General features: G+C 38.8%; 2 protein-coding genes across 3 annotated transcripts; both read right to left on the bottom strand.

The window, feature by feature from the left end:
* Positions 1-1,304: 1,304 nt before the first annotated feature.
* Positions 1,305-75,872, bottom strand: GAK (cyclin G associated kinase). The gene is made up of 28 exons (XM_040542167.1): positions 75,512-75,872; positions 62,944-63,005; positions 61,960-62,019; positions 59,820-59,934; positions 59,255-59,397; positions 56,113-56,238; positions 55,313-55,402; positions 49,428-49,563; positions 48,678-48,790; positions 47,980-48,091; positions 45,790-45,913; positions 38,599-38,648; positions 38,364-38,512; positions 34,873-34,995; positions 31,189-31,322; positions 29,718-29,912; positions 28,497-28,614; positions 24,486-24,565; positions 23,999-24,192; positions 23,118-23,276; positions 21,746-22,210; positions 19,695-19,862; positions 13,290-13,424; positions 12,811-12,930; positions 8,850-9,062; positions 7,554-7,702; positions 6,262-6,438; positions 1,305-4,734 (listed from the first exon to the last, which is right to left on the bottom strand). The coding sequence occupies exons 1-28, from the start codon at positions 75,651-75,653 to the stop codon at positions 4,633-4,635; spliced, it is 3,954 nt and encodes a 1,317-aa protein (XP_040398101.1). The 5' UTR covers positions 75,654-75,872; the 3' UTR covers positions 1,305-4,632.
* Positions 75,873-77,601: 1,729 nt separating this feature from the next.
* Positions 77,602-100,996, bottom strand: LOC121062319 (S-adenosylmethionine synthase-like). Of its 2 annotated transcripts, XM_040542169.1 has the most exons (10): positions 100,853-100,996; positions 95,212-95,289; positions 91,382-91,504; positions 90,630-90,742; positions 89,810-89,953; positions 88,249-88,467; positions 86,563-86,745; positions 83,716-83,849; positions 80,240-80,388; positions 77,602-77,912 (listed from the first exon to the last, which is right to left on the bottom strand). In XM_040542169.1, exons 1-9 carry the CDS (start codon positions 100,923-100,925, stop codon positions 80,286-80,288), a joined length of 1,170 nt encoding a protein of 389 aa, XP_040398103.1. In that variant the 5' UTR covers positions 100,926-100,996; the 3' UTR covers positions 77,602-77,912; positions 80,240-80,285. The 2 variants fall into 2 exon arrangements, with proteins under 2 accessions (XP_040398103.1, XP_040398102.1); XM_040542168.1 differs by lacking the exon at positions 77,602-77,912 and having other exon boundaries at positions 77,925-80,388.
* Between the last annotated feature and the right edge of the window lie 668 nt (positions 100,997-101,664).

Here is a 101,664-nt window from a genome sequence, read left to right as displayed (position 1 = left end):
TGGCAGCTAGAGCTACTCTGCACCAGACAGACTCAAGCAGCGGGAAACAAGCAGTTCTTTCTACAGCTTTTGCAGGTCAATCACCTGCAAGGTCTTGACAGAAAACGTCAACAGACTCCAAGCACAGGCAACTGTACAGAACTATTTTGAACCTATTTACAAAGCATTCATTACACTGCGATTGTTAGACAATTAAGGACAGAGCTAAGAAGCAACAAAGTTTCCACATTTATGTATCCCCTGAAATATTCCTGCAAGCAGCAAAAAAAAAAGGTAGCCCAGCAATCCCAAAGGGCAGCTGAGATTTCAGTTATCCTCAAACTCTGCTTTGGTTCGTGCAAAATATTAATCCTCTGCATGCAGCTTAGAGACAGTCTGCATTCAGGAAGGAGCTGCTACTTTGTGCTTGGCAAAACAATTTTAGAGGGACTTTTTAGAATTAACAAGAAAATTGAGGTAAACAAGGCGTTTTTCATGATCAGTAGTTACCCTCAGAGGTGTAAAGCCAAAGACTTTGACACTGTTCCATGGAAATGTACTTAATCAGCACTGCTGTCGGCTTCCCATTCTGCATGTGCTGGATGAAGCTACCATTAATTAGCAAACTACCTAAACTTTACCCAAGTGACAAGAACAGAGGAACTTTACCTCCCAGACTTGATGCCTGGGAATCAGTATTCACTCACAATATTGAGCTTAACTCTATGATTTAACAGGAATGCAAACGTTTAACTGCTCACTTTCATTTCTCTTCCCTGCTATTAAGTTCAAGGAAATCTGACAGCGCTAAGAAACACCAAACGACCATGCCAAAGGCTAAAACACTAACTTCCACAACATGGCCAAGACACTGTACTCTTCTCCATAAGGCAGGTCCTAGCCAAACGCACTCTTAACATCAATTGTCTTCTTCACAGATTTCTATTCTAAAAGAAGTTGCCAGACTCTCCAGCTCTAGTAACACTAACAATGTAACATAACCAACCAGATTCAGAACTAACTAGCAGAAATCTGCACTACCATTTCAAAGGCCCTACTTTATAGCAACTTCTGCAAAAAAAGCCAAGCACTTGGTTACTGCCACTGGTCTATAACCAGTCAGTAGCACTTCTAAAAGGGCTGGAAAAGCAAGACTACAGACCTACTAGAGACCTATTTTTAGCAGGGATAGTTAGAAACAGGTCAGTAAAGGGAGAATTACAGAAAAGTAAAGGGAGAATTACAAAAAAAAAACCAACACCATTTGAGATGTAGGTTAGAGTCTAGATATTCTTCTCTACTCTTCACTTAATCTGTTGCTTCTTTTCTCCTTGCTCTTGCAATAAAATTGAGTAGCTTGACATGTTTAAGAACAGATACTGGGAGGCTGCAAAGAGATGGTATCAATTCTTTGTCATTACAAAGGAACGACAAACATGGGCCAGAAAGCGTAACAATCTGCTGCAAGAGTCAAGGAGATGCTCCAAAATGCAAGTGCCACATTTGAAATTTGGCAGACACAACTTCATTGTAGCAACACCACTTTTGATTCACCTCAACCTCAGCTTTTGCAATCAGAAGCAGATACAAGCCATAGCTTTCAAGACCACCTAATCCACCTAATTTCAACATTTCAAAATGCGTGCAATGAATAAGCATGAATGAAAAATATGCATTTTACACCCAGAAAAAATTCACAGTATCAGTTAAAATCAAATCTCGGCTTAATCGATTTTCCTGTAGCCTCTTCTGAAAAGCTTTCCAGCTTGTGGACAGTAAGAACAGCTATAATGAAATGTATGCATAATGGTTTGGGTGCAGTCTTCTCCCATACAGCAGCACTCAACCAGTTGACAATGAAGTACAGAGCATGAGAAAGGTAAAAGTCCTCATTCCCAGGTGTTTTCTTTTGTTGTTGGTGGTGGTGTTTTTTTTTCCTTTAACCATTTTAATTTCTAAGATGAATTCAGACATAACTTCTAGACTTTTTCTTCTTCCAAATGGCCATCTAATTTAAAAGCAACATTAAGACTCAGTATAACCCTATATAAAATTTACCTTAACTTCCCTTTTCCCAATAACTAAAAAATGTTATGTATTAGCCTTAAATGATGAAGCACTTTACTGGTCCGCATTCTGCACTATCAAAAACAAAATTGCAGTTTACTGTGTTCACCACTTAAATCTTGACAATGAAATCATTTTGGTTTAGAATTTTTGTTTAACTGTGTCAGTTAGCTGTGCTGAACACAGGAATGTATAAGAAGTTGGATTTTATAAGAATTGGATTTCAGTAACACCCTGTAAGCAAAATTTAACTATTTGAAAGTTCACTGAAGTCTGAACCCCTCCTAGATTCCTCAAACTAAAATTCAACCAAGTAGAAAGGAGCAGAGTAATGAATCAGACAGTTCCTCACTGAGGACCAGAGGTGATTAACCTGTAAAATAAGTAGAGGGTTCCTGTCAACCTGAATGAAGTTTAAGTAGCAAATGGCTCTTGGAAGAATCCACAGCCAAATGTCTGTTTCTGTAATTTTAAAAAGGGGCAGTCAATTTCAAGAGATCTTTGGTTCCAATTAAAACAGTTGTGCTCATTTTTCCCTGCTCACTTAAAATCGTATCTAAGGCTGCTGTTCAAGAAAATTTTTGTAATTATTTTTTTTTGTAAATAGGAGTGGGACAAATAAAACCAGAGAAACATAGTTGTCATCCAGAAAATGCTACCAAGCATTCAATGCAGAGGAATATTTTCTTCCAAAATTTCAATTCAAGAAGACAGCAATTAAAAATGTGTCCCTCAAAATTAAGTTTCTTGAATGTGCTGAAAGGAACATGGTTTTTTCTAGTCCTCACTTTTTTCCTTACTAAAAGCAGCTCCCTTAGGAATGTTTTCTCTTTCTATTGTATATAGGAGTGCAGTCAGTCATTACATGTCTGTACTTAAGCCTATATGTATCATTTGCCTTAGAACTGTGAAAAGCCAACCAGGTTTCAAACACACAAAACCTACCACAAGCCTTTGATTTCTAAGGATGCAGACCATGTATGTAAAAAAAACCTGAGGTGTCCCAAGGGAAAAGTCAGAAAGTGAATTACCTACTTTCATAAAGAATAAGTCTAATGGGACTTAAGACCGCTTCAAAGTTGCAACTGAAATACAACTGCAACTACAAATAATACATAGCCTTCGGATCCATAACTGATCCTGGCTTCTGACTTCAAAAAATTTATAGTAGCTGAATATATGTGAATATACATACACACACAATCTTTCATCAGCAAAGTAGTTGACAGTGTTAGAACATGGACTGAATTGCAACTCGTGTTCACAAGTCTCTAACCCCCAGGCTCTCAGGCCTGCTCAGCAGTGGAAAACTGCATCCAATACACTGTTCAGGTGGCATTAAAATCCTATTTTTTTCTTTTCAGATGTTGCTGATTTTTGACATTTTCAAATCTGATTTGAGAATTGCATTTCATTACTGTACCAAATGTAACAGTCATTGGTCATCTGCATTCATTTATTTCAGCCCTAGTGAAAACTGGCACCTGAATAGGGATGAGAGAACGTGGCAAGTTTTGTTCTTAAGTTGGGTCTCTGCTCATCTTCTACTTGGTGCATGGAAGGGGGATGAGCAGAAATACAACACTACCAATACACCCCATGTTTGCACATACACCGATGTCATGCATATCTCAAAATACAGAAGTTCAGACATGCTGTAAAAATGTGTTAAAACTCTAAATGCTCTCTAAATAAATCATGTAGCATTCACTGACAACAAATCAAAGCAGAGTAAAATGTTTTCTTTTTTGTGCTTACACATCAAGTTTCAGAATAACATTTTTATCAGAGTGCTTAAAGTCCAATGGAAAGCATGTTCCACTGAAATCAGATGGAAAAGATACCATTTAAAGAATTAGTAAAAGAAGTACTGCCTTCCAAAGATTCATAATAAATAACAGAGCAGGAACATGCAGACTTTTAAGCCAAGATTTGTTTCTAGATTCATATGTAAAAAGTAAAACAAAGAAGAAAATCAAGAACAACCCTGGATGATTTTCCCTACAACTGAGGTCTTTTTGGCTAAACAACTGTTAATTTACTGTAAGGAACACAGGTATTGTCAGAAAATATTATTTACAGAATGATTATCAGATTGATTACATAAAAGACACATGAAAATATACACCTTCAGATTTGAAATAATCCAAACAGACTCACTACTGATAACTAAAGCACTTTGAATAAGGCGACAGGCATGAAAGATCAAAACTGAATCATGAAACTACTGAAAATAAATTGGGGAATGAAGAGGATAAAGCAGAGATCAGCGGAAGTGGAATGATTTAGAATTGATACTAGTGTACCAGAGATCATGGAACTTCATTAAAATTCCATTTTACCATATATAAAACTGAAAAATCTTTATCCCCAGACCATGATTTCTTCAAGTACTGAGCAGCTGTTTTCTTAATGCATCTATGTAACGCTTTGTACTCCACATCTTACAAAATACATCACCACATTTAAGTGCATGATTGCAAACTGTGCTGAAATCATGGAAAAGCACTTCATAAATCATAGGTGAAAAGGTCACAACAATGCTCAACTCCAGTTTTTGGAAGTGGTTCAATAAAAGATGAACTTTTAGAAAAGGGACTTGGACCCCTGGTTTTCGAACTCTGACCACGCATCACTCAATTCCATGAAGATCATCTTGGCGTATTGCTCGTAAGGTTGTCCTGTGGCCTGAAAACAAACAGAATGTTAAAAACATGAAAGCGCTTGGAACTGTGCGGCTTGGGAAACATCTTGAACTTTTTTACTTGTTAACATAATGAACAACATTAGACTACTGTGTGAGTAGCATTTTGCAAGCACACAGCACTGCTGCCTCAAACAGATTTTGCCATAAATATTTTAAACAAAGCCAAAGCCTTGGTTTCCTTATGTTACTTCAAACTTCTGTGCAATTCATAAGTTACTGAAACTTAAAAAGTATTTATGAAAAGAAGAGCTTGGAAAACCTTTCAGCTAATAGCTCTAAAAACTAAATCCAGTCATTTCTGCAGTTGTTTCCCAACAGTCCTTGTAGGAATATATAATAATGCTGACTGCAAGTGATTTTTAAGTTTCAACATTAACTACATATGCCTGGCTGTGCATTTGCCTCCACACTCAAAGGAAGGGAGATAACTAAAGAAGATCCTTGCCTTTTCACAGCAGCCCTACCTCCGGGCCAGTCCAGCCCCCATGGTTAGTAAAGATCCAGTCCCACAATATGGAATTAGCCATTATTACAGGCTCTTTCTAAAAGAAAAGGGAAGCATCAAAGGCACCGGTGTAGCTCCCTTTCTGCTGCTTGGCTTTTGCCAGCTGTAGCACTTTAAGGACTCGTGTACTCAGGGTCGTAGAAAAGAAATCAAAGCTGAAGAAGAAGATGATTCAAAAAGGCTTGTATTCTGACATCGAGCAGTTAAGTGGCTCACAGAAGTGACCAAGAAACTCACATAAAGTTGAAGTAAACCACACAGTCAGGAACAGGAAAGAACAGGGGGGAGAAAAAGAATTATGTCTTATTTCTCTGTTATGGCTGCAATAAAACACAGGACTTGAACAACTGCTCACTGAACTACCAAAGATAAGCTTGAAAATTTAAACTAGGTATATTCAACACTTACCTTTATACCTAAAACATAGCTTAGAGCAATGACTCAGAAAAAGATGCTACCTTCATATGCTTGGAGACTAACAGAAACAGCAAGAGAATGCATAGAATATTTAAAAACAAGTGGAATGTTGTGTTCATTGCATTTTTTCAACTGCTGAGTAATCTCTTGTAAAGGAGGTTCAACAGGTTTTTCCCACCAGTTTTGCTGTGGCAGTCTTAGTCTTCATATACTGGTGAATAGCCCTAAAAGTCCTAAAGACTCAGCTGGTAGAAATAAAGCAGAGTCTACCAGTTAGCATTAAGTATGCCACAATGCAATCAGAACCCAGCATAACCAAATTTAGGCATTAGTGACATTCAGGGGATCTTCTTTGATAACATTGATTTGTTGAATTCTGTGCTATGTAAGGATGACAAGAAAAATCCTGCACTACCTGGATGTAGTAAGGCACCGAATTCAGAAGACAATGGAAGAGAAGTAAAGAGCATCTAGGATCCTGATCAAGAACCAACACTGTAGCATCTGTCAGAGACATGCACAGTACAGTAAAACCAGTTGCTATTACTTCTGTCTAAAGGAGAGAAGATTAGAGGAACACACTCACCTTATCTGGATGAACTACCAGCACTGCTTTCCTGTAGTACTTCTTTACTTGCTCGGGTGTTACTAGATCTGCCATGCTAACAGGTTTCCACTTATTTTCCCCTTCCCAAAGCACTGTATGAAGAGTTGATATTAATGCTCTGATATTTCTCTCCTTTCCTTCAATCCATTCAAGAATCTGGGAAAAACAGAATGCATAAAAACTGAATGCAACAGTGCAAGCATACTCTGTATAAAGTCTGAACTCTCACTCATTCTGTAGAAGATTGGGACCCAAGTACAATTGTCTTGCTGTATTGATCTCCCAGGTCCAGTTGTCTTACACTACATTCTTCTTTTTTGCATCCAATACAATTATCAATTAAAAGCTGTATTTTGCATCTGTCCCTAGACAGTAGCTCACTGTTATTGATTTATTACAGAAATTCTGTCATTGGAAAAGACATTGATGAGTTAGTTACATATTACAAAACCCTGTACAATTCATGACAAGAGAATAGAAAAGAGTACTTAAAAACATGTTACAATTACATTAACTCCTTCGCAGGGTACAACATGAATTTCTTCACTAAGATTCTCACCTGATTTAGATACAGAAGTTCATGTATGCTAATAGTTTGCTTAAGCAATTTGCAAAAACTAAAGCGTTCTTTCAGATATTTCCATGAAACTTACTTAGAATAACTGTCCATTTCATGGACTTTGTACTAGTAATATTCAAATATATGAATGTATTAGTATTTTGTTATCATCAATACACCAAGAAAATCTGAACAGCTGATCAGATAAGACTCCTAGTTGCACAGCCCATCTCCAAAACTTCTTTTAATAATTTCTTAGGACAGCAATAGAACCAGCTAACTTGTAAATGCAAGTGGTCACCCTGAAGACATCTATTCGCACTTGCCTGTTCTTTAAAGATAGTTGTGCTATCAGCTTAATCCATCTTTACTAAGGGGACATTTTGGAACTCTACAAATTAAGAACAATTTTGGTTTCAGAAAGTCTACTTTAACAAGGTACATTCTTAAATTTTCCAAGCTCAGCTGACAGAAAAAGGAACTTGCATTCCTTTCGCATACTTTGTGCTCTTGTCCCTGCTGCTTCATCACTAGCTAACTCTTGTTCATGCTAATTAACTTCACGGTAGTATGACAGTTATTTTCATTTAAATACAAATAAAACTTCAGTTATCTGCTTTATCAGTTTTTTTATTGTACCATTTTGCTTTGTTATTGGTAGTTCAAAGGATAAGTTCAGATTTGCATTTGAATCAAAATCTGTCAAACCAACCTTCAGTTTCAAGGGGTCCATATCTTTAGACATTTCTTGCTTTCTCATCTCAGCAATAGTTTTTGGTCCCTTTTTATCAGATTTAGCTGAAAACCCTTGATTAGATAAGAGATCTTCAAAGTCATTTGCTGAAACTTTCGGCTTTTGACCTATGAAAGGAAAAAACATTAAATAAAGTTACATGGGAGAACACATTAACTGGAGAAACATACTGCATACACTTAGCTACACCTGCATGACTTTTATCACTACCATAAATACCATTCAGCAGCTAGACAGACTCCACAAGACTAACAAAAGGACAAATGAAAGGGGTCATTGGCAAGTTTTCAGTCCAGAAGAATAGAACCTCACACATACTCATGACTAAATGCTCTTTTTTTTCTAAATCTGAGTAGATCTGAGGAATTTAGCTATTCATGATTTTGGAAATTGTTTCATTTTTCCACTATAGAGTAATTCTAACTGCTGTACAGCAGCTTTTCAGATGACTGAATATTTAATGGTCTAGTCAGAAATGTACTGTACATTTCAGTACATTGAAATTTACGCAGAATAACAAAGGAACAAAGTATCAACAAGAACAGTTACAGAACTGTTATGAAACCCACAAATTTTGGAGAACTGCAGAACAACTGAAGTTGGATGAGACCACTGGATGTCATCTAGTCCAATCCACAATATCATTTCAAGTTAAGTGAAGTACTTGTTCACTGCCATTGAAAGGGAGGCATAAACCTGTTACCAATAAATAAGGATTTCCCTCCCCTTCCCCCCTTCCAAAAGGTTAATACAGAAGGATGACATGTCCATCTCAAGGGACTGGTTCCAAGAATGAATGTCTGCTCCTTACCCCATCTCTGCTCTTTGAAACACTGATTTGCAGTACGTTTAAGCTCATTAATTTTTCTTAAGGCTAGCTACTACTCTTTAGCTAGGGAAAGGGCTGCATCCTTTTGCCTGTTGAGCAATGTTATTAACCTACCTCTCTCCCCTGCATTCATGCAAATTTACCTTTTGAATTCAATGATAGAAAGCCAGTACCCATTTGGATGAGAGACTATAGCCCTGAGACTTTATACCCAAACATGCAAATGGGCCATGGTCAGCTTGTCTGTGATATTCTAGTGTAGCTTTACAAAAGCAGGACACCAGATTTCCCAAGTTCTCTTCTACTTTATACTAGATATGACCTAAATGTAAACAAATAAAAAAGACAAAGGTACAAGAGTTTGAGGCTAACAGCACACCTAACTTCACACGGGCCGTTATAAGTAACGCCCTCAGAAAACTTACCAAAGCTTGGTGTTCTGACTCCTCTTTCTTCTCGACCTCCAATAACACTGAAGTTCCCTGTATAATTGGGTTTAGCTGTAGTGCTGGATTTAGTCTGGGACTGCCACGATGTACTTTGTGGTTTTGTGGATTTCTGCCACTGATTTCCTGACTTCTGAGATGTAGCAGTCTTCTGACCAAACCCACTACCGGAGAATCCAATTGTGGAGGAACCTAATAATAAATAACAAATTAGTTGTTCAACTCGATATGTCACTTGCAAGTAAGAAACTTTGACCTTAACATTTAACTACACAGTTTACAGTGACACCACTATACAAGAGAAAGCATAAAAAAACGCTGGTCTCATTAACAACTTGGATAGCAGGAGCCAGGGCCATGACAAAAACTCTTCCAAGCCTTACCTCAAGTTCTCAACTGTCAATTTTTAGCAGAAGCATTCACCTGATCAGACAGGCACGTGTTCTTGCCCAAAAATAGTTCAGTGACAGCAGTTACGCCTACCAATTTATTACACTTCAACATCTATTAATGTGTATCAGAGGACATTAAAAGCTAATTATGATCAAGAAAATGTAATATATTGAGAATATTTTCAAATGAATGCTTTCTAAGTTCCCTCTTTAGTGATTTCGTGGACTATTATTTAAGAAAACTCAGAAGATAATGCTATAGTAATCAGCATATGTTATGCAGCACAGGAAAAAAACACTGGTCATTACAATATCTCCTGAAAACTTCATATCACAATCCATAGGCCTGTGTTAAGAACACAACATTGTCTTGATTATTTAGATCCCATTTCCCTTCATTTAGCTGGTATAGATACAGCTGCTTAGCAGCCTCACCAGCTACTCTATTTGGGAAGAACATCCAGGACCTTTTTTCCACTCTACAATACTCATCACAAACAAATTAATCAGAATAAAGCTCCAACCTTTTAAATTCATTATTCAGCTTTTTGTCTCACTGATGAGGATAAACTTGAAATTTATTCTAAACCAACCCACCACTAGACTGCCCTTGTCTGACCTTGGAAACATTTCTAGAACTCAGTTCCCCTGAGAAGTCACAACATAAGATGTCTTTGCAAATACCAACAAGAAGAAAAAAATAGCATGATGGCTGAATTTGGATGCATCTAGATTTTTTGTAAGGGAAACGTTTCACACCACACTTATGGCAACCTAAAGCAGAATAAGACCTCTTCATCTTGGAACAATTCCCTAAAAATGACAACAATTCAACACTAGCGTCACTATATGGATGGTTACACAACTGAAGTCAGACAGGAAGTTTGAAGTTTAATATGAATGAAATAGTGGCACTTCAAATATGGAAAGACTTCTTACTTGGTTTTGAATGACAAACTTATAATCCTGTCTCATTAGTTGAAGAAAGGTGAATTAATATTTATATCTCCACATGTTCTCTTATGATTAGAAATTAACTTTCAGTTCAAACATTTCAGGCCAGTTTAGACTTACTCGATCTTGTTTCTATCCTTCTATTCCTTTATTTGTCCTAAAAACTCAGAAAAAAACAAAGCTTGTCTGGCTAGGCTCAGCAATATAAATTCAGTTTTCTCTTTCAAAACTAGTTCCCTACATTTCTGTTCTTCTGGCAACACTTTAGTAGCTGCTGTGCATACTAACAGCTTACATAAAGAATGAATCTCTAAGACCATGTACAAGATGCTTGCTATACCTCTCAATACCTCACCTGGTAAAACCTAGTATTGCAATACATAACCTGAGAGAATTCCCTCTGCAAGAAGTGCTCCATTACAGAATTGCTTTGAGTCATCCCAATCTTTAACTTGTGAAATTTACAGAAAAATCCCTGCTACCTAAGCACATTAGCTTGTACAGTAAGAAGTGATCTTATTGTATTACTCCTTCACATAATTCTGTATTGTTTCAGTTATGGCCAACCAATTCTTCCTTATAGGGCAAGCCAATGCCTCACTATCAGCACCAACTTTTCAACAGCACATTCCTACTCTCTTGTAGAAGATCATTACTAGAAACAAGAAAGTGTGACAAAACCAACTATTACAGATCACTGTTGGTATCTTACTAGTATCTTCATACTATTACTAGCTTTAGCTATTGTTTCCGTACTGTGATATAATACTCCCAATTAAGGAGTGTTCACTCTCATAACATTCAAGTCATTATTCTAGAAGTGTTAAGTCCAAAAACTCCTACAGAAAGACAATACTAAGTCTAAATTGCAGTTCTTACACTTCCCTGAAGGTTCATTTCAAGCCTGAGGCTAACTAGCCCAGTTACACCTGCCCACCTCCTTATGCAGTCCTTTTTTCTAATGAAAATTAAATGATTCTATTATTAGACTTTCAGTTAAGTTGGAAAACACCTCTAAGATCGTATAGTCCAACTGTTAACCTAGCACTGTCAAGTCTACCACTAAACCATGTCCCTAAGCACCACATCTACGCATCTCTTAAATACCTCCAGGGATGGTGATTCAACTGCTTTCCTGGACAGGTTGTTCGAATGCTTCACAACCCTTTGAGTGAAGAAGTTTTTCTTAATATCCAGTGCAAACCTCCTCTGGCACAACTTGAGGCCATTTTGTCTTATCCTGTCACTTGTTGCTTGGGAGAAGAAACTGACACACACCCCCTCCCCCCCAGCTACAACCTCCTTTGAGGTAGTCGTAAAGAATGATAGGATCTTCCCCAAGCATCCTTTCTCAAGGCCAAATAGTCCCAGTTCCCTCAATTGCTCCCCAGACTTGTTGTCTAGACCCTTCACCAGATTCATTGCCCTAAAATGAATTGATCTGAATCCTAAAATCATTACAATTCCTTCTGCTCATTCAGTGTATAATCATACCTGCATCTCCAAGTCTAACATGAAACGAGTTTACTCACCCTGCCTATAGTGTTAAAAAGTCCACATTTACCTGAACTATTGAACTAGAATCATTCTGTAAATTCTTTCCTGCAGAGCAGCTTTATTGGCACTATTTCAATACTAGAATTTTGCAAGGCAGCAGAAAATCCAGCATTGTATATTACCTTGCATTTAAATAAGGTAATTTCACCAAGAGGTTATTTGATTCAATATATAATACTAACTGCCAAGGCAACAGAAGCCTCTGTCAGCTTCAAGCTAAGGTAAAAGCATATTTTTCTGCAACTCAGTAGCTATAGGTTGTTCCAAATTGCTCTTCTTAGACTCTTGGCAGCTAGTCACATCTAACAGCTGCCAATTGGCCAGTAGCTGTGGCAGCGTCGTACTGAAAAGAAAGCTCTTCCCCTTGCCCTTATTTTTTCTGCTGTTTGTGAAAACACCTGAGTTTGGGTGAATGTAACATCTTGGGACAACTGTTACTCTGGGATGTGTCCCATCTTACATAGCCATCTTGTACACACAACTGCAAGTTGGCAAATCTTTATAATACTGATGGAATTGGTGTAGGAGTATTTACAAGCACAAATCAGACCCAGACATGACAGATTTGAGTAGCAGAGCTATACAGACCTACTTAATTCTAAGAAAAGTACTGAACTGACAGTTCTTTTTTTCCCTTTATTTTGGGCCTAATCAAGAATTTAATTTGGCTTCCCATTTTATATCTTTCACAGCACCGTATCAAGCAAAAATATATAAGAAACCCCATGATCAGTTACTGGAGCAGAGAAATAGTTTCTCTTACCTTCTCAACTAGAAGTCTCAAGTATGAAGTGTGAAAAACATTTCTAAATCACAGCTGAAGTTACCTTCTGAAACATAATTCTGCATATTTCACACAATCTCTATAAAGGTACGATCGCTTCTTGTTATACATCTGCTCACAGCAACTGCCTGAAGCTGGTTGTTACCATTTAAAAGAAAACTCTACATAAGCTATCATTTACACTTACTGGAACAATAAGCAAATCAGGATCCAGAGAAGCATTAAGTTCAGACTCATGAAAGTAAGGCCTTACCTGGAAGACCAGATGCAAGATTGGCAAGATCAGCAAAAGGGTCAACGTTCTGAGACTTAGATGGGCTGAAGGACGGACCTGAAGACACACTGGACTGACTTCCTGTGGTAAGAACTTGTCCTGTTTAATATGAAAACACATCATGTACTTGGTTTATTTAGAAACTGAGAAAATGAATAGAAATGCGATTTCCTCAACACCTCAGGTAAACCTCCCTAGTATTCTGCTAGATGACATCTTTTACCAGAACAAGAATCACCATTACTATAGGCAACTGACACTACTTAGTTCCTATACATTGAACTTATTCTGAAAAACTACTCAAATGCCTTAAAGAGGCCCTTTAAGCACAAGAGCATAGAGTCCTTTAAGCAACAAAGCAAAAGGCAGGCAGACATGTTTAGCAGTTTCAGGTGACTAAATTGACCAAGTCTGGAGTATTTCTTATCCCCTCTAATGGAAGACTTATTTCATCATACCTTCAAAAGCAGACTTCATTTGTGCTGATGGTGCATAGACAGGCCCAGAAGAATCCACCCAAGAATCCCATCCACCTAAGAGATCTGGGTAACTTGTAGAAGATGACATTTTAGATGTCTCTAGTCCCGGGTTCCCTATAAAAGAAAAAAATCCATGATTATTCTTTTAAGAAAACTACCACAATAACAAGTATTTTGCCAGTACTGCTAGAGCTTTACCACATTGTCAGCTGGCCAACTACATGGGTTGCTTAGGTATCTCCGTAGTAGTAATGTGCTCTTAAATGGGATTCAGAAGGGTTTTCCCACCAAATTCTTTCATTTGTATTTCAAACATCCCACATACTTCAGAGAATTTCGTCCAAGGGTAACACTATGACTTTAAGAGCTTAGGTCTCATAGGCAGAAGAAATATCTAATGGATGGCTTCAGAGTATGCTCCTGTTCCTGCCAATGCAGCAGGTAATCAGAAAGCAGTAGTGTTCTGTGAAATGGTGCTCCTTATCAGTCTGCGTGCTACACAGGTGGAGCCAGGTTACTTCAACCTGTAGATTTGCTTACACCAGGCTTCACAGGAAAAATGGAGCTCTTGACAAACTTACAATCCCTTTTATAGCCAACATTGTAATGAATGTATTTAATTAATGAGCAGGATAAAGCTAAAGCGGTCTTTTCTGCAAAAAGATCGAGTCATTAGGTCCATGGATTAAAGGCACTTTTCTGTGTGCAAAGCAAAACCACCACGCCAACTGAAAATGGACAATGAAGCATTTGCATTTGAAAGTATGCAAACATGCTACCACTAATTTTTAGAAAGTGACCCCTCCAACACACGTTTGTCACCCTGAGACTTACAAGTGATTCTCCCCTTTCCCACTCACACACAGCACATTAGGTAGGCCATCCTCAGAAAGAGAGGTCCAAAGTAAGGAGCGCTCGAAGGATGCTGTGCTTTAACTCTGAGCATCCCCTTCCCAAGCACAGCTGGTAAATACCCACAGAAAGGCAGCACACCTTTTGAATTCAACTATTTCTTCACTACTGTGCCAACAGTCAGTGCTACACCAAGAGGTGCTTTTTCAGCGCAGCTAGTATGTTTAGTGGTGCTCTAAGACAATTCAAATACCTACAATTTAGAACATTAACCCATCAACCATTATCTGAACAGGGATATTTGGCTACTACAGTACAGCTTTTTTATTTCCATCAGCTTTTCAACTTTACGTGCTCAATGTTGATACAAAACCAATCAAGCTATTTTATGAGGAAATAATTTGAAGTTAAATATCACTTCCACCACTTCAATCCACTCTCTGATTCTACTAAAAAATAGCTCTTGGACCATACAGTTGGAAAGAGAAGACATCAGATATTCTGCAAAAAAAAAACACCTACCAAGAGCCTGTATTACAGCAGTTCTCTGCTGCATGCAAAGGAAGACATTGGTACAAAAGGCACCAAACAGCTGCTGAAGTCTACTGAAGGGAAACTAAAGTTTTCAACCCTCTCTCCAGATTTAAATCTCATCTTTCTGCCTCTAAAACCAAGGGAAAAACAATCTATTTGCCTCTTGGTGCTCAGAACCGCAGCTATCTGCTATATAGCAGTGCTACTGGTTACAGGAGTACCTAAGTGCCTATTCATCAGTTCAGAAATTTTACATACTATATGCCATTCCCAAAATGTTAATTGGGCCTGAAATTAATAATTAGTATTGATATTTAAGCTAGAAAAAATTTGGCTTATGATCTCTGCAGTTATATGTTTTCCACATGGAGATGAGAAAGTTTACAACCACTTATTGAATTAAATTTTCCTGGGATAAAACCACGATGAAGGAAATAACTACACATTAAGCTTTCTTTAAGTAATTTCTCATCTACAGAAGAAATCCTTTAATCACAGAGAACAACGGGATTTCTTGTGAACCAAAAGGCTGGTTTATTATGATGCAAGTTTTTCAAGCTCGTTTAGAGCCCAACCAAGAACACAATCACCACAGAAAACAGCTTCTCCTCAGAAGAAAACTACACTGGTCATTCAACTTTCTTTTGATCACATTCCATGCCTCCTGCTATTTCTTGATCAGATTAGTACATTCTCACATGGGGAAATACATTCCTGCCCAGACTTCCATCAAAGATGACCTGCTTCCATACCCAAACAAACCAACTCTGTTCTCAGAAATGCTCACTAAACATGTATCTACTAAGGAAGAATACACACTCTTTCATCTATTGAAAATTTTGTAAGTGTGGCCACTTAAACTTAAGAGCAGGTGATCTGTTCTTAAGTAAACGTTAATCCTATGTCCTAGCTTCTCTCTCAAACAGAAAATTAATTTTCACAGAAAATTAGATTTCCTTCCAAAACAGTTTTAGTAGAACCAACCTAAATTTTTTTGTATTATGGGGCCAGAATGCCTTCACAGACCATACGTTCTTTAAAAAATATGCTTTCTATACATTAAGTTTATACTTTAAAACTCCGTTAAATTTCAAGCACAGTTGAGAAATAAGCCTAAAATTTTAGTTCTTGAATTAGTGTTCACTGAACAGCATTCCTCTTCATATCTATAGAGGTTAGTAATTGTTTACTACCAAAAGAAAGCCTATCCATTGTTTTAGAATTTAATTCAAACACTCACTACTACTCCAAAAATAGATTCACCATACCTTGTCACTGCAGCTTGTTTTAAATGAGCACTGACATTACCAATTTATTTTTAATGAGTTTTAAATTGTTCCTCACTTTAATGACCTGATGTTTGCACTTTCTTCTGCTCTCTCCACACAATTTTTCCAAATCTGTCATTTTTGAGAATGCTCTCCTCTGCAATTCTCCAACTGCTAGTTAGCATGTCTTCTCAGTCATATGCACTCCTTCATATTAAAAGCATTAGAACTATTAATATTCCTCATTTTCTCGTTAAAATTGATACTTGAGACTGGATGGAATTTTAAAGCCTCAAACACATACTTCATTTCAGCTAAACACACAGAAGAGCTGTCATTTAAAAGGTAAACTTAGAGAAACATGAAATGTTAACCCAGTTTCTCCACTTCCACGGTTTTTATATCTTGCATAGCAACAGTTTCAGAAACTGATAAATATTGGGAAATGCATAACTGTAGTCTGAAGAGAAGATGGGTACGTTTGAAGTATATTTAGCATATGTTGACAGAAACCTCTAGAAATACATCAAAATAGTAGACAGGCTACTGCATTTACCAGGGTACATTATCACCAAAGTCAAAAAACAAAGCATAAACATAAAGCACAGAAGTCAGATATATAAAAATATCTTTTTTTTCCACACTTGCTCAAATGTTACAGATAGCTGAACATACTGATGATCTCCTTGAGGTTGCCGGTAAGTGTTTAAAGAGCAATAATTCTCATTTGTGTATTTTTTCAACTTCAATTTTGTACAAAAAAGGGTTCTGTCATGTAGGGATCGGAGCACCTGTCACATGAGGAAAGGATGAGTGTGCTGGCATTGCTTAACTAGGAGAAAAGGATTAGGGATGAAGGATCTTCTTGAAGTGTATAAATACTTAAAGGAAGAAATAAAGATGACAGAGACAGACTCTTCTCAGCACTGTCCACTGGAAGGACAGGAGGCAGTGAGCACAAACTGAAAAACAGGAATTCCACTTAAACAGAAGAATTATTTTTTTCCTGTAAGAGTAGTCAAACACTGCCATAGGTTGCCCAGGCTGGTTGTGGAGTCAGCAATCTTGGAGGTAAAAATCAGAAAGGACACTGTTCTGAGGAGCTTGCTCTACTTGACCCTGGCTAATTGATCCACTCAAAACAGCCTCTGAAGTGAGGCAGATTATGGTAGAGGCTATGCTTCACAGATCAGTGTTGCTCAAACCTTCTATTAAACAGTAAAAAAAAAGTGTTTGGTAACCTCATGCAACTGTGACAATAATAGTACCATAAAAAGTGGCATGAGTGGCATCTACACAACTAGAATATACAGCTGTTGCTTTCTCTACAGGAGAGAACACAAATATTGCAGGTAATACAGCGACTGGTTCATCCTGGCAGAAGTGATCACAACTGCAATATAACACCTAAATTTATGGTAGAGAGGGTACTTAGTTTGCTAGCCTTTTACCTCAAGGAGAAAGCCCTTATTTAAGCCAAGCAAATAACTGCATTTTTTTTTTTTAATACGATTTCTCTGGAGCTAAAAAGACTGCATCAATCAGAAGCAGAGTCAACGAGACCTACTCTGTCTACCAGGAGGGACAGCTAAAAACTGTACTCAAGCTCTGCAAAGAAAACACTTTTGGATTCAGGGGTGAGGAACAGGATACCACTGCTCTTAACTATAAATTCATTAAGGTTATGGTAAATGCAGCATCTGAGTACTACGCTATCTGGGCATTCTTGACAGCACAGAGTTTTAGTCTCTGTATTGGGTTTTACATGGCAAGGTTTCGGCACCAGGGTTGGCCTGCATGAGAAGAGGCTAGAGGATGCCCTGTGCCGCACACAGCCAGCTTCAGCAGACCCACTGCAGGACACAGCTGTGCCCTGACAAGTTGGTGATGCAAGTTGTCCCACTGCAGCACTTAGAGGACTATGTCAGAGCAGATATCTACAGCCCATGGAGGACCCCATGCCAGAACGGGTGGGCATAACCTGAAGGAAGCTCTCCAGCCTGTGGAGAGCCCACACAGGAGCAGACTTCTGGCAGGAGCTGCAACCCGTGGAGAGGAGCCCATGTAGAAGCAGATGACTGGGGAGGCGGGGGGGGGGAAGCTGCCACCCATGAGGAACATGCTGGAGTAGTCTATTCCTGACGGATTGTACCAGATGGAAAGGACACAGGGCAAAGCAGCTTGTAAAGAACTGCAGTGCATGGGAAGGACCTATGCTGGAGAAGTTCATGAAGGACTGTATCCCATAGGAAGGACCCCATGCAGGTGAACAGCCTGAGGAAGAAGGAGCTATAGTAGAGAGAATGGACCACAGTCCCTGTTCCCCATCCTCATGTGCCAGAGTGGGGAGAAGGATGCTGAAGAGTTGGGAATGAAATTGAGGGAAGTGGGGTGGTGGGAAGGTTTCTTTCACTAGTTTCTCACTATCCTACTGTTTGTTTTTTTAAATTAACAATACATTCAATTAATCATTCCCAAGTCAAATCTGTTTTGCCTGCGACAATAATTGCTACGTGACCTTTGTCTTTATAATTCAACCCATGAGATTTTTCATCTTTTCTCCTACTGTCCCCCTGAGGAGAGAGAGCAAGAGCACGATTCTGGGTATCTGGTAATCAGCCAAAGTTAACTCTCAGTCTCAGGGCACTTTCTTGCAAATGAAGGGAAATAAATCCTAGACAGTGAAAAAATTTTTATAAATCACTGCCCTCTGAGAAGGGACAGTAATATGTTTTCAAAGTACAACCATTGGTAGACATATAGGGGTCAAGTTTTCTGTTTTTATTTGAAATACTGAGTTTCAATATCAAATTTTAACCATGTACACCCCCTTCACAAATGCTGCCACCTTTCTAAGAATGCCTGTCCAGGTCTGTAATCTTTAGGTTTGCATGATGTTCCCACCCTCTTGCTTTTAAGTGATGGATAAAAAGTTAGCTCTATAAATTCTACTTTTGTGAATTTGAGTATTGGCTAACAGCACAAACAGCAAGACCATGTACACACCCCTTTTCTTTGAAAATCAAATTTAAAAAGCAACACATTCGGCTCTGCCACCTCATTTTTGTAAAAGCATGTTTCCTTAAAGAATGAGCATGCTTTAAAAATCCATTTAGTAACACTTAAGACATAACATGCTCAAGATGGAGCTAAGGGAAGACCCAACATATTACAAAATTTTGTTTAATGGTAAATAGATTTTAGAATAAACACACGAGGAACAGGCTTCACCAAGAACACTCAGAAATCAAATGAAGCAAATAGGATTAGAGTATTACATAATGTATTCCGTAAGTATATTATCAGGTCAAGAAGGTCCAAGCTAGCCTCCAACTGCATTTTAAGATCTGGCTGTACACTGATTTCCTTGAACCACTCACTCCTTTTCAAAGGCTTTCAGAAAAACTAATATCTGAATACACTCAAAATAGTATTGTCATCTAGAGAGAATGTTTGCAAGTGTTTGTGTACCATCATTTTTAAGAGCTCTCAGAGGAAAATTCAGCTCTTAAAAGTTTAGCAATGCTAGAAATAAATATTAGAATCACATTATATAGGAAATCCTTGCAACTTGGTACACGTGTATCTGTGTCCCCAGAACAGAGAGCTAATTAAAACAGTCACAACACGTGGATCAATTAAGACACTAATCCACCCTGACTAAGCCAAAAGACAAAATACACAAAGCAGCAGAAACTGCTGAGAAACAGAACACCAGAAGTGCACTTACCTAAATTCAAGAAATCTGAACTAGAAGACAGAACTGAATTACTTGTGGGAATAAATGTATTAGGAGTAGATGTTGCAGTTGGATTCAGCATGCCTCTAAAGAAGTCTGCACTAGGTAGGGACAGATTCTCAGAACTTGATGACATTGTGAACGGGTCAAACGGATCAGCTAAAAAAGAAGCAGAAAATAAAATTATGACAAATTTTAGAAAAAAGTACAAAACACTACTCCAGGGACAAAGACAAAAGCAGAGTTTATGTTGGCAAAATAAGCAGCTCTGAGTTTTTGTGGCAAACAGTCACCATTCTGTCTTTGCCTCTAGAGGCTGGCACTTTCATGTTGGTATAGAAAGTTTCTCAGCCATACACAGTAAAAACAGCTATGTCCTCAAACATGAATCCTTAGCAAAGCTGCATATATTCAATCATATTATTACTTTCCTCCATGCAAGACATACCTTAAATTTGAGTGATCAGTTGCATATAAACAAAAAAATTACATTTGTTAAAAAGTGATCTCTAATGCCAAGCCTGTAAAGAATTTAAACGAAGTAGACTATTAAACTACTGAAACAGTCAAGAAAAGCATTCATACTACCGCTTTGACTTGAAGGCATTGCTGACTCTAGGGTAGAAAGTGCGTCAACTCAAGAATAAAAGCCAAAAGGAAGCAAGACTTTCAACAGGTCTGTAGTGATCGCAGTAAAGAAAAAACTAATTGGAAGAGTATTTATATATAGCATGGGATAACATGTGACAGTTGGGTGAATCATGGCTCGAGATCTTCCTGTTACTGCTGCCCTCTAGGGTCAAAATTCTTAGGAGCCCAGGGACTCCAGGCAGATTCTCTCAGAAGCTGAAGAGGAATAATCTTCCCATGGTGCTCTAATGCTTCCTGAGGTGATCACATTTCTCAGGACTCGGTAACAGTTCAAAAAACAAATGTTGAGTTCTCGTGTACAAACTATCTTATTGCAGCACAGCACATGCACAAAACCTCAGGTACAAGTTTGATGTGCAAGGTGAAACTCAAGTGGCTGTGTATTCTCACTTGTGTAATACTATTCAAAGGTAGAATGATATATATAAATTACCACTGCTCACATTTTTTGGAGTTGATATAAAAAAGCTTTTCATAGACTTCTGCCTATGTTTAAACAGGTAAATTAAGTGATTTGTCATTGACCATAGTAACACAGTTCAAGAGTGAATTACTTCAGAAGAAATATTTGAAGTCACCTAAAAGCCCTAAAAACACATTTTACCTTTGCGCAAATAAGCTAAAGCTTGTAATAGTTACCCTGATTGACTAATATTCCTAAAACTCTTACTGCACATTCCAACAAAACATTACTACTACCAAAAGTTTAGTCACATGCTGAAGTGATAACAATGCACTGGAAAGACCTCTACATTAAAAAACATTGTTTTAAATACAAAGTAGGTAGAGTTAACATGCTCCTTTCAGATATAAACTTGACATCAACATCAGTAAAAGCAGCAACAGCTTTTAGCAGTAACATTATCATACTGTTTTCAACAGTAATCTACAGGATTTCCAGTTGCCTATCAGTCTTATCTGATTAGCACTCAAAAAATAACACAGCCTTCTGACCTACGCAGCACAGCTATACACTACATCTAGTGTAATTGCTCTACATAAAGTGAATGAATGCAAACAATTACTACAATTCTCAGCCTAAGCAAGAGCAGCTATTTACATATGGATCTAGAAAAGGATCTAGATCATGTAACATCTGCATTGGAAAGTTATGGATTCTTTAAGAATGGTGAATTTGCTTTCAACTCAAAACCTGATACTTTTCTGTTTACATGGTTTAGAACTAATAGGATATTGGCAACATAAAACACACAGATTATGTACATCAATTTGTCTGCTTCATGCATTAAAAATACCTTTCTATTCAGATTCTTGCCATAGACCAACATGTCTTCAGCGTACATATCAAACACGTTAGTTGTGTTCCAACCACAACAGAGAAGTTTTTACCTGGTGGCCAGCTGAAGAGTACTGAGATTAACTTTACATACCTGATGCTGAAGACATCTTAGTAGCAGCTGAACACTGAGACTGACTGCTGAGAAAGAAAGATGTTCCTTGTCCAAGAAGATCTCCAGTGGACTCTTCTGGGATCTGTGATGCACTACCCACAAACAGATTGTTCAACAAGTCTGCATTACTTGTTGAAGAGCTTGTTTCTGAGATAGGCTGTTCCTGTTCTGGTGAAATATCAGAGTTCAGTCCCAGTAAATCTACATTCTCTTCAGTGAGAGGTTTTTGTAACAATGCAGATGGAGCTTCAAAACTGGCTGCAAAAGGCAACTCTCCTTCCTGAGCACCAGGGTCCCTCTCAACAACAGTTACTGCCCCTTCTTCACCTGGAAATGCAGGGAATTCCTCATCTGAAGGATCACTCTCTTCTCTCTCATTAGATAGTTGAGCATGATCATTTTTGGATGAATTATTGTCTACTCCACTTTCTGGACTTTTTCCTTCTTAAAAAAACAACAAAATGTAACAGCAACAGATTAACAGAATTCTGCCAACAAAAGTGTCAGGCTTATTGATTTCATATGGTTTCTGCAATCCTTAAACAAAGCTCGCTGAAGAGGTGATGGAAATGAAAACTGTTGGGTACCACCTCCTTGCACAGGGCAGGCAAAGGGGCATCTAACATTCTACTAGGTCAGATTAGATAAATTAACAGAGGAGTTCTCCAGCTACAAAGCATTAGAATAAGAAAACTATGATGCATGCTCAGAAAAATGAGAAATAACTCTACCATACTTGCTACTCTAAAAGAGTATTACACATGCTTTCTAAAGAGAATTACACATGCTTTCAAAATGGCACTGACTTAGACAATCTCAACTCAGGACGTCATACCACTTATGTCTTAGAAAATTATTCAGTAACTGTTGCTCAACTCTACGACAACAAACAATGGCAGCAGCATCAGTTACTGCGATGTTTGCCAACAGAGCAGAGTTCAGAAATAGGACTTACACATGCACTATAAAGTTACATTTTCTCAGTCCATACATGATAATCTAGACCCCACTGGCTAGTCTATGTTTCTTCTGTTTCTCAGCCAGGCCTAAGTGGGGTTGTCAGAATATAAATACTCCCTTGAAGACCTTTAAGTTTAAAATTGTTAAATGCTGAACTGCATTTTTCGTTGTAAGTTATGAGCAATACAAAAAACACATTAGTATTTAACCAAATGAAGTTCGATTAACACTTGCTAACATGTTAACATGCAGAGTTCACTCTTTAAATAGCTTTTGCTCATGGCCTGGCAGCATAGTGAATTTCACTGAATAAGGGGGTATAAGAAAGAACTATAGTGCTCATTGGAAGGTATACAAGAAAACAGAAACAGTTACTTCAGAGAAAAAATACCTTTCCAATCCAGAGAATGAAAGAAGTTACTCGCATCAGTACCACTGCTATGTGAGGATTCTGTCTCAGCTGGGACACTTTCTGAAGACTGCTCCAGTTGGGATGCTTCCGCTTCATATTGTGCTGTTGAACCTGGCTGTCTAGGCAGCTCTGGTTTCCCTAAAAAAAGATAGATTTATAATTTATAAGCCAGAACCCTTAGAAAGAAGTTTCTAAAACTCAATCTTGGTCACAGCAGCTGGTACTTGACTGCTATAGTGAGACAACTGTCCTGAAGTATTATTCCACAAAGGCAAAATCTCCCAGGTTTGAAGCTGTCATTACTAAGCCTGCTTCAACTGCAAAGGCTCATAAGACCCTATTTTAAACTGCATCATTAATAAATCAGACTCACAACAAAACACTCAAGTATCCTATTTACGTTTTTTAAAAATAGATTTTTTTAGCTACATGTGCTCAACAGCTCACTTGTACCACCTATCCCCTAAAACAGGCAAGAGCTATGAACAACACCTGCAATAAGTTATATAAGGAACAGAACCTCAAAAAAGAGCAAGTGCAGATATAGAAAAAAAGAGTATAAAGCTAGAGAATAATATGGAATTGTTAACAAGCATCTCAAAGATGTTAAGTGTAACAAAGACGTTAAGTAATACACTGTGTTGCTATTAACTTCTCCTTACAATGCTTATTTGACTGAGATCAGATGTTAAATGACTCTTGTCCTTCATACAATGCAAATTTTTTGAAATTATATTTCCAAAAAACACCTTTAAAATTTTTCTTAACTAAAAGGAATATCAGAAACTAATCAGAATACATCCTCAACCGCTAAGTTATTAGAAACTTCATCAGGTTTTCTAGTTCAAGAGATTCATTACCGAATTTTGACAAAATCTCTTGTTGTTCCTCTCGGGTAGAGAAAAGAATCTTGGGATTCAGTCCCTTTATATTCATGTTATTCCATGGTGGCTGCTCACAGCTAGGTCTGTCTCTGGGCTCCACCTCCACTTCCAGATTGACTTGAACTAAATCAGGATACTTCTCTTGAATGTCACAGGCATCAAGATCATACCTGCAAAAGTGTATGCAAGTAAATTCTTAAGACTATGGGCTAACTAGATTAAATTATAGTAGCTCATGACAGAACTTCAAGGCACTAAAGTGTAAGGCTTAAAGTATGCTGTACTTGTTTACATTTTTCATAGATCTTCAACAGGTAGTACTTAGGTAAGGAAAATATTTATTGCATTTATTCAATTTATTGAAAATTTATTGAAGAAAGCCTTTCCTCATCTGTTAGTTTGGCAACTTAAACAGTTTGAAAGAAAATTCCTTCAAATTCCCTACAAAAAGGTGTCAACATACTTAGCAAATTTCACTGTGGTGGCATTTCGGGGCACAAAACCTGTGTGGAACTGAATCTGAAACATCTTCATAGAAGCCATCTGTTGGAAACAAGAAACACAGGGAAACTGCATAAATACGCATAAGAAGTATGTGCCGTGTTCTGCCTTTAATATAAAGCAAAGTATTTTCAGTATTGAAGTGTTCATTTTTCCCGCCTTGCATACTTTACCTAGAGTGTTTTAAATACAGACTAAGACAGAATGTAGACAAACCTAGCATTAACAGAAAGAAAGCAAAAGCCCTTGGACCAGATAGTACTCTCAGTACTAACCTCATACTATTAAAGTCTGCCAAATATTTCCAGACCCTGTTATAAAGGCTTAAATGCCATGACCTTTGTTACTTTTCAGCATAACATATTCAGAAAAACTCATCATGCAATATGCTAATCTAGAAATAGGAGCTATCTAGAAATAGGAACCCATCATAGGAGTCCATTCAGTACAGCTGTAAAAGTAACATATTGAAGGCTGTTTTTCCAAATTATTACAACCATTCAACTTACCCCCCCACGGCTTCTTCCACTGACAGAAAAGCTACTTCCCCCTACTTGATCAGCAAACAAGAATCAACAAAAATGCTACCATAAAAGATCCATGTAGCTCCTCATCTTACACAAATCCAAAATACAGCAAACTGATAAACCCACTGTATATTTGCTCCCTGGCTTTAATTACAGCACATGTAGAATATTCATGCCTGTCCTTATAATGCAAGTGATACATAGTCTAATAAGACAATTCTGACAGCTTTTCTTATAATCATAGAATGGCTCAGGTTGGAAAGGACATTAAAGACCATCTAGTTCCAACCCCTATGCCGTGGGTGGGGATGCCACCAACTGGATCAGGCTGCCCAGGGCCTCATCCAACCTGACCTTGAACAGCTCCAGGGATGGGGCATCCACAGCTTCTCTGGGCAACCTGTGCCAGGGCCTCACCACCCTCTGAGTGAAGAATTTCTTCCTAACATCTAATCTAAATATACCCTCCTTTAGTTTAGTTCTGCCTTGTCCTGTCACTATCTGCCCAAATAAAAAGTTGCACTCCCTCTTTTTTGTAAAACCCCTTTAAGTATTGCAAGGCTGCAGCGAGGTCTCCCTCAGCCTTCTCTTCTCCAGGCTGAACAACCCCAACTCCCTCAGCCCTTCTTCAAAGGAGAGGTGCTTCAGCCCCCTGATCATCCTTGTGGCCCTCCTCCAGACCCACTCTAACAGGTCCATGTACTTCTTGTGCTGGAGGTCCCAGACCTGGATGCAGCACTCCAGGTGGGGCCTCAAGAGGGCAGAGACGAGGCGTACAATCACCTCCCTTGTCAGCCCGCTGGCCACTCCTCTGTTGATGCAGCCCAGGACGCAGTTGGCCTTCTGGGCTGCAAGCACACACTGCTGGCTCATGTTGAGCTTTTCACCCACCAGAACCCCCAAGTCCTTCTCCACAGGGCTGCTCTCAATGAGTTCTTCTCAAAGGCATGATGTTGCCATGGTGAAGCCATGCTGGCTGTCTTGGATCACCTCCTTGTCCTGCATGTGTCTTGACATTGCTTCCAGGAGAATCTTTTCCATGATCTTACCAGGCACACAAGTCACTGTCTTGCCAGGCTCACCGGTCTGTAGTTCCCCCAGGTGATCCTTTCTACCCTTGTTAAAAATGGGAGTGATGTTTCCCTTTTTCCAGTCACCAGGGACTTCACCTGACTGCCAGGACTTTCCAAATATGATGGAAAGAGGCTTGGCAGCTCCACAAGCCAGTTCCCTCAGGACCCTGGGATGCATGGCACCGGCCCCACAGACCTGTACCTGTCCTGTTTCATCCTGTTTCATCAACCTGCTCTTCACTTACAGTGGGAGGGACTTTGCTCCCCCAGCCTCTATCTACAGGTTCAGGGAAATGAGACATAGGAAGCCTGGCTGACTGTCAGTGAAGACTGAGGAAAACAACTTGCCGAGTACCTCAGCCTTCACCATGTCTGTGGTTACCAGTTCTCCCTTCTTATCCATCAGAGAGAGTAAGCCCTCCTTGGTCTTTCTTTTCTGGCCAATGTGTCCGAATGCTGCACTGCAAAGTCTATAAGCTTTGTATAACCCAGTTCTAGTGCATAACCTCTTTAAATACATCTTAACAATACAGCTTTGAGCATATCTTGAAAACAACTGCTTTGTTCCTGATGTGCTTGAGTTATCTTGTAAAATTCCCTCCACTAAACACTTTGTGGCATACAAAAAGATACAAAAATCAGCTTTGCCTGAAATTCCCTTTGTATACACAAACTTGGTATCCATGTTTTCCAACATCTTCCACATTTTCCTATTGTTATGTGCATCTGATTTCAAGGTTCCCCTAACACCTCTTAAAGCCAAAATTTCATTTACACTTTGCTAGTGTCACAGGCATGAAGTTACAAATCCTGCCAGATGAGAATCATGACAACACAAAGATGCAAAAATTTTTCCCAGTAGGTGGACCACTTGACACTTACCTGAGCAGAGATCTCACTCCCCATGTTAAATTTGACTTCAAAAGTTCTGCCCACCACTGATCACTAAGAACTTCTGGTCAAGACAGCTTAGCAACAAGCACCAGGAAAGGAATTAAGAGGCAGTTTCTCTGATCCACCCAGCCCTATCCTGAACTACATATGAAAACCTGAACACCCTATCAGATAAGTTTTCTTAATCCCTTGTTATGCAAGGGATTTCCTAGAAGATAAACTAAATCCTCTCTCAAATCAACTGTAAACAAGTGGAAGACATTCACAACACACGGCTCTAGGCACCCAACAGCAAAATTGAAATGCAATGGCTGATCTCAGTAGAGTTCTGCAGAGAGCTTCAGGGAGCAATTTACAGCATGTAGAACTAAGAACACATTGAATATTGTTTCATTAAAGCACCAAACCAGTATCATTACATACACTGTTGATATACCATGTGTTACAGCAGACAGATGAGAAAATTCTAATCTTTCTCGGTTAATGGATAAATACCAGAGAAACCAGGTGTTAACCTTACAGTCAGTGAAACTGACACTGAGATTGCACAAGGAGAACACATTATTTCTCAGTCTTGGATCTCTGCAACATACAATTTCATACTCAACTTTCTATGCAAAGTAAAAAATGTAGGGAGAACATCTACTTCAGTAATAGCAGATATGTATGAATACGTATTTTTGCTGCAAATGTCTGGAATCTGTAGTACTGTCTGAAGAACCTCTGGATCAATTTTCACAATACTGCAAGTTATCTAAACTTTGCTCTGTGTCATCCTATCTTTTACATAGACCTCCAGGTTTATTTACATAGACCTCTGGGTTTAATTTGGGTCACACCACAAGAAGGGGACCCAAAATTCATTTATAGGAATTTGGAGACAGACAGACTTGGCAAACTTGTGATTCCAATACATTAGGGTTTGCCTTTTTTTTTTTAATTAAAAATGAAATGTGCATTCTCCCTGGGAGAAAAAAAAGACCAGTAAGAAAATTGGCTACAACACTCAAACTTGCTTAGAAACAAGGTACAACAGCACATGCATTTTTTTTTAATTTTATTTAAGACTGTTTAGTGCAGGCAGTCCCTGGAATACCACTTTTGCACTGAGTGGCATTTTTCTGTTCATTGTGGTTTACTTATACTAAACTAAGAAGTTCTGGCCTGTTGTGCAACTTAATGGATGAGATCACACAAATTGAAAAATTATCTAAAGGCTCTCCACACAAATATAGTTACTATCACTATAGGAGTAATTTCCAGAAATGCTTACCAAAGCATCTCCATGTAGAGCATGAAGTAAATGGACACATATATCAGGCCTGAAGCAACTGGATTCCCAAGTACATGAACACAAACATTTATTTGAACACAGAACAATAAATATACCCATGTACTTAATGAGATTCCAAATACAATTACAATAGAAACTATATCTAGAAGCAAGCCATTCATGCAGGTTGTTAAATGAATTATTACCTTGGCTTGTAGTCGGCCTCCAAGCGTTGACCGGGCATGATAGATCACAATGAGAATATCTCCTTGAACTGTTATACCTAATGGAATTACTGCTTTACCATCTTCAATTTTGAATTCCCTGAAGAAAAAGCATATCCACATTTGCACTATATTTTTCTGAAGCTAGATTATTTCCTTATACTTAGTTTGCTTTCCCCAAGCCCTTCAATATCAACCCATAAAATTCCACTGTAAATTCTTAACTATGAATGAAGGAATACACTCTAAGTGATTAAAACTTAAAAATTGCTCTTACAAAAGCAAGTAGCTGACAAGCAGCAGTTGCTAAAAGCAGAGCTACAGATACATTTAGACTCATAACTCTCAAATCAAACATAGGAGGAATATGCTTCTTAGGAACTGCTATAAAAATGCAAGAGCACAATCAGAACAGTGGCAAACAGACAGGGTATTATGAAAGCTATTCCAAAGAAAGGTGAAGAGAAACTGTAGTTGCACTGTTACACGATACTGCTAACCAATACATTAGGATCCCCACTGAGATAAAGTGGTCCAAAAGAAGAGGATAACATTTTAACACTCTGTAGCTGTATCTGTTCCTCCCTCTCCAATTTCATAACAACTTTTTACTGGACTTGGGTTTAATAAGAAATCTGGAAGGACTTGGGCATTCCTACCTTACCTCCACTTGTGACTGCCAGATAGAACTGCTAGTATGATTTATAGTTGCAGCATTGCATTACATCAGCAGGCACCAGAGTTACATCGGGGCTACCAGAATTAAGTGCTTTCCTTACAGCTATCACAGCTGGTGGATCCTTATTGTTTTTCACAACTGCATCATGAAGTTCAGTTTTAGTGGTGTTAGTACACCACCCCAACTACATGTACAGCAGAGATCAGTCTTCCTAGTTTCATGCTACTCCATGTGGTATGAAGGTCTTGTTCAACTTTGCTTCCCAAAGCCTACAGTGCAATATACCACTCCAGTGATCCATTCTTTCTGTGCAGACACCTTCAAACTCCTTTTTAATCACTTGGTCTCTTCCCCATGATTTACCTTTCAGGATTAACTAAAATGGGATAGAGGAGCTTTTCCATGTATTTAAGCAGCTCTCTGCTCAGCCAGCCCCAAAATCATATTTTCTCCTCATAGTAAAGACTTCATATTTAAGTTACTAAAGAAAAACTTAATATGCAGTTTTCATAACCTACACTTACTTCATTTTGTCATATTCCTGGGAGGTAGTGGTTACTCTTTCATCCCCAACATATACTTCACAAAAAGGCCTGCAGCCATTACGCTGCTTACTGAAAAGAGGAACTGGAGTCATGATGATTGATTTAATAAGGATTGGCTTGCTGTGAGGAATAATGGGTTCTTCAGCCATCATGTCACACATGTATTCGATATACCTGTTAAAACCAAAAGGTACTCATTAGGTCAGGGAACAAAATCCTAAAAACAGGTGCACACAAGTTACTTTTGTAAATACCCAGCCACCAAGCAATAACACATGGTAATAGAAGTGGAAACATGTAACAGCACTTCTGGGAAACAGATTTTTCCATTTGATAGAATTTGACAAAAGGAGAACAAAATAGAAACGTGAGGAAATACTTATGATACTTAACTGGTCTTTCTAAGGACAGCAACACAATTTCTGCAGTAAAATCTAATAGCTCCACCAGAACAGAAAAATACACTGTTCAGAGAACTGAATACAGTACCATATATGATATCATCTGTGCCTGTGTTTCACCTTCCAGACAATGCTAACCTCTGCCTCAGGTCCATAGCTTTACATTTATTCACTTGTAAAACAAGCTAGCCGCTCTTTCCAAAAGCCTCAGCTACAACACGCCACTAAGAGAACTGCTTACTGATATTTCACACAAAATGGATTAAAGTTACAGCAGTTCTTAAGTTAGTAACTTAAAGCTTCCTAACAGCACTTTACACATCAGGCTACCTTTAAGTTTATCCTCTTTGATGACCTACCCCGTACAGCACCCATTAAATATACCCAGAATAAATCTGTAGAACTTCATAACCTGTCAGTTACTCTTCACTGATCCTTACTTCTCACCTTTCTAAATTTAATCTTTGTTTTTTTGTAGGAAAAACATTTAATACCACTGTCACTCGCTCTGGAGACTTAATTGTTACAAGATCTATAAAATTAATTCAAATAACTAGTTTCATACATTCTGACAAATATTTCAAAGTCATCTGCATGCACTCCTTTAAAAAACAGAAGGCATTTTTATCTGAACAAGAGATTATTACTCTTTCCAACAGAAATTGCTTTGGTCTGACACAGTAAAACTTGCCGCGTAGTAAACTAACACATGCACATGGAATATGTCTTCTACATGTGGAAGAGGATTTTGTAGTAAAGACAGCATTCAAAAGCACTGCATACCCTTGTTTTCATTCCTAACACCGCTTCACTACATATCATATTTGATTCAGTTGTGATAACATCATGAGTAATTAAGGTCTCACAAACTACTCACAGAACTACTTTATCTACTTACAATACACTTGTTTTTCCAAGTATTTTGCTGTTTTAACACAGACACTGTTGAAATAATTTATCCTAAAAAGGACCCTGTAAAAATAGTAGCATATTCACAATTGCACAAATATTTGCTTCAATAGTACCCTACAAACAGACCGATACCATACCTTTTATGAGAAGGCCAAATGCCAGGAGGACATCGTTTTATACTGAACATATAAACCGCAGCCTCAGCAGTAGTGAAGAGACGACAGAAACATAGAAAAGAACAAACTACAACAGCAGACGCGGCTCTTCCATCCTACAAGAAAATTGTAATTTTGTTATTAAACCTAGTGGAAAAATCATTACAGAAGTTACTGAAGAACATACTACCTGTGTGTTCTACATAAAGAAGCTCTAGTTCTGGTGTGATCATTTGATTTTTCACACAATACAAACTATTCTATAGACTATCTGCTTGCTCAAACATGAATAAATTATTGCTTTAGCTTACTGCTGTTTAAAATTCAGTTTGATATTTATTACCTTACTATCACTAACATCTGCTTTAATGTCTGTTTCCTGGCCTTAACCAAGTTCAGTGCTATTTTAGGTCAATAACCATGGGCTTCTGCTATAGGAGCAGTTCTAAGAACTGAGCCATACTATATTCTACAGCTGTTTGACTAAAACTGCCTGAGATTAATACTTGCCAATGAACTAAGAGAAGGGAAGGAAAAAAATGAATCCATCTGCAGGAACTACTTCTACACACATCCTGTATTCCTCCCTACAAAACAAAATACTGAATATTCAGAAGTTAGAAGGTAACAGCTAACAGAATAGGACCTTAGGCTTTTATTGTTTTTTTGTTTGTTTTTTATCAGCAAGCATAGAATAGATTTTTCCGTAGTCATTTGGCATGTATGTGTAGAAATGGGGAAAAAGGAAATGTTCCTCCTCAAATTCCTTTAACAGTCATCTCCTTCAAATCTAGGCATCTCTATTGTAATTGTTGCCTAGCTCAATGAAAAGGTCTACCAGCATCAGAAGAGCTAGGTCTTTACAGAGCAATTCAGCAACTGATTTTTTTTTTTACTGCTGATGTAACTAACAAGCCCTAATTAAGGGCAACATGCACTAACAATGAAATTGGCTTTGCTTTGGGCATTGGACAGAGCCCAGTGATCTCCAGAAGTCACTTCCAACCAAAGCTAGCCTTTGGTTAGCTATTATGATTCTGTAGGGTGGACCATGCCTTTCAGTCAAGTTTCACACATATGAACAAAACTATAGTCCCTACCCCTAGAAGCCTAGACTTAGGACAAAACATTAATGAGCACAAGGGAAATAAAAACCAACACCAATCAACAGGACAAGCAGTGAGTTACGTACACTATCATTACAAAGCCACTTCCAAATATGTGTCTCACTGAGGGGAAAAAGTCATTGTACAAACAGGTCGAACAAGCGAAACACAGCAAACCCTTTGCACTCATGTCATGAAGTCAGAGGACAAAAACATGACAAGACTTAACAGGCTACAACAAACAGAATTACAACATTCAAAATTTAAAAAAGTCTTGCTCATCAATAACCAAATCTGGTGACAGATCCTTCCACTTCAGAAAGAAGCTTGATAACTTGCAAGCTTGATAACTTGCAGAAAGGAAGCAAAAGAAACTTCTCATACAGAGATAAGACACTAAGAACTTCAGTTTTTCCTTGTCTGTTTTTACGGGATGATATGCCTTGGATATGGAGAAAAACAATTCTTCAGCCTAAGCAATCATTAAGGCAGCAATAAAAAACAACCAGAAAAGACTAGATTTTAAAGGTAAAATTTTTCTCAAAGCCTTAAAAAGACCGATGAGATTTGTTACTGAATTATTCTGATTAGAAATATAACCTTAATAAAGTAAAATAAACATAGCTTATAAACATAGTATGCGTAAGTATTTTAACTGGTTTTATTTAAACACAGGTGAAACACAGCTATCTAAAGGAACACTTAAGAATGCTTGAGGAGCTGCAGCATGTTGAGGCAATTTCCAGGTAGACGAACACAAGACACATTGCAGTTATCATCCACTTCTACTGGGTCCAGTGTATGCTCCTCATCACACTTGGCATGCAGGCATATTGCTACAAGCCTCCCTCACACCTGAAGAATGGAAGTGACTTAAGACACCTTAAAGGAAACGCTTCAAGAGAAAGGTATTACAAAAATTGATGCCAACTTACCACATCTGCTGCTTACCTTCTTGACTAAGAATTACATTGTGACTGAGATACGAAAGTATCACTTTAATACAGAACCAGATTCCTAAACTCACAGTAGCACTGAAAATCCCATCACTTTTCCGGGGTCATGCATTAATTGAATTCTTACTTGCAAAGTTCTGTTTAAGGCAGTATACCTAACAAAACCTGTTTTAGACTCTGATAGCAAAATACCATACACTGTACCATTTTAAGGACTGGTTTTGAGTACTTTCCTGCAACAACTGTCACGTTTTTATTGCACAGGAAAAGCATATGAAATACTGACGTAATTTTCATATGCAAACATGACAGTAACCTCATGTTTTCAAATCTTGAGCATATGAACTACTCTTTAAAATTATTTCTCTCCCATGTTTGACATGAGAGGTTGCTTTTTATCAGTTCACTTGCTTTTTTGAGGGCTATATCAAAGTTAGCGATACATTAAATAACACTGGAATTTACAAGGCAATAGGCTGCCAGCAAAAGCAGGATCCACCAAAGTCCCACAGTAGGTTTCTGCAATTCTGCAGATAATTACATTCCAAGTGCACAGTAGCGGGAAAAGCAGTTTACACCCAGCCGCTACTTACAACATAAGAGTGCTCCATCAAAATAGTAGAGTGAAATATAGAGCAAACACCAAGATGGCAGAAAACATGTTTTCTCCCGCAGGCTATTTTGCCTTAATCCCTCCTATATAATGCCTTCTATATTACATGCAACGTTGAGATTTAACCCGACCGGCAGCTAAGCACCATGTAGCCGTTCGCTCACCCTCCCCCCTCCCTGTCTGGGATAGGGGAGAGAATCAGAAGAAAATGGAGCCTGCAGGTTGAGATAAAGACAGTTTCTTAAGACAGAAAAGAAAGGAAAATAATAATAGTACTGCTACTACTAATGTGTACAAAAGTGATGCACATTGCAATTGCTCACCACCTGCTGGTCAAGGTCCAGTTGATCCTCAAGCAGCCAGTACCCCCCAGCCCTAGCAAGCCACCCCTATATATTTTTCAGCATGACATCATATGGTATGGGACATCTCTTTGGCCAGTCCGGGTCAGCTGTCCTGGGTCTGTCCCCTCCCAGCTCCCGCTGCACCCCTAGCCTGCCCGCTGTCAGGACAGAGCAAGAAGCTGAAAAGTCCTTGGCTTAGTGTAAGCACTGCTCTGCAACAATTAAAACATCAGCATGTTATCAGCGCTCTTCTCATCCTAAATCCAAAACACAGCACCATACCAGCTACTAGGAGGGAAATTAACTTTATCCTAGTTGAAGCCAGGACAGCAAGGAAGAGCTATATCATCCTTCTAACTGCCTAAAGAGAAAATTTATGGAAATAATTTTTCTTAATACATAGCAGGATGGAATTCCCTCCAGGCCCTACAGTGAGGAAAACCAGTGATATTCATGAACTGCGTGATCCTAGTATCCTTAATCACAACCTAAAGTTGGATTGAGCAAAACAGAATCACAGAATTGTCTAGGTTGGAAGAGACCTCCAAGATCACCTAGTCCAACCTCTGACCTAACACTAACAAGTCCTCCACTAAACCATATCACTAAGTTCAACATCTAACACTTGGGAGAAACCAATTACTTACAAGGCAGTGCACAATGCAAACATTTTTCTGATCTTGTTTCAGCCATAAATGCATGTTCTTGCATATACTGTAGAGATTCTGAAGATTTGGTGCTCGCCTTGCTGGCCAGCCACATTCAGAAACCTGCAATGAGAGATACAGCCAAAATGAGAAACATGACATATATGTCATATGTATAAAAGGAAATTTTGCACTTCAATGCCACCTCTGTGCAGAAATTAAGCAACATGCCCCTCCCAAAAATACTGTTGCACACTACAAGCATCACATTATAGGATCAAACACAGCAGACCTGTGGTCTGTTCTACGTTCTGCTGTACTAGAAGTATCAACAACGGGTTTTTTTTCTCTGAGAAAACTACAGATAGTAAAAGCTTCCAACCTGAGTAGTGCACATTTTTAAGTAAAAGATTAAATTCAGTATGTTTTTACTTGTGTCCTTTACTCAGAGCCTCAACAGTTCAGTAATACTCCTTCTGCAATTAGTTTTACAAAAGAATGCCAAATAATCGCTTCACTGCTGACCCTCTGTATTCTTAAAGCCATCTGTCTGGTAAGAACGCAGTACATGAGAAGCCTGATCTTGAGAGCTTGAGAGCTTGATCAGGCTTGAAGCCTGATCGTGAGAACTTGCAACTCAAAGAGCAAATGCTCTATCAGGACCAGGTGAACAACTTAAAGCAACTTTTTTCTTTTTAGACAGGGCTGAAAATGAAGGTGAAAGACCAAGTTCACTATCAGCCACATGTCTTCTCAAATAGAAGAGTTCAAGGGTTACTCAGATTAATTACCAGAACTATCATAAGAAGTTCTCAATGAGATGCCAAGCTCAGGAAAAAAGGCTGCAAGAGATAATCTGACATAGGAAGCCTTCTATAAATTAAAATACTAGAGTACAGTGAAAAGCTAAAAAGTTGGCTGTTTCAGAAAGCCTCACTTTGCTAGAGATTTAACATTCTTTTGTTAGTGAAAAGTTTTGCAAAGTCACCACAGACCAAATAAAACTAAAGCAAGTAGCCCTTTATATTCTTGCTCACCACAGGTTTCAACATGGACTTCAGTACATCTCAAATATTACACTATCACTGAAAGAATCATATTGCAGCATTACAGCTATAAACCAGAAAACAAACTGGAAAAGACATTCTAAAAGTTGAAGAAATGACTTTTTTTTACTTACAGTTTACTTTCTGCTCAGACACTAGTTTTGCCATGAAATGAAAACCACACAACATTGTCCACTTTCCATTTGGCTGTGTTTGAAGCTCAAAACGTTCAGGTCATTATCAAAATTGAAATTGCCAAAATGTTGTTTTGCTGACACCTTTAAAGACCCACAACCTCCTTTTATAAGATGGAATCAAATTAAAATTCAGATTGCAGTGAACTAGGGATCTCCTGAGGCTCCAACAGCTCAAAGCAGAGTCAGTAGTGAGGTCAGACTGACTTGCTGAGAGCTTTATACAGGCAGGTCTTAAAAATCTCCAGAGACTAAGTGCACAACCTCTCAAAGCAACCTGTTCCAAACATGACTCAAAGTTAGCAGAGAGGATTTCAAAGCTACCACTAACTTTAATCAAGGCTTTTTAAAAAAAAAGTTAGACATAGTACACAGGAAACCATGAAAGTGTCATTTCATAAATGTTTCAGATGCTGTTCTATTTTGATTGAGTTTAAGGCTTGCCAGAATCATCTTTTGTGACACTAGAGAAGCTTAAGCTTCTTTAGCTTCTTACTCGACTGCTCTAGCCCAGCACTGAATAATGAAGTTAAAAAAGTCAGGAAGCATTATTCATCATGTATCCGGATTTCAAAGATGGACAGGGAAAATTTTCCCATCATGAGTTTTAATTCATACAAGATTTTTTTCAAGTAAAATATCTGTTTTTACAGAAGACAATTTTTTGCTTTTTTGTTTGCTTCTTTTTATAGAACTTAAACACTCCTAGCCAACAAAGTGGGCAGGAACACATAGTGTTATGACAAGATACAACATATTATTTCTTTCCAGATACAGTAAAGCAAAACAAAAATCATACAACAAAATCAATGTCACTAAGATAAATGTATACCAGAAAATCTTCAGGCCATCAGAAGATTTAACTGCATTCATATTGCCACTCACAGCATCAATACATCAGGAATATCAGTGTCTAGGTACCTCAGACCTGCATAACCAAAGAACACCTCCTGGGTAGACAATTTCCCAGTCACAGAATTTATCATTCTGTAAAAAGAGACTGATAGCTTTATCAGAACAAGGAATAAATGAGTTCACTTAAATACATGAGCCTCAGTGGACTTCTCCAGGACCTTTGTGCTAAAATGCATTCCTGAAGTTCTTGCTTTGAAGTACCTGCTCCAAGCAGTAAGTTCCCTGAACATTTATTATCCTCCATGTTTAACAGTCTTTTTACTAAACCTCATACTGAACCAAATTCAAAGAATGTTGATCCTGAATAGAATCCTCCACCCAAAGAGGTAATAACTGCTTTTCAGGTGTGACATTTAAACTTGTAGACAGTACAAAGTAAGGATACAAATAGGGAAGTGACAAGCGCTGGATAACATACATTAAATGTTTCCCAGCCTGATGAAGTTTGAAGCAAGCTCAGATAACTGAAGCAATGCTAAAGGATGGCTCTGCAGAATAAGGTCCAAAAGGGGTTTCACGTAGCAAATAATGCTTTTAGATCCCCCACTGGGCAGTCAGTATTGTGGGGAAGGGGCGTGATCTCTACACGCAGTGTAGATAAGGTCTAGTGTAGCCAGTGCTAGACAACTCAAAACACAGCAATAACTTACACTGCTGAACTAGTTACAGGACAGTCGAAGCATATTTAGGAGCACTGACAGAAGTCAAGAGTTTCAACACCTAGCAAGTTGTCCTCACTACCATGTTACTGAATTGGGGATGTGTCTTCATTTTAGCATCAGAGAAATAGCCAGGAAGGCTACTGAAGGCTCAGCTAAATTATACCAGTATTTCAGGCAGTAGCAACAAGCAGTCAGCTGGTGATCTCAGGAAAAAGCAACACTCCAGGGCTGGGACACACTGCAGTCAAACAGTATGCAGTGGGACAAGGAGAAAGTCCCATCAGCATTATTTAAAATCAGTCTCCAAAGCAGTACTACTTTTGAAAGAAAAAAAAAGCTCTGAATGAGAAGAGATTGAAGTTTTAGTAAGACTGTTATTCTTCATTTAAATCCGAAATATATAAGGGTACCATTACATTTCTTCAAAGATATCACTAGCCTAAGAAATGGACTTGAGTCAGTAAGATTAAAGATTAGCCTTAATTTATAACTTTGAACAGGAACCAAAGACAAGCAGAACACAGGCTACTCTAACCTTATGTTTATACTCTTCTTTTGTCATATTTTTGATTAAGCAGCCTACTTTAACGTATCTCACAACAGGAAGCTGAAGATATAAATCAAGATACTGTGTTGAAAGACCTGTTATAAAAATACACAAAAATTATACACACCCTATTATGGAATCTTGAAGGCCTGTATGTTCTTGGAGAAAGGTTATACACAGCATAGTGCCCAGGATGTTTAGAGTCCAGACATAACCGCACATCTTCTATGTTATTTTTGATGGCAGACTCTACACCTTCAGCTGGAAAGGACATCACTGAAAACAGAAGGAAGTGAACACTTCACCTTGAGATCTTCTTATACTAAGAACTACCAAATGATTGAGAGAGGTAGCAATCATACCTGCAATTCTGGAAGTGATGTATGATATATCCAAGTCTCCTTTTGCATAACTGAAACAGAACACATTGGAGTTAATACTGGGAAATAGAAGCGTTTGAGCCATAAATTCAAAAATTCAGGTCTTAGCCTCTACTCACTACAATAAATAACTTTTCATTTCTTCCATCTGAAGGACCCATCCAGCCTGGCCTTGAACACTTCCAGGGATGAGGCATCCACAGCTTCTCTGGGCAACCTGTTCCAGTTCCTCACCACCCTCTGAACAAAGAATTTCTTCCTTTTATCTAATTTAAATCTACCCTCTTTTAGTTTAAAACTGTTTGCCCAGATCCTAGAACTATCTGTCCATGTCAGAAGTCACTCTCCATCTTTTTTATAAGAAGAATTTCTCCCCAGTAGCTAAACTTTCCCTCTTTTAGGTTAAAGCCATTACCCCTTGCCCTATCACTACAACCCCTGACAAAGAGTCCCTCCCCAGCTTTCCTGTAGGCTCCCTTTAGGCACTGGAAGGCCGCTGTAAGGTCTGCCTGGAGCCTCCTCTTCTGCAGGCTGAACAGCCCCAACTCCCTCTGCCTGTCTTCATAGATTTTAGCTCAACTTTACTGTATATTCATTCACATTTTTCACAGATAGCTCAAATTTACTGCATATTCATTGAATTTATAAATTTAAATCATTTCTCTGAAAATTCACTTCCAAAATGCCCAAAGTGAGCAATTACTACTCACTTCTTTTCTATATAATTGTGAAGGTTTTTTTTTTTTGTGTGTGTTTAGTTCAATTCCTTCCACCTCTGCTTAATCACCTACATTATGCCAATAACTTAGTATTTTAAAATGACTAATATTTTTTTTCTTTCCAGGGTAGCTGCTATGTAGCAGGATGAAAAAGCCTGAGAAAGACTGAAAGACTCCAGCATAAACCCAACACCCTTGAGTTAGATCCAACAGGCCTGCACTCCTGATTAGCAAAGCAGGATTGACAGGTATCACCTATAGAATTTGGGTTAGATACCTAACTTAAATTAGTAGCATAACTCCAGAATATCAAAAGTTCACCACAGTATGACGCATATTTAAAGAATGCAAATGCATTATCAAAACCAGGTGTTTTAGAATTACTACAAAATTTCAAGACACTTAAAGACCTAGAATACTACACTCATTTTCAAAACATTAAGAGAAAACATTTTATCTTTGATTCCTATGGCTTGCTATTAAATACAAAAGAGGCTGGAGGAATTGTTTAAGGGATTGAATTTACAAGGACTGGGAGGACGATTTTAGGTGAGGTAAGAACAATTCCTTTGAATGCAATGACATGAAAGAATGTTTATGTGGACTGGCATAGTCATTGTCCTAACAACGATAAATGACCCAAGGTCTCAAGATACACTGAAGTCACTACAAGGAATTTTGAGAGCCTTACTAGACAAAACACTAAAAACTCAGTCTAGATAGCGTTTGGCCATTCAGTCTATTTCAGATTTCTTTGCAACTTTGGAAATATTTAACTTCCTCAGCCAAACTGATTAAGTGAGAAAATTACATTCAGAGCTAATTATGAATTCTTACTAGTGATGAACACAGTCATTTATGATTGAGAAGTGTCAAACTCTGTCACTTACACCCACCAGCTTCAAGCATGAAAACATGCAGATCATTCTAACAACTTCAACATTTTTTAGTATCAAGACAAAGAACCACCTAATATGATACCCTGAGAACAAAGATCTATTATGACTTCAACATTACCACAGGTTAAACAGTGTGAAATGAATGCACAGAGCTATAAAAAGAAAAAGTCTTTACATCCATTCAGGAATTTTTTCAGATACTGACCTGTTTACTAACAACACCATTCTATACATCTTTGATTTTTACATTTGTCTAAATTAAAATGCAACATTACTAGGAACATGGATCTCACTACACACACTTGCAGAAAAGCTCCATGCACATTAAAGTGCTATTTGGTATGACAATAACATCACAGCCAAGACAAGCTTGCTATTTTGCAGGAAAAAAATCCGTATGCCTGTTGCAACTGAAAAAAACTTCAGAATAGTTCTGCTGTCTTAATCAAAATGTAGCTGCTACACAAACTGCAGAATCAACAAAAGTCTCTTAAAATGTGTGACTTTCCTCAAATTCCTATTCCATGTTTTCCTTAAGCTTTATTCTGAGGACTTGAGATCTATTTCAGTATTAACAATGGAACACAAGATATTCTTTTTACTGGAGTGTTTCACTTCAGACTGGCAAATAAGATTTCTTTAATTTTCAGGAAGACAAAATAGACACACAATTGTTCAGTCCACTTTTCACACACACACACACACACACTGATATGCATTCCTATACATTTCAAGACATAACCCTGTAACAAAGTATCAGGACTGAGGTTTTTCCTTTCATGCTACTAATAGCAGGACGTTTCATTTACATAGCAATATTGCCAGCAGGTGATGAGTGCAACAACACCCAAAGAAGTCAAGACATTACATGTAGGGTTTCTGGTTTGAAAAAAATCCATATATTTTAGGCTTTTTAAGGCTCCAATTAAGGTAAATGGGAAAAGTATGTTATCATAACACTTAATTGCTTTTCTGATAACAGCAGGCAAAGCTTTTATAGTGAGATACCTAAAGCAAAATGTAGCAAATAAAATATAAATTTTAATTTTGCAGTACAAGTATCTGCAAAAAATCAGAAGTTGTAATTAAATGTTAGAGACTTTTCATTGTGGAAAGGGGTGGCAATACTAGTTTTGTCAGAACAGTTGCATTTAAAAGTGATACTTAATATTAAACAAAACATCACTCCAGCAAATTAAGTTAAAAAATAAGCAATTTTAAAATAAAGCTAGTTAGCATACAGCACAAAATTTTGGATGAGCACACAGTTACCGTGTGTTGCTATCACCTGAAGATGGGAAAGAAAGAATAAAAAACAGATGAATTGGTATAGCTAAAACATGAGCACGCAAAGCACAATCTTTAGTCAAAGAATGCTCTAACACTAAACAATCTTCCTCCATACATTTCTACACTCACAATAAAACACCTATTCATTACCTAAGTACCACCACTGCTGATGCTTATTTTCTTACTGGCCGAGAAGAAATGCAGCATTGAAATTCACAATCTGCTTCCACTTGGTTTTGCTTTGTAAAACTGAATTAATCATTCAACTACCTAATGAAACATTAAGATCTATCAAATAAAACATTAATGCAGCATCAAGAAACAAAATTAATTCAGAAGCAAAGGAAGCTAGCAATAAAAGGTAGCTAATAGTTCTTGCATTTTTAGATCATAATTTCTTCAGCAGAAGAGACTAGTCTGACAAAGTAATAAAAAAAAAGCAATCAAAAGTTTTGCAGAATGCAAATTCCATACCAGGAATTCCATACCAGGTTTCAATACCAGGTCCCTTCCATCCCAAGCCTCTCTCTGATTCTAACGAGATGACAGACTCCAACACAAGGAGTTAAGTGTAGAAATGAAAATGCATTTCAAGGAAGAGACATTTTAGTTTATCCAGAATGTCTGCTTCTCATATTTGTTGAAGAGTTTTAGAAAGGTAGTCAAGGATGCAATCGGTAGTAGAAAAGGCATTATTAAGTCCTTTATTCTGTCAGCTGTAGCCACAACACAAGTTTCTGAGGGCAGAGAATGATCCTGACAGAAAATAGGTATGTCCTACAGCAGACACAAAGAATGGATTAGCATTTCAGCACAGTTAATGTACAAGAAGTTTAAGAATGCACAAGCCTAGTGGTAGGACTCTCAGAAGCACAGTGAGTGCGTAAATGCTAAAGAACTTCAGACTACATAGGCCCTGTAAAATATTAAATATTGCTCACATTAATTCATGTGCTGCCATTCCAGTGAAATGGAATACAGACTCAGAGAATGAAACTTGCAGCATTAAGGGCCACTAAAGAGCACTGACGAATTACAAGTGGAAAAGGTTCTCTTTGAGTATTGATTAAACATCATATGGAAAACAAGTATTGAAGTAACTGGTTCTCACTAGCACATTCCTGTACTTGGTGCATTCCATCCTTTTCTTTCATTCCCGAAACCGATCAAATTCACAGGGAAAACAGCAAAAGAATGCAGTTTTATCAAGACAGTCTGCCTCAAGACCAGTATTTGATTTTGCTAGTGCAGAGCTTTAATAAATTTGACAACCTCACATTCCCTTTAAGGTGCATGAGTCACCTTAGACATCAATCTGTATTTAATCAGCCTAGTCCAAAACATCAGAGGGGAACTTATCTCTTCATGATTATGCTTGGTATGTAATGTTTAGACAATGTAAAGCAAAAGTGACAGCTTGCCATTAAGTCATGGCACATTTACAGACACTGTCTGATGATCCTCTATCAATTCCTCACAGGACATGGAAGCGTTTTATCCCCCTTTAGCTAGAAGAGACCAATGGTTGGTTATCTACCAGGTTAGATGAGGCACTGAGCACGCTGATCTAGTGGGTGGCATCCCTGTCTATGGCAGGGGGGTTGGAACTGGATGATCCATGAGGTCCCTTCGAACTCAAACCATTCTACGATTCTATGATCTAATTTGAATATCTTAGCACTTACAACTGGTAAGTGTAAAAACGCAAACCATGTCAAACTATACTCTCGAGATACTCAATTCTAGTGAATAACCACATATGACCTTCTGTGATTAATGCAAATGAGATGGAAAAGTGAAGAGCTTTTTCCTGACTAAGAATATTTATTGAGTTCCACAAGACATGCACAAAAATATCTCCAACAGCACTCAGATCCCTGACAGAAGCTCAGACACTATCACAAAGTAAATCATGGATTAAGTTTGAAGCAGTTTAGAGAATTTCAGCAGTTTGTGTCTCACCATGATTTAAGGCCTAAGTGACCCTGGTTCTGGGCAGGGCACAAGAGCTTCCATCTCAATCATACTCTTCCATTATTGTAAAAAAAAAAAATTAAAACTTGATTCTAACTAAAGTGCCAAGGGTATAATTCACCAACAGTGCAGTAACTGACAATTCACAATGAACACTGTAACCAAGATGCAAAACTTATTTTGGGCAATCACTATTCTCTAACAAATAATTTTAGAGAGAGAAGAGCGTGTGAACTGACCAGCATCTTTGACCATCAAGTACTCACTGTTCTATACATCAGAAGCTGCCAGATGAGCTTGAATATGTGGTTACTATTTTATTTTACTCCTTGCATGCTACTTTTTATTATGGAACCAAATGAAAACACACAAAGCAAAAAGCCCCACAAACCTGTCAGGTAAGAAATAAAAATAATGTGAGAAGGCAGCATGAGGCATGCCATACTGAAAGGTAACCTACAGAGGAGTTCTTATCCCTCACCCCTGAGAAAAGCCACAATACAGAAAGTCTTGTGGAGATGAGCACAAGAAGTGGAGTGCAAGAATACTGCAGAAGCATGCAGTGTACAATCAAAATACTAGAGTGAAAGAGTAAAAACAAAGGCATGAGAATGACAGCTTAAAACTTTATAATTTTATAACTCTGTCAACGGAAGAGAAGAATAAGGACTATCTATCACTAAGGAAAAGTCATTTCTCTGCTGTTAAACTTCAAAATCTAAGCAAAATCGGCAGAATTTAAGACAAGGAATTAAGTACCTTCAAGTTTTTAAGTAGTAGAGCTGCCAAAGGCAAGGAATTGGCAGAATATATCCATTATCACACGGTAAATTTTCTTTAAAAAGACATCATGAAAGCAACAAAAGCAAGACTGAACAGACAGGCACAGGAAGATCAGTTCCACAAAAGGTAGCAGGTACAAGGGGATAAAGAACAGAGGTCTGTAAGACAGCATGTGCCAAAGAACTAAAATGGAGAACAGTTGCTGAAAAGCTAAAAGCAGCTCATCATAATACTTCATACACAAAATTCCTACAGTTCTGCTATGCTGCTGAGAAGTCACTGTTTTTCATCATGCAACAGTTCACTCCCCTTGTACGCTTCCCACTCTTCTCTCGAGTCAGTGCAGTTCTCCCAGGACAAAAAATTTGATGTTGTGCCAATTGCTTTTATCTGTGGAAGGCTTGTAATGACAGATCAAAGCTGTATAGCTTTTCTGACCTTTAAAAAATGGAGGACCTGGCCTTTTAAAGCCATACATGAGAAGTTTAAACAGACTAAACATAAGAACAAACAAAGAAAAATGCACTCAAAGTGGCTACAGAGGTGCAAGTTCTACAGATCTGAGTTCTCTGATCATTACAAACAGTTTAGAGCAGTACAATAAACAGACTACACTTGACAGAAAAGCAGTTACAAGCAAAAGACTTCAAGTACAGTATTTCCAATTAAAGTGCTACGAACCCTACATTAAAGGACAAAGTACAGTTCTTGGAGTTCTATCATCATATTGACTTACCTTCTCTTCCTAGAACTAAGAAAGTCTTCACACTGCATAAAACTTGATTATAAGTTCAAAAATGTATGAATCCATACTGTGATGACCAGTCATATAGAGGTAGTGAAAATCATTTGGAGTGGGAGTGAAAAGAATCATTAGAAACAACAATACACTAATAATCTGAGAACATATACATCCAAGGAGGAAAGTACTCTTCTATGTAATTCAGGGCAAAGCAGACAGAGTGCAGAACCACTCATTTTGCGTAAAATCCCTTCATTCAATCACCTACATTTGACAGAGTGAAAGAGGACACAGGATGACAACTGAAAACGAAACTGGACAGAAGAGCCAATGCACCATTGCCCTGCAGTTTCTCTACCCTCCATTCCATTTAACTATCATCACTCTATCTTTCCTTATTCCTTCTTTATTCATTGACACCCTGTATAGTCGTTTTTTTTATTTTGATCCATGATAGTCTTATTTCTATACCACTCGTCCCTGCTCCCGCCCCCCTCCACTCATCTCTCCCAGGTTTTCAGCATGTGTAAAACAGAGCAGACCACGCCAGTGAATGCAGCACTTGTAGAGAGGTTTTCCCCCCAGCATATTTCTAAAATATATTAATAAAAAAGCTACATTAGAAATAATAATTCATAAAGTCTCAGTGCTAACTATTAGCTATTAGAGTTCATATTTAGAAAAGAATGCTGAATTTGACCATTTCTAGAATAAGTATCTGAGCCTTCATTTAGAACTCTTAACAGCGCAATTTATTTTTACTCACTTGGCCACAGATTGGATAACTTTAGAAGATGTATCCTTAATATTTGTGAAAAACCGTTCTGTTCCTCCTCTCAGAATATCAAAGAACCCTCCGTAAGTCTGGTCACATTCTGCAACAGTCAGGCCTACAGTAGTCAAACAGAAATAATTGTACTGTAAGTCATATCCTGGAATAGGCTCCATTTTCAAGCAAGTTGCCTACAAAGATGGAAGTGAAAGTATATATAGACTAAGCTTTGTTGTAAGGCTCACAGTTCGAAAGCTTTCCTTAATGACGACCTATGAAAAGAGTGACCTCTGCATGGTCAAGAGCTACTAGTAAACTAACTAACAGATTGCTTAACTGACTACTCACATTTAAGAGAGAACAGCAAAACGTTCATAAAAGCAAGGCATTTCATATTGCCTGTGCAGGCATAATTAAGTTACATTTTAAGCCCAAAATCTCAGCTAGAAACATCTATTTGTTAGCATGATAGCATACAAAGAGTACTCGTTCCCGCACAAAACAGATGGCCAGACAGCCTTTTGATTATACTCCTATTTGGAAGCTAGATTCCTATTTAGCAATTCATATACAGTCAAAATTACTGCAAATAAATATTACCCAATTTTTAAAATTTCCTCTTGAGCTTTAATACCCTCTTACTGGCAATTCAGCGCACATAATATAGAGCAAGTACTACCAAACTGGAAGGAAAACTGAATACAATATGAAATATTCCCTTGATTTCTTCTACGTTAATTGTAATGTTAAGCAACATATTCACACTTGATGTAAGATGGTTGCAGAAACTGCCTTTCATTAAGAAATTAGATGCAAGTAAGCCCATTAGCTTTTTATTTTCTTTACTATATTAAGTACAAACCTGGAATATCTACTTTTGTAGAATGGGTACATCAGCTTTTAATTGTGTCATTTTGAAGACATGCTTTGGTTGATTCAATTAAGTGCTATTAGTCTAACTACTGCTTTTCTTCAGATGATACCACAATTTCTCCTCACCACTGAAGTTCCTCTGACACAACTCTGCATAATCATCCCCTAATTAGCTGGACTCAAGACAGCATCAGCTATGGCTACTTCTGAACGTAATGACTAGACTGCCCATAGTGTGATCTTAGGCTGCTGCTTTTTACCTTCTTGAGGTTGTCAAAAATTTTTATTTTGGGATTGACAAGCTAAATGTGAAAATGACTTTAGACTACAATTGCTATGAGATGGGCTTCTGACTACCTGATGGGGTTCAGTTCAAAAGCTTTTTTAGGGGATAAGGGGTAGGAGGGAGAAGGGGATTTCAGATGCCTACAGACTTATTTCTTCTTCATATGGGCTTTTATCGGGCTAAACTAATAGTGTCACATCAGTGGCTTCTTAATATCAAGATATTACCGTAGTTCATAGATAGCTGCCAACAGTTAAAATCCTTGAAATTGCTTCTGCATTTCTTGGTTGGACTACCTCAACATTTAGATATCAACAAGCCTGTTTTAGCATAAAGTTATGCAAAAAGACACAGAATGGCTGATTTTGGTCATACCATATATAATGTTAAGTAGTTCTGCTTGGAAAACAGACAAGTGTCATCTTCCTACATTAGAGATACAAGATCCAATGTTGTTTGTGCAAGACCTCAAGATATGGACTGATTTTGGTACCTTGTGCCACAACATATCAAGGTTTTTGTTATAATCCAGCACTTTAAAATCCAGCACTTCTGAGAAGATTTTCAGCAGTTAAATTTAACTTCACAAATTCTCGCTTTACACTGAACATTACAAAGTATCATATGCCTCACTGAACTGGAAAGTTTGGGGTTTAAAGTAAAATATTTTGTTTACTTTCACTGTAGCTCTTGTTCTTAGAAATACTATTTCTTATTCTGTCAGTTACTCTCAATTTTTAATTCATTATCAGAACTTCTCACCCATCTACAAGTCAATAATACATTTTAGTTTCAATTGTTCTACACGAGAAACTAAATTTTATCTTGTTTAGCAACAAATTTGAGAAATTCACATTTGCGTTATCAACATGCAACCAAACCCTGAGAAAACGGAAAAAGGTTAGAAACAGCAATATAAATTCAAAGGAGCCACAAAAATGTCTGAAACCGTAAAGTGACTTTTTTCCAAAAATACAAGATATGCCATTCTCTTACACTTAGAAGATATTTCTTTCTGCACATACCTGCATTGTACATATTATTGAGCTGTCCTGCAGGCTTGGAGCTCTGTGAAACCGATGTTACAGACATCCGAGGCTGAGCATTGTTCCCATAGCCTCCATTTTGTTCCAGGAGCTGTGGAGATTAATACTGTGATGATTTTCTTGCTTATTTAGCCAACTTGTAAAAGTAACTTACATAGTATAACTTGGTGAGAACAAGCATGCAATCTGTTTCTGAGGCTCAAGAGAAAGCCAGGAAGTTCAAGTACAGCAATTCATTCAGTTTCTGTATTGTGTAAATTAATCAAACTGGAGACAAATAAGTGGGTTTCAAGTCAACGTAGGCAGAGTCCTCGTGTATTAGATTTTCCTGTGCAAGTTAATGATGATTAAACACAGCATGTAAAACAGAGCACTTACATACAAAGGAATGACCCAAGACCATGCCAATTTTTCAATAAGCAGTAAGAACTATAATTAGTTTACTCTAATGTCATGTAAGCACTGTGAATTATAAAAGCACATTTTCAAAGACCATAGAGGTGATATAGATCAATTCAATTGAATTACAAAATTGTGAAGTTTTCAAAAGACTAAGGAAGATGGGACCTGCTCTGACATTTGTTACTAAACTCACGTTGAAAAGTGAGTTATCACGTTGATAAGAAAGGAAAGAAAGGAGATCTAATCAATAATACTCCTTTATGAGATTCCTTTACCTCTGTGATGGGGGATTTAGGATTCACATTCCTAGCTGCTGCAATCTCCTGCAGTTGATTCACCAGTTCAGTGATTGACAATCTCTCCTCTGGGTTCACTTTCAAGGCAGAGCCTAAAAAACATGATTCAGGCAATAAAACAGATACCCTTAACAGCTCTTCTTCCAGCAAAGATCAGTAATTTCTTCAGTACACTCTAAAGCAATGTGAGCACTCAAACATGTGGAACAGTTTGGAGCAGCCGCTAAATCCATATTCAAGTATCACTGTTGTAAGTAACCACAACTAACACCATTTATGGTTAAGAATATTTCACAGAATATACTTTAGGAGTCTATTAATGAACAACCTCAGAAGCAATGGTGGATTTAATTTTTGACAGCAATTTAATAACGTTGGATTTGTAGCCAAACTTCTGGTACTGTAATCAAAGATTTTGGCAACCTATATGAATTGAAAGTAAGTATTTCTAAAGCAAATTCAAAGAATTGATCAAAACACTAATCACTCCTATGGAATGATTCAAACACTAAACAAGACAGGTGACATGGCTAAAAAATAAGTTTCGTTTAAAGTTTAAGTTTTCTGAATGTGGATTAAAATTTTGAATACAATGAAAAGTTGTTACAGTTAACCTTTCCATCATCACATAGATTATGCAGAGATTGACAACACTTAATTCCAGGAATATAATACAAATACTAAGATACATCCATTGATACCACCAAGCTAATAACATTATAAACTTACTGATGAGATCATGAAACACAGAATAGCGGGTGTCATTTTGTGGAATAGTGTATTTTCCATTGACTATGCGAAGTTTAGCTCCATCTTCAAAAGGATGTTGCCTAAAGCAGAGTAAATACAGGATACAGCCCAGAGCCTACAGAGAGATGAGGCAGAAATATTTAATTCAGGAACTGATAATTGAAGTGGAATTTTAGACTATGCAATTGATTAAGTTCCCTAATAGAGCTTGCAAATCACAGGTTTCAATCATCAACTGCTGACTCATGCAACCCTATATATATATATTACAACGCTTTAGGCATCAGTTTCACACTCCTGAAATAATTAGCCCTGATGTTTCTCTGAGGACAGAAACACTTAGTAAAACATTCACTTGTCATGTTAGAGCACTCCTAGCAGTGAAACTGCTTTTAAATAGATATGTGGTTTGTTCCCCACTTCCCTCCCTGAAGTTTTCAGTTTCAGTGATTCTCCTATTCATGTCTTTATAAAAATCATAGTAATATAACTATTTTATGAATTTTTTCAAGTATACAAGAAAATGAACACTTGCAACATTGAACATGTTCAGGAACAGAATTCTTCTTCCATAAGTATTAGACGTTTTATTTCTAAACTTCATCTTAGGCTTCAAGGAGACTAATTCTGTTTCTTGAGTCAGAGTTTAGTCTTTCTTATTTCTAACCCAAATACTTTACTATACAATGTACCACCAAGGTAAGCATTTAAGTGTAAACCAGTCTGTTTAAATGCCATGTTACAGGAACACAAAGTTGTCTCTGAAACAGTTGTTTTGATAAAGATTTGAAGAAAAATAGCCTTAAATGATTGTCCTTTTATTTCCTAATAACCACGTAACAACTTTAATCAGAAGGTTATTCAATTCTTTCTAGCAAGTAAAGTTGAAAATCAATTCCAGATGGATTGTTCAAGCCTCAAAGAAAAAAATCACAAAGTTGTGACTAACACACTCTGGGAACTTCAAAGTTCCTTGAAGTGTCCAAACTTAACTGACCTGTGTAACCTGACAAGGGAACAACTATCAGAGCCAGCAGGACATAAATGAGTTCTAACTTCTGAATAGTCTAGGTGCTATGGATTAGTTAGAACAATTTTGTGTGTTAGTTAAGTAAATTTAAGTTTTGTATATATGTGTATATATATATATATGTGTGTGCGTGTGTGTACGTAAATATCAACTCATAAAAATATATGAAATCTATTTGCAGAGTGATCCTGGTGTAGAAGAACCATGCTTCCCTCTGGCCTATAAAAGCTTAATAGTAAAGCACCCAATACCTCTGAGAAAATGTTTGCACAATGTACTGGTAAATTCTTCCTTACTCTCTTCTGTACCCAGCTTACTTACTAAAGCATATGCTAGCTGAGAAATCTGTTTACTGCCTTCAGTCCTCCTTGCGCACTGTCTCAAACTGTCTTTGCTTGTCAGTTTATCCCAAGAACAATTTCAAAGAGTTGAATGTTATTAAAATCTAAGGCTTGACATATAGTCACTCCGAAATGACTTGTTAATTCACTAATTCCTGGGCCAGAAGCAAGCTGTATATACTAATTCTGTACATTATCATATAGCAAGTACATTTGCGTCTGACTGTTGATATAAAATAAAGAACTCCATATAATGTATACACTGAACCACCACGTAGTCTACATTAATTAATCCAGCAGGGGAATACAGGAAACAGTAACTACTCTGCCACAGGAATATCTGCTTAGCAAGAAGACAGATCATAATTTAGTTGGAGGAATGAAACTATTTCCTGTGCAGTTCAATACATCAAGCACATCAGGAGACAGCATCCACTGTCACAAGGGAGAACAGCACAGGGACAATCGGGTGAACACACAAAGTAAAGAGACCACTTAGATTTAACCTTTGCTTTAATGGATACAGAATGTTATTTATTCCTCCTCCTTCATCTGTATCTTAGAATTGTAACAGTAATATTTTTTAACATTTTAAATTCCAACTGTGATTCAATTTGGCTAAAGGTTGCATCAAGGCATTCCCCAAAGCCAATATTATCAGTGCTGAGGCTGTGCAGATGTACTTAACAGAAGAGCCCATTTCCCAAGATGTTGCCCCAGAACTTTATACAGAACCATTAAAGAACATGCCTGGGTCGATTTGAGAACTCATGTACCAATAGAAAAAAAATGCAGCATGTCAAAGTTAAAAAGTAACTATGAGTAATTCACTGACGTTCCAGGGTTGGGCACAGCACTCCTGAATCTCAGCGGTTAGGATCATACAACATTATCACACAAAGCAAGACAGTATTAAAGAGTGGGAAAAAAAAGTTATTCGTTATGCAGGTAACTTACTCAGAATCTAGTCTACTCATTCCAATTACATTTCCATCCTCTAGAAAAGCAGTGCTTCCTCCAGACAAAGTTTGCTACCAGTTTAAGAAGCATTTCAGCTAGCCCCCAGCATAAATGCGTTAAAACCACTGCAGCACACACTGGTGGTGTTTCAGAATGCAATGCCAAAAGTGAGCCTATCAATCTTCTTGAATTCATGCACTGAGTGTTAAATCTTCATAAGCTACCCTTCAGTGTTATCTACAAAATCTCCTCAGAAGTCAGTAATTCAGAAACCATCAGCATATATAATTAGATAGTCTTTCTGAAGGGCTCCAGTTTAAAGATCTGTCTGTCATTCTTAATCAGGTACCTGAAGTAGATTAAGCTCCAGATGCATTTAAAATTCACAGTACATTATTTTTACATCATTTTGCTAATACCGACCCATTTCATCAAGCCTTCCCTACAACACTCAGTATAATCACTTTTATTCCCATTATAACACAACTTCGGAATTTTTGTATTTAGCCAGTTTCCCCAAACGTAAGATTGTAATCATAGAGCAGGTTGTCTAATGTTTAATTAGATTCCCAACGGGAACCAGACTGACAACAGAAGTATATCAAAAAACAGAACATGTTTATCAGAACAAATTCATTTCTAATATATTCAGAAGTCAAAGACAACTAATAACCAATCACAATTACTTAACACTAAAATATTAATGTTATTAATGTTTGTTCCCTTTTATCTTTCAATTATTCTGCCTAGCACTGAAAATAAGCATTCAGCACAATTCACATGATCCCTCAGCTCCCTGAGAAAGTACGAAATCTAGTTTTAACCACCAGGAGTTATTATAGTCCAAATTATTCCTGGAAATCTGGAAAGATATTTCTTTGGAATTTACTCTGATTTGAGTTTCCCACCCTCACCATTCCAGACAAAATGTCTACCATAGTTTAAATTTCAAAAAAATTCTTTCAAGACAGGCTTTTTCTTGCAATGGTCATGCTAGAAAGGAGTCAATGTTTGACAGATTGAGCACATAATTAAAAAAACTCAAGTGAGAAGGGTTATAACCAGCCATCCATTCTGAATTTTGACTACAGTCCATATTCTATATTTGGAATCAGCATAGCAAATGCATTCTGAGATGTCAGAGTACACTGAAATAAACCAGGATTAATACCAAAGATCAGCTTATTGGAAGTTCCTGAATTTAACAACTATGCTATTAACCTTTCCTCATTTTTCCTAAGAAATTCTAAGTAGTCTGGACAGAAGAAAGTGAAAAAAATAAGTGACAAAAAAGCCTTTACTTTGTCACAACAGGTCTTGAATCTTATGACAAAGATATGCAGACTTGCCTGAATGGAAAAAAGCTCACTGAACCTGGGGATACTGTCATCAACTAATGCTGACTCAACACAAAGAACTGCCACAAACAAGTCCTAATTTTCCTTTACCATTTTGCCTTATCTCACCCCTTAGCACAGTGGAAGTGTTTTGGTTGGTTGTTTTTTGTTTTGTTGTTCGGTTTGTTTTTTTTTTTGGGGGGTAGTGTCTTTTGAGGAAAGGAGGAGAAGATTTTGAAACAAATCAAGATACTGTTATTCCCATGCCCAGCTCAAGCTTCAGGCAATAAGAAACAATAAAAGTTTTATAGTATAGTTCCATGCATACACAGACAGTACTTCAAAATAATTTCTGAAAAAAAAATAAGGGACATGAAATCTACAGATACTCAACTCATGCAGAAGTAAAATCTGGAAGATGCCTTACATAAACTAGAAGAATTTCTTACCAGGTATTGGTTAAGGAGAACCCAAATTTGAAATTTTACTCCTTAGCAAGGAGCCCTTCATTTGCATTTCCAGAAGTATTAGATAGTGGGAATATATGAAGCAGCTTGCAAGCCAAAAGGGTAATTTCTGAGAAAAATCTTTACGACAAGATAGAGACTGTCATTTCAGTTCAGGAAATGACACTAAGTAAGCACACTAAAAACAAATACCTTCAGTTTAATTTCTTTCTAATTAATGTGCTTGTTTTCTGCATATCTCTAGACTTAGGTAGGAAATGTGCAGAAAACAACTGACCAAGCCTGAGGACTTCTAATCTATTCAGTACCTAATCACATTCCTGTTGTGGAATCTACGCAGTTGATAACTGTTTCATCCATGCTTCTGTTTTAAAGAAGACATTTCTACCTCCTTTCTGTTTCAAAGAAGACATTTCTATCTCCTTTATACTTTTAAGCTCACACTACAAGTAACCATGAGTGTTACTCGCCCTATGCGCTTTCCTGGGAAAACTGTTTTGTTTATGTGAACCACAAACTACAAGTCAGTTATACTTTCAGACACTGTCGTACTCTTCTGCTGGATACTGTGCATGTTTTGGCTGAAACCAGAGTGTAAAGGAAAAACACAGGACAACATGTTCCGAAGAAAGCACGGTAAACAGAACAGACCTTCCAAAAACACAGCAGGAGATAAGCACCAGGTGCACGCCAACAGATGTGTTTCTTTTGTTTAGGATAACTGTAGCTGCCATTTTGAGAAAGGCTTTTGTTAAATGAAATTCTTGCTGTGTTTAACTAGATGTAATCTTAGTTCAGATGGTCAGTATTGAAGGAGTGTGAAATGACCAAGTTGTCAGAAAAAGCATTTGTTATTTCTTCACATGCCAGAAAAAAAAATCACTGAAAACATAACGTTAAAATAGATGTTAAATAGAAGTTTGCTCAATTGTAACTAAGAAACGGAATGAAGTTCTGAGAGTCTAGCTGAAATCTCAAAGCACCCACATTACATTTTCTCACTTAGTCTTTTGACTTTTTGCCAATACAGACAGTTGAAGAATTTGACACTGACTCTATAAAAGACATCCAATAAACCAAAACATCTCTAAACAAAGTAATTGGGTAGTACCTCTGTATTATTGCAATATTACCAGTTACTAGATAACTGGAAAAGGTAAAATCAAAGATTTAATACTTACAACAGCTTTTTCAGTGAACATTAACAGCTTATATACTTTGCTATATAAAACATGAATGATCCTTACATCATTTTCATCTTTGCTATCTAAATGTAATACCTAGATGTAGTAGGTATTAACAGTTAATACTGTTAATACAGTAGGTATGACAGTTTTAACCCAACTTAGCAGTAAGTTGTCACAGGATGACATGCATGACAGAGCTTGAAAGGAAAGAATTTGAATTTTGAATTTAAGGACTATAAATATTATGTCTGTGTTGTGGTAAGCTCCACCTAAGCAACAGAACAACTGATTGTCAAAGAAAGCTCAGCATTGCCTTTCACAATGGAAGCCAAGCTAGAACCGGGGGGAAAAAACATTAAGTCTACATCTCACTTCCTAAATATTTAGATACACAGTTCACACTATTTAAGTTGATTTTGACATAAACAGTCTAATCCACATTTATTTTCATTCATTTCTAGTTAAAAAACTAATATGCAGACTGCATAATCAGTTTCACTATGACATAAGAAGCTATGATAAAGCGAAAGAAAATTTCTTACCCAAATGTCCTGCTTTTCACTAATTGGAAAATTTGAATACAAGTCTATCATCTCTGGTGCCCTGTACATTGGTGTTGTATTCCTGGTGATCTGCAGAAGATAGAATTACTTGAAGCAGAAACTAGAATAAGCTTTAATAACATTCAACCACAGAAATAGAATGCTATCCATTCTGCATGGACAGCTATCTTTGATAATTAATTTTGGAAACTCTTGTCCATGCAGAAGCTATCAACTGAATCATGTAATAGTCAAGAACATTTCCAAAATGCAAATATGTGAAGCTAAATCACTGTTCCACATTAGGAACGTTATTCTCACCTCAAAACAAAGAGCAAATGCACTTTGGAAAAATCAACGGCATTTAATGCTGTCACTGTAGTCCTAGGAGCACAGCAATACTGCCTGCTTAGGTCCTGCTCAGAAGACCTATTATTTCTTCATAAAACACTTAACAGAAAATTCAGAAGGTGAGAATCTCTTTGGCATAACCAATTTTCAACTTCCTGTTGATAGTGCAATTAGAAGAGGCTCTATTAATCAATCATTTCTATTTCCACACCAGACTGCAGAATGGACACTGTTCAAAATGAAGCAGTGCTTACAGACAGTTACAGAAAACAAGCTATGATTTTAACTGCAGGCAGTCTTTAAACTCTAGCAACGTGAATATAAAAACAGAACTTATGAACACAACTGTAAGAATCTTTATTTGTCTTAGAAGTTCCATGAATTAATAGCAGATTAACAGCAGATAATGGAATCTACTGTCAACATTATTTATTTTGAAATAGTCTCACCTCTTCTTCAACCAGTGCTCTCTTTTGCGCAGACCAGCTGTAGTCAGGATAGTAAGCTACAGTTGTAGCACTACCAAAGTCACAAAGTTTAATCGTCCCTTGGTTACTAATAAGCAAGTTTTCCACCTTCAAAAAGAGGTAGAATAATAAATTGAAGACATCCCACTTCTGAACACCAAAACACATACTTTACATATCAACTTATTTGTACAGAGCAAATATAAAAAACATATATAGAAAATAATACTTCACTCTAGCCCAGAATGTTCCTGTTTATAGGAAAACAAAGGTTTCAAACAGCACCGCACTGCGAAACAGACAATTTTTAAGAGGAAGCATCAAAAATGGTATAAGCAGTAAACATCCAAGAGAACAGGAAATAAACCCTGGCGGAAAAAAAGTCATTTTATTAGTGCCCAAGGATAGGCTTGTTTCTTATATCATCAAGTGCATAAGCAGTATCTTGAAATATAAATGCTTTCATTCATAGAATTGAACATGGTTAGCTCAACTGCAGTGGAGTGGAGGTTAGGACTGCTGTAGATACAAAATACAAAAGTTACCAGCAGAGAAGCAGGCTGCTGGTGGACAGCCAGAATGATGCAGCCATGACCTCACGAGTAGACAGAAGCCAACTGTTTGAGGAATATGTGCTGCCTGAACAGTTCATCTTCATCCCTTCCCTTTCTTGGTGCCTGAAAATCCAGCCTTCCTGTACTGCTAAGTGAAACTGGGAGGAAACTTAAAGGGAAGAGTAAATACTGGGCAGAAGTATCACGTGGTCATGTCCACAAAACGGCTAAGACACAAGTCATGAAAAGGGACCAATGTGCCTTTTAACTTTTCCAACATTATGCTACCACTTTCCAGATAGACAGATCTATCTTCCCTTTCCTTTTGACACTACCGTATCTCTGGATGTTATTCTCCAAAACTTCAGTTTTCAGAACATCCCACTGGCCTCCCTTAGACATGTCCTTATTCCACCATAAAATTAATTTTGACTACCCTGTAAAGAAGACAGACAGCTGTTTAAGTATCAATATCAATAAGCAAATTGAATTCCTTTGTTGGATAACCTTTGCTCACCTCTATATACAATGAAAATGGGAGGCAAGGACAAGGAGTAATCACTTTAAACTTAAAGAAGGTAGACTTAGACTACATATTAAGAAGAAATCTTTACTGTGAGGGTGGTGAAGTGAAGGCACGCACGACACAGACTCCTGATGGCTCTTGAACAGCAGGACCTTTATTGCCCTTTTTCACCACTACATATACTTTCCCCGTAGCCCCACGCGCTGTCCACGCGCCCGAATCCGTCTTACAGTTGGTTAGAGACCCTCAGACACGCGCCTCGAGCCAGCCAGCAATTGGCCACTGCCCAAAGCTCATCTTTAACACTGTAGCCAATTTACTTTATCTCGACCTTGCTCAAGTTTTTGGTTCTACCGCTGTTTTCCTCATTATCTCTAACTCAGGGATGTGTGGAACAGCACGAAGCCACCTGCGAATTCCTTTCCCACAAAACAGCACAAAGCTCCCTGCGAATTCTTCTCCTACAGTGAAGCAGCAGAACAGGTTGCCCAGAGAAGGTGCAGATGCCTCATCCCTGGGGGTGTTCAAGGCTAGGTTGGATGGGGCCCTGGGCAACCTGATCTAGTGGGTGGCATCCCTGACTATAGCTGGAAATGAAGATACCCCAGAGCAGGGTGATCTTTAAGGTTCCTTCCAACAAAAAACATTCTATGATTCAATATCAAATCAAGTTTGAACACTAAAAATGGTTACAGTAACACTGTAGAAAAATCAAGATTTGGTGAACATGTTGTGCTGCATACTCTGCTGAAGGTTGCTAATAACTAAAAACATTTCAGCTGATTATTCAGATTGCCTCTAATAGGCTCCATGACCTGTGTTATGCAAGCCAGCTGTGTCCTGCAAGCCAAATCCTGTAAAGATCAAATTTAGACGATTAAAATATCACACAAGAACTGAATGTTTACCAATCACTCTAACTGCTTGAACTTTCACAATTCAGTTACTAGCTGGGTTCTTCCAGTGCTGTATACACACTTTTAAGTGCAAACTTTGTCCAAAGGGATTCAAGAATGTGTTACACTGAAAAGCACAAGAAGGAAACCACAGGAAGACAGAAACAGCCACCGCTATATGAAGTTGATCTTTAAGCTATACTGCAGAAACTCCATGAATCCTACTATTTTCAGTCAAAATAGTTTAGACAATCTTTTTGAACTGCAGCCTATTACACCTCTCCCCAAAAACCACACTACCATCTCAGATCTCATTTGAAGGTAGACTCAAAACTTTTAACTTTTTTTTTAATGCCACACTGCAGGCCTGCTTTCCAGGAAGTGTAGCACAGTTAAGTGATCCCCATTTGACACTTGATTATAGTAAGGTCCCTGCCTATTGCAGCACGACTGTCATTTCATCTTGTTTTACAGCCTCTAAAATGAAACCAAGTTTCTGCCTCTTTCCTTATTTTATCTCTGACAGGAATTTCTCTTGACAAGAAAAAAAGCAGACCTAATTACAGCATTGGCTCAGCTATAACACACTGAAGACCTTGTATGGAACTGGCTATGTAAGACATTATGTATTTATTGGTAAGTAGTTTTCCATCCCTTTTTGAGAGAAGAGATGAGTCTTTTTTACAAGCTTTTCTAGTGGCCAGTGCATAGAGATTTCTGCCAAGACTGCAAGACCTTATTCTAGAAAGTATCACCAAAAAAGTTGCATCCCAGCTTGTTTAAAATCTCTTATTTGGTATGACCTAGAAGCCTGTTTGTCAGTACTGAGAAAACCTCCTTGCCAAAACTACAATTTGTAAGTCATAACTCTGGTTATTTTATTAAAAACAAAACTTTCAGACTGACTTAACCAGCAAAAGATGTTATATGACTTTTTGTAACCTACCTGAACTAGCTAACAGAAAAACATTAACAGCACAAATATAAGGAAAAGATGCTGCTCGAAAAGATGCAAGTATTTCAGTGATGACCTTCATTAACATCCAGTAATCTTGGCAAGGCAACACATGCAAGCTCTATGCTCATGACTGTCCATTGTAATTGAGCAACAGCCTTAAGAGCAAGTCAGCCTTTACACTGTAACAGACCTTTAAATCTCTGTGGATTATAGGAGGCTTCTGTTTATGCATATGCTGCACAGCTCTGCAGGTTTGATAAAAGATCTTCAAAACTGTATCACAGGAGATGGGTCCTTTGGGTTCTACCTTCTTTAAGAATTCCACCAGCTGCCCTGTAGAAAGTCAGATAAATTCACATAAGCACACACAGAACAACATGAAGTCTGAAAGCTTGTCACGAATAGATGGTCATCAAGGAAGGTCTACAGTTTTGAGCTATATTAGATAGATATTCCAGAAATGGCAAATCCACACAAACTGCAGTGCCAAGGGAAAAAATGGCACTCTTGGGAAACATTCCTGCTGTTGCTTTCTGGACTAGTCTCAAATACAAAGAACTTCGTGATTACCTCATATTTAAGAAGAGGTCAATCCATTTCAAAGAACATAACACAACTCTCATGAAAGAGGGAGCTGAACTCTAGCTCTAATGAGCTATGCTATATTTAGGAGGTTTTCAGAATTAAGCTGTGAAGCAACCTGTGCAAAACAGCTGTCAGAAGCAAAGTCCAGTGCTTAGAGAAGAAATGTTTACCTTTACACAACTCCGTAAGCAGAAGAAACTCTCCCTGTCCTGTGTCTGATTCTTCTTTTCCTATAGATGCAGCAGAGCAGAACTGGACAATGTTGGGATGACCTGAAAGTTTTTTCTGGAGGTAATGTGTTCAAGGAAGAATACTGCCAAATTTATCAATATTAATGTATACAGCAGTTCACAGACATCTTTTGAATGTTAGCTCAAAATCACAGAAGGCATTACAGCTGCACTTAAGATACTCAGCAGAACAAGTAAATCCCTGTCTCAGCTTCAAAAATAGACAAGGCTGAAGGTAACATAGCAAAACATAGCTGAAGGTAACATAGCAAAAGTAAAAACATCCTTGTGATTAAGGCTCCAAGGACTTTGTAACAGCCTTAGATACTCCTTCTCTTTTGATAGTGACTACAAAGCATTAACAGAAGTGTCAGGGACACGTTTTAATAATCAGCTGCTTCTCTAGCCAGCTTATCAAGAACAGGCTATTGTATTAACACCTGCCTCTACAAAGCAAGTATTAAGTCCACAATGTTTAATTTTCACAGAATCGTCTAGGTTGGAAGAGACCTCCAAGATCATCTAGTCCAACCTCTGACCTAACACTAACAAGTCCTCCACTAAACCATATCACTAAGTTAAAATTTAATTTTAATTTTAAGTCAGTACAATAAAGTTCAAAGTAAATAAAAGTTCTAAACAACTGGGGAGCTTACCTTCTTATGAGTAATAACTCATACTAAAACCCTTGTCATTTTTCACTTACAGTTCAAAAATTCAAGGTATCGTTTTTGAACTATGTGAATAGGAGAAAAACAAAAGTGATCTCAATTCCTTCTAGTGGAGATTTACATTGCATTACACCTATTTGTGCTGTTCCTGATGTGCATCACCCTAGCCAAACACTGAGAATCATAAGACAAACACAAATGATTTACAAGATGCATCCACCAAGTCTGAAAAGAAAAAAAAAGCAAAGACAACCTAAGAACAAAGGCGTAAAAACAAAAAGGGCAAGTTAAATCCACCAACTTAGTATGAATCAAAAGTGCTTTTTTTATCATGTGCACCTCTTCAGAGCCTTTTGCTAACTACTGAGAGTATTTTCATTATGTAGTTATATCTCAGTAAGTTAGCAACAGTTAAGCCTCTTTCGCATTGTAAGTATACTTCAGTAAGTGAGCTGTGAAAAAAACATGCAAAGAATAATCACTTACTCCTGGCAAGATGCAGTCAGAGTAGCTAGAAATTGCACAGTGTTATGGTATTCAGCTCTTTGCAAGTGTATTTTTTTCAGCAAACTGTGTCCACTTCACATTTTTGACAAACATTTCAGCAGTCATACAAAGAAACGTCTCAGTAGCTTAACTTAAGATCAGTGATTTTGCATGGTAACTCAAAATGCAACTGAATATAGTAGCCAAAAACCAGCAGCATGCCACAGCTATTCACTGACTCTTGAAACAAAGTAAGGGTATTAGAGATGCTGGGGTATCAAGTCTTCTAAAGCCAAAGACTGAGAACATTACCTGGACTGAGAAATAAAACATGACAGATTATATTATACCCTACCACCTGACATCATTGGAGTGAAAAGCACAAACACGCTGATGGTTCTGCTCCTTGTTTCTGCTCCATGGATTCTACTGAAATTCCTTCCTCGAAATTCACTATTACTTTTTAAAGCCAGGTGCACCTGATGCAGAAATTAAGATATGTTGACAGTAAAAGCAAGATTCTGAGTAGTCAAAAAGGCAGTAAATCCAGTGCATGTGAGGAAGTATCACTAAGATTTAAATATTATCTTAAAGGTCAAAAGCTCTCTTCATGGTGGTCAGAGGACCACAAGAATGCCCAAGTAAGAATTTCATTACTTGGTAGACAGTGTACGTGGCGAAGTCTACACCACCTACTAAAATTATCTCTGCACATTAAATTCCTGCAATTTGAGGAACTGAGCTTGTTGGAATGTCAGTGCCAGAATCATGTCAAACCAGGAACTCAGATCTTCCTCAAATGTCAGTCCTCTTAACCAGCAGAAGGCATGAAAGGAGACAAATCTGTAGACTAGTCAATTTCTCAGAAATGTTTCACACCAAGAATTAAATCAAAACATTTAAATACATTCAGAAAAGGATACCATGAAACAAACTTCCTGAATGATGGCTTTATTCTTTTCTTCCTCATTAGATAACAACCTCTGTCAGAAAAAAAATATATTTGAGAAGATACCACTATTAAAAGTTACAGAAAAACAACAAAACTGCAGAAGTACAGTAATGGTTCACTTTTTTTTTTTACCTATATTTAAATGAGGCTACTTCTACATGACATTTTGAATGTCACGACCACATACTACAGTAACAAAGCATGCAACTAAAGCATGCTTTATGGTCACAAGCTTTGTTATTTGTAGGATGTGGTATGGAAAAAAAAACAGAGCATGTCATTTTCAGTCGTGTAATGCCACCTTACTGCTCCCAACTCTTGTACTACTACCCTTTTCCCCTTCCTCCCCAAGACAGAGATCTGCTTTCTGATATAGCCACAGAACATCCCTACTCCAAAAATGAAGTCATTTTGTAGGAAACACAAGTGACAAGCGTGATTTTTTCCAGCAACGTATGACAGAGTAAATGATTTCATTTTATTGTCCACCCCACAATACTTGTTTGTTAGCTGTCAAATTATTATTTTAAGCCTTCAGAACATGAGAATCCAGAGGAGCATCTCTGAAAAGTGCACCGCTGAATGGGTGAAAGCATGGAATACTTTAAACATTTTTATTTTAATATGAAAATGTTCCAGGTTCTTTATATCCATGCAACAAAACCTCAGGGCAGAGTCATGAACTTCTACATAAGGCACAAATAAAATAAAATAAGGCACACAGCACTAGTACCTAATATAGCAACTCCTATTTTTGTTATTTAAGCATAAAATGCAGGGTCCTACGACTAATGACAGTTCTAAATATGGGTATAGTGCAGTGCAAACACCACTGTATCGTTCTGGATTTCTCCAAATGCCTTGTTCCATGGAGTATATCAAGAAATAATTATCATGCTAAAGTGTTAGGGAAAGATGGACATTGCAAACCTGTAGTTAAATAAATTCATTTTACCTTTAAAGCATATTCTTTGCCACTTCCAAGATCCTGAGCTTCATAGACAAAAGCAAAACCACCTGCAAGACAAAGACACTTTAAGTCAGTTTAAATTTTCAGCATTCAGATAAACCAATCTTTAAATTCATGCATTAGCTTGGTTAGAATAAAGAAGCTTTACTGAATGTAAGTATATGTATTTTCTGGTCCCAATAGTATATGTAAGCTACATACAAGAGCTGATATATTCTTGACAGTACTTGCTTTCTTTTGCACATGTCTGTTGCCCCACCAGCTTTGTAACTGTTCTGTGTTTTGTTAGTCTGCACATGCAGATTTTTTTTTGAAATGCAAGCACATAAAACCAACATTTGCTACAGCCTACATACTGAATGATTTTAATTAAACTATTCTTGTTTGCTTATTTATTTGTTTTTACTATTAGTCTTGCCATTAAAAAAAAACTAACCAAGGGAGTTTAAAATTTTAAATACAAATCTCTTTGTAAGTTTAGGATAACTACCACACTTTAGGGTCCATATTAAACGCCCAAAGCATTTTCAAGCACTGAAGCACACATTTCCGCTACCACAAAGTACAATGTTGTCACTAACCTGAAATTTAATCATAACTTATACTATTTTTATTTCTTCTATGAATACCTTCCCTGTGGTTACATCAACAGTATGGTTGCACATTTGCTCTCCACCTACTGCAGCAAATGCCTGGTGGACTAACAGCCAAGCACAGTAAGTGACAAAGTTGAGCTGAGTTGCCTTTCTACACCACTAGTATAAATTCTGTTCTCATTCAGCTACATAGTGATGTCCTCTCTAGAAGTAATTTGGAAAATAAGCACAGATGTCAGTGACCTAGAAAATTTCACTGGTCAAAAGGTCTAAGAGAACAGGATAAGGAATAAAAACGTCAGGCAAGAAACAAGCTGACAAGGCACTTTTTAAAAGATGCATGATCCAAATCACTAGTTATACTAGCGCCCTGTACCTTTTCTCTGTGGGTGAGGAACATTAACATGAGGCTGAAGCGAACACTTAGTGTCTCATGCAATTCAATGAGATTCAAGGCTTTTCAAGAAGTACCCTCGAAAGTGTCACATGGCAATCAGCCATCACATGTTCTCACTTTTGAAACTCCACAACTCCCAAATGTTACCACCAACATATCCTTTTACTGTGCCATAAGCATTAACAGCAAGATCTGAATGAATGACAGGCTCCCTGATACTGAGTTCTTTTACAGTATAATTTTATACAGAAACAACAAACCAAATACCCAGCAGCAAGGAGAACAAGATAGAGAGTAACTACAGCACTACAGAAGAGTCAAAGTATCAATGGTATCAAAGAGGACAGACAGCACTCTCTGCTAGAGTACTTCAGTCCTCCCCTACAGGCCCCTGCCTGCTCTGTGTTTAGACATTTACTTTGATTCTTTTTCTAAAAGCAGGTTTGGTGCTTTCCACATGCGCTCAGTACAAGTGTTCTGGTTGGCAACTCTCGATCACACACCTGAATTTGGGATGCTGATGGGGCAGGAGCTGGAGACAGAATGAAGTGCACGCCACCATCTTGGAGTACTACCTGAAAAGGTTTTGGCTCCTTTCTGAATGAGAACACAGGCAATAAAACCAGAGTTCTTGACAGTGCTGATCAGCTACGACTACTGCTTACAGATTTCATAGCACTAGTGAAATAAGCAAGGCAATCCATGGGCTATCCCTGGACTGAAGCTAGGTGCTGGGAAGCCGTAGCCCATGACTGGTATTCCCAACCAGTTCCCTGATCACGGCAAGAGGTATGACCCAGGGTTCAGAGCCCACCATTGCAGTCAGTAGGCCATGTACACCAGGCACCGTGCCGCAGTGGTACTGCCTCCACATCTCTCTTCTACACAGGCCCCACAGGCTTTCCACACAGGGAAAGTACTGCTGGACCTGCAGAAGAAAGTCGTTGCATGCATGTGAATTTTGGCACTAGTACCAAGAACAGAAAATCAGGCATTAACAAAAGCTTTAGAAAATGAAGTAGAAGATTCTAAGATGTAAATGGAAAATGTTACCTGCAGGTTTAACGTAAATAAATGATGGGAGAATTGTGATACCATATTAAATGGAATGGTAATTGTAGAACATAATAAAGTATGGTGGGGAGCTCAAGTAGTATAAGAGTTTTTAAATAGAAAATGGATAAGGCCTAATTTGTATACCATTGTTAGACAGGTATAAAAGTAATCGAGCTCCAAACAGCAGCAAATTATTTTTTTGACCTCCCAAGAAAAGGGGGGTATCAGTATTCATCGGTATTAACTGACACCTTTTCCAGACAGCCAGAAGCCCTTCCCTGTCGCACCAATCAAGCTGAAGAGACAGTAGAATGGTTATTGCAGGAAATCATTCCGAGCTTTGGGGTACCGTTAGCAATATCCTCGGACAGGGGACCGCACTTCGTTGCATCTGTGGCTAAAGACGTAAGCTGGCTATTAGGAATTTCTTGGAATTTACGTACTGCATGGAGACCCCAATCTAGTGGACAGGTAGAAAGGATGAACCAAACACTAAAGGGACAGATCAGTAAAATCTGCCAGGAAGCCAAAATACAATGGCCACAAGCTTTGCCTATAGCCTTATTGAGAATAAGGATAAAGCCAAGGAGTGGAATGTCAGTAAGCCCATAAGAGATTATGTATGGAAAGCCTTACGAATCCTCAGAACCAAATCCTAATATGCACATAACAGGGAACCAGGATGTTTATAATTATGTATTGTCTCCTGGCAAAACTTTAGCTCAACTTCAAAGTGTTTTGGTGTGGAACCGACCGTTGTCATGGGAACATCCTGTCTTTGCATGCGTCTCGATAAATATTTCCTGGTTTTATTCTAAAAGCCTTGCAAACTGCACATTGAAAAAATACAGGCTTTAGTTTACAAAGCTGGGGGCTTCTGATAGCACAAATTTCTCCTACAGAAAGTTACCACACAGTTTTGTGGATGGCACTCAAGTGCCAAATGGTGACAGCGGCACCCCAGGTGACTGAACAGTTATTTTGCATGCTCAGCTGCACTGGGTACACTGGCAAGGGTTCTCTGAGTGCTGAAATGGGGTAAGTCCAAATGTATTTCAAGCACACACCTTGCTAATACCGCCACAAACACCTATGTCCATGCGTCTACACAGACACACTCCAAAATACAGCTTATGCTTCATCCAAAAGCATCAAATGATGCCTTAGGATTTGCACAGGTGAAAGAAACAATACATCAGAATTACATCAAACAGTAAATTGAAAGAAGCAACTTGATTAAAATATTGATAGCTTGAGGGTATACAAATAGTTTAAAGGAAACACTTATTTCAGTGATTGTACCAAAAAAATCAAGTACAGCAATGCTAAATACATTAAGTACATTGCACTTTTCAGAACCCCAAACAAAAGCCAGTCAGCTGGTACTATGCTTGGCTAAATTCTCTTCATTGCACCCATTTTATAAATAAAGTACCTTTCACTGCTGCAGGGCTTAATCTGATCCTTTACTGCTATATGCCTGTCAAACACCAATTTTAATTCTCTCACTCTGCCATTTCATTCAGTTTCACCTGAACACTGTTCAGTTCCATACAATATTATCTATCAACTACTACTGCAGTAGTACTGCTGATACTAATTTTAAGTCTATAGATTTTCTGGGAAACAAAAAGTCCAGTGAGAAGTTGTGAAGCTACTTGTTTACTTGGTCTAGCCACCTACTATTGATAAAAGCAATTATTTTCAAAAAAGACAAAACATGTCCTACTGCTTCATTATTAAAAGCAGTTTTATTTACAATTGATACTAGCTTCCTTGTAGAGCTAGCCTGTTCTAGCAGTTTAAACATACCCTGAATAGAAAAGGCTTCACTGGCAAAACTTCTTTGCCATGACCAACACAGTAAGTAACATAATTTGCAAAAATAAAAAAGCACCTTTATCGGTGTGGTACATTTACTCTGCCCTGCTGGGCAGCAGAACTTTCCTACAACTGCTTTCTCTCTCCCTCCTCAAAAGGAAAGGGAAAGAAAATACGATGCAAAGGGCTCAGAGGTTGAGATAAGGATAGGGAGATCACTCAACAACTACTGTCATGGGCAAAACAGACTCAGCATGGGGAGGTTAATATAATTTATTGCCTATCACTAGGAGGCTAGAACAATGAGAACTAAAAGCAAACCAAAAAACACCTTCGTTCCATCCAACCTCCTCCACCTCCTCCCATGGGAATGGGGGCTGCGGTCAGTCCCTGACGCTTTGTCTCTGCCGCTCCCTCTCGGTCCCTCCCTGCCCCTGCTCCACGCGGGGTCCCTCCCACGGGATGCCGTCCTTCCCGAACTGAGCCTGCGGGGGCTGCCCGCGGGCAGCAGCTCCTCAAGACCTGCTCCCACACGGCTCCGTACCGCGGGGTCCATCCATCCCCCAGGAGCAAACTGCTCCAGCACGGGTCCCCCACGGGTGGGCGGCAGCTCCCCCCAGACCCCCTGCTCCTGCTGCGGGGGCTCCTCTCCACGGGCTGCAGCTCCGGCCCGGGGCCTGCTCCTGCGGGGGCTCTCCATGGGCCGCAGCCTCCTCCGGGCCACATCCACCTGCTCCAGCGGGGGCTCCTCCACGGGGGGGCTGCAGCGTGGAGATCTGCTCCGTGTGGGACCCGTGGGCTGCAGGGGGACAGCCTGCTCCACCAGGGGCCTCTCCCTGCACAGGCCGCAGGGGAACTGCTGCTGCCTGCCTGGAGCACCTCCTGCCCTCCTGCTGCACTCACCTGGGGGCTGCAGGGCTGCTTCTCTCACGCTTTCACAGCCCTCTCTCCCAGCTGCTGTAGCACAGCAGTATTTTTTCCCCTTCCTTCAGTCTGTTCTCCCAGAGGGCCACCCAGCGTCGCTCCCTGGCTCAGCTCTGGCCAGCAGCAGGTCCCTTTGGAGCCGGCTCTGCTCTGACATGGGGCAGCTGCTGGGCTCTGCTCACAGAGGCTGCCCCTGCACCCCCTGCTACCAAACCCTTGCCACAAAAAACAAATAAATTCCACCCCTTGCCTCTATGAAAAGCATATTTAAGAGTGATCACAATACACTCTTACTTCACAATCTATCTTCATGAAGTTCACATACAACAAAAAGAAATCCGCACACCAAAACAAATGTAACACCGTCACAACACTGACAAAGTGGACAGTTTACAAACACTCCACCCCTCGTCCTTTCACCACAGTACTGCAACACATTCTTCACAATTATTACTTAAGTTCTTCTCAAGTATTACATTAATAAACAACATCCAGTCCATGTTTTGCCCGTTACTTCTCTCAATTATCATCCTTATCTCAAACTCCTGGAGGTGCACGTTTAGAGCCTTTTTGAGCACCGAAAAGGACTGTGGTGGTTTTACCCTGCTGAGCAGCTGAACTCCACCACAACTGCTCCCTCATTCCCCCTGCTCAAAAAAAAAGGGGGAGAAAATTGGGTGGGAAGGGCTCAAGGGTTGAGACAAGGACAGGGAGAACACTCACCACTGATCTTCATGGGGCAAACAACACAGCCTATTTAACTATATCCACACCAAGGTTTTCACTGTCTGTCATCTTACTCAAGGACCATGTCCCTACACTAACATACCTGTATAAGCAAACACCTCCACTGCAGACCAACTGATGCAAACGAGGAAATGAAAGTTAAGAATAGAAAGACTACTTCAGTTTCTTTCCTAGGGGTGCAGAAAGTAGTTTTATTTTGGGTGGTTTCACTCATCATTTCCACTCCTGCAAGTATATGTAGATATCTTTAAGCCAGTTTTCTGAGCCTTTTCATATCAGCAAAATAATTTTAGGATTCCTCTATACAGGTTACCTGTGTGTGTGTGTGTATATATATATATATATACACACACATACATACACACACACACATCCAAACTCTTGCCCCAAGGAACAAAATTTACGGTCTTGAAGCATTTCATAGTCCCATTTCTAGAATGCAGCCAAAACTTCCAAAAGTTCTCAGATAATTTTGTCACAGAAACCATGACAGAACAAAACTGGTTTTCTTCACCTTCTGTAGGCACAAACTTAGTTGTAAGAGGTACACTACCCAAAGCACTATGCCCAATTGTGAAAACAGAGTAGCCAAGTACAACAGCCAGTTCTGGAACCAGCCTGTTCCATGCTCGAGGACCAGAGCACAAAGCTTACCAGCCTCACCTCCCCAGTCCACATTATCACCACCTTTTGACTTGCTTTGCATTGGGAACTAGCCTTACCTCACTTGTGTTAGTAGTTAGCACTCCGTACCTGTCCTTACACCACCACAGCCCAAGTGCAATGCTGCTGCCAGTTTTTCCATCATCCTCTTATAGAGCTGAGAAGACCCTTTCATTTCCAACAAAGAGATCTGACTTCTCCTCCACGTTAAACCTTGGCACCTCATAATATCAATTAAGTTCACTGCACTACAAACCTACGTGGATATAAAACTGTTCTTTTTGATCGGGTTTTTGTTTTTCCTACCCTCACTGATCTTCAGAGAAACCATTTCAGTGAAATGACTGCTCCGCTACTTGGTGGCTAGGGCAGCATGAAATCTGAAGGGATATCAACCACAGCATAAAACTGCGTGCTGCTGTAATGCCTTGTTTCTTTACACGCTTAACTAGTCATGAGAAAGAGATGACGTGAATAACTTCCTGTTTTTAATTACTTGGTATGACTTGTCCGCTCCCCTCCCAAATACTGACCAAATTTCTTTCTACCTCTGTTTTGGGTTGCTCATATTTTGATTATAGCTCAATTGAAACACCCTAATTGCAGCGTGGACTACATGCTACATTGCATCCTACCTTAAAGTGGGCAGATGCTTTTCTGAAGGAGTACAAGCAATACCCTTGATCAAAAAGGAAGAGATACTGTGTTATTGTTGCCAAGCATTGATAAGCATTTTTCCTTCAAGTCCAGTCATAAATTTGTGTTAACTGCGAAGTCCTAATAACATGAAGAAACAACCCCAGAGATGAAGGATCTGGAGTTTTTCCCCAGAGCCTTGAGAACTGGAGAAGTAGAACACTTTGAAACATTCATTGCTCCCCTGCAAGTATGAACTGTTATACCTAAGAAACAGAAGCTTTGAACAACAAACAGTATTGCTCTGCTTCATGCTAGGAAATCCTCTCTACACCTGCAGTAAAGGGAGCATGAACCAGAAAGCTACTAGGTCAGGGTACTTTAGCTCTTCCTTAGCAAATCTGACTTCGTTTCCTGCTTCTGAGAAGTCTGCCTCACACGGTTTGTAAAACTGTCAGTTCGTCCTTTAGTTCACGGCTGTTGCAACTTCCCTTTGACATGATGTGAGCTCTCCTCCCTTCATAGTAAATCCATCCACCTGCCAGCAAATCAAACTAACTATATCCCCCTAAAACAGACTAAGTGTTCATTGTGACTCTGCTGGCCAGAGGTTTATGAATTATACCTGTCCAGCATTTAATTACACCACCACCCCTCTTCACTCAGAGGGCGGTGAGGCACTGGCACAGGTTGCCCAGAGAAGCTGTGGATGCCCCATCCCTGGAGGTGTTCAAGGCCAGGTTAGATGAGGCCCTGAGCAACCTGATCTAGCGGGTGGCATCCCTGCCTATGGCCGGGGGGTTGTAACTGTGGGATCTTTAATGTCCCTTACAACCTGAGACATTTATGATTCACCATACTGTGAATCCAGGAGTTGCAGAGACCATAAAACCATACCTATAAACTTGGTGAACTATAATTCTGCCTGTTTACTTTCAAAATATTAATTGCATAAACTCAAAGATCAAAGCAGGTTTTTTCACAATGCTTTAACAAAAGATACAAGTTCTATTTTGTCACAATACTGCTTTGAACAAGTCACATACATGACTTCAGCTCTTGACAGCTCGTTGAACTCAGAAGAAATTAAGGCCTCTAGTCTGTACTGCTACTTTTTTCATTAAGGAATGGTTCTTTCTTCATCATTTTTAAACTCAGATCAAAGTCTCAGTGATGCAGAACTTGTGTCGCCACGGTTCTGTTCCATGGTCTTATTCTTCTGCCCATGCTTGTTGCTCGAAGAAAGCTTAATAAATCAGTAGACATAAATGGTTGCTAAACGCACGCTACAGAACTTCCTCGTTCCCTGCTCCTCACAGAACTGCATACGTTTTTTATTCTCAGTTGTTCACTCTCTCATGTAAAACAAGCAACAAAAACATTTTACAGTTGTTAAGTGTACAACGAGGAAACAGAAGTATTTTTCCCTTAAATCCAGATAAAATTTAAAAAAACACAAATGCAATATTTCAGGGAATTTCCTTCCCTACAACTCAATCATGATTTTCCTTGGCTTTTTCCAGCACATGGGAAATCTACCACCATGACGTGAAACTTCATTCCAGCGACAGCACAGTTGGACAAGCATATCACAGGGAAAATCTTATTTACAAAATGCCACAGCATTGAGAGGAAAATTCTGTGTGAAAAAGAATAAAGACTAGTATTAATACTAACCCATATCAAAAAGCCTTAAAGACTTGAGCGTGCAGGAAGTCACATTCCTGACCTCCACTGGAGGAAAAAAAAATTGCACATCTTCTCTCAAAGAGTTTCTAATCTGAGGGACAAGTATTAGTAAAACTTAACGTCTTTGCCTTTTCATCACAGCATCTGGAAGAAAAATAAGGCTAAACAGACATTTAGTCTTAGTGTGTTATAAACTTGTAATTTATCTAAAGTGTTAGAGAAGTTCTGTTGCTTTGTCTAGTACCTCTGTACAGCGTGAAAAGCAGTTTTCTGCAGGTTCTCTCAGCTATCCCATACATGGATCAGTACTACAGAGTCTGTGCATTTCACGAAGAGGAGCCAGGCACCCCTCAGCCTGAACAGTGAAATCTCCATCTTCACTGACTGTTCATTAGTGGATATAAAATCCCCAGTTCTTAGGCAAGAGAACTTCATAGGCGCTGAAACCCCAATTCCATCATTTATTCTTAGCTTTTGCTCCTCATCTGTCAGATGAAAGAGTACCTGGCTAACTCCACAACACAAGTTTTCAAACACATTGCAATTAGCCTACACAAGCAGGTTGCTTATTTCTCAGTATACTTTGAAGAACAAGTGTTGCTAATTCCATGCCACCAGCTCCTCCCAGTGACAAGACCCTGAGTTGCTTTGTGTAAAACCTTTAAGTTTGAACCAAGATACCACTGCCCCAGTTCATATAGAAATCAACAACTTAATCTATACTTCATAGAACAGCAATTACCCTCTCAAGAGTAAAGAGAAAACCATGAGGGTCAATCAATCCACAGTTGAATTACCTGTTGACAAAGACAAAAACTATATTTAAATAGTAATTATGGCATAAAATGATTTTCTTGATGCAATCATCTCTAGCACAGATTTCAAAAAAAAAAACAGTAACTCAAATACAAAGCTTTTTAAAATAAGTCATTGAAAACACTAATAGAGGCCTATTTTCTGTCTGGTTTATCTCACTTATCTTACCAGAAGAATCCTCAAAACTTATTAAAGATTAATTTTCCATTACTGCGATCTCTGTTCCAGAAAATTTAACAAAGCTGAAATAGTAAATATGAAATTATCAACAACAGTGCCCTATTTAACCTGTAAAACTCAAGAGCAGTTCTCAAGAAGCAAATTAACATCTCACCAGCCATGAAGTATTTGTAGGAAAATTACATTATCTGCTGAGTGGCAGTAGGAACTACTGGTGAACTTGTCAACCGATTTTTAACGTGCTAAGAAAACCATTAAAAATGTTACCTGATTTAATCAAACACTTAACATAACACTTGCAGGATAAGTTTGTTTTTTTTTCAACCTTACAAGAGATTGAAAGGTATCAGGTTTTGTTTTATAGATCAGTTTCTGTTTGCTATTATGAGACACCCTCAAGTTCTCTATACTTACTGTATTTTCACTTTGTCAATGAGAGATATGAAATAATTTATGAACGACTCTGTTCCTGCTACCCTACGATACTTCATGATGCTAATCAACAGACTCTGTTCACACCAATTAAAACGCCACTGCTAACTGCTTTTACAAAACAGACTCACTAGAAACATTCATGGAAGAACATAACATTTAAAGACTGCCATCTCTCAGGAGCAAGAATTAAGAAATTACTTTCTAAAGACTACTGCTCAGCCTGCTCTGGTCACCTGCTCCCTCCAACTCTCTTGGAAGGTCGAACGTGCCAGCGTATTAATAGCCAAATCATCAGCTCAGCAGTCTCCATCCCTCAGCTATCCGGTATAGGCTGACACAAGGGTCCTGAACAAAGGGGGAGGACACCCCAAAACACCAAACGAAGAAGCAAAAGTCAGCATAGAAAATCGTACATGCTGTTCACGTGAACAGCAAGGGATCTGACAGATTGCAGTCTAAGCCACCATCACCTAACGCTATCCACAGAGTTCTCTGTCTCGTGTAGCTAGACTGCATGTGTGCAGACTCCCTGGTACAGGGGGATGCCCACACGGTAATGGGGACAAGTACAAAATGTTTGCCTGGCAAGTGACTTACGTGCATACAAGAGAGCACAAAGTTGCCTTTACTCACCTTTACCAACTAGGCGTGTAACCTAGCGTAAGGAGAATTTTGCAGCAGCACGAGCACCTAACTGGAAGACCCTGAAGAACCATGACAACTGCTGAAGCCAGCATCACATGAAAGGCAAGCAGGGATTAAATGTAAAGGCACTGAACCATTTCCTCTGAAATTTCTTAGCTGCAGCGAGCAATTGAAATGTCAAAGTAGAAGACAGAGCAGACTACTCCAGAAGCACTCAGTCCATCCTCTGAAACACTTAATCTGTTCATGCATCTGCTCATCCTCTGTTCAGAGGTCTTATCAGTGCAAGGGATCTTCGCCTGCCTGTCCTCCCCACACTTGTTCTCACAGTCCTGCCGCAGCACACCACATTTTCAGTTAGCCCAGTCCTGCTCCTAGGGTGGTATTTCTGCAAAATGAGTCAGGGAAACAGACCTACACAAACTGTGTAGCTAGCATCCCAGTTCAAAACACAGGCACACACGTATTTGCACCAACACAGACAGGCAGCACAACGCTGATCTGGAAAGAGCTGCAGGGTGCAAGAACCACCAAACTTACCCTGCCTGCCACATGATACTTTACAACCCATAGACTCCGTTCACATCAAATGAAAACAAAGGAGACCATACGATCTTATAGAAAAGGCTACTTCTCCGCATTGGCAGTTCACATGCATCTCACCACGGATTTGAAATCTAAATTCAGAAAGCAGTCCTTGAATTCTAGCAGGGAACCTGGCAGGAAAGAACTCGCTTGAAACGAACAGATTTTCGATTTGTTAAGCATTGAGAAGATTGCTCTTAAGAACACTTACGCAAGCATTTGCGAGAAAGTGTCAAGCACAGGTTCAGAGCTGGAGGAAAAACTGTATCAGCAACAAATCAAGTGGTGAGTTTAAGACAGAGACATTCCTGTTTCAAGTCTGAAGACGGCAGAAGTGGCAGGAACTTTTCGGACACCCAGTGGCTCCAAGTTCAACTGAATGAACTACATTTCATAATGAAAACCTTGTGGCTTTTTTGTGGGGTGGGTTTTTTTTCCCCCCTTTTTATTTCTTCTTTAAGATAGTGACTAATTAAGCAAGTCTCTTCAAACGTCTGTTCTAGAAATGGTACCAAGATGTTCAGGTATCAGCACAGGTTCACTATTGCAAACTGCAATCAGGCAAACATTGAACATACCTAAGGGTTGTTTAAGGTCAGCTATGTTGGCTAGTCTCACGCCCTAGCATAAGCAAGCTGTTGGAACCTATTTCAATCAGTGAAAGGGAAAACAAGAAGGAACGCCACACCACTGAGACAAACAAGGAACACTCCTAACTCCAGTGGCAAATAACTGCTTGAGAACACTAGACTTCAAGCACATCCCTATTTGCTTTAAGTCATCTAACTGGCATCTTTCCCCTGACACTTTAGAAGACCTGTGTTAGATCCTGGTGAACAGTAAGCTGCTGCCAAAGTGAAGTACGAAATACTCGCTTTACAACCAAGAACTAAACGGCAGGTACTTCTCCCAACAGCACTTAACTGCCTGCCCATCCTCTACTTTCTCTGGAAACTGTTATGATTAGTCCAGACTGGAATGTCACGGCATCAGCAGTAACAGACAGTTTGTTTAGCATTCACCTGGCAGGAACTAATCTTTAAAGAATCAAAGTTTATTTCGCCCTGGCGACTATGAGATTTTAAAAAGCTGCGCAGGAACAAATGAGCATAGAATCACTCAGGTTGGAAGAGACCTCCAAGATCACCTGGCCCAACCACCCCCCTACCACCACCGTCACCCACTAAACCCTGTCCCTAAGCACCACGTCCAGCCTTTCCTTGAACACCCCCAGGGACGGTGACGCCACCACCTCCCTGGGCAACCCGTCCCAGCGCCTGACTGCTCTTCCTGACAAGAAATGTCTCCTCATTCCCAACCTGAAACCGCCCCCCCACCCGCCCCGTGCCCGCCCCAGCCGTACCCTCGGCGATGACCCTCCGGACGCGCAGCCTCATGTCGCCCATCTCCACCGTCTGCCCCACGAAGTCGTTCTGGTCGCGGCTGGCGGCCCCCAGGGAGCCGGGCCCCGCCAGGAAGTCCAGGGCGGACTGCAGCAGCGACATGGCTGCGGCCGGCGCCCACCCCGCCGACGGGGGCCGGGAAGGGTCAAAAAGGGTTGGGGGGCGGGGGGGGAAGGAACGCGGCGGGAGGGCGGCGGGCGGCGGCGGCCCGAGCTACCGGGGACGCCGGGGGGTGGGGGGTGGGGGGGCGCCTCCTCAGCCACTGTACTGTACTGTAGGCGCTCCGGCCTGCTTCCGGGTGCGCTGCGTCACTTATGACATCACGGCACCGCCCGGGGCGGCGCCGCGTCCCCTCGGTGGGGCGAGGCCACGCCCACGAGGGGCGGGGCGCGGCTTCCCGCCCAACCGTTGGGCGGCCGTTGGGCGGGAGGCGGCGGAGGGGCGCCGAGGGGGGGAACCCGGAGTGGCGCCCCCCCCCCCCCCCCCCCCAAGGTTGGGTCGCCCCGGTCCCGTCCCCTCTAGGCGGTGCCTCAGTGTGTGAGGTGGCGGCTCCCGGCCGGCAGCCGTGGGCTGTGGGGCTCTGCGCTTCCCGCACCGCCCCGTAACGCCGCACCTGTCGGGTCCCAAACCCTGTCCCTAAGCACCACGTCCAGCCTGTCCTTAAACGCCCCCAGGGACGGAGACTCCACCACCTCCCTGGGCAACCCGTCCCAGCACCTGACTGCTCTTTCTGAGAAGAAATGTCTCCTCATTCCCAACCTGAACCTCCCCTGGCGCAACTTGGGGCCATTCCCTCTGGTCCTATCGCTAGTTATCTGTGAGAAGAGGCCGACCCCCAGCTTCCCACACCTTCCTTTCAGGGAGCTGTAGAGAGCAATGAGGTTTCCCCTGAGCCTCCTCTTCTCCAGACTAAACACCCCCAGTTCCCTCAGCCGCTCCTCACAGACAGCTCATTACACCCTGTCCCATCGTTCACCTGCATGTTCCTCTTCAAAGACTCATTCATACCAGGCCACTGGGAAAGGAACGGGATTGTTATGAGGAACCACAGAATCAATCCTTCTGCATTTGAAGGTCTGCATTTGATGTTAGCAACTTTCTTATTCCCCAAAAGGGGAACAGTGTCAGAGGTGGAATACAAGGCAAATAAAATTCACACTTAGCTTAAATGAAGACAGGCTTCTGCCTTATCTTCAGTAACAGACTGGACGACCTGGGCTGGTGACTTTTTTTTTTTCTTCTTTTTTCCAGCTAGCTTTAATATAGGCCAGTTCCCTGTTGGTTTCACTACTAAGCCTCACATTTACCTCAGCAACAAAGAGATGGTCCAAAGTCCGGAAAAAACAGTTGAGGGTGACAAGACAGCAGAACTATTTCTTTCAGCAGCACTACAGGCTTATGCCTGCTTGAAATGCCTTTAGGTGTTGCCTAAAAATCTTGGTTCTCTATCAGTGTGTACATATATTTTTAAAGTATAAAAGTGAGCAAATGAAATTCCATCAGTGAAAACTGACTTCATTTAAAATTTTAAAACTATGCTAGGAGAGAGATTTGATTTGACTGTTGCGAAAGGATCTTGGCACAAGGAGTGAATAATCCAAAATTTCAGTCAAAATATTGCACGCAGACAGGCACCAAATGTGAGATCTGATACTAAAATCCCCCAATTTGTACAATTCCTCTGGTTCCTTCAAATTGCTCAGATGGCACAGTAACAGATAACAGTGGGAGTCCATCCCAAGAAAGATTTCAGGAAAGTGCATGTTACACGTGAAGGAATTCTAAGAAAAAATGTAGGGTAAGAAGCAGGAATGCTATATTTGGAAAACATCTGGATAGATCTAGAACTCCCATTACTACAGTTATGTTAGGAGAGGTTTGACATAAATGTTGTTTTCCTGGTCAAAATGTTGGAAAGAATACCAGGGTATTTTACTGACCTGTGTTTTTAAATATTTCGACTATACTCGAGAGGTCAAGCAGACCACTAAGTAGGACAGGGTTTGAAATGTGTGCAGCTGCTTGAAAGCCTCTCCAGTGGTGGGGTTGAGCTTTTTTGTTTATTGCTGAGGAAAAAATGGTGTTAAAATGCTCCAGTTTTAACAGTATGCAGCAAAAGGAGTTTCATGTTCTTTGTTATTTATGCATCGTGGTTTTTTAAAGTTGCTAAAGGCATTAAGGCCTATCAATTTTTATGCTGGCATCATCAAAAGCAGAGGAAAACAAGGTTTTGCCATCTGTTAAAAATTTGCATCCCAGTTCTGACAAACACACTGGACTGCTGCAGGACGGTTGAGCTCCTGATGAAAATGCTGTGGTCTTCTCATTTTAACTCTCATTCAGACCTCTTCCTTCTACAGCCTGGACCAGAATGAGCAAAGAGTCATTAGACCAAAAATCTTAGGTGGTGAAGGTAGTAAAGAAGGAATTTCCTTTCGTACCACAAGGTCAAGGCAGTGGAGAGCTATAAACTGAGGTATTGTTAAATGACAAGTTCATTGTGTTTATTAGCATGTAGTAAAGATATGCACTTTAATTTCCATTCCAGTAATTGCTTTCAGCTCATTAGGAATTAAATGAATTGAAAAGTGATGAATTAACATTCCATTTTGCATTTCTCTGTAGCATTTGAGAGAAATACAGTTAACAAAATGGGATACATAATAATGTCTGCATGGCTCTAGATAAGGTTTGTTAGGTTCAGCACAGCTGAAAATCTATTTCAGAAGAAGGAAAGTGTCCCGTCTTAGAAGGAAGATTAATTATATCTCCAAGGTTTGTATTTTTTGGTGCAGCTGATCTTGTGATGTACTCTGAAAGCATGAGTCAAAGCTAATTCTGACACAAAGCAAATAGAACAGGTTTTGACCTTTCTTAATTTTAATGTCTTCATTTCGCCTGCAGAAACTCTTCATCTCTTCTGAGATCAGAAAGAAAGGCACTTTCATAGCCAAGCTGGCACTTCCGTTTCATTCATTTTCTTCTCTAATTGGCTTCTCTAGGTTTGAGTGAAACTATGTCCTTTTGAAAGATTTAGGTTTAATTCTGCCTCAAAGGACCTCATAAGGATCATTAACTTTTGGAATTGCACATCTAAATTCATTATTTGAAAAAAAAAAAAAAAAAAGAAGAAGAAAAAAACACGTTTCCTAGAACAGCCACTAATGCCTCTACATGTTACAGTGTATGTCGTTACGGTGTTACAAATTATTTTACTGTAACACATATTTTTCATTCTTGTAACTTTATTAGCTGAATATCTGTGCAGCCTGCTACTCTGGATGAAGTCACAAAATACAATGCATAAACTATTTTGGGCTTTTAATCCGATATGTGATTATAATTTCTTACATAGTTTATGAACCACTATATTTTGATGGATTTGTATAACATATTGTAGACACATATTTCAAAGAAAACCCTGTTCATTTGATATTAACACATTTATTAAAATATCAATTGCAATGCTTGGAAATAAAAATATTTTGATTGACTGCTGTACGTAGGTTACATTATAATTTACCTAAATTTTCAGCAATAATTTCAGTCTTGATGATTATGTCTGCTCTGGGCACCACTTTTCATTTTTGAGGCTACAGTTTAAATGATTCATTTCTAGAATGATATTAGGAAAACATTTGAAAAGATGTTAATTGATTTTGTGTAGCAACTGTTTTTTCGCTGATCTTGTATTAAGCACTACAAGTTTAGCAGAGGTAGCCTTTTTCTGTTTGCTTGTTTTAAACAAGGCACACGTCTTCTACTGTTCTTGAGGAAAATTTCACATTGTGCAAAATAGCTACCCTATGAAAGTAAAATTAATTCAATAGTTATTAGAAGATTTGCTAAAAATGTGTAGACAGAAGCTCTGGAGATTGGATGGATAGTGCTATCTCCTGTATGCAAGCCATTTTATCTTTTCCAGTTCTTGAAAAAATAAAAAAATAAAAAAAGGCAGAATGATTTTGAATTCTCCCTCTCCATTTTGTGCTCTTAACCATAAGTCAAAGGACAATAATGTCCTCCAAGTGTTTTTTTTATTTACAAAAAGCTTTTACATTTCAGAAGTGACTAAATGAAACTTAACTGAAACATTAAACAACTTTTTCCAGCTCATGCAGACATGGATATTTTCAGTTTGAAAAGGGATAACTATAAATAAGTAAAATTACAACAAAGAAGTCCATCAGCTTTCACGGAGGTAAACCTACAAAACTATAATGTTAAAAGCAAACACATAACACCACCTCAGAGGTAGTGCTTTTAATAATTTGCTTTGACCAGAAAGACCATAACTAAAACTGTATTCATGGAGGTCACTGCCCAAAGAATTAAGGCAATTTGCACTATTTCTTTCTTCTGTCACAGAGAGCTGTTGGAAGTTACCTCACCTACTTCAGCACAAGGTTAACAGGGTAAGCAATACAGGTTTCTCTGGCAGGACAGTACTGACTTCAACAACTATCTGTGCAGTTTACATCTGATTGCAGCCAAAGGCCTAAATTGTTCACGTTACCAAAGACAGAGCTGAAAAGTATGTTAGACTGAGCTGCGTGCATTTAAAGCGTGAGGTCATGGTGAAAGTTAGAAATTAAATACAATTAATTTTTAGTACATCTGTTAGCTACACAATGTCATTTTAAAAAAAGAGTAGATACAGACTTTTCATGAACAGCTTGGAATTGTACCTGATTGTTAAACCACCTGTCTATTAAATGAAGCATTCTGAAAAGCTTAATACACAAGCTTTTTGGGTATTTCCCATGTAAATTCTTCTCTCCCAAAGTGCCCATAGCAAGCTGTTTTTTGATAGATTGGCCTCTTCAAATCCAGCTCTCTGAATGAAAAGAAAAAACACGCCACTTTACTCCAATGTGTTTTGTGATTTAGACATGTCAGACAGACAATCAGTATTATCCCTAGAATAAAGATGAAAAAAATTAGGCATTGTTTCCTTGCCCAGTCAATAAGAAGTACATCAGGAAAGGTAGTGAGCTGATGGCTTCAATTCAAAGTGACTACAAACAGTCAGCTTTCTTCAAATTTAACAAAGATAAGGTAATACAGTTAAGCTTTATAAGCACTCCGATGCAGAAGCGTTGCTTTTGGAATAAAGTTCAGGTATACCTGTGCAAGTATGAATGTATTTTGTGTACTGTGTATTTTGTGAGTCTAATGCAGAATATTTTCCAGTGCTACTCTGCTAGATAGACAATGTTGATCTCAAAAAAAGCAGCCAAAGATGATCATCTGGTGGACTGAGTAACTGTGGAGGTTTAAAACTGCTTATGTAGATGCACAGAGTCACTAGAATGGGGCATAACAATGACTATGGCTAGATAAATAATGTAGATGCAAGTCATGATTCTTGGGTTTTAGTCTGCATCATGTAGCAGATTGCAGCTATGCTAAATGGTTAGTCAAAGGTGTCTACACAGATGTTTCTCTTCATTTCAGGCAAGGACTGACATTTTCTTCTATTTGTGCTTTCTTCATTTGTTATTATTATGTTTAATTATCTTTGAAAGCACGCTTAAAATAGATGATTCATATCTTAAGCTGCTAGAGAGAAAACTGGCTGAGGAATAGCAAAGTAAGAAAAGAAACACAAATACTAACAGAATTGTTAATCCATTTTAGATGGTGAAGATATTACACATTCTCACACTTAAGGGGTCATTTATGGATCTTACGATGAACAGCAGCTAACTCTTGCCTCAAATAATATTTTATGTAGTACGATCACATGCTTCAAGAGCTACTACAGTCATTTGTACTTGATTGTAATAAAAAAACATCAAAATGTGAGTTCCAACTAGATGAAAAGTAAAACAGCATAAAATACTTTGGTGCTTATTTGGTTAGAACTGGTAGCTAGCATCATTTAAAGGACTTTAATGGTTGTGAGGTAAATTTATCGAGGAAGTATTCACTAAAAAATTATCTTGGTTTTGCCTGTTTTCTTCTCTTCTTACTGCCTTCACCACTTCTAGGACTAAGACAATGTACTTTAAAAATGCAGTATTTTTTGTCTGTACCAAGTCAAGGAAAGTGGGAACCTCCACACAACCTATTGATGGCAATGAACTGCCATAATTACAAGGGAAGAGTTTTAATTCTATTTGTAAACAGATAACATGTAGAAAATATTACCTAGCAACTTAAGTTGCTATAATGCTTTGCATTAACTCAGAATACATATATTAAAAAACTAACAAACAAACAAAGAAAAACCTCAACTCTACTCTCAGTGTATATGTTTAGAAAACATTCTGAAAAGAACTGCAAAAGGTTGGCCTCACTGGAAAAATATTGATACCACCTGATAGCGAATTGGTATTGAGAAATGGCTCCCTTCTAAGGAAAAAAGAACCCTCACATTCATTCAGATGTTGGCGTTTTCCCCCTCATAGTCAAATACAATCAAGATTCCTCCAGAATACATAGACTAGAATGATATCAGTAGCTCCAGATTGAAAAGAGAAGTGAATCATTAAAAGTGCTTTCCTCAAATAATGAGACATCAAACGCACATGTTAGCATTTCAGAACAGATGTTTTAAAACCAGTATTGCTCAAAGTGACAAAGACTCTATGGATGAAGTCAGACTCTTGCTGCTATCTATCTCAGGCTTGAGCTCCCGTGTCAAATTCTACAGATTTTAATAAGAAGTAAACTCACAGTGTGGCAGCTCCCTTAATAGAAAAAAGAGAGGGTGTCTCTCTCCATTAGTTGTATATTTCATGAAACTTGTAAGAAGTCCAGACTGCAAAGTTTGGTGAAAATCAACTAGGAGATTCAAAACTTTTTCAGGTCTGAGAAAGTGAGACTCTATTGTTAGGTCTTAGGATGATGGACTACAGATTTGCAGTAACACCTACCTCCTAAAAGTTCACATCTTGAGTTATTCACAAAAAGGACAAAAAGAAGAAAAAAAAATATTAGGGTCAAATTACTACTGTATGGTATGTAGGTGGGTCACTGCTGATAAGCACAGGAGCTGACTTTGCTTCTGACCTCCAGCCTTTTTTGCTCTGAGAGAAAATCATAATTCTCATGCTTCTTTAAATATAACGACTATGTCTGTCTAAAACACCTCCTTGCTCAGGTCCAGAAATATTTCAGAAAGGTATATAACTGGGTTGGCTGCTGGAAGCAGCCCGAGTAGTTTTGGATTTTCTTGCTCTCAGTGACTGCGTTGTAGCCTCAATGACTCATACATTTCTGATCACAACTGACTTTTCACTTCAAGACATCTCATCTCATGGCAGGATTTTTCTTTTTTTTTTTTTTTTCCCTGTTTTTTTAAACACAAGATACTTCAACCTCTTAACGAGGTTTAAGAGAGCATTTAAGAAACTTGTATTCCATTTAAATTAAGTTTAGTTGACTTCAACATGCTACATGAGAAGGTACAACTAGGGAGTGTCTCACTGTTCAGATTTTCTGATGCAGAACGGAGGTTACATTTTGCTCTTTTGAAGAAGCTAGTAACTTAAAAGCGCTGCTTTCTCTTTTGGGCTAATGGTCAACATCCCCAGAAAAGCAACAGCAAATACCGTTCTGCCACTACTGTGGTAAGGGAATGCACAGTTTCTGTGCATGAGTAAGAGCAAATTACAGCACATAACAACCCACTCATTTCAAAGGGACTGCTTGTAAAGTGAAGACACCAGAATCTTGCCGTCTTGTGGCAGCTGACTTACAAGTTGTTGCCACCTAAAGATCGAACGCGGGGAGACCATATTTAACCGAGTACTTCTTTCAGTAAGAGGCAATATTTCTGATGCTCTTCAGATAAGTCTGGGATTGGGAGGCTTACACACTGCATCTAATGTTAAATTTTAATTCTACTTAACCAAGCTTGCTACCACCTGACTAATGAACTGCACTATAGCACGCTACCAGGGTTACTGGGAGATCCGGCATTATATAATTCGGCCAAGTCTTACTTATTCAGAACATCTTGTGACAGGACTTATGAATCAGGCTTTGTATGTTCTACTGAGTGCATGGGTCAGGCAACAGCAGAAGTGACAGCAGCAATAGACATATGATGAAGGTGACTTCTGTGAGGTTAGCAGCCAGAAACATTAATATTGAACTGTTTTTAAAAAGCATTAGGGATAGGATTCCTTTCAGCAAATACTGATAGCACACAAACCTTATGATAGCTCCAAGGCGTAGATCAAAGTTTTTCTGTACAATCTCGAGCAGCTCTTCTTCAGATCTGTCTGAGGTTCCATAATGAAACACTGAGATCGCAAGAGGATGACTCAGACCAATAGCATATGATAGCTGTGGAAGACACACACATAACTCAGATGCAGTTAAAGAGTCCTTCCTACATTTTGTTTAAGAGAAAGCAAAGATCAATCTTATTTAACAAGGGAAGATCATATGTACTTTTTTCTGTATATAGAAAGCTAGAAAATATGTTTATGCTGTTTTTCTTTTATGCTAGGAAATCACCTATTTTCTTCATAAAATGTTCAGCTTGATCAAATATTAGACCTGGGTGACAAGTCTTAAAAGAAAAAGAGGTACCTTCTACGTGCTCAGATACTGTCGTTTTGCATCCTTCACCATCAGTTAGACTCAAGGACTTCAAGCCCCTGAGACTTCAGGTTCTGAGATCTACAAATATTTTTTTTTGGGGGGGGGGGGGAGTATTTTTGTTTTTTTCCCAGAGGCAAGTAAAAAAAAAAAAAAGTATGTAGGATGGGACTAAAAAAAAAAAAAAGCTTTAAATCTTCTTAAAGCACTTGTTTTCCCAGAACAACTTTTTGCATGCGCTGTCTTCATCCAACACTTTCATGTACTTTTAAAAACACAATTATCAGAAACACACAAAGTAATCCAGGGAGTACTGCCTGCAATTTCATTGTATTCAGCTCTATAGCATCTTTCTGATGTCCAAGAATCACATTAGTTTCTTTTCACCTTAGCACAGTACTGTCAAGTTCTCTTGAAATCTATTTGCTTTTGTCATTCAGTCCCTTTCCGAAACATAGTCCTCCTGTACCATAGGCTAACACATGCTTCTTTTTTTTTTTTTTTTTTAATCAGGATGCATTTATATGAAAATGTGTTTTGCTTGAATGTAACTAAGCAACACAAACCATTTCGTTGCAGTTCACAGGTGTTCCTCACTGTGTCTGGTTTCTACAGACTTCAGGAAGCAATAGTCCAATGGCCCATTTCTATCTTCGTACTTCTTAGTAACCCAGAATTGATTTTTGATAGAAACTACTCCAATAATGCAAATCTTCCCCTTAGATAATTTTGAGTTGTCTAACAGTCTAATGGCAAGTCATTGTAATGGTAAGCCTGTTTTTCATTAAAAAATAGGCTGATAATTCTGTATCATGCTAAATAAAAACTACATGGTATTTGTGATAAAATACTACTAATCAGCCTGCAGTTCCCTTCATTATGCATTTTGCCCTTTTAGTATTAAAAGCTAGTTAGTGTGGAAACAATGTCCGTAGCAAAGCCAGCTCAATCATAAGCCTCAGTGGAGGCTGGCAGGGTCTTACAATACAGCCACTGCTGGGATGAAAACACATTTATATTTCCACTTGATAGATTTTTCTATGTTAATCTTTAATCCAGCCTTCTACAACTTAAAAGGACCTTTGCTTTTCTGTTCTCATTGTCTTCTCTCTTCCTTTCTTCCCTTTATTGCTAATATCTGACATCTCCGTAGTTTGCTGTTCATGAAATTAATCTTGCCTTGTCTACTACGGTCAAGCTCAGGAACTTAAGGAGGGTCTCTCAGAGTTATGAAATAACAACATTCCCACCTAACTAACGAATTAAGACAGTGATGTATGTGTTCAAAAATGCCACTACAAATATGCATACTAAGAAGTCAGAAATTTGTATTCTAACCCCTCAGAAAAAATAAAAAATAAATCAGTAATTTGCTGCACATTGCTATCTGCGCTTGCTGAATTCCCAATCTCCCCTTTCCTTGTCTTACTCAAGACTTCCAGTTTAATCAGATATCAAACACATACACATATAAAGCAAGGGGTCTTGTTCCTAATCAATATGTCTGGGTATTAAATCATTGATTTTAAACAGATCCAGTGGACCTCTTCTCTGCTCCATGGAGAAGGTAAAGAACTCTAAACATACTTCTGCAACAAAGTATCAGTCACATCACAGCTATGTTTTAATGTAGTAATTTGTTATACCAGGTTAAAGCTACAGCTTAGCAGCTACTTGGAATAAGCATGCAGGTATTACCAACTGCCTGGACAAACCTCAATTGTTTAGCATTTACTTTGGATTTGTACTTAATGGTGTAACTGTGTAAGTGTCAATAAAAAAATTCCTTCCATTTCTTAGACTTAATAGTCCCCAGAATTCATGCCTGAGTAAGGAACAGCATTTCTTCTGAGCACATAAGACTGATGAAAGTTTTTCTTGTATTAAACTCTTTAAAAAGTCTTCTATAATTGAATTTTGCTTTTAGTCATACCTCACACAATAATAGTATATCAGGAACCCACAACAGAGAATTCACAGTAACTTTTGGGTAATTTCAAATACAGCTTGAAGTGGTTTAATCTACAAGCAATATGAGCATTTAGAAGAGAAGGTTGCACAGCCACATCTAGATACTGCTAACGTAACTGTCTGTAATGTGCAGTGCAACACAAGTTAAAGTGCTGGAAGTGCACGTGTGTGGAGAAGATCACTTGAGTCCCCTGAAATAAAAGCAGCAAGGATGTAGTACCCAGAAGCAGGGGTAGCAACAGAGCTGGAGAAAGAATACTTCTAAGAACACTCCTTGTTTCAGGTACTTCCTGGCCTGTGTCTTTGGCTTCCCTCACAGGGCTCCTTAATACTTTCCCAAAAGGAACATCCTGGAGACCCATTTTAGTATGGGACATGCTCTTCTGAAGCTGGAGTGGGACTGTGATTGTGGCACGTATTCTGAGAGAAAAACTGAAGAGACAGAATTTCTGTTATGGTGTACTACTTTCACAGTTGCCCTTACCTGGATTAATACTCTTTTGCAGAGACCAGCTTTTACCAGAGATTTTGCAACCCAGCGAGCTGCATACGCTGCAGAACGATCAACTTTGGAAGGGTCTTTTCCAGAGAAAGCGCCTCCACCATGGGCTCCCCAGCCTCCGTAGGTATCAACAATGATCTTCCTGCCAGTCAGTCCAGCATCACTCTGCAGGACAAACAACTGAATATTCACGAGACACAACAGCTTATCCAATCCCATGCTAGGTTACTAGGTACAGCTTTATTTTGCATTTGCCACAGATACAACTCATTGTTCACAGTATCTACTTTCACATACATCTGTTTAATGAATGGTGTGTACATAACTGGAATTATTTTTTCAAGGATGTACTAAACCATCCTTGCTGCAATAACTTTAGAAAACTAATAAGAAAGTGACATAACTGAAAGTATCACAAAAAGTGTGCTCCCTTCAAATCAGCAATGTTGAAATACTCTCTCTGGATTGCTGACCAAGGACTTCACGCAACAACACTTGACAGAGGTGAAGAATTTAGAGAGACAAAAGGCCTCGCTGAACAACAGATCACATAAGACCTAAAAGGTTAACAAGCTTCACTTACATACACTTACTAAAGAGGAACCAGTAGCTTCACAGGGCTGCATCTCAGTGCTGTCTAGCACAAGAGCACTGAAATATTTTAGGTGACTTCATCCAACAGTTCACTGGCAGTACAAGGACTGCTTGGTACTTCTTGCTTCTTTCCACCTGCCTACATCCCCTGTGATGGAAACTCACCATTGGCCTCCTTCCCACAACTTGATGAGATGATTTAACATGTTCAACGAGCAAAGAATTACTGCCTTTCTGTGAGATTAGCAGAGCTGTTGACTTCAAGCTGTTAAACAAATTCTAGAGTGTCAAGAAACTCCATCCTAAAACAGCATTAACTGTTTAATTGTATTAACTTAGTTAATACACTAACCTTAAATCTCCAAATGATTAATATGGGAGTAAAGCTGATATTTATTCCTCAATGAAAGCAGTATCCCTACATCATCCCAGTATGATCATGAGCACACCTTTAACTTTAGTAATTTAATTCCTTACACAAAACTAAAAAGTTTTGTACAACAAACTTTTTACAATTTCATAGCAATGACCTGCTTATTTGTACTGGCACGTGGAAACTGGAACACAAGTCAAATTCTAATGAGTAGCAAGGGGTTTAGTACATTAAGGGTTCCATTAACTTTTGTGAAACTTCTGAGTGATTTAAATGTAGATGCTTGCTTATTTATATGTAGAAACTCAATTATAGAAGATGTTTTATTATTATTATTATTATTATTATTATTATATTTTATTATATTTTATTTTTAGTGTGAAAGCAAAGAGATTCTTCCTGTCAGGCATTTTAGCATGTGACCTAAAGGATGACATTCAGTCATTTAAAATACCTTCTGGGAGCAAGACAAAGATCCAAGAATCTTTATATTTGGCTATCCAAGCAGGTACAGCTTAGTTTAGATGTGAGCTGTCCAGTACTAAAACCAGTAGAAGTGACTGAAGCTTCCTTAAAAATATATATACTTTTTTATTTAAAGGTATAGCAATGCAAGACAACATTTAGAAACAAGTGGCAACGTCTGTTCAGGCTTTCTGAATCCAAGCCTGTTTAGCCTTTCTTCTTTCAGAGTACCATACCTTAGGACCACCTTCTACAAACTTTTCACTTGGAAGCAGATGATAAATTGTGTGCTCATCAAGATACTTCTCTGGAATGACTTCTTTAACAACTTTCTCCATTAGCTCCTTCTGTATGTGTTGTAGAGGTATGTCTGGGGCATGATGTACTGAAATCACAACTGTGTGTACTCGGATGGGTTCCACTGCTCCATTGCTGTCCTTGTATTCCATAGTGACCTGGAAAAAAAAGAAATCACTGAATACTCAAGGTCAGCAGCACCTCTACAGTACTCTTCTTCAGGTGGAACACCAGTTTGAAAATTAAAAAAAAAAAAAAACTCAAGGTATTTTTCTAGAACAAAAAAAAATAAATAAAGTAAAATAAATGAAGGGAAAGGGGATGAAAATTAATGAATTGTTGCTGATGTTTAGTAACACTGTGGGAAAGGATACAGAAAGTGTTAAAGTACCATCACCAAAAGAGTTAAGTAAAGGATATTACATGTATTTCCACAGAGATACAAAAAATCAGCTGGTATGATACAGAAGCCTACGATTTCTACTGACAGATGCTAAACTCATTCAGTTTGGCATGTTAACATAACTTCAAATAGTAAAGCCAAATTAATTTTTGGAGAACCCTGCTGAAATGAGTAACTGTAGTTTATGATATAGTGGGCTGTATCTTCTGCTACACACTGCATGACTTTTATATACATGCAAATATATGGTATTGCTTCATCCTTAATACAGGTTTTCTTGTAGACTAAGAAGACCTCTACTTTCCGCTCTTCAAAAATGTTTGGATGCATACACCATGGCAGGCATATTCATGTGTTCTGTGCAGTGCTGACAAAAGGAACGGACACAACCCACGTTGCACTGTAACAGCTGCAGCAGTATAACTCAATGCAGTTCATTCCCACTAAAGCAACAACAATTAAGAATAAAACACTGTGCTGCCTTGGATAGGCATGTATAGATTTCCTTTCCTCCCCTGAAGATTTCACAGCCTGGAAGACAGATGACTTACTGCCTTTGAGACTGCCAAAGTACATCATTCTTACAGTGTGGCACAGTGACTCATCCACTCAGCTTTGCAACATGGCTGTTAGTGGCTCTGACCAATGATCAAATACAGCATATATAGGGTTTGACACAAGAGCAGGCCTGTTTTAGCTGAGAAACCATGGAACTATCCCAATACAGGATTCTGGAATACTGATATTTGTGCAGAAAACAAACAAACAAACAAAAACAACAACAACAGCAACTGCTTGATGACAGCAATTTGTTAATCTTAGTCTCCAGGGGAAAAGAAACAAAATACAAGTATTACTTTGAAGAAAACTGCAAAGGCACTGACAGAACAGTTTAAACATCCCATGTGTGCTACACACAGGTGTACCTTGTGAAATTTACCCCACCTTGGAATATAAAACAGACACCACCATTTTTGGGAAAACAAACAAACAACAACAACATGAATTCTGGTTTAGCAGCAGACAGGGTAAATGATTTCTGTTGTTACTCACCCTTAAAGTTTGTAATCTCCTTTTTATGCTTCTACTTTACAAACCTGTGTTTTCCCATCTGGTCTAACCCAGGGCCATGTTCCATTCCGTTCCAGAGCCTTTATCCTTGCAGTAAGCTTGTGTGCAAGAAGGACTGTTAAGGGCATGCATTCCTTGGTTTCATCACTGGCATAACCAAACATCAAACCCTGCATTGAAAAACAGAGAACTGTATTGAAAAACGGGAAAAAAGCCACACATTTCCATGTTCTCTTTACATTTCTGCACCTGTCTTTACCACACAGTACTTTAAAACCACCCAAGCCTAGAAATAGACAGCAGTAACATGCAAAGTGAATACAACCAGTCTGAAATAACATTTATATATCTTCATGCACAAGAATCAGAGTTACACCAAGATCTGGTTCCCAAGAGTGACTTCAGCATCCATGAGAATCCATTGCAAAGGCTTAATAGACATAAAGCTCATAAAGATTGCTCGGTCCTCTCCCCATTCATGTCAATTAAAATAATGCTACATATGACGCCTGAGAAGCAGAACGGGGCTACGCTTTGGACTTGAAAGACCAGCACTGCCACCTACTGATAGAAAGGTTAATTGTAGCTCTAACGAGTAAGGCCACTGGATACAAGAAAAACCACTTTCAGTGAAGCTACTGATGGCTATGTTACTTTTCTCTCTCTCTCTCTCTCTTTTTTTTTTTTTTTTTTACATTTCTAGAGGCTAAGAGAGTACACAGTATTTAGCCATTAATTCTTACAGTTTAATTTGTACAGTGGCTTTTAAGGTTCTGGTCCAACACAAATCTAACTGCTTGTGCATATACTAAATTTGAGTAAGTGCCTGGAATGAAATTCCATTACCTGATCCCCTGCTCCAATGTCATCATCACTCTTGCCATGGGAGACGGCATGCTTGATCTCTTTACACTGTTGTTCTAAGGCCACTAAAACTGTGCAAGTCTTATAGTCCAATCCTAGTGAAGGGAGTTTTGGAAAGTTAGGTCATACATTATTCAAAGTTCAGGAACTGCTAGAAAAGCATTTGGGGAATATCTAGTTATCTTGGCTAAGACTTTAATAACTCTAAGCATTTAACTTTCCTAAACTGTCATGGTTTTGTATTGCTAACAGAAGCAGACAGTATCAAAACATTTAACAGTCTCAAGATCTGGGCAAGTAAGAGGTATTAGTTGAAAATTTAACTCTTTAAACTGATGGGTGAAGTGCTGTACAAGCTGCCCCACAAAAGCTTGTGATGTTGCTTATAATCCTTCTGTAGGTTTACTCACCCCAAGCACAAGGAGCACCAGTGTCAAGGCTTTTACTGTACAAACCTGCAGATGTAACCATCTTCTGACATTTGAGCAAACACTAGTTCTGCATCAAGGAGCAAGAGGTAGATGGCCCTTTCAATAATAAGTCTTTTATGAACATGCCACCTTAAAATAGCTTCCCCAGTACCAGCTGTGGCACTTAAAAAAGTGTATCAACCTCTGTGCAGTTTTCTTGTAGGTCTGGATACATATTTCATTTTATTTTCAAGAAGACCATAAAAACAAGACTTTGGCCACATGCAGAACAGATCCAATGAGTGCAAGAAGGATCTCACTCACCTTTGGAAGAGTCATCATACCCTATCCTCTTAAGGGTCTCTCTTACAATTTGTTGGTAATCTACTATAGCCCGGGATGTTATTTCTCCACAAAGCAAAATCATTCCAGTTTTTGCTACACACTCTGCAGGGAAAAAATATAAAAAATAAATTAATATATATATATATACAGCTACTATAATTACGATTACACAAGAAGATTCTGAAGAAGATTCTATAAACAAATGACTACTTATAGAGGAAACTCAGAAATGTCTTAGCGTAAGCATAGGTCCATATGCAGTTACTCTTCTCTTTAGCTGATACTAACATTAAAATCAGTGCATGAGGGTTCCATCTAATGCAATTATCTTATCTTGATAGTGGCCAGCACCAAACATCTATTAGAGCAAGTCAAGTCTATAGCGCTGTGCTCCAAATGCTTTCCTGGTCTACACCAATTTCAGCTCAGGGACTTGCTGAAGCTAGAGGGACATCATTTATTAACAGATGGCATTGCCAATCTGACAGATTTTTGTTACATTAATTCACACAGTTGCTCTTAGCAACCATGAAAACTTTTAGCATCTACAGCATCCTGGAGTGGGAAGCTCCACAACTACATTACAAATTCTGTGCAGAATCATTTCATATTGTTTCAAGCATCCATGCAGCCTTCAAATTTCATGCAATGTCTTCTACATTTTGTGTTAAACCATACTGCATTCAACCACAAAAAAATCACCACATCAATACAACCTACAACTGTATAGCTCTATTTCATATCCCATTCAATCCCCTGTTTTCTGAACTGAAGAGGTCTAGGCTATTCATTGAAAGACATAGCATGACAATGCCGTTACTATTTCCAGTGCTTTTTACAATCTTGCTATTGCCTTTCTGGGATGGATAAGAGGAACAGACTGCACACAGCATTCACAACAGGCATCCATGAATTTACATACTAGCTTAACTATGTTCTTGGTTCCACTGTCCATTAGCTTCAGCGCAATCCCTAACACTCAGCATGGGCTTTTACAGCTACTGAGAACTGACTCTTTCCACAGAAATGTGTCTGTGACAACCCCCATGTAATTGTACAACTTCTGTGTGCTTGCAATGAACCTAGCCTTTAATATTTGGGGTTAAGTGTGCTCTCTTTCCCTTTGCATAAGCCTATTCTGAATTTCACCCATCACTTTTACCATCCCGTCATCATCTAATCTGAATAATTTTGTTTTCAAGGTTAAGTATTACAGGCAGGAATATGCTATAAGATTGTAGAGGTATGGACTGCAGTATCACATAAAGACAATCAAGCTAGCTTTACTTGCCAGTTTAGCTTAGATAATCCACACAAGCTGTTGAAAACAGTGCAGAGCAACCTTTTTTTCTGTTTGCAAGAGGAATTAGTCTATACTGAACTACTGGGCTATATACCAACTCACATTATATCTCTGAATTACGCTGTGAACACAGCATGGTGGTCTCCAGTGAGAGTCCATAATAGTTCAGTAGCCCTAAACATATACAGTACATCAAACCCTGGCAGGGATACCACTACTGCACAAGGTATGCTGATAACATTAGTTTCACACTCAGCCCTGTGCTCCTGCTCTACTGACTTGCGATGTTCTTCCTGCCTGCCTCACTGTAGCAGACCATCTCTGTGTGTGAGGCAGGTATCATACTGTGATTCCTGTACTGGCAGAAGAGACCTTATATTCCAGGCACAAAGAGGAGAAGAATGACTCTCAGCTTTTCCTGTGTGGTCCCTACCAGCAGGGAAAGCCTTTCCAGAAGGACACAAAGTTATGGAACCGGGGCTTGGAGAGATGGCAAAATAAGGCTCCAGTCATCACCAATAGTCCCTAGAAACATTCCCAGGCCCATAACAGCCACACAAAGCTTTGATGGTGATGCAAGACTTCATGGCACAAAGACACTTTTTTCAGTATGAGGAGAAGAATGATTCATCTTGCTACCTATGACCACTTCCCATCCTGACTGAAATTTAATGCAACCAGAAGAAAACATGGCTCGGGAACTGCACTACAGCTGCAACACATAACTGAGACCTAGCAACACCCCCATTTGTTCTACACAAGAGAAAGTTAACTTACAAGGTTTTGGGCTGTTCATGGGAGGATTGATTTCTTAAATGTTTAAGCCTTCCCAAAAGAATATTTTGAACTCCACTACTAGGTAGAAATTTCCACTTCATTTTCATACTGTCGTGGTTTATAGTTAGCTAATTTTTTCTCTTGACTCTGATTTGCTGAACACACTGGGAAGGATCTCTTATTCCCAGGAAAGCATTTGGCTGGCACTTAACCAAAGAGGAAGAATACTGGTTTTGCCTTCGGTTTTATGTTACTTGCACACAGTATTCTCTTGCATGACTTACTGCTGTATCTTTTGTTGGCAGAACATAGACAGACCAGCTCCCTCTTCCTGCAATGAGGCAGTGCCAGTGTAATAATTAAGAACTTCATATGCGAAACTTGCTGAACATACAAGCCCAAGCAGCAAACAAAATTCAGAGAACTTCAGATACATTTTTATATTGGTAGATAGAACCTAGTTTCAACATCTCCATAAATTACGTTTCATAGTTACATAAAATGTGGTGTTACAGTGTCTTAGTACTTGCATAATGCTTTGTATTTTTTTTTCAGAAACTTTGAGGGTAGGCCTGAGCAATTAAACAGTTTCACCCAGAAACTGCTTTCTCTTCTCCAAGCTACTTCTACTTCTTTTTTTTTTTTTTAAAGCAAACTGTGCATCTGTTCAACCAACTTATCTTTTCCAGACTTATACATTAATGCTATACTCAAGTTTTCTGACTCTAGTCAGCAGTTTTAATATTTTTCTATCCCCCCCCGCCTCCCAGCAGATCACAGGCATCAGGGATTTACCTATGTAATCATGTCACACTTCAGTCTTCTTTTTGATGAGACTAACTGATCTTGTTTCTCACATCCCTTGTGAAACATTTTTAGTCCTTGTCATTTTTGCAGCATTTCTCTGTTACCAGCTCCAGCTTTTCAGCAGCTTTAGAAGCATAACTGCCTGCAATACTGAAATACATGCTTCACCAAGTCTAAAGTAAACACTAAACCCTCCCCCTACTTCTTCTCACTGCTCACATCTATGCCTCAAGGATCAAAAGAGATTTCTTAGACCAACTGTCACATTAGATCACAGTATTCCCAAGATGCTGTTGTTCCATATATGGCCTCTATCACTTATTCTATGAAACAAATGGCTTTGCTCTCAAAGCCCCTTAGAAACATTTCCATTCCGTGTTCATCCCAATCCTAAGAACAAAAAGTTCTTAGCCTGCAGTTTGATCAGAATCACATCCAAATGAACTGGTTCCATAAAGGCACAGTAAATATATATTTAGCACTCATGGATTTTAGTTTTATTAATACATTTTACTCACTATATCAGAAAATGTGTTCTGACATATACGTTTCCTCGGTTCTCTTTTCCTTAATTTCCCCAGATTGCTCATTATCATTAGCCCTGACAACTACACTTTTCCCTGATACCAATGGAGTATTCTCCATACCAATAGCATTCTCCTGACTTATTTTCTACATTTCACCATCTTTAATTTATACTGAAATGCTGTGTATTTCCTTTTTTTTCTGTTCATGTTCTGCATTCTTTTTCCTGTCTTCCCTTCTCCTCTAAGTCAGCACACAAGAACTGGCCTCTTGACTGACTATTGAAGTATTGACTGCCAGCCAACTACTGCAAGAATTTTGGATCACAGGATGTTTTATCAACAGAGATTACTTGTTGTGCTTCATTAATCTGTTTTTCTATCTGCATTGAACTTACCACAGGCAACCTTGGCATCTGGATCAATACTGAGATGAGCATCTAGAACAGCATCACTTATCTGATCACACATCTTATCTAAAAGAAAAAAATAAGAAACACATAACATTTCTTTTTGTGATAAAAACTGAAAAGTGATTTCTTAGTAAAATTTCATTTCCAGTGGCCAAGAGACCTCTGTTTATAGAACATCTGCCAAGAGGCCATTTTAACAACTTAAATTCTGAACATGTCTTAGCCTGTGTTTACAACGCTCCTTGAGTCAATTCTAACCAACATATTACTATCATCATATGCAAGGACCAGCAGCCTACCGGGTCAGGGACAAAGAGAAAGGCCTGCAAAGGCATCCTGAAATATTAATTTTAGAAGAAGAGATGTAAGATATATGTTCTGATGATGTATTTAAGACAAACTCTTTTAGTAGGGCGTTTGCATTCCTACCCTCTTTATTGTACTTTCTGTGTGAAGTACCCATTTTGATCTTCATCTTATAACTGCCAGAGATTTGCTCTTAAACTGGTGTTTATCCCACTGGTAGTTCATCACTGCCTCCAGTGGGGATCTCATGTGTCAACTTTTTTGGGTGGGAAGAGGCATTGTTCTCCCTACAAACAGGTGTGTCAGCTTGTAGTCCACTCCTGCCATTATCCACTCTTATCCAACTCATTTGAGTTTAGAAAAGAATCTGCAAACACTGTCTCAGGGTCTTGGTCCTTTTATATATATATATATATAAATAAAATAAGGACAAAAGCACTGGAGAAAAAAAAACAAAAAACTATTCTGCCTATAGCACCTACTATTTATTTTACTAGTAGGACCTGATAATTTTCTTTTCACTGTGTCAATTGCTCTGTTAAAGTTAGTGAGCAAATTAGAGGACAAATTGAGATTCTTTGTCTCATCTTGGTAACTGAAGCAGGTAAAAGCAATCCATATTACTTTTTCAAAAGTACGGCTTTGAAATGTTGAATATATGCAGAATCAACCTGAGGAATATGCATTAATCTTAGAATCATAGAATCATTAAGGTTGGAAAAGACCTCCAAGATCATCTGGTCCAACCATCACCCTATTCCAGTGTCACCCACTAAACCATGTCCCTAAGCACCACGTCCAACCTTTCCTTGAACACCCCCAGGGATGGTGACGCCACCACCTCCCTGGGCAACCCATTCCAATACCTGACTGCTCTTTCTGAGAAGAAATGTCTCCTCATTTCCAACCTGAACCTCCCCTGGCACAACTTGAGGCCATTCCCTCTGGTCCTCTCACTAGTTACCTGTGAGAAGAGGCTGACCCCCAGCTCCCCACACCTTCCTTTCAGGTAGCTGTAGAGAGCAATGAGGTCTCCCCTGAGCCTCCTCTTCTCCAGACTAAACACCCCCAGTTCCCTCAGCCGCTCCTCACAGGACTTGTGCTCCAGGCCCTTCACCAGCTCTGTAGCCCTGCTCTGGAAACACTCCAGGGCCTCAATGTCTTTCTTGCAGTGAGGGGCGCAAAGCTGAACACAGTACTCGAGGTGCGGCCTCACCAGAGCAGAATACAAAGGGATGATCACCTCCCTGGTCCTGCTGGCTACACTATTCCTGATACAAGCCAGGATGCTCTTGGCCTTCTTGGCCACCTGGGCACACTGCTGCCTCATGTTCAGGTGAGCATCAATCAGCACCCCTAGATCCTTTTCCTCTGCACAGCTTTCCAGCCACTCTGCCCCAAGCCTGTAGTGCTGCATGGGGTTGTTGTGATCAAAGTGGAGGACCCAGCTCTTAACCATGTTGAACCTCATCCCATTGGCTTCTGCCATCAATCCATCCTGTCCAGGTCCCTCTGCAGGACCTTCCTACCCTCCAGCAGATCAACACTTCCCCCCCTAACTTGGGGTCATCTGCAGACTTACTGAGGGTGCACTCAATTCCCTCATCCAAATCATCAATAAAGGTGTTAAAGAGGATGGGCCCCAGCACCGACCCCTGGTAACACCACTCGTAACCAGTCACCAGGTGGATTTCACTCCGTTCACCACTACTCTCTGGGTCCAGCCATCCTACCAGTTTTTAACCCAGCAGAGAGTGTACCCACCATCATTACTACAAAAAATATCCTAAATACATTCAGCCATACAACTACACAGCTGGATCTACAGCATTGAATGAATCAGTAAACCAGGTGCCTTTATTGTTTGCAAGTTTACATAATTATCTATGTAATTATCTATGTTATTGTTGCTCTCTTTTGGGAATATCATTACACATGCAGGTAAACTAGAGAGCCCAAAGATGAAGTTAATGAAGGAGGAGTGTAACTGAATGTTCACCTTAAACTACTTATTTACTTTTAATCTTCTTTGAAAGAAAACACATAAGAATGAAATTATAAAATAAGATTTATTCTATATCCCAAAATATCTGTAATTCAATGCAAAGTTTAAGGCTTAAAGTGAAGTTAATATGAGAACTGCAGAGTAGTATAGAATGATGGAAGGGAGCATCACCAGGAATGATGAAGGGTTCATTCAGAAAGGACCTTTAAAGATCACTTCAGAGCTAACCAAAAGTTAATGCATATAATTAAGGACATTATCTTCTTGAACACCGACAAGCATGGGGCTCCAATCACCTTGCTAGGAAGCCTTTTCCAGTGTTTGCCCACCCTCACGGTACAGAATTTCTTCCTAATGCCCAGTCTGAACTTCCCTGGCACAGCTCCGTGCCATTCCCTCCTGTCCTGATATGGGTGACCAGGGAGCAGAGACCAGCACCTGCCTCTGCGCTTCCCCTCCTCAGGGAGTCACAGAGAGCCATGGGGTCGCCCCTTGTCCTCCTCTTCTCCAGACTGGACAGCTCAAGTGTCCTCATAGGACATTCATGAGTAAGAAACCACATTTAAACTATTCAGAAACCTGACATTTCACAAAGACCTGTTAAAGGAAGCCATTAACACAATTAATCACTACAGTTTATGCACATCAGGACAATTACTTTTCATTTGGGAATTTAAAATTTGGATTTCACAGGCCAGAGCTGGTAACACCCACTGAGCCAGAGTTCAGCCAAAAGTTTGGCCAAATTGACAAAAACTGGCCAAATGGCCAAGAAGCCCACATGAAGGCGTCTCCCACCAGCTGCAGGCCCTGCAGGCTGCACCACCATGGCACTGTAGGCTGACTTGCGCCCAGGATGTTTCAGCCCTGCTCCTGCCCCCATGTGCCCAATCCCCTGTCCAGCAGAAGCTCTGGTGGTGACACCTCCTCTGGCCACCCCCATCTCAAGGGTTTCCCTTACTGCTCACAGAAGGTTTGTGTTTGTTGACAGAACAGGCTGCACATTCAATTTCCATGACTGTGCTAACAGCTAGTCCTAGTGGCCCATTGGTTTTAAACTTACAATTTAGGTCATTTAAATTACATGAGAGACAACTTTAATACCTGTCAATCTGCCAAATAACAAATACATACTTTTCACTTTTTCTCTGAAAAGAGACTTAGAGTGTGTTCAGCTTTCCCGCAGATATGCAAAAATGCTATTTCAATTCTCTTAACAAAATGGTACGAGTTCCTGCATATTTTAAAAGAAAGGAAATGTGAAACATGCTAGCCTGTAACTTTGAACAAATGAACCTTTGTGCCATCAATACCACCTCAAATACAAATTAAAACCAGGCTAAAAGCAAAGAACAGTTCCTAGCCTGTACTTGGCATTCCAGACACAGGACCTTCCGCTTGTCCTTGTTAAACTCCATGCAGTTCTTCCTTGCCGACTCTTCCATCCTGTCCAGATCCCTGTAAGATGGATCTCCCATGCAACGTGTCCACCTCACCACCCAGTTTAGTGTTAGCAGCAAACTTGGTAAGGGTGCGTTCAATCTCATTGTCCAGATTATTTGTGAAGATATTGAACAGCATGAGGCCTATCATCGACCCCTGGCAGACCCTACTTGTGAAGGGTTGCCAGCCTGCATGAAAGACATCAATCACCACCCTCTGAGTGTGGTCTGTTAGCCAATTTCCATCTCTCAGATCACATGTCCCATCTATATCTTGCCAGTTTGTCTAGGATGAGACTTCAGGAAACGGTGTTGTGCTGGATTCTCCCAGTCACCTATTTCATTTGGCTTGTAATCGTTTCTAAATGGACTTGTTCCATTACCTTCTCAGGGTTTGAAGTAAGACTAATGGCCCTGTAGTTTCCTGGATCCTCTGTGGGGCCCCTTTTGTAGATGGGTGTGACATTTGCCCTCTTACCTTACTGAAATTTCTTGCTAGAATGTTTACTTACAGGATCAGAAACTTGATCGGTTATGTATGTTATATTGTACCATCGCTGATTAAAAACTGACCACAGTTTGATGACACAAGGACATAAGATGAGAGACAGAAACATCATGTGGTCAGAATTTCAGACCCAGAAATTATATTTAAAATCCAGTGTAAAATCAGTAATGCCAAATTCCAAAGTTTATTAGGTGGCAAATATGCCAACTGCCCTGAGTGAAACTGAGCCCTGAAAGTTGCAAAATGAGCTCATGCCACAGAATCTGATGCTCAAGCAGAAACGGCATAACCTGGAACAACTGATAAGTTTTATTGCCTTCAGCTATTTGCCCCATTACAACATACAGCATAGAGGTTTAAAGCAAACAAGTGTTTTGCAGTGGTTCTAGATGTGATACACTACATGCTGCAGTGGTTTTGCAGCTCTTGGGCTATTCACTAGGGGCTGGGCAGACAGATGTGACACTATAACTGGTCTCACACTATGCCATTCCCACATAGCAAACTGCAGTCCTGAGAACATAGATACACAACAAAAACTCAGCTGCAAATGTTTAGTGTTTGACATCACCCTTATTTTCTTACTATTAGGCTTTTTGTCTTTTATTTTAATATGAAAAGAAGTAATGTTAGTTTTAGCTTTAACATTAAAATGATCCATTTGAAGGTTAAAATAAAAGGAACTGTTGCTACCTTTACTGCAAATTTAAATCACTAGTATTTATGTTGAAGGTCCAAACTTCCTCCACTCCATCAGCTAACATAGCTTCTAGATGCGCATTTGTCTAAACAAAGCTGTGTGGAAAATAACTGATTTTAATGAACCACAATTAGAGCTGAAGCATTGTCTTTCAGTCCCAGACCCTGGAAAATAAACTAGTTTTGTACCGCCTACAGCATATGTAAACTTGCATTGAGAGCAACGTGGCAAAACAGCTATATTTAGTATCTGGAATGCAGCTCTCTAGAAAATCAAAGCTCAATATTCCAAATGTTTCAGATATTGAGATAAATGATCACCTATGTATATAAATAAATAAATAAATATTTTTTTCATTGCAGAATTACAAAAGCAATCAATGCACAGTATATGTGGAAACTCTAAGTCTACTTGTAGAAGATGTCTCCAAACTTCTTCCTCTCAAGCAAAAGTTTAAAGCCCTCTATGCCAGACTATGTCGCATACTAAACAAATAAAACGAATTCTTGCCAAGCAAGCAAAAACACTAATCTGAAATCTATTCAAAGTAATTAATTGGTTCTTCTTTTTCTCCATGAGGGAAGATATTATTGAACTCCCATCAAATAGCATTCTTCAGTGCAGGTTTTAATAAAAGCAAAGCTTCAGTCAGTATTTTGACTTACCAGAATGTCCTTCAGCAACAGATTCTGAGGTAAAAAGAAATCGTTTTTCTTTTTTTGAGGTACGACTTGACATGTCTTAGTATTTTTAGCAAGTCTGCAAATAAGAAAGACCCAAAGCAACTACGGAACAAGCACAGACAGAACGTGAGGTGGAAAGGTTAACGTATCTATGCAAACAGCCGACGTAATTGCTTCCGCATGTTTGTTCCTCAGAAGATTAAGGCTGATCTTTGTGGATTTTAAAAAGCATTGCTACAGAAAATTCTTTCATAAGACTTTTGTGTTTGATTAACCTTGGTCCTGTTAAACTCTGCAGAAGCGTTATCATTAAGTTAAATGTGAAGATAGTTAAGCCAGAGTTTAATACTTTTGCACAATTCCCCAAGCCTCCATTCTTACTTTCTTCTAAGTGCTAAGTAAAAAGCACTTCAAGATTAAAAAGCACAGGGATTTTACCTGAATTTGTAGGGGCAAATGAAGTTTTATCTTAGACACAATATCCATACCTTGTACTTAGCTTCAGTAATGAACTGTGCAGAAATGTCTCTCTTTTTATATGAGAAGATATGCTTACAACGGCTCCAGGTGATAAGCTGTGGTCTTCTTCTCAAATACTGCTTTTTTTCACTTGCTCAGTGAAGAGCTACATATATATAGCAACCAACAGCATGGTCTGTAGAGACAGTAGTAAAGGCAGTGGGTTCATTATAAATTACCTTGAATTCTGAGACTAAAGGCTTTGCCCTTGCTCAAAAAATAGTAAACTTGTGTATGGTCAGGCTTTCTCAGTTCATTTTACAGAATCCTTTTCT

Source organism: Cygnus olor, chromosome Z (assembly GCF_009769625.2).
Source record: "Cygnus olor isolate bCygOlo1 chromosome Z, bCygOlo1.pri.v2, whole genome shotgun sequence".
Taxonomy (NCBI): domain Eukaryota; kingdom Metazoa; phylum Chordata; class Aves; order Anseriformes; family Anatidae; genus Cygnus; species Cygnus olor.
This window is presented reverse-complemented; position numbering and strand designations above follow the sequence as displayed.

What these genes read in the sequence shown, in the direction of transcription:
- GAK (XM_040542167.1), bottom strand. Translation starts at nt 75,653, where the DNA reads ATGTCGCTGCTGCAGTCCGCCCTGGACTTCCTGGCGGGGCCCGGCTCC. An exon ending in TCATTCTCTGGATTGGAAAG is followed by an intron (nt 22,211 to 23,117) that starts GTATTTTTTCTC and finishes TGTTTTTTTAAG; the next exon opens with AAGGAAAAAGTCCAGAAAGT. An exon ending in TTCAGATTTCTTGAATTTAG is followed by an intron (nt 13,425 to 19,694) that starts GTAAGTGCACTT and finishes TTTCTTTTATAG; the next exon opens with GGAACCCGGGACTAGAGACA.
- LOC121062319 (XM_040542169.1), bottom strand. Translation starts at nt 100,925, where the DNA reads ATGTCAAGTCGTACCTCAAAAAAAGAAAAACGATTTCTTTTTACCTCA. An exon ending in TGTTGCTGAAGGACATTCTG is followed by an intron (nt 95,290 to 100,852) that starts GTAAGTCAAAAT and finishes TTTTTCTTTTAG; the next exon opens with ATAAGATGTGTGATCAGATA. An exon ending in ACATTGGAGCAGGGGATCAG is followed by an intron (nt 89,954 to 90,629) that starts GTAATGGAATTT and finishes TTTTCAATGCAG; the next exon opens with GGTTTGATGTTTGGTTATGC.